The sequence below is a fragment of the Rhea pennata genome, chromosome 3, assembly GCF_028389875.1.
Source record: "Rhea pennata isolate bPtePen1 chromosome 3, bPtePen1.pri, whole genome shotgun sequence".
Classification (NCBI taxonomy): domain Eukaryota; kingdom Metazoa; phylum Chordata; class Aves; order Rheiformes; family Rheidae; genus Rhea; species Rhea pennata.
The window spans coordinates 16,465,984-16,610,162 of NC_084665.1; the positions used below are offsets into that span (position 1 = coordinate 16,465,984).

Sequence of the window (144,179 nt, forward strand, 5' to 3'; positions counted from 1 at the left end):
CTTCAGTCTTCTCTTCATCACTATAGTAGTATATCACTAAACATAGATGATACTTTCTGAAGTAGCAGTAGACTTGGGAACAGCATTAAATGCCAGCACAGGGTATAAGGTCAACAAATACTTTAAATCCTAGAAAGCTTGTTCCTTTACTTTATAACTTATCTATTCAGAATTGTTTTTAAGCAACCTGTTAACACCTTGAACCTGTGAAGTTAAGTATAAGCTAGCTCCAGAAATGCATCAAGTATCAAATCCAATTCAGATATCATTAGTTGCCTCCCAGTTCTGTTATCTGAAATCAGACTTACATGTCAGTCAAATATCCTGAGTACTGTATTTGATTATTTGCTGCAATTCATTTTGTTATACTGTATAGTTTTGCCTCTCTTTTATTTCAAGATCTTTGGTTACTTCAAAATTTTCCTGCATTACTTTGACTCAAGCAAGTAACATGTCATCTTTCAGGACAAGTATCCATTACTTTTCACTTTACTTGTACCTTTACCTTCTTCACCCATAGCTGAGATTATCACCCAGTAATCACCCAACTGACAGGCAGAAATTAAACTTTGCTTCCTTTATACCTCTTTAAACTGCCCTGGCTGTATGAAGATACAGAGAATTGTATACAACTTTATTCATTCTGATATACTTCTTTTCACTGTGTTGTCCTGTATGTTCTTCAGTCTGGACCAAGTTCAAAACATACTACTGAATTTTTCAAAAAATTCTCAGAATTTCCTCTCTAAAAACTTGCCTTCAAACAGGCACAGGGGCAGCTCTTTAATGCATCTGAAGCTGTTCACAAAGACTTGGCTTAGTATAGACAGATCAGATTGATCTATGATAGATTATTCAGGATCGCTCCGAAGAAGGTAAAGATGTCAGACATATATAGAACATTTACAGTGAGAATAGAGCTTTGGAGTACACCAAAAATCTAACTGTCCTATTACTGAATAGTACCCTGGACTGCTTCAGTATGAAAGCAGGTTTGATCTCCTTAAAATCTTCAATTCCTGTCCCAGAAATAAGTGTCTGCTTCCTCATATCTTTCTCGTGTCTGGCCAGGTAACCAGTGTTTCCAGGAAATGCCTGTAGTTTGCCGCCTTCTTCTTCTTCTTCTTCCTCTTCTTCTTTTTTTCCTTATTGGAATCATCCTTACTTCTTCTGCATCTTCTTGACTGAGTACTATTCTTTTTTATTAGCTCTCAGTCATACCAATTGCACTGCATACCTCAGAGACAGCTCCAGCATTAACTTCAGCTTGCCAACAAATTTTTTATTTAAAATTACAACTGTTATACAATTTCTTATATGTACTTTTCTAATGACTCAAAGGCACTTTGTTCTGACAATGCCTCCCCCTAAAAGATCTCAAACTTGCAAGCAATGCACATACCCTTTGACAGATAACATCATTGGTTTATTTCCAAGAATATCATTGCTGTTCTTATCTCTTTACTTTTCAAAATCCATAAATATCTTTGTATAAAACAGAACATAAATTTATGCAGTAGAAAGTCAGGTTTCTTTACTGTAAGGCAGTGTGCTCCTTATAAGTTATTCCATACATTTGTCAAGCTGAAAGACCTTTAAAGAGAGATGCTTTGGAAATCACATTTCTTCTTCTTTTTTCTTTTTCTTCCTCTTCTTTTTTATTTTTGTACTGCTTCAGAATGAATCAACTATGACACCATATGCTGCAACAATTGCTGAGAATGACAGAAATAATATATTATTCTAAAACTCAACAAAAAATATAGTTAAATTAAGGAAATTTTTTTCTCCCTAAATCTCTCTGGCTCACTGAATGTCTCATTGCTTTATTTCTATGCAGGCTCTTCCCAGCCTTCCTTTCACCATGGCAGGCTTCTTGCCACCAATTGAGAGAAACAGGAATATCCTATGGCTACTGCTGGAAAAACAGAGCTGGTGGTGGAAGACTGGAAAAAATGGAGGTGGGAGAATCCTCCACCTATCCATCCATATCAGTGATGCCATCTAATTGAAAGACCGTAAGAAGATTTACCACAAGTCCACTGAAAACAAGGCCACAGTTAGAAAATACTATTTTTTTACATAGTGCTAAATACACTAAATACCAACTCCTATCAGATGACAACTTTGCTACTTTAAAAATGCAAATTTAAAAATAACAATTAATTTAAAAATTGGTATTAAAAATACCAATTTAATTTTAAAATATCAATTTTTGTTACATCACAGCCTACAATTTATATGCTTCTCAGAGCAGAAGAGATACTTGCTCATTGCTCTGTTCAGATGGGTCAAGTTACTAGAATTGTCAAGAGAAATTTACACTCTTTATTTGAGATTAACTGGATATGGATATCATCTGGCTGAACAAAAAGGATGTCTGGTTATGCTGTAAGTGCTGAAGACATGTTGCATACCTAGGCTTTTATTCTCATTACTTAACATGTTGCTTGGCTACCACATTAAAATTGTCAGCAGTGAAGAAACCCGCTTCCTTAAAAATAAAAAAAAAATAAATAAAAAAAAAAAAAACAAGGCTAACTCTTCTCCAACTGAAGTGGGGATTTTTTTTTTTTTTTTATGAAGACTTATCTCTGAAATTTTAATTCAAAACTAAGTTGCTACGTTCACACACTGGATAACAAAAAGTATAGTTGCACAGACAGTTCTCGAAAGATTCTGGGATGCTTAATATTGGAGTGCCTTGTAGTTCTTTAGGTGTAACAAATGTCAGTCCATATTTGCAAAAGTGTCCAGAGCGTAGGCTAGGATTCTCGTGCGCAAACGGCCGATAGTCACTTCATCATCTTTCAGTAGGCCCCGGAGTACAAAGTTAGGATGCTGATCGCTAGGTAAAACAGGAGCATGCTTGGCAGCAGCAGGTACTTTCCAAGCAGTTAAAACCAAAGATCTTAGGAAGCCTGAAATTTCCTCAGCAGCTTGCAACCCTTAGAAGACAACGTGCGTCCGAACGGGTCAATCATTACAGCAGAATGCAGCGACACTTTCTAGCACGCTTCTCCTGTGGCTTCAGATGTAGAAGGTGGGATCACATCTGCGGTGCTCCTGGACAAATCCGTACCTCCGTTTTTCCGCAGACTGTGCTGTGCAGAATCCAGGAGATTCAGTTCCGAGAATAAAAAAATGTAAAAGAACAAACCAAAACAAAACAAACAAGAAAGATCTAAAGGAAAAGCCCAAAGAAGCCAGGAAAGAAGAGTTTGAGCTACTGAGAGGTGCCCGCCGGCGCTCCTAGGATGCACAGGCTCGTCCTCGCACGACTCGGATCCGCACGAACTTCCCAGCCAACAGAAGGCAGCAGCGGGCTCGCAGCCGCTCGGCCAAGCACGGGTTTAGCGCGGCGGCCCCCGGCGTCTCCCTCAGCCGCCCGCGCCTCCGCGGCCGAGCGCCGCCGCCCGCGGCTCCGCTCCGCTCCGCGCCCGGCTGCGGCGGCGGCGGCGGCACCGCGGCGCCCCCCCTGCCCGCGGCGCGGCGCGGCGCAGCAGGGCGCCGCCCCTCCCGGCGGGCGGCGCCGGGGCCTGCTGGGCCGGGGAGGGGCGGCGGCGAAGGGAGGGGGCGGCGCCCAGGGCGCTGCAGCGCGCGCGGCTCCGCCCTCCCCGCGCAGACGGGCAGCGCCGGCGTCACGTGACGCCCGCTCCCGCTCCCCCCCCCCCCAACCCCCCGCCCCAGCCTCCCCGTCCCCCCCCCGCGCCCGTCCCCGTCCCCGCCCGCCCTGCCCGTCTCCCGGCGGCAGCCGCCCCAGCCCGGCGCCGCGGCCCCGGCAGCAGCGCCCGCCCGGCTCCGCGCCACCGCGGCGCGAGCCAGCCCCGCGCCCCCGCCCCGCGCCGGGAGCCCGCGCAGGTGAGCGGCGCGGCGCGGCGCGGCGCGGATGGCGGCGCCGAGGCAGTGAGTTGCGGGTGGGGTGCGGTGATTTGTGGCCAGGCAGGGGGTGGTGGTTGGGGTGCGCGTCTGCCTGCGGCGTGGGGTGGGGGGCGGTCTGCGGGGCTCGGGGAATAAAATGAATGCGCTCCCCGGCGCGAGGCGCCTGGGCGAGCCGCGGAGCCGGGGCCGCCGTGGGGATGGATATTGCGATGTCGCTGCGCTGTGCGGGCGGTAGTCTGGGAGAGACCGAGGGGCTCGTGCAGGAAGTGCATTGATAATTTGGGACATCTTCTATTGTGAGGCAGAAGAAAGAGGGCTCCCAGCTTCCTTTATGTGTGTTTGAAACTGCTAGGGTTCCTGCTGGTGGTGTGCGATTTTGAAGGGGTAGAAATTTTATCATAAGCGTGTGAAAATAAATACATCCGCAGGGCTGTGAGGGTTGCAAAATCGATCATTGCAGCCGCTTAGGAAAGAATTTGATTCTAGAAATTACGTGGAAATGAAAGGAAAAGATTAATGATGCTGTTAAGTCTGCTTTTGAATTAGAGCGCTTCTACCTTCGGCTGCAGCAAGGTTGTTTTTCAGATCCTTTTTATTTCATCTGGTAATTTGTGAACTCTCCTGGTCTTCCCTGCACCCAGAGACAATGCTGTGTATTTTACACAATAAGGATTCTGCCAAGGATTGTGTATGCCAACCGACCTGCCATTTATTAAGGATTTATTGACCTATGGGTGTCTCTCTCTCTCTCTCTCTCTCTCTCTCTCTCTCTCTCTCTCTCTTTCTGTAATTTGAAAAGGCTCAATTGGGGCACCTGTGACTAAATCATAATTTTTAAAGAATAAAATGGTTGTAGAGGGGCCGGGGAAGCGTTTTAATTCACTGATGAGGCATGGAATGCAATAGCCACATTTATATCGGTTGCTATATATTTCTTGCTGCATGCATACAAATATGCATATACATATATACATAGCTGGGAGGGATGTCTGGTACTTAAGAGCCCATATGATATATATATGTGTGTTAATAAATTGTCCTCCTTTAAAAATGAAACTGTCCCTCGCTTTGGAAATGACTAGACAAGACTGTGCTGTTTATTGACAGCGTCTGAATTATATCGGCTGTAATAAATAGGCAAGTCGGGTTTTTTTTTTCTTTCTTTCTCCTTCTTCTGCCTGTCTTTTTTTCCTTCCTGTTTTCTCCCTTCCTTTGCTGCTTGTCTTTTTTTCTTTTTCTCCTCTCTGCCTTTCTTCCTCTCCTTTTTCCTTCTCCCTCTTTTTTTCTTCTTTTCTTTTCCTCCGCTCTTGCCATTGTCGCGCTGCGCGTTTGCGTGCGAGTGAGTGAGAGGGAGGAGGGCACCGCAGGCGCGGAGGCAGCGGCAGCAGGCAGGGATGCTCCCGAGCTGGGATCCCCCGGCGCGGCGCTCTCCGCGGACACCTGTAGGGATCGCTCTGGCACGCACGACGGGGCGCACACGCGCACCCACCCACCACGTCCCCGGCCCTCCCGCGTCCCCCACGCACGCGGCCGCCCTCGCTCGCACAAACCCTCCGTCCCCTCCTCCCGCCGCGCAAGGACGGCGCGCACGCAGCGCCCCCGCGCAGCCCCTGCCCCGCCGCCGCGCCCCCGCGGCGCCCCCCGCGTTTCCCCCGCAGCGGCCAGCCCAGCGCCGCGGGGACCCATGCACGCACACCCACGCCGTGATGCCCCCTGCGCCTCTCCATCCCCCCCCCCCACGCAGGCACACGTACTGCCGAGCCGCTTCCCGCGGCGAGCCCACGGGCACGCGCGCCGTGTCCTACACCCTCACGCGCCCCCACCTCAAATCCACTCCCCTTCTTCCCCGCCCCCGCTGCACCCGCACCATCTGCCACGCGTGCACACGGGGCCACACCGGTGCCCACGAGGCACCTCTCTCGTGCCCACACCCCTTTGGCGCACACTCGCGCCCGCAGCTCCCACCCGTGCCCGTGGCGCTGCTCGTGCCCAGGGCACGAGCGAGGCAGGGCCGGGGGCGGCCGGGAGCTCCTTGCCCGCAGCCCGGCAGCGGCGGGAGGGATCGTCTGTGTCCCCCGGGACAGGCCTTCCTCCTCCTCCTCCTCCTCCTCCTCCTCGCTCTCGTCCGCCGCCGCCGCCCCGCGGGCCGTTCTGGAGCTGTTTCGGGTGCTGAAGCCCGGCCGCTGCATGCGGGGCGGCAGCAAGGTGCGGGGCCGCAAGTGAGGATCGCCCCTAGCTGCAGATAAAAATAAATAAAAATAATAAAAAAAATCTAGAAACCAAACCAAACCAGACGGCGTTAATTAGGCGCCGTGCAGCTGTGTTGGGAAAGAGCCGCTGGGAGCCGCGGGCGGCTGTCCCGCTCCTGCGACTGGCCCTTCTGGGGCATTTTTCTGAAGGAGCTGTCGGAAATACCTCGTCTTGCACCAACATTTGCAAGAGGGGGCTTTTGCTGGGGACGAGCAGGACAAGTCTCGGGGGTCCCTGGCAGCCCAGCGATACCCAATGCTTTCTGCCAGTGGTTGGGCATTGCTGACCTCTGCTTATGAAGTCTGGGATGTCTCCTTGCCTCCTTTTTTTTTGTTGCTCTTGCCCACCTTGCCTATGAGAAATAATAAAAATAAACGTGTTGACATTTAAAGGAATGAAATTAAATATAAAGAGAGAGTAGGAGGTGACTTAGCAGCTCTGAACGTGTCAGGTGCAGGCAGCTGAGGTGTGTGCCTGTTTTAAAGCAGGCTTCACCCCAGCAGGTTTGTCCCTGTCCTCTCTTCCCACACACACCCACACCTCCCCCCTCCCCACAGTGCCCCAGCAAAGGGCTCGGCAGCAGCTTTGGACATGATATTCTGCCTAAGTGCTGCTGGCTAACAGGCAGGAGGAAGGTGAAGGGGAAGCAATGGGTGAGGGAGGTGTCAGATATTCTCCTCCGTCAGAAGAGATCCGCTAATCCACACCTTCCAGAAAAGGTATAAGGACTCTGGGGAAGAAAAGGGTCGAGGAGAGCCTTTAAGCTGTGCAGAAATGCTTTGGATGCAGAGACCTCTTCAAAGGAACATAGTGAACTGTGGCATATATATTATTTTTAAATGGGGAGTTGTCCTCTTAAATAAGGGCAACTAAGTATACATACATGCAATACTGCACCACACTCAGAGGACTAACACCTGGGATCAGCTGATCTGCATTGTGAACAATGTCAGCATCAGAGCTGACTTGAATTGGATCTTCCCAGCCATAACAGAGAATTTCAGCAGCAAAAGAAACCAGGTGGCAGAGAAGAATACAGTTTGGAATTTTCAAAAAGCTTTCTAAGAAACCACTGCAATTCTCGCTCACCCCATGAAAATAAACCAGCAGGTATGCCACGTACGGCTAAGCCTGCCGGTCCTTGCAGGGAGCTCAGTCCACCTTATATGTTTTTTAGCTGTATTAGAAAGAACTAGAACCAGGCTTAGTAGCATCATCTGCGTTAACAGGACCTTGTAGTTTCACCGGCACTGATATTGCTATAAATAAAATGAAATAAAAAGCAGAATGAACAACATCTTTTCAGGGCCCTTTTCTCTTTAACATCCGTCATATAATATTAAAATATGCTACTAAAATATTTGAAAGTTTTGGAAGGGTAAGTAGTTTATGTATAGATCATACCATAAAAATGTAATCTAGTGTAAGCATATACGTTAAGATTTAAGTTTGGCACTGCAAGATGTTATGATTTCTCAGTAATTCCAAAATTGCAGCAGCAGTTTATTTGCCTGATGTTGAACTACAGTTCAAAGGAAGAATTAATCATAAATGCGTACTATTGCTCACTTTTATGATTTAACTTGTTAGTAGATGTGGTGCCTTATTATTTTGTTTCAATTCCTTGCAGATTAAAAACAAAAACAAATACAGGAAATCCAAGCCCTGGATCTTGGTTTTGGCCTTTTGCAAGCAAGGAGAAGAGGAGCTGTCAGGCTTTGCATGTCAAGTAGCCACTCGGCTGTTTGACAGCTTCTGGGTTTCAACCCCGTTGGGATTGAGGCAGCTCAGGAAACGGTGAGCGATGAGTCCTGTTGCCTGCTGACGCTGCTCCAGCACCATGGCAGGCCGTCCCTGAGCTGGCAGGAGGACCTGTCCCAGGAAGGCAGCGCTGGGATTCGTAATTGGCTTCCTGGGAAACTACGGCCGGCGGCTGGGATGTAAAGCCGGCGGGAGCGCGGGCGCGCGCCGCACGCACTGGGGATATCGCTACAGCCTTGCCGAGCTCGTGGATCCGCTGGGAGAAGAGTTGGGTCCCGCCTTGCGCCGCGTTTTCCTCCCGCCTTGGTGATGTGGGCTTCGAGTAAAATTTCTGCCGACTCACCCGCCGCCAGACGCAGGGCCCAGCAGTGAGCCCGCCGGCCGGCGCCTTCCTCCGGCGGCCCCTCGCCCGCCCGCCCATCGGGCCGGGGCAGGCGGCCCCTCAGCCTCCCCGGCGGCAGCGGCAGCGGCGGCGGGCGAGCGGCGCCCGTCAAGATTTTACCCTGTCGGCCCCCGGGGCCCCCGCGCCGCCCCCCGCCGGCCCGGCCGCCCCGCTCGCCCGCCCCCGGCCGCGCAGGATGGGGGCGGCGCTGGTGCGGCGCGGGGGCTGCCTGCTGCTCTGGCTGGCCCTGCTGCTGGGCTGCTGGGCCGAGCTGGGCAGCGGGCTGGAGTTCCCGGGCGCCGAGGGCCAGTGGACCCGCTTCCCCAAGTGGAACGCCTGCTGCGAGAGCGAGATGAGCTTCAACATGAAGACACGCAGCGCCAGCGGCCTGGTGCTCTACTTCGACGACGAGGGCTTCTGCGACTTCCTGGAGCTCATCCTCACCCGGGGCGGGCGGCTCCAGCTCAGCTTCTCCATCTTCTGCGCCGAGCCGGCCACGCTGCTGTCCGACACGCTGGTGAACGACAACCGCTGGCACGCCGTGGTCATCCGCCGCCATTTCAAGAACACGACGCTCATCATCGACCAGGCCGAGGCCAAGTGGGTGGAGGTGAAGTCCAAGCGGCGGGACATGACCGTGTTCAGCGGCCTCTTCCTCGGCGGGCTCCCGCCGGAGCTGCGGTCGGCCACGCTCAAGCTGACGCTGTCCTCCGTGAAGGACCGGGAGCCCTTCAAGGGCTGGATAACGGACGTCAGAGTCAACTACACGCAGGCGTCGCCCGTGGAGAGCCAGGAGGTGCGGCTGGACGACGAGCAGAGCCGCCTGTGCGCCCGCGAGGACGTCTGCCGCAACGGCGGCGTCTGCTCGGTGCTCAACGACGAGGCCGTCTGCGACTGCTCCCGGACGGGCTTTCGCGGCAAGGACTGCAGCGAAGGTAAGGCGCCCCTTCCGCGTGCCCTCGCGCTGCCCGCCCCTGCCGAGGGGCTGCGCCCGCTCTCGGCCCTCGGAGCCGCTGCCTGCTCCGCCATCCCGCCCCGGCCCCGCGCCGCGAGGCTGCCGGCGAGGAGGAGGAGGATGTGGTTCGGGCCCCACGGCAGGGCGGCGAGGGCACGCTGCTAGCGAGCGGCAATTCGTTTTGGGAAGGGGGGAGCGATGGCGGGGGCAGTTTTAATGGTGGACGTGCAGGGGGGCTCTGGGCTCACGTCCGTTTAGGGCAGGGGAGGCCCAGGGCCCAGGCGGGCCTGACGTTTGCCTCGGTTACGCCAATAAAACCAGTGATTAATTTGCGAATTGCTTAGTTGCTGCTGGGGGGGAGCGGGATTAAGGAGAGGACTGCGGTTTCCCCCCGATGTGAACGATGGCGCTTCACGATGGATTCGGCGATCTACAGCGCCCGTCACGCAGGCAGAGTGGAAAAGGGAAGGGGGGAGCATACGCTCCAAGACCACCAGACTGCCGAGCAGTGATACCGAGGAAGGGAGAGTTTAGAAAAACAGCCCTTTCCCGAATCCCATCTCCAAATAAATCACCGAGTAAAATCTGGTCCGTGTTTAGTGCCCCCCACCCCCCTTGTGCTTGGCGACTGGGAGGAGTGGGAACATTACTTTGCAGATGCATGTAGGACCTTTTTTATTGTTTTGCTGGTAAATGTGCCGCTGCTTGCAGCTACTTAAGCGTAGAAGAGCACGTATGTTATGTGCCCGGAACAGATTTTTAAGGTGTATGAATGAAAGAAGGCAAAATATATCGAGGAAATAATAATCTCCACAGCAGAAATTGAGACCTAAGTGTAAACTGTAAAGGTGCAGATAGAAAAAAGGTGATACATCGGCCAAGTGACTATCCTCACTGAGTGGCTGAATGATATTTATGGCTGAATAATTTGCCTTTCTCATTTCTATCAAATTTACTCGCTATATAAAAGGAAACATCGTTTGTGACTGTGCTTTATTATGTAACACCTTCTGTCCTTAGTGTCAATACTCAAACACTACAGTCATTCTGCATTCTGTTTACTTTTTCAGCTGTTTAGCTTTCATCTGCCATTTGTTAAAAAAAAATCACATTTTTAAATAGGTTTCTGATAAAGAGAGAACAAATGGTAGTTTCAGAAAATAATAAACTTACCCTTCAATAGAAAGCAGTCCAATAAATGGTAAGATGAAATATCTTAGGTAGTTGCCTAAGATCATATTTACTTGAATGTAAAATTTTAATATGTGGTACTACATAATACATAAGAGTATGTAAAATACTGAGGTGTTTTAATATCTTTGAGTTAGGCCCTACTATAAACCAAAAAGAGAATTATGAGTTGTAACAGTTTAGATAAAGTAACAGTGGTCATTAATACATTATTTTGCCTTAATATATATGGTATATTAAATCATAATTTATTTATTTAAAGTGATTTTTGAAAGTGTACTATTTATATGAAACAGTTTATATAATTGTATATAAAATGAAGTGTAAAAGGAAATCTTATCTTTAAATAATAATAAGATTAATAGCTATTTTAAAGGAATTTTTATGATTGAATGGTAATGAAATTATATATTTTATGTATGTCTATACACACATATAAATATAGTTTCTGTTAGAATTTACAAGAAGATGACATTCAAAATAATGCTTAGAATCTCCTAAATTAGGCTAATATCTGGGCTTCATTCAAACACTAGTAGTTTTATAATTGACCTCAGCAGGATCGAGATTAGATCCTCACATGTCTTTTGTCCATGAAGAAGCCTTATAAAATAATAGCAAGACATATAATTTTATTGTACCTTTTCAACAAAGGATCGTAAAATATCCAAATTCTGATTTCATTAGAAATGGAAGGCATTTCCACTGATCAGAATATGATTGGGACTAGGCCTACAGTTTATGTTTATTGATTGAGAAAAGGTAATAACTGAAAGTCAGATCAGTCAGGTTTTGATGAAGGGATTAGTAGCTACTCATATGTGCTACAAAGATATTGAACTAGTTTGTAAATAATGATTTAATCTTCTAAGAAATAGAAAAGGCAAAGGGACAAGTAAAACTATTATGTCTGCCAAGAAATAATCCTTGGCTATTTACATTTAATTCCTTGTAGTTAACATAGAAATTATGCTGTTAAGTTTTGATCTTTTGTTCCCGGAAGGTGTAAATTTCCCACTAGCTTCAGAGGGAGTTTGCCATTCCTGGAAAAGGAAGATCGAAATCTTGGACTGCGATGAGCTGGGGAAGTCAGTTCTGAGTTTCCAGTCTTTGTCTTGCTTTGCTTTTTGACTAGAAATGGTTTAGATGTGAAAAAATCCCCAAACCTTACATTTTAATCTCAAATTATATTCTTTTTTATATATCTTTTTTCCTGGTGAAAAAATAGTCATTAAATTCTATTCTCCTTGGAGATTTTTTTTTTTTAGTTTTGATTTGGTCCTTTGACCCTTCTGCATCTCTACAATTTGACAAAACACAGAGTTGCATAGTATAATAAGGATGTTAGAAAGCAATAGTGATATAATAATAATATTTCCAAAATTTTCTATCCTGACTTGCACATTTAAGAGATTATAAATAACTAATTTAAAGAGTCACTATTTTAAGCCTTAGGATGCAATTTTTCACAGCATTTATTTTATTTTCTTGAAAAAAAATCTGTTTTTTTCAGATGTGCACCTTATAAAATGTCTATAGTTTTTCCTGAAAAAAAGTTTTCTTATAATAATAAAATTACTTCACCTAGTGTTACTTTGAAAAATCCATAAGAATATAAGTTATTCCCAGTAGGCTTAAATTTCCCTGTACTTGTCTAAATCAGGAGTGGCTTCATTTACATTATCTGAATTACACCAGTGTAAAAACAAGTTAAGCTACCAAAAAAACAGATGTATGGTGTTCAGTCATGCTATTTGTTTCAGCGGAATCTACACTCTCTTCAATGGGAGCTTTGGGATGAATTACAGAAAAAGGACAGGAGTTTTGCTTGGGTATCAAAGGATGTGCAATCCATAGCATAGAAAAATATCATCCCTAGCAGTTTTTGTCTGTTAGTCTATATGTTTATGAATAATGACACTATAAGACAGTATAAGACAGTACAAGTACAAGACAGTCTTCTAAAGGAGGAAGTAAAATCTGCGTAGTCCTGAACCATGCAAGGGAATATTATTTCAAATGATAATAGTGGCTTAGTAGAAGGAAAAAAATATACAAAATCTTAATACATTTTGTTAGAAATATGACTTGCATTGAAATATGCCCTGATTAACATATCAATTTTCTGATAATTTTTTTACAACCATCACAATCTTATATTCAATGAAAATGATATTATTCCTTGAAATGAATGAAATGGATATGATTTGATTTTACAATAGAGTGAACTGTTCATTAAAAAGACCAATCATTAAAATCTACCCTTTTAGTAAAGTAAGTCATGGTTCTAGAAAGAAAAGAAAAGAAAGGAAAATACTCAGTTAATATCAGTGAGGCTTCATATTTCTCTTCCCATTTTTCTCCTTATGTTAAAATTTCAGAATAAAAAAACTTTTTAAGTATTAAATTACACTAATAAAATAGTGACCCCCTGGCTTTAGACAGAATGTACACATATAATTTTCTTCATCTACATTTATATATATAAAAAAAATCTTGTCCAATGTTCTGTCTTAGAAATAGTCAGATACATCTGAAAGAGAAAATAAAAACCAAGTAATACATTTTGATTTGGGCGAAGTTTCTCACTGAGCCTAGCTTCTTGTCACTTCATGCCCTTATGCTTTTCTGTATCTGTAACTGTTAGAAAAAATTACATACAGCAAGTTTTATCCTTATAAAATATTGCTGGCCTTTATACCTCAATATTACCTGTTTGCAGTGACCACTAGAGGTAATTATTCTATGAATTCAAAGGCTTCCTGTTTAGAACATATTTAACTATCCTAATGAATTTCTGTTTCGTGGAAAAAATGAGGACTGGTCATGCAGCTGTTCTCTGTAAGAGATATCCCTCCTTTTCAGATATTCTGTCGTTGATTCCAGCAATGGTCTGAACTGTGAAAATGATTTTTTAAGGAAGCAAATTCCAAATGTCTTAGGCTAGCCAGCATTTAATGTGTGTGTTTGGGTTCTGAATATATTGCGTAAATCTTTGTTGTGCACATTTTCTTCTTCATGTTAACTTTTTAAAAAGTCATTCAATATTTGTGTTTTTGGATATTTTTCATGTTTTAATTCTTTCAATTCTTTCATGCCTTGGATAAAACATATGAACATATTTTGACATTAATTATCTTTTGTGAGATACATGCTTGTCTGCAGAGCAATGCCACTGAAGTCATTGCACATAGTCAGTTTTACAAGAGTAAAAATAAAAAGGGGATAAAACCCCTTGTTTTTATCATTCTTGAATAGTTAGGTAAATATAGTATGGGATAACAAATACTGTGAGCAAAACCTTCCTTTTGATTTACACTTCAGATTCTTTGTCTACAATATTCATCTCTATTGCATGATTTGTATTTGTTCTGCATGCTGAATTCTTTATCACTGCCAATGGCCACTGGGGTGATGTTGACTTAGGAGGAGGGATAAAAATCCACTAGAGATTGTGCTAAGATTCTGTTGTATTTACATGATGATTCAATTTAGTTTTAGTAAAAAAGCTTTATTATTATTTAATATTTTTTAAATAGTGGAGTTTTTTGGCAGGGTAGAACTTCTATGGCAGATAGTCAAATAATCCCAGAGTCTCGCAAAATGTTTTAAATCAGTGCCCCTTACATTCAGTTGTATGTAAACAGAAACTTCATGTCAGTTTAAAGCTGAATTGTGCTTCATTTTCCTAATGCAATTGATACATTATTTTGTTTGCCAGGATTTTGCATTATAAGATATTGATTTGAGTATCTGCCTCTCATGTGAAATCACAGCAATTTAACTACTATGTCAGTGGTAGTTAGGAAGTGACAGTCTGTTTTGTATTAACTTCTAAGAAGGCTACTTGTTGAACACTGCTAATCTTTTCAAAATACTGATACTGAAATACTTCCAAAAGACCACTTACGCGTGTAGCATTCATCTTAGTACCCCAGATCAGTAGTGTTTTACATAGTGAGGTTGCTTCGCTTTGCTAAGATGCAAGGCCACTGCCAAGTTTGATCCTACCTAGCAAATTATAGGAGGCTAATATGCTAGAATTTACTTCTAACAGCCTCCAAGCTTGTGTTAGATTGGTCATATAGTCAAAATTTCAAAATTATATAATGAAATTATTTATATTTTAATGTAATTACATTTCAAGGCTTACAGCCATTTTGGACCAAATACAGTTGATCTTTTCTCAGCTGCAGGTTGGCTACCACTTAAATGGAAGGTTTCCTAGAAATCCTTTTACTATAGATGCTTAGCCAAGGAGTTGTGGGGAAAACATTTAGATTACAGAACGTATAATTTTATCCCATCATCATTACTGACCTGATAGATGGGAATGGGGAAACAAACTAGGAAGTAAAAACAGTTCTTTACAGAAATAACTTGAAGCTGAAGGTAACTTTAACATACGCATCTCTAAGTGTTAATGCTTCTTTTTATAAACATATCAAAATTGTCTGGTGATTTAAAAACAAAAGAGTTTATCATACTTTTGTTGAAATTAATGCGATGTTTTGTCTTCCAGAAAGCTTGGTGTTATATTCATAAAACATGAAACTATGCCAGCTTCTGGAAAAATACTTTTCTGGTTTACTGCACTTTAGTTGAAAATTGTATACCTTTATAAAAGCATGGTTTTACAGAATAGTGAAGGGCATACTGAAGTGCTGTGTACCATGTTGCACCTAAGGAGTAAATTGCGAAGACTGAAGTAACATTACTTCTAGAAATTATTTGTTAGAAAGTGACAAATATATAGAATTAACTGGCAAAAAATGAGGCTACATGTTGTCTCTAATACCTTATTAAAGTTATTCTACTGGTTAATCTAGTTATTCTCTTCTGGGATCATCATTTAATCTTTTACTAAATAATTCAGTGCTCCACAAAGATGAGACTTTCTTTCTCCCGACTGACACTTTCTCCTTCTATACTCTGGTGATGGTGTCTGACTTTTCTAGCTAGACTGTAGTTACAGATGGCAAAGTCGCTCTTTCAGAGCTATGGATTCTCCTCTGCCAAACTAAAAAGCAGTTATATGTCGTGGGTTCATGCTGGCGTCCTGCCATTCTCTTGGACCTTGGAGTACTCGGTAGAACAGATGAGCGCTGCAGTGCACTAAATACCCATGGCAATGAACGAAGTAGGAAAGCACATGATTTTGAAATGACATTGATTTCTCTGTGACGCAAGTCAGTTCACACCATTTCTTGTTTGTTTTTTCCATCCGTACAGTTAAATTAGTGACACTCCATACAGGAGTTTTGGGAGGATTTTCTTCCTGGCTGTCAGCCAGAAAAGATCAGAATTTCCATTAGGCTCTCCACTGTGTAGTCAATCTCTACCATAGTACATCCTCTTCAGTCTACTGAACTGATACTTATCAGCCCACTTTGAGGTTGCCATCACTCCTACTGCCTATCTATCCATACCAGAGTACTCAGAATATTGCTTTTTTTCCCGTGCAAAACTGGCCTACAGTTTCATACATTCTATTAATCTGTCTAGATACTGGAAATGATGTAAGATGCCAGTGCCAAACAGATTTCCCTTGACAATTCAGCTCTTCTCGTGGTTATAACAGACCCTGTCCTTTGCAATGTTACGGCACCTGTACAAAAGTCACTCTCATTACTAGAAAAGGATCAAAGATCTAAAGTCTGAGGACAGTGGAGAGCTCTAGCTATACTTAATGATCAGACCATTTTCAACATGATATTTATTGAAATACTATGTTGCTTTTGGATACTCTTTGCTATTGGATGAGAAATTTGGGGGAAAGGGGAAGGCAGCCCAAGCCTTGTTTGAGCTTACAACAAAATAAGAGGCGGAGTATGCTGGCAGCTTTCTGTAAAAACAGGACTGTATAGTAGGATTTTAAATTTCTGTAATTTTATGGAGTTGTTTAGCAACCTGGAACTGTTTTGTTAAGTCTTAATAAGCAGCAAATTTGACATCTCATAGATGGCAAAACAAAACCAAATTCTGTTTTCATTTTCCTTTGGAATCAATTTGAAGTCCCATTGATTCAAGTTTAGAATTAGGGCAAACCTAATAACCTGCTGATTCCAAACTTATTATTTGAGTGGGAGTATGAAGGCAGAGAAGATCTAGGGCGAATTAAATAACCTGCTGATTCTGACTGTAGTATTCATCTGGGAACATATATAGAGAAAAGACTTATATTCAGATATTTAAGCGTCGTCGTCGTCATCTTTTTTTTTAATTTAATGCATTCTTACGAGCCATACTATGTGAGTAAAGTTATGTGACTAATTTTGTTTTACATTTATGAGACCGTATAATCTGAGGGAAAATTTTGTTTTACTAAAAAGTGGGAGGTGTATTCAATAGAATCGTTTTTGCAGTTGCTGCCACTGCAAATTGTAAAACAGCATATTTTGCCTGTGTAGGTGTTATGTATCTACAATGCTATGTGGGTGTATAAGTCACAGATTGCTTTTAATCTGTAGCACAATGCACAAGATCTTAAAATGAAAAGATCTGACTTTTTGGTGATTTCATTTAAAGAAAGGTCTTGTTGTTTAAAGGCAGATGAACCAGACTTACTCTTCTCACAGTGATATCTTCTCGTAATTAAGAGAACACGTACTGCTTTTATGGAGATCACTGACATTATGCTATGCGCTTGTAGATATGGGTCTCAGTTCCAAAGTTTCAGAATCACATCTTCATGGCTGATACAGAATGACCTTCAGTTTGATTTACTTTCCTTTCTATGCTTTTCAGTTTTAACAAAAGATGTAAAAATGATACTTGCATGAAAGGAAGTATTTCCATTAGGAAAAGATTATACATATTTTTTATAAATTATATATACCTACTTTTTTAAAGACGTGTAGAAAATCACATAATTAGCGATAAGACATGTGGTAAGGAACTGTACTCAATATTGTAAATTTCTTTGGAAGCTTATCGTGATTCTTCATCTATTCCCAAAGGTGACAGCAGAAATATCCGTACAAACACGTCAGCATTTGTACGATGGGTGTCTAGAGGACAATTATGATGAAAAGTACTTTGCTTTATGATCAGTTACAGCTTTATGATGCAAAGATAATATCCATTATTAATAAAATGTGACACTCAGACCCTAATTCTAGTAAAATAAATGCTCTACAGTCTTTTCAGGAAAGGTGCTCTCTTTCCTAACTGAATAATTTGGAATCAGTAAAAATAATACAAAAAATTTTTGAATTCTCTTACGCAGCAATTGACTTATTTGTAAGATCAGGCTCTTGACCTAGAAGGTCCGGGAGACATGAGGAGGAGAGGGTAGTGAGAGGGATTGCTGCTTCTTCTCATCCATATACACTGCTCTGTTTAAGTACACTGAATATCAGATGAGTATCTATAATGGGCTGGAAGGTTGCTTTGCATGATATCATACTGTAGAAAAGCAGTGGCATTTCTTCATGAAGTTTCCAGAAATGCTAGTACTGACATTGTTATTATTAGCTCTGTTTCTTTTTGAATCTGTTTTTTTTTCCCCATTTTAGCTCCTCAGAGGAGAGAGAGGTGAAAATGGATGATAGAAACCAATAGCTGTATGTCATTTAAGTTTTAATACTATTGTGCAGCCATACAAGAAAATACTTCTTTGCGTTGGCCACCTAAGATTTTCTAAGAACTGCATAATGCCCTCCTGCTATATTCTCACCAGACAGATGTTGCTGTACTTCCCTGGGACTGAATCTCTGTGAAGTTTGTTTTCTGTGATGCTTATTGCAGAAAAATAATTTCTGTGATACTATTACTTTGCAAAGAACATGCTTTTAGAACGTACATTTTTGCAGAGATAAACTGCGGACTGTCTTTCAGCATTAGACAAAAAGAAGATCTGTCTTGTTTGGTTCAACATTTACTGAAGAATTCTGAAGACAGATCTTATATTCATGCAAAAAACATTCCTGCTTAAGGTGTTATAAGGGAAACACCTATGTTTTCCTAGTAGTTTATCAGAAAGACAACGTGATTTGAATATAATTCCTTCTTGGCCAAAACTGCAATCTGCTTTCCATCAGCTAACTCAGTTGTGGTAATTTCTAGGACTTTCTGTTTTGCCTTTTTGTCTCTCCTCTTGCTCCAGAACATTTGGAGGAGATGCTGCGATGAATTTAGTTGCAGAGCCCTGATGTTATGCTTGTACATATATGGCTGTTAAACAGCTGGGACTGGCATTATAGGCAGCCATACACTAGAGCTGTACAATACTGGTTTTATTTTTTGTTTTCTTCATTAAAACTTTTGAAATTCCAAAATTAAAGAAATCATGCATCAGTTTCAAAATTATGAGAAAAAAATTTCACATTGTGTCTAAAAAACTAAGAAATTCCCAATGACAGAGAAAAGTGATTTAAGTTTTGACTTGTTCATGCAGATGCTCTGACAATCACGTTTTTAATATTTGAAAATTTTTAGTATTGAGGGGTTTTGTCTATGTTCTTATCAGAGGCTGAATCCTGTTTTGTTGTTTGAAATACCACTAGAGTCTTTTTTTTTTCTGTCAAATATACATTAAAAATATCTCCATCATTCAAGTTGATGAGTTAAAAATGACCAGTATTCCATTACATATTATCCCACTGCAACACATGAGTCATACTGGTGGACCTGGTAAATCTGGGAACACAAAAATATTTACAGTAATGCAAGTGAATAAAATTTCCTTCCAATTTTTCCCATACTGAAAAAACACAAACATGTCTAATGAAAGTATAAAAATAACAGTATATGTAGAGGGCATGACAGGAATTCAGAATTAAGGAATTCAGAATTAAGGCTACATTCAGGAATTCATGACAGGAATTCAGAATTAAGGCTGCATTCACTGAGTGGTGACTTCCATCTTTTTTTGTTTCATGTGTTTAAACGTGAAACTTGTCTCTGTTTTATTCACATTTATGTGACAAATAACAAAAAGCAGTCAGCGGTTCTGTATCTATTATCATAGAGATATATCTAACTATAAGAACTATATATATCTATATAGAAGAACTATATATATATAAAATAACTATATATATATTCTATATATATAAGAACTATATATATATAATCTAACTATAAGAACTATAAGTTTTTTCTAAGAACTTACTAATATGTAGTTATTTTGATATTACACTTTCATATGGGCTCATTACTCCTTGGAAATCCTAAATATTTAAAGGTGAACGGAGAGCAAATTTTGTTGTTATTCAGCTTTGCTCCTTCTTAGCTTTACTTTTGAAGTTGTGAAAAAAAGTATATAAATGTCTCTTGGAAACTTGGTTCTTGCTCAGCTTGAACTCTCAGTGACTTCAATTGAGCTTTGGATCATTCAGAGAATGTAGAAAGGTGCTGAGACTTAACAGGAATTAATTAACTAATGTTTGATGGAAAATACAGACTTCTTTAGAAATCATATATATTGTTATGGACAATATTTCTAAAATACTGCTGTAGGTTTGTCATATTCAGAATCTCTTAATCAGTTAACAGAGTAAAATCATTACTCCAGGTACTGGACTAATAGACTTCCATATTTGTGTAAATCAGGATTGATGCCTCTAAAAGTTAACACATGTAAAATAAGAGTAAGACCAAATCAGCTCCTCTAGCCATTAAAAAAAAAGTTTCAATTATGTTAATATAAAAACACAAGACCTCTTGAAACAACTGCAATGTCCAAACAGGATTAACCTTGCCCATTACTATATAGTATTACTCTGTGATCTTTTTAGAGATTTCGTTTGTCATTCAGATGCATAGAAACATTTTGCCAACTCAAAAATGACTGTTAGAAAGCTTTTCTAGCTTGATTTACACACATATGTGGTACTAGTAATTACTTATTCCATTCTTTTTAATTTGTCCATATTTGTGCAGATATCATAGAGACTGGCAATGCAATTTGCTCTTTAAAATACGAATTAGTGACTAAAAAAAATCTCATACTTTAGTCCCACTTTCCACCATTGCTGAGATGACTTATCCTGTATTAAAGTGCTTGTTGTTTCAAAATAGGCTGTTCTTTCATTTACATGTTTGAATCAATCTTCACGCTCCTTTTCATTATCTTAGGTACCCATTTGGTGCACAGATTTTTAAACTGGTGCTCAGTAGGGCCAGTTTTCTTCTTGTCTAATCAACCTAACTCATATCAGTCTAACACATAAGAATATATTACACTCAAAAATCTGTGTTTTCAGAATTTTATTAAGTTTGTGAAGTAAAGCTATGAACTGTCAGGACAAAGAATACTGTATAGCTTTAATTTAATCCCTTTGTGGGCACCCATGATGAAACAGTCTTTAATTACATGATCGTATACCACTTTTTCCACAAGCCTTCTGCCTCATTTAGTGCATAGACTGGGTAATAATAATAATTTCTTCAATTTTTTTTCTCTTTGCTGTTCAGTGTATAGCCCTGAGCCTTATTTATTGTCTGTATTCAAACTAGCTCTGAAGAGAAATTATTAATTTTTCCCTGGGTTTTTCTGTAGTTCTCATAAGTATACTGTCTGAACTACTGTACAAGTATTAAAAAATACACAGTACCCAATGAAAGATGACAGATGCTATTATTCTACTTGTAGAGAAGAAGTGAGGCAAAAGACATTGTAATTTTGAGTAAACAGCGTGACGATTTTCCAAGTACTTCACATGTGCTATACGTACACTATAACTTCAAAGCGCGGTTTCCATAGGCACTGCATCTGCTGGGATATCCAGTAAGATAGGCACCCAGAAAATGCAAATGCCCTGCAAAGCGCAGAAAATGAGCTCGCTCAGAAAATGCCTGGCTTTAAAACCCTGAACAAAATCGTGTGGGACGATTACAGCTGAGGAGAGGATGGAACGTATTTCTGCATGGCAGCGCTCAGCTGTCTGTGCGGTGAGGTACAACCCCGCGGCTGTTGGGCAAGGACTCTTCTATCGCAGCGTCAGGCGTACAGTTCACAGGCACAACAGGTTTCGTCATTGCTCAGTCATTACTTATTGCCAAGATCTGTGTACAGATCCCGTTAGGGACCCTCTGGAGACAATTGCTTTAAATGGTGTAATTAAAAGCTGTATCATAATGCATGTGAGTACAGAGAATGGATTTAAGTTACATAGAAAGCTTTATTTGTCAGATATGCTATTTTGGGGTGATTGACTTTGCAACCTGAAGAATGTTCTTTCAATGTAGTAAAATATGTGTGTGTGTGTGTGTGTATATATATATAGTATATATATTTTTTTAGGTTTTTAAAACTCTACTCTCACTCTTACATCTCAGGCCCAGCCATTTTCTTCTTTGCATTTTAATCAAAAAGCCTCCTTTCATAGTGTCTGTTCTCAGCAGGGATGTTACTGATGGATCGACAGGTTTCCTGCTCCAGAAAGGGGTGGCTGGACCCAGCACAGGCTGCAGCAATCTGGTTTCTCATAATAGGAATAGCCTGCTCAGGCTCAAGTTAAAAGTATGCACAGTCCAAGCAATCTTTCAGGAATTTACTGATAAAATCCAAGACATCTCCATGAACTCTGTACAAACTGGGATTTTTCAAGAAAGTTTGCGACTTGAACACATTCTGGCATGTTTTCAAAGGTTTGGCAGAAGGCTTAACCCTGAAAATCAAATCATTCCTCCTTAAACGGTTTCTGCTTCAAAATATGACTAAAGTCAAAAGGAATCAGAATGGAAATGAAACTTACTTAAAGTTCCCTTGGGGAGATATTGCTGCTAACATAAATGCCAATTTTTCAGTTGAGCTATTTTTTTGTGACTGAATCAAATATATGTTTTTAAGGCTGAAAGAATAGTGGACTGCCTTACTATAACTGAGTCCCTCTCAATTTTCTTTAATTAGCATAAGTGATCTTCTTCTGTAATGTGTGCCTTATAAAGAAGGAAATCAAGCAAAATATAAAGAATATACAAATTGTTTCTGTACATTTCAGAACCATTTTTGACAAGAAATGAATTGAGTTGACCTATGAGAGATCCATTTCATTCTTTAATAAAATGCAAACGTTGTATTTGCAAATCTATCTACTTTTGAAAAGCTTTACTTAGAAGTGTTTCTTAAACTCTTTATGTAAAAGTTTTAAATGGATGAATAGTATAGCCTATATACTATATACTACCTAAGAGCCAGAAACACAGGATTACTTTCTGAACTGACCAGCCTTCATTTTTAGGATGCTTCTGTCTTTATAAGAACGACATTAATAAATATCCCAGGAACTTGCAATACAGCTTTTATTAGTTATCTCCTTCTTTAGAAATTGATACTTTCTTTACTTCTCTGTTGATGTAAATATTTTACAATTAAAAATGTGAACAAAATGAAAAATAATGAAGATTTAAAATACTTATTTCCCTTTTCCTTTTCTCCTTTCTTTTATAATCACTACTATTTTGTAACCACTACCTTATCCTATATACTACTTTGACTATTAAGCATGCAAATAAAATCCTATTAATATTTTGGAAAGAAGAAGTTGAAGGAAAGATAAAGGAAAGTTGAAGGAGAAGATAAAAGAAAGTCACAGTAGAGTGCCTAATAAATTTATTTAAAATTGCTTCATTCACATATAGTCCAACTGTGTTTGACTGGATTACTTACGTGAATAAGTTCCTGTTCTTGATCCCCAGTATAAATTAATATACATACAAGTATGTTGCAGATAACCATATATATTTTAATAATAAAATACGACTGTTTACAAATATATGAATATTTTATATATTAGCCCATGACACTTAATCACCTAATGGGATTTTCAGGGATATTCATGCTTATTTTTCAAACTAATTTAAACAGAACTATGTGTATGAAAATGAACAGAGAAGTTGTAAAAAGAAAAATGTTCAATAGTCTGAAAATCATCATTCAAAAATACTCAGATAAAAGCTAAAGTACTGAATTATTGCACAATCAGTTAAAATATGTTTATTTATAAAGTTGAAGACACCACTATTTATATTTTCATGTACTTATAAAGATTGTACCCGGTGGGTAGTCTTACTAGACCCATCTTTAGAAATGCAGTTGTTTTCTAAATATTAGTAAGTTTAATTTCAGACATATAAATATAATATAAATATAAATAATTTCTGTTTAAGCTCATTTTATGACTATTTTTTCACCTCTTTGTTGCATTTTCTATAAAACAATTGCAATGTTATTCTCTTTGGGCAACCTTTAATTTTGCAGGAAAATAGTACCAGTCACAATCAAATCATAGGCCTCTGCAGTCCTATATAACGTCCCTAAAGGCTGTTTTTTGCTGAGCGGCAAAGGAGGTATAAATTAATGCGATCTGATTTTACTGTCATTTAAAATATGTCTCCAGCTCAGCATTACTCCTCTGCAGACTTTTTGTCTTTTGAAACATAGAATATGAACAACGATGCAAGAGTTTCTTAACCTGTTAGATTGGACTATGAGATTGTAGGATATCAGCAGGAATTAAATGTATTGACATTGTCACTAGCATTTAATCTACTATGCACACTGAGTACATTTCTCATAAAAACAGCTTCTGTGATCATTTATAACATTCATGTATTTAATAAACTAGTGCTGTAGCTTGGTCCTGGTAGGGTGGTTTGGGTAAACAGACATTATTTTCTGGGAAGGATTTTGTTAAATACGTATCATTTGGATCAAACAGTTATTCATGCAGTTATGCCAGTTGATCCAAAGGGGCAAATGGAGAGGAATTTTTGACACTTAACATGAACCGGCATAAGAGGATCCAACCTCTTCATCTGCTCAAAAATATCAGAATGGGACATGCAACTACACTTTCTCTTACATTGGTTTGAATTTCTATCTATATAGCTATGATCGATTCCTGAAAACACTGTTGCTTATTAATATTCTGTCCAGAAAAATTATTTAAGGAAATTGTTGGAATTATTTAAAAGATCTTTCAGTGATCTAGAACATATTTTTCCTGGTTTAAAGGAGTCTGTATTCAAAGACAGGGAAGGCTCCAAAGATGATGCCTAACATTTCTTTTAAACTATGTCTTAATAGAAAACCTCCATTTTCTGTGCATCGATGGCATCATATTTAAATCAGATTTTGGAAAACTGTTAAACTCTCAGTACTGAAATTTTTCATAATTTTCAGAAATATTTTTAAGACTTTCTTTTGCTACATTTCAAACTTTTTTTTTTCTTAGTATTTAGTATTTCACCTACGTTTCGATATGCCTTGGTTTTCTCTCTGGCTTTATACAAAAATCAGCCCAAACAACTGGTAATAAAATAAGAGACTGGCAATACTGTTAAAACAAATCATTAGTAACTAAATAAATAATATTAGGAGAAGAATGTAACAAAAATACTAGAGATATTTTTAGGTATCACAGTAATATTAAAGCAAATTACTGGTTAATGGATGTGATGTCATCTGCTTCATTATACCTGAAAGGTGCACAAAGTCATCCTACAATTCATGGTTCAGGATGTTGTTTGGTAAGAACTTTTCTCTGCTTAATCTACATCTAGCTGTTCTGCTCTGAAATGTTGGATTCCTTCAGAAAAATCATTTTAGTGATAGTAGTGACCTTTGGTTCTTGGGTTTTGGGGTTGGATTTTACTTTTTGTACAATTTCCTGTAGTTAAGGAAAACTTACTATGAAAGAGCCTTGTTTCAGCTTTGGTATTTCTTCTTCTTGAAAAAATGGATCCTTCAGAAATGATTATATCAGATGAATGGTACACATCTGGAAGCATAAAATGGAAAAAGGAGAGATGAAGGACTGAGAATTAATTAAGTACTGGAAATGGAATTTGGAATTGTTATTTTATTTTCACAATTCTAATACAAGTTCCTTATATATCTGAAGTATTTAATTTCTCCTACAGTTTTTCATCCATAAAATAAGGCTAATAATAGTATTCACTATCTTCTACCCATTTCCTGCCTGTTTTATTTCATTATGTCTTAGATATTTTACTTTTACATGTTTTGCTCTGTGTCTACCATCACCTAGAGCAGGAGAAGTGGATCTAGCTTAGGGTTCTAGATGGTATGTATTACAAACAATATTAAGCGGTACTTGAGGTACAAACATTGGGGCATAAGTAATAAATAGATATTTGTAGTTTAGGGTATTCCAGATTTCTTTAAGGTCAACAAAGTTTCTGATGTACTCATATATATTCTTTTCTTCCTCTGGCTTATTGGTGTAACCTGTTTCAGCCTAGATGGTGATTTATTTCTGACAACATAAAATGACAGCAAACTCCATTAAAAAGATTAATATATACTTGGGTAAAATGATGTTTGTTTATAAAGGGGTCTTTAAACAGATATACCATAAAGGAATCTTAATTGTCACGTTTGCAAGCAAAAGCAAAGATATATTTTTGGAAGTGAATTGAAAACCACCTAAAATGCATGTAAGATTGTTTTTTGAGGGGTTAAATGTCAGTTGATGAAAAGCATTTTCTTAGGCCTACTGCACTTTAATAGTACTTGCTGTTGCTATTGTATGAAGGATTTTAGCGCTTTCTGGCAGAAAGTGTTTACAAAATATCATAAAATGTAAAGCTTTGTGCTTGCAAAAAGGTGTAAGGGGAGAAATAGTGATTTTCATTAATACCTGGTTACATAAAGACTGTTTTGAACAGTATAGATTGATTAGCTAGTAAAAACAAGAAAAGTACTTTCCTAAGTTTCTAACTTTTTGGTAGTTCTGCTACTTGTTGAAAATAACCTATGAGCATAAGATGATTCATTCATCTATATTTGAATTAAAATGAAGATCTAATTTTCAGAGACAGTACCAGTGAAATGATTCTCCTCAGACACCCATGGAAAGCAAGGGAATATTCTTTTCAGTTTCTTTGGGTCAAGGAGTTTGGTTCTACCTCACACTGCTCAAGTGGTCAGAATGTGTATGGAAGTTAGTTACTGTTGTTCATGAAAAATGTGTAGGAATATATTGCTTTTATTAGCTATTTATAGAAAAGTTAATACAGAAATAATTCTAATAGGATTAAAATAACTTACCTTTGTACAATAAAACAATATTAAGATGGCCTAAAGTATATATAGCTAAAATGACTGTAGCTATAACACTTGATGTCACGAAGATCGTGTGAATGTAACTTTAGATATCAGTTTTATGGTAGAGTAACAGTTAATTCACCTGTATTTCATCAGCTGACCAATCTATACGATATACATACCTACATATGTATATATATATAGATATATATATACTATCTGTAGAACACTGCATAGATGGGAAGTGTCCAAATGGGCATTTTGAAATGCTTAACCTGAACTGAACACATAATCCAGCTATGCATTGCTTACCATTTGGATAAAATAAGAGAGTAAATGACATCTGTGTAACAGAAGATGATAACTTGCTGGAGAAAGTAAGACTTAGAGAATAAAGAGACTTAAAGAATAAAGAGCTAATTAAATATATGTGAATATATATTCCAGCTACTGTGTTATTAGACCTCATCACATGCTAGATGGTCATTATAGCCACTGTTATGCTAGCTACCTTTCATGTATGTCTGCAGAACATATTCAGTTGAATTGTGCAGCTGAGCAACGATAATAAATCTGATTGTAGAAAAAGAGTTTTTAGACACAAGGTCTATCCAACGACAGAGACAAAATCCTAGAAAAAGCAAGCCACAATGTTAACCTAATGTTTTGAATTTCAGTACAATTTTAAATAAAATGAAAGGTTTTTGGGGTAAAGAAAGCATTTTGGCTAAATGAAATGTCAGCAAATGCACGATTGCAGAAGGAAGCATGGAGAATCTAAAGACTTTTCCATTTGTGATCAAATATACTGAGCATGTAAACTGGAAGAAATAAATATAGGAGGAATAAATAAAGGAGGAAGAGGTTTTGTATTTGCTATTCATCATAAAAGTAAATTTTTAATGTTTAGTGGAAAATACAAAAAAGAAAAATAGTATTAAATGGACTAGTCTTTCTAAAAAGTTGAACAGACTACTGGAAGTTAAAATACTGTATTATCTAGTATAGCAATGCAAAAATCTTCTTTGTGGCAAAAATTTTAATTTGCCAAATTTTTTTATTCTGACATTTTAATTTCCGAAGGTCGTGGGGAAGAACGGAGTCTATAGCTTTGAAGATCATAATTTTACTCTGACTCTGGAACTAATAATCATTAGTGTAATTCATACATGCATTCAAACATACTTTTTAATTTTATTGAAAAACCCATAACACAAAATTTTAAGATGCTTTCCTAAGTGATAAGTAAAGCACAAAGGGTACACACACACAAACACATCACACACTGAATGTCGATAGGAATTTGATGACAAACCATCTTTTGTGCCTTTGGCATTATCCCTCCTTAGCTATTAAGTGTTCAGTATAGTTACTCTAATTATTATATCAACATCGAGAAGCAATTTGACACACTATGTTGGTATTTGCTAATACTAATAAGTTACATTAGAATATTTTCAAAAATAAGATATCATCTCTCCCTGCCTTCCCTTTTTTTGGCTGTGTATGTTTGCTGTATAGGTTCTGTGGAGACAGCATATATCTTTAATTTAGTGGTTTATATTGTATCTTGACACACTATTCCTGGACAATAAATAAATAAATTACTAATATTTTCAAACATTTAGTAATCTCTCTTGAGATGTTACTTTCTAAAAATCTGAATATTGTAGTCTTTTAATCACTAATAAGATTTGCACATGTGCCAGAAATCTATTGCTACCTGCTTAAGTGCTTTAAAGTTCAACAAAATTAGCTATTTTTAATAATGATCTTGGACAAGAGTACAGAATTATTTTCCTTAGAATAGCATAAAATGCATGTTTCCTTTGGAGGGAAACATATGAAAATAATTTTTCATCTCTATTTAATCTATTCTGCAAGGATTACACTTTTGTGTAATCCTATTTTAGCAAATGTTAAAACAGCATTTTTTTCTCTTTTGGAAAAAAAGACATTTTTATTCTACTGAAATCGTCAGATTATTAAGAAAATGTCTGGAATTTAGGAGAATGTGTCAAGTTATTCCTGTGCCCTAGTAATATAATACTTTTTTGGCAGATGCTAATCCTTGACAGAAAAAAAAGATGTATTTAAACAAAAGAGCATTGAGAAAGAAAAGATGATATGTTTGTTTTGAATTTTCTTACACTTTCTTAAAAAAACCTTCACAATATATGTAGATTTCAAGCTATGAAAAGATATATGTTTATTAGATTTGGCACTGTGAAATTTGTTCAAGAGAGTTTGAATTTTTTTAAGATTAATACCAAATTGGTGACTGATTTTTAAGTTGCACATATCAGCAACGAAATATATAGATCTCTGATTAGTTTATCTTGGCACAAACTTTTTCCATTCCAGAGTGATAAATTGCACAGTGATTACTTTGTTCAAGGACCAAGCTGAGACAGAAAAAAAAAACCCTAAATGTTTGATATTTACCCATTAATTAAAAATAATGTGCCAAACTTCAGACAGCTCCATCCTGTAATTATTATGTTTGAGAATTATAGCCTGTTTCTTTGTGGGATTAGTGGTATGGTTTCACCTCTTGGAACTTGATACACTAGAGTTTTCTTGGATCAAATAAAGCCAGCTATTTGTCCTCATTTTTGTACCTCATGATCTAATGTGCTTGAAAAACATCTTAAACGTTCTTTTCATTTGTACTACTCCTTCTGGTACATGCGTGTGGACGAAAGAGAACAATTAGAAGTTATTAGTTTGTTGGGGGAATGTAGACACATATTTTTAATTCTTCAGTATACAAGTTAGATCTAGTTATAAGTTTTTTACAATTTGTTTCCACAAGAGCCTTCTAGATTTTGCTCTTCCATGAAGAAAAAATATTTCCTAGCACTTTTTCTGTAAGTGTTCCAGAATGAATAAATCTTTTCAGTAAGCCAAAATACTTTCTTTGAATGAAGCTAAGTGCTGATTTTTTTGAGAATTGCTTGTTAATGAAATAGCAGCAAAGTAAAAATTTTTGTAAGACTACTTTAAATTTTTAACAATTTTTTTAATACTTTAACAGACAAATAACTTACAATGGCAATTCGATTACAATTTTCCATAAAAAAAAAAATGGTTCATGAGTGAGTGTATTTGAAAGTAAGGTTTTATTTGAAAAAAATTACAAATTATACATGATAAAGAACAGTCAAAGGAGACTTCTTATGCAATGCCTGTGAAATTGAAACAAGGCCTTTTCTTTGAGGAACATTTCTAAATAAATACAGTATGGTGTTATGAAAAAGTAAAACTAGTACAAGAAATTGTGATGAACTATATGAAGAAAAAAGATCTACCCCTTTTTATAGAGGTACACCAAACTTTCAAGTGACAAAGTGAAGTAGGTCTTTTCATCTCAGTCATTAAAGATCAGAACAGAAGCCAAAGAAAATGAGAGAATGTCGGATTCAGGTGTGCTCTTCAAAGCAGAAATGGGATTCATGCTTCTGTAAGAGATGAGATTGCTAGAATTGTAGCTGACTGGAACGCACTTCAGGGCTCCTCAAGGACTGAGACCTTCAAACTGGCCGTTCGAATAGGCTGCCGTTCCTTAGAAAATTATCAAACAAACAGACCATATGGCCGGTCTGAAGGATGCGAAAAGACAGTAGTAAAGCAGCAGGTCTCAGTTGGGCTATATATTGTTTTACTCAGAAAAGGTGCTTTCGCATGATATTTATGTCGTGAGCAAGAACTAAAAATTAACTGCAATGTTAACATTAGAGTTTGATAGCACTAAATTTGTCTGATCTTGGAAAGGCTTGGCTATAGGGTAAAAGATTCTTAAACGATATCCTGAAACTTAATCTCTGAATCAGCTGAGAATATTCTGCTTTATGCTTCTGTCAAATTAATAGGCTTTTTCCTTCCTCATTTAATTTACCTTCGTCTCTTCTTCTGATGATACATTTCATTTTTTTCCCTTCCCCTTGTTTGCTCTCCTCTTACTTAATCTTGAGTTGTCTCCTTTTGGCTTTAGGATTTAAATGAAGAAGCCAAGAAGGAAAAAGTCTTTCTGTTGATAACTTTTCTTTTTCTCAGGCCACATTTTCCCCAAAACACTCATTTAGACTTGTGAATTTGTGAATTAGAGCAACCAAACAGATCCTTGCATCGGGATGCAAGTCATCATAACAGAAGGCATTTACACTCTTTTCAATCTAAACTGCCAAAAAAGAATTATAGTTGTTAGATTTAGTTTTAATTATTTTTACTTTTAGTTTAGACTGTGCTCCATGGGAGGGCTGGATTTGTGTGATTATTTGATCTGAATTGAACAACTATAGTTTATGAACATAGTCCATAAAACTAGTATTTTCTATTCACACTACAAGACCAATATCTCTTAAGTCTCTAAGAGGCTCCAGTTTTTAGGAAGGTACACCTTAGTGTCTATTTTTTGGGGGGTGGGGTTTGGATGAATATAATACTCATCTTTGTCTGTTGATCATGTTTTCCAGAAATGACAGGATATCTGAGATTCTCATGCTGTTTCCATTTAGTGTTCCTCAGTTATCACATCTTCTGATTTGCATTGCTGATTCTTTTTTGATGTTGAACCTCGTTCCACTAAAATTTCCTCCCTCAGATACTTCATATTCCTCGACAAATGATATTTAACATTTGTGATATTTAGTGATAAAGATAAGGAAATGTATGCAGTACTAATCATTGGTTTCAGATGACATATATTACATCAGATGGCCTCTGTAGTTTTGAAAGGTTTATAGGAAATATTTTATTCCTCTTCGTCTCCTTGAGTGCCATATCTCTCCCCTGACTGTTGTTTCTGTTCCTTAAAAACAATTCTGTTTACACCTCTGTTCCTGTGTGGAGTTTTTTCCTGATTTTCAGTGACGTGGGTTGCACTTTTTCAACTTGCTCGGTTTTGTCTCTTACCTATGTTTCCTATAGATGTCTATCAAAGGTCTTTACTATTCAAGGGCTTTTTCTGTTCAGTTTGTTTCATTCTTGGCCTATTCTTAAGATTTTTTTCTCATTCTGAACACTGTCGCCTTTGGCTACTCCCTATAATGATTTATTATTCACCCTTAGTGAAACTTGTGTGTGAAGAACTTTCTACTTTGAAGAGTAATTTTATTTAACTTCCATTTATTGCTCTCTCCTAAGGTGGGATTTAGGTAGTTTTAATGTGGTAGTATATTGTAATGCTACATAACATAATACAAAATACATTAAATATATATCATACAGTTTCTTATAAATATACCTAGAAAGTGACAGAAATGGAACAGCACAACACCTGGACCTCAACATTGTTAATTCAGTTCATAAAAGAAATCCATATGCAATGATACAGGGTTTCCATGTCCTCTAAGTCAGATTGAAAACAAAATTGAATACAAGTTATATTGGCAAGGTTTAAATTAAATTGTCTACAGAAGCTGTTTTTGGTGGGCAAGTTTGGATTCCATATAAAGGAAGTGAGCATGAGTTTTTTTCTAATGTATGATCTGTAATGCAACTGCTATTGTTTCTTGTTCTTTGAACTGAAGTTCAAATAGACAAGCAGAGAATATTCACCAACTTTTCAAAGAGGACAGAATACGCGCCAACACAGACAGCTGCCTGGGACTGCCGTGAAATGCTAGCAGCTCCAAATCTGCAATTTCATACGAAGAACAGCACATAAAGTGGATGCGATTTCACTAACTGATTCTAAAGGCCACTGACATTTCAACCTGTAGGCAAAAAGCTAACTTTGCTTCCATCTTATCATTCTAACTTAACCATTCTAACTATGGCTAGGTCCAGCTGGGCTATTTAAAAAGTTAAAGCTCAGTCTGAGTCTTTTTCCTCTTTAGAACCAAAATAGTTGAGGAAGTAAAACAAAATTAGTGTACAAATCAAGGGCAAGAAATAAGGAATTAATAAATTTTTCTCCTTAGGAATAGGTTATACATTTCTGAGAAGAAAATAAAAACAATGAGAAAAGGTCTAATGATGTAGCTTATAAATTACAGATTGTCTATTTGCAGGACATAAAAATCAATTTTAGTCTATAAAGAAAAAAATTACATCACTGAAAATTTGGAAACACAGTCTGTCATTAGAACTCCTGAGGGTTTATATTAGCCTTTCTCTTTGTAAAGAGTTTACTCTGACAATGTGATGACCTGGTAGCCTAGTTCAGCTGCTAAGCCTGAAGTCATATCAAAATATGATTCTGAAGCTGGAGGATACTGAGAAGTTCCTTAAGATAGATAACTTCCATGAGTTATAACAGTGTTTTATCTAACATTTCCTATGAAGATAGAGGCACTTTTTTTCATTTTAATTTTTCCCTTTGTCAAAGAAGAAAACGAGCAATATATCCCCTAGCAGAGATCTTAATAATAAAAAAGAAAGAAAGAAAAAAAAGGCTAAACTCGGTTTCTAAGCTGAGGAGTGATAGGCCTTCTCTGCCCATGCATAGCTCTTCAGTAGAAGTGGCTGGGGTGAAACAAAGCTGAAGTTGTTTACAGGTCTTGGGATCTCACTTCCGCTTAAAAATGGTGATCCTGTGGTAACTGTCTGTAGACTAGTTAAATTGCTGTTTGACCTGTATGATGATCTGAAGCTATCAAATGTGTACATAGACTCTGATCATCTAATGTTATTTCCTGTATAATACAGGCCCAACTAATCAATCTAGTTTCTTCATCACGAGGACTCTAAAGCAAAGTAGCTATCATATAAGTCCGAGGGCTTAAAAATGAGGTGGAAAAAATGAATTTTTATCTGAATTTTTTGATGACTAAAGTTCTCTCTTAAAAGTTTAAGCAGGAAAAGCATTCAGGAAAATGTGATGTGTAGAACATAGAAAACAACTTATCTCCTTCCTATCCACTGTTGAACCACCTTATATTTTAATGATTTCCTTTAGCATTTGTGATTTGCATTAAAAGGAAAGATTTCAACAAAAGATACATAAATGTGTCGCATTACATGTGTCACATGTAATTACCAAAGTTGAGTTTTAAATGCAGGAAATAATATATGCAGGTGCCATAAATAGCTGAACACCTAGGCTGTTATTAGGCTATAATATAGCTGCCTCGTTTCTGCTGACTTACTTAAATGAGGCATATGGTACCCCTGGCCTTGACAATGTCTTAGAGTCGGTAGGTATTAAAGAAACAACAATCCTATTGACCATTTCACAGATAAGCTCGGAGCACTGAATAACTGACAATGACATAACCATTAGTGTGTCTTTGCATTCATTAGCCTTTCCGCCACTTTGGGACTGTCTCTTACTTAGCAGCAGAAAGGAATCCATTATTTCCTTCTTTTAAAAGCATTTCATAAACTCAAAATGAAAAACAGTGAAATTGTTTACATTTAAGTGCATGTAATTTAGTTAAATAGAGACGCTCAGAGCTATTTACAATATCTGAATGAGTTCCTAGTTAGAAAAAGTTGACAACTTGTTATGTTAGTAGGAATATGATATATTTACGCCATCTTTCATGATTATCTTTTATAGCCACTTTGCTTCAACTCTAACAATTTGTCTTTTGTAACATTTTCTAACTGAAGGACTTAAGACAGAAATGTCCTTAAAAGGATACATCCTACATGCAATCTTTTTTTCTTGAAATTAGTTTGAAATTTCTTCTGCCACAGCAGAACATTTAGTGAGCTAAACCTTGTTTAGACAAAGAGCTGAAAGATGCCAAACTAGTAAAAGCAGGAGCCTAGTGAATGAGCACTGCTTTTGTTATGCTACAGAAATATTAATTCATGGCCTCAATACCAACATGTCTTCAATGAACATGTCACTTAAAAAATAACAATGTATTAGGGCTCTACTGAAACATTTGATATTTAATTGTATTGATTGATCAAAAAGTGTAAATAACAATGATAAGCATGTGAAATCTCTGTATTCTAAGGATAATGGTTAGCTTAAGCTTTCTGTCTGTTGCTAAATGCTGCTAAATGAATTAGTGAATGCAATGATGAGAAGTGATTTAAGCATTCTGTTCTAGACATTAATTTTCTTGTTGCTGGCAGAAGTTGTGTAACTGAGAAAGGAAAAAGTACAGAAGCATATGCTTTCACCTATTAATAGTAAATTATAAATTTGGCAGCACTGAAGTAGAGGAGTAGAGGGGCAAGTGGCTACAATGGCTTAACAAAGAGGGTGGGAGACAAAATGATATATTCTCTTTAATGTAGCTGCTAATTTCAGTACCTCCTTTTTATTATATTATGCTGATGATATCCTTTTAAAACTGAACAAAATAATGAATTAGTTATGTAGGAGATTAGGGATGTCATTCTCATGGAGAACTCCTTTATGGAACAGTAAAGGCAATGAAAAACATCTAGAAAGCAAAAATGTTCATTTATTAGTTATTTTTGTCAGTAACGTTAGATGGCAACAACAGAAAAGAATTGCTCAACTATACAATGAAAATTCTATATCCTTTTCTTTTTGAACATAAGCATATTTTTGTTTATCTTATTTCATTGTATTTTCATGCTGTATATGAAAGAAGAGCATAATGATGCAAATGTAGCTGAGAATCAAAAGGGGAGACAGAATGAATTTAGGGACACAGCAGAAGTAGGCAGAAAAGTAATACAGAGAAGGGGAAAAAAGGGATGCATATATCTAAAGAGCAAGAGGATGAAAGAATTGTACAATGATGAAAGAAAAGGTTATATGCAACAGAAGAATATAGTAAAAGAATACTAAAACAAAAGCATGTGTAAAAATAGAGAAAAGAGTAAATAACATTAAAAATAATGGAACAGATTCTCATCTGGATAAATAAATGTAGCTCTATTAGTTTCCATTGCAACTGTACTTACTGACGGGCAGGTCTACACTAGCAATTTCTTCATGGTAATTAAAACAGATAATTGACCTGAAGCCTGTCCCACTGTGCTCTTTGCATCTCTGCTATATCTAGGATGTGGGGTTACTTCAGATTTAAGATTTGCCTGTCTTAGAGTCATGTGTTTTCCCAAAAGGCACATCAATGCTACCCTTAAACTGAAGTAGTTCCATAAGCCTGTGCTTCCACAAGTACAGATTTTTCCTAGGAAGCTCAGGCAGGAGGCTCTGCAACACTGTTAACCATGGAGGTCTCTGCCAACTAAATGGCTAAATGCAGAAGTTTTTCCCTTTCATAGTTTTCTACAGCAGTACAGTCATGCTGCCTACTACCACCTCTGGCCCTGATTCACAAGCTGGATTTGGACCACATATAGACACACAGGAGACTTGGTCCAACAGCTACATGTCCCCAGTGCAAAGAATCCATTGCCATGTTCCTGGCTCAGGCTGGCTATGGGAAAGCAAACAGCTTGGTGGCAGCCACAGAGGCCACTTCCCCTTGGCCCACAGTTGACTGGAGTTCCCAGGCATTGGAAATAGGCACCAACTGGCAAGATCACGTTATCCTCAGGACTTGGGATGATCTGGATGCATTGCTTCCAAAGGCAAAGGATGACATTCAAAGCCTTTTGCCAGGAGACTGTGCACCGTCTTTACTGTGAACAACAGAAGAGTTTTAATGTGCATTTGATCATCTGTCTGCTAGACTGCAACTAACTAAAGCCTGCTGTGCATTACCAAACATCTCCAAATTCTCTTTTCACCCAAGCAGCAATCGTGAGGAGTGGATGCAGCAGACACTGTTTGCCCAGAGGCATCCAGGAGAACTCCAGCATCTGCAACCAGTGCTTCCTATGTGAGGGTGCTAACAGTACATATTCCTCATGTGTGGGCTGTTTGGGTAGTACTTAAGTAGAAGATAGAAAAATGTAAATGTTTTATAAAAAGATAAAGCATTTTACTCTTAAAACAGGAATATTCTCAATCCTTCTTCCCAAACCCCTCTGTCTTCCATCAGGGGTGGTCACTGTCTTCTCTCCCCTTGGCTATGGCTTTGGATTTTCCTTGTCCTTGTCCTCTTCCTCTCTGTCTATCCCCCAGCAGCTGTGTCTCCTCTCCCTCAAAGTCTCCATGTTTGGATCTCAGTTCTTTTCCCACTTATCCAACAGCTTCAGCTATTTCCTTGTGTTCCTCTGCTTCAGCTCCTGGCCCCTCTCCCTCCACAGCAGCTGCCTAGCTCTACCCTGCTGAGCCCCTGTGTTTAGCTGTGCTTCCTGGTCCCCTGCGTAACCAGGATAATCCCTCCCTCCCCTTCCCATGCCTCTGCCCTCAGCTTTGGCTTCTGGCCACTGCACTTTCTCCTTTGCCACAAAAGTTTCTGCCTTTGGCTTTTGGCTGCTTCCCTGCCCTCACCTAATTTTCAACAGCTGACTTCTCTCTCTCTTCCCTCCTCCGATCTGCCTTTGGTTTCTCATCCTCTCCTCTTCTTACGCAGCCTCTAAGGCCACCCTTATTCAAGTTTGCAGATCCCCAGCCTCTGCTGTTGGCTTCAGATCCCTTTCCCCACCCCTCAGCAGCTGCCTCTCCCTGTTCTCATGCGGCATCTGCCTTCCACACTGCCTCCTGGCCCTTTCCTCACCTCACCCAGACCTCAGCAGCTGTTACCCCACGCACACAAACCAGGCCCTGGGGAAGTGATCCCTCCAACTTGACTCCCTCCCACCTAGCCCCTGCATAGTCTTCTCAGCCTCTCTCCTAGCTCTCAGCAGCTGTCTCCCCTCATCCCAGGCTTCTGCCTTCAGCTTCTGGCCCCTTTCCCTGCCCAGCTCTCAGCAGCTGTCTCTCCCTTCTCCCTCAGCTCACCCCTCAATGGTTTCCATCCCACTCTGAGACACTCTCTCTCTGGTGTCCTGTCCCTTTCTCTGTCCTCAGCAGCTTCTCCTGAGTGTGGCTGGGGGGAGGTCTTTACCTTAAAGTCTGGCTTATGACCTTATCTCATAATCAGGCCAAACAGCTTGTCTGGCTCCTTATGCTGATGCAACTCAACAGCTGTTTTCCTTAGTGCCTGTCTGCCTTCTGCATCTGACTTCTGGCTTTCCACACCTCATTTGAAACAATTACTTAGTAGCTACAACCTTCCTCCTCCTTTCAGGCCTCTTCCTGTGGCTTCCTTTCCCCTTGCCCAGTGCTCAGCATCCAACTTTTCGTTCTGCCCAGGCTTGGATTTCTGCACGTCACCTCTGCCACTGCTTGAGCCTCGGTCACCATCTTTCCCCTTCCTCTGCTCTCAGTAGTTTGCCCGCTAAGACACTATCTGCAAGCCTTTGGTAGAGGCCCCACTGACGGCTGTTTGTGCAGAGTGATCACAGTCTTCTCCCTGTCTGCAGAGCCACAGCACATCCCCCCAGCTTAAGACAGCTTTGAGAACTGCTTCTCCTTTGCCTTCCTGTGCCTCTGTCCTCCCTCCCAAACTCAGCAGGTGGACCATGGCCTGAGCTACTTCCTTACTTTCTTATGATCATCTGTGAGATGAAGTCCCCAGTTCAAAACCTATATCCCTCCCTGCCTTGCAAACATGTGCCTGGTGTAGATGCTGATAGCTGGAAGCAGGGGCTGGGAAACTGTGTGGCAATGGGTCAAGAGAATTTTTCATAACAAGCTTTATTATTGTGACAGCACATCACAGCACTGACAACTGAGCTGTCAGAGTGGCCTCCAGAAACAATTTTAAGTTGGGGGACAGCATGGTCCACAGCAGAAACGCTGTTAAAAGGGAGACCAACATGACCCTCTGGAAAATCTATAATATACAGTGGCCAGCATGGCCCTCAGGAACAAGAAAAGCAGAGGCAATATGCCCATACAGTGAAAAGAACAGCCAGGATAGCTGTGGGGTATCCCATGGTTTGCTGCAATTGCTCCTCAGTATGCAGAAGCCTATTAGGCTATGTACATGGAAAACTAGCATAAATTGTTATTCTGATTTTGGGGAAGAAGTAGGTCTGCAGTAGTAGTGTGTGGCGTTTTGATGCCGGTGCTCACATAGGCTGCAGCATTCAGAGGGGGAAGTGGGTTGCGTGTGTACAGGTGTAAATGCTACATGGGCTTTGATTTTCTGTCAGCTTATCAAGATGCTCAGAGTAAGCAAGCTGCTTAATACTAGCCAGGGGATTGGACTGTGAGATAGTTGCAATGCAGAGGAGATTTCCAGCAGCTCCTACCAACAAGAAAGTGACATTTTGAGATACAGCAGTCTCCTGTTCTGACCTCTTATTTCCTAATGAGCCATTAGGAAATGTTATTGCACGACCGTACACCATGGCCAACAGTGTCATGCCATTGATACTGGCTGGGGTAGAGGATGGTTGCCTCAGTGTTCAGGGGTGCCCTCCTGCCAAATCATCAGAGAGGAACACAGATAGAGGCAGCAAGTTTACACACTTGCTCTCTCTCCTTCTCCCTCTGCTGCCACAGGCACACACCAGCATGTAGGAACCAGGATTTAGTTCCGGCTGCCAGTTCAGTTCCTCACATCCAAAAGTGACATCAAAATCCTTGTAAGGGAGTCTGGACTGGTCTGGTAGTTAATGTCCTACTCCTTCAGAATCCACCTTCATTTTTTTTTTTTTTTTTTTTTTTTAATGGAAGAAGCACTACTCCATGTTCATTTCTTGTTTCTTGCTTTCTGGCAAGTGTGCCAGCCTGCCACCTCCTGGTACTGCCTTAGGATACTCCATCGGCTAGTAAAGCCCTCAACCTCCTCCCTCCACAGGCAGATAAGCACGGATGGCTTTTTGGAGCCACTGGTTACACTGCCTTGGAAAAGGTCTGGGGAAGAGGGATACCCATTTTGAGTTTAAAGAAAAAAAATAAAAACATTTCAAGATAAAAAAGGAAAACAAAATTAATAGAAAAAGAAGTGGAGAAGCAGGTCTGCAAGTCACAGGGAGAGAAATAAGGTGCAGATTGCAAAGGGGAGACAGGTGGGAAAAGGAGAGGACCTAAAGGAGAGGAAAAGCTCAAAGGTTTAATGAGGGTCAGTTTGGAAGTATAAGCAGTAGTAGTAAGGTAGGTTCAATAACTGGGTATTTGAAAAACATTAACTGAGGGAGTTTTGTGATGTTGTTCTGCTATCTTGTGGGATGTAAGCACTATCAAGTAAGTAAGTAAGTAAGTAAGTAAGTACTATCCTGTATACCTATACCTTCTCCACTGATGAAGGACATGAATTAGAGAGGGGCTTGTGCTTTAGCTTCCTCTGGAAATAAGCCATTTTCTCATACCAAAATCACTTCAAGACCTAAAACAACACATAGTAAATGGTTATGAGTGGGTGAGTCCCAGTAAATACTCAAGCTAGTTCTGATTTAACAAGCTAGTATAGGTGGTTGTTGCCTATTTTTTAATTCTAGTGAAGAATCTGATGCTGTCCATAAAAGAAATTTAAAGCAGTCAAAATCTGTGTTAGAACAGTCAACTATTTTTTCTATACTTAGCCCCCCCTCCAAAATCCCCTCAAACAATACAGCTTTGAGGGTTTGTTGTTTTTCTTTTTTTGCTTTTTTTGTATCTACATGCCTCTAATTACCTCATAGCTTTATTGTCTGCTACTAGATATATCTCATAGGTGAGCAAAAAGGCCCTGTACTCATATTCAGACCTGGGTTTGTCACTTTGAAAAGCAATATCCTTCAGAGAATGCATCTGACTCTGCTGCAATGCAGTGACTGAGTGGCTGGGGTTAAAAGCCTTGCGTGCAGTTCCTGCTAGCTGGTCATTAATCTCCAGAAAAAGCTCCATGTCTTAATTGTAACTGCATAATTAGTAACTTCTTCCATCTATCCAGTATGAAGCTGAAACAGTAATGTGCCAAGTCACTATCATTCTCTCTAAATGAGGAACTGGAAATACTGTTATATTCAGTGCGTGACAGAGAAATACGTTTTTAAATACTCTTTTGAAAAATACTGAGACCAACCATCAGTGTCATATGCCCAACTCTGAAAACCTACAAAGCTGCCATGGATTGCTGCCGTGTAAGTGATGAAACAAATTAGTCCCCCAAACTGAAAATGTAGAGATGGGTGAAGTCTGACAGGCTTCTTAATATAACATACTTGGTAATGGAGCCAAAATTCCCAGTCAGTAACTGTCTCTTGATTGTCTCTTACTTTATTACAATATGGCTCTGAAACACACGCAGTTATGTAGCTAAGCTTGAAGAAGTTGGTTTTCAAGTTTTTCTTAATATCTGTGGGCAAGGTATTTAAATGTTTGATATCAGATTAACTAATAGCTCGGTATCAGTGGGAAATTGCTTTAAGTTTCGTTGTGATATTCAGGAGCTCTGCTTGGAAGAAAGTTCTGTCCTGAGAAAGATACAGATATTTTCTGTATCTTTCAGTAAAGACAAAATCCAAAATATTCAGATGTATAAACATTGAAATATTTGATTTTGATCGTAACAGATCGTATTTCTAGAATATTCAAGACCTGTATTCCAGTAAATCTAAAATATTATACAAAACAGAATATAAATTCAAAATAAAGGAAAAACGTTCAGATGAAAGCAATCAGTTCAATATTATTGAAATAAGCTTGAAGCTTGAATACTTTTTAGTAATGTTTCAATATTTTTAAAGTACATTTATTTTCATGAAATATTTTGCTTTGGATGAAATTGTATTTTCTAAGAAAAAGTATGTCTCAGCAATGTATTTCCCAGCTTCACTTAGCGTTCACTTAGATTCTTGTCTTCAATGTGACGGTGAAAAGATTCTAGAAAACGGATAGAGCTAGCTGCCAGGCTGAATAATTAACCATAAAAAGCAGTGAAATTGTACACAGAAAATTCAATGAATCTGTTTTCTTCTCTCTGACACAACTATAATTGACAAAACAAAATTAATGCAGTAGGAAGTTAACATCTGTTTTGCTTTAAGATAGTCTTTTTTTTTTTTTTTTTTTTTTTCTTTCCTGGTGTGGTTTTCCAGGATTAATACTGGTACAGAAAAGTACAGGATAAGGCCCAAAGGATTTCTTGGCATTTGTGATTTCGTGTAGTGCTGAATATGCAGTAGAAGACTGCTGTTCAAGAACTGATTCATCTAAAGTTCTTCTTTTCCTGCTCTTTGCTGTAAGGCTAATGTGATAAAGGATTTCATAAAATAAAATAAAATGAATCTTCTCAACTGCTTCTCTTTTTGAGACAAGCTTGAAGTATTCAGATGAATCAGCAAGGGATATCTAAACAGTTCCTGCAATTTTATTTAGCTGAAATATCATATGGGATGCCTTATGTTAGTGGATTTTCATAAATGTTCATGTCCCAAATAGAGAGGTCAGAAGCCCTTCCCTCTCAATGCAATGTCAACACTCTTCTTTCTCCTAATGATTTTATTTTCTACTTATTAAAACCTGTAGACAGGTTTAAGATTCGGTATCTAACTCTTAAGCGCTCCCTAATACTTCAGACATTCTTTGCCATTTACGTTCACTTCTTGCAGAAGCTTCTTGGACTTTAGTAACATTTTCTTTTCTCCTTTCTTAATGATTTCAAAATTTCCGTAATATCCTTTTTTTACATCTGTGGTAAATATGTTATTTCATATCACATGCAGTACTGAATAGTTTATCCCTGCTAAAAAATAAATAAATATGTGAATAATAATAATAGCTGGGAGTTTCTGGGCACCAAAGAAAGATATATGACTGAATCCCATTTATAATTGAGGCACTCATCTGCCTTAGGCTCTCTGGGAGTTCCCAGTTCAGTAGAAGAGATAGAATATGGGGAAGGACAAATAAATCCCAGACCGAGAGCACTGTGGGTGATTAGGGTTCAGGAAGGGAAAACCTTGGTATGGTATATGGTATCAGACAGTTTATTTTCTGTTTACTCTTTCAACCTGTACCTAATATTAATTTGTCTACAGGAAAAACAATTGTTAAATATGTAATACTATAAATTTTTGATGATACATGTCGCTTGCCAGAACATGCTGATTTATCAAAAACAAAATTAGGTTTGAAGAATTTACCATTTCCTATTTTTTAACATTTATAAATTCTCATAGTGATCTTTTAAATGAAGAAGTCCCTTTCTTAGTTCAGATAACTTTTCGAACTGAAATGTAATTATAAGTAGAAAATATATGGAAAATATAAAACAATCAAAATGTTTCCACATTATTGAAAGTCATTAATTGATAAACTGTTATTTATCTTTAACATTTTTCAGACTTTTGCTTGCTCGCTATGATTTAGTGAAAAAAATCAAGATATTGAACATTGTCTAAGTATAGAAAGGCTTTTTTTCTAACTACTTTTGCCTGATCTCTATAAAAACTTTAGCTACTATTGTAAAGTAATTATAAGGATGAGAGAGGACCATATAATTCCTTTAGTTATTTTCCACATTATGATCATTTAGAAAAAAGCATTTTATGAGGTATGCTGATATGATTCCCAGAGCAGCAAACAAATAAAACACTTAGCAGAGAGAAAAGAAGACCCATCTCTAAGCCCAAGAAGTATTTGATTAATGTTGTTCCCATCGTTTTAAATGACTCAAAAGTAGCAATTGAAAAACAACGGGGAAAGAAGGAACATTACAGAGGTAAAACTGAGGAAGGGAGACAAGGAAGGCTCCAGATGCTGATTCTTTCCAATGGACTTCCTTGGAATTCTTTAATGCTTATACTGGTTTGCTTTTGTGCTCTTAATAATTTCAGATAACACCTATTCAGTAATAAATTAGACAGTGCAAATATAATACAGGTATGTATACAAAAAGAAATTCAGGCTTCTGTGTTACTGCACCTCATAAGGTAGCTGTGTTATGTTATGTTGTCCTGGGAATATTTAATTTCTACAACCAAATTCAGATGCTTTAGAATACCTTTTAGAAATACCTGTACATATTATAAAAGGTAGTGACAGAAAATTAGGAAAACTAGAAATCTGAAAAAAACAAAACAAAAAAATGTGAATAAGTAATAAATTAAATAATAAATGATTTTGAATTTTTTAATCCCTTGTATCCATAATGATTTCCTTTTCTTGTCGCACTTTCATTACATAGAAAGCCAGTTCTACAGTTAAAATTTGGTACTAGGTCTAATTCTTTAAAATAACTGAGCTTTTCTAATTACCTGGGGTAATAATTCTCAGACTGTGTCTGCTAAACTCTTCAAAGTGGTAGGGAAATACTTTATTCTGCTGCTAGGATAAAATACTTGAACAGATTCCAAACACTATAATTGTAATACAAAATGAATTTCCCAATATTTTTCCAATAAACCAATATCTATCTTCATCTAATGCAGCCTTTTCATATCTTCTGATTTTTCTGGGTTTTTTATATGAGAATTTTCACTATGAGTGAAAGTTAGGTGGTAATTAGACTATGGAACTATTTGGAGATATTGAATAAAGACAGGAGTCTTAAAGGCTCATATAATTTTCAGAATTTTCAGAAAGGGATTCTATAGTGACAATCTTTTTCCTCAGAGAAGTGTAGAAGCATTCAAAACTAGTCTTGAGTAGGGCTGTTTATTTTACCTCAGAGGCATGGAAAAACTTCAATGAGTCCTTCCTAGCTAACCTACTTATTTGAATCAATGTGTCTAAAGAGGTGAGAATCACTAGCAGGGGAAGTAAGAAGAACTGAGGGGGGAAAAAATGTCTGAGGACAGGAACCTTAAGCAGTAAGTTACTTGCAGAAGGGAAAAAGAACTTGATCATTTTGCACTTATCTGCTGAGGTTTCCTCTTCACCTCCTGCATTTCTTCCTCTGCTCCTACGTTTCATATGCTCCCTCCTTTGTTCTTCTGAATACTATTTGTGGATTATGTGTGGTTAAAATTTGAATTAAGGAGATGTAAATGGTCACAGTAGAGCAGTCAAATGTCTGTATGGAGGAAAGCAAAGAGTCTCTTGCAGTGATAATAAAGAGTAATAATAAGGGTAAATGAATATAATTTGAGAGAGCAACAATTGTTGAACAGGCTAGTGTTTAATAGCATTGTTTTCAGGTAGATCCCTTCAGCAGTGTCTTAGTAGAAAGGCTGAAGTCCTGGCTGGTGTAGGGCTTCACCCTTCTCTCTGGAAAGAAAATTCAGCAAAGCACAAGGGAGAGAGTTTCACAGATTACTGGCATCAAGTAACTGAGGAGTACAACTAGAGAGCAACTTACTTTCTTGTGTTCTTCTAAGCGTAGAACTTTTACCAGAAACATTAGCGGGCACTAATTCTGAGTGATCATTATTTATGATGATAACTAAAGTTACAAATGGTCACCAAAGGAGCAAACATGCAAGAAGACAGGTCTGAACCTGTGGTAGTTTGGCGAAGCTAGAGCAGTTAATGACATCTAGAATTCTTTGATACACCGTTTTCTTGCTATCTGATTTCCTCTGTTATCCAGAAAATGGAAAAGGTCTGAAATTTACTACACAAATGATCATAATGCACTTAATTTGATTAATTCCTTTATATTAAGTCCAGAATCAGCCTTGTTATTTTGGAACATTAATATTCTTCAGAGAATTCTGCCCCATCACAGTGAGTGACTGGTTGGGGTTAATGGCCCTTGGCACAGCTCCTCCTAGCTGGTCATTAATCTCCAGGAAATGCCCTGTGCCTTAATTGTTATTGCTTAATTAGCAACCTCTTCCATCTAAACAAGTGACATATGACCTGAAATCACAATGTACACAGCAACAGCCATTTCCTCTGAGCGTTTGAGCTGTACCATAGACAGATTCTGTGCAACTAAAAGAAGGTATGAGAAGTATGTATCAATTTGAGTAACATGGGGCATGACAGAACAGTAACCTTCTGCAGATAAGAACATTAAGAAAATTGTATGATCAGTCTTTTCTCAAATATATGTCATGTCACTGATTTAAATTAGTGATTAATCTGATCCCTGAAATTTAAAATAAGAAAGACTGTCTGCCTTATGCCTCTTAAAATTCAGTGTTCCATATTTCTAATTGATCCTCCCATTAAATTTTCAATTTGTCTAAGGGTTAGCCCTAGTTTTAATCACTGTATGCTCTGAAATACACACATGCATACACACACACAGAGGACATTCTTATATGGACTTGATATTGTTGCATAGAATCTGTTCTCTGTGCTGCTGCTGATTTTTAGCCATTAACTTTTCTTCCCTATGCTTTGTTTCCTTTTCCTATCCTTTGTCTACTTACAGTTACTTCTTTTGATGGTAATTCTTCAGTAATTGTGAAATAATTCTTACTAAATGCATGCACAGCATTTAGCTCATATAGGACTTCTGCACACTCCTGGAATATATGCATGCAGAGACAAGGCAGTACAGTATCAAGGAAACTTTTAGAATTTGAAAATAGACTTTTGTCTTTGTTTGTTGAACATAGTAAATAAATATGAACAGTTTGTTAATGTAGCAATTTGCATCTTCTAAATGTTGATATTGCTGGCATAGTAAAATCTGGATTCATCTGGTGCTTTTCTATATGGCATGATAGTGAACACTATGCAAGTAGGCTCTTGACTGTTTTCTTTTTTCAGGTTTGATTTTGGTTAAGAATGTTTATGTTAAGTATTCTCTGCCAGTATAATTCAAACTTTGTTGAAGTCAATGGAAGTAGGTCCAATGACTTACATGACTTCAAGTTCCTGGAGATGATTTTGTAAATATAGCTGTTAAGGACTCTATTATCAAAAAGAAAATGAGATTACTTCGGTAACAAGCAGAATAAACTCCATAAACATGGATGGCTTAGCATATATAGAATCTGAGTACAGTTTCAGCAGGATTTTTCATACATGTCTTTGGATCACCAAATGGCAGCTTAGCTGTTCTACTTTGTTCTGTCTGACTATCCCTATCTATATACACTATTACCAATGTCGGCTTGCTTGTGCTGCTGAAGAATAACTGAACAAATTTAAGGAAGAATGAATAGAAAACTACAATGTGCTTATTTTAGCTGTGCTACTGGATTTTGTGAACTTCCATGAATTTTAAATGAAAATACATATTATACATTTGTCCAGTTTTAGTACAACAGGGTAGTAACAGAGACATTATAGAACTTAAAGCATTATCTAGTGTTGTCCTAAGCATACACTGAACCATTTAGTAGCTGTATATAATTTTATTTTAACTGAAATTGTGGACAAGGTTTTCAGCCACTAGCTTTTACTACTGGTCTGACCTTCAACATCTATTGACAGTTACTAAAAGAGATCTGAGTCTGTTCTTTTGAAGTCTGTATGAAACTTCTGTTAACTTAAAAAAGAGACACCAAGACCAAATTTATCTTATAGCTGAGGACATACATAACCAGTTTTGGTCCAGAACAACATTAGAGAAAGTTATAAATGAGTAAAATCATGTTCATTTTCAAAGAGTATGTATACAACAAAAATGCATTCATAACTTACCATACTCTCTGAGTGTAATGGTTTTCTTCAAGCATTTGGCAAAGACTACTTGTATCCTTCAGAAAAGCAATTTTCCACTAAGTGAACTTTTTTTGTAAGCACACATGGAAAGAACTGCCAGCAATACAATGCCCTCTCTGCCGTTCTCCTTAGCAGGGTTCACACAATCAAAGCAGAAGCTTTAAATGCAATAAAATGAACAACTGGCAGCTGATGTGGAAAGACTTCTTCTCAAGAGAGTAGAATTCCAAGGCTATAATGCTGTAGTTGTTATTTTTTTATATTTTTAAGTAAGGCCCCTTTGGAGCTTAATGCAAAGTTCTAAAATCATCGTTATAATTAAAAGAAAATAAATTTATGACCTTGAAAGAGATTTGCATGATAGACAAAATCACCTATATTCTTTAATATATGTGTGAACTGCAGTACATTTTACATGAGTAAATAAAATGCACTCTATAGACTGGGCAAACCTTGTTAGTTAAGTAGGTCAGCTGGCTTCAGAGCTAAAACCTGCAAGATTTTGAGTGTTTTAAAGGAAATAAGTAAATAATGCACAGGATAGTTAAGTGGTATACATGTGCATATATATGCGCCTAATTAGTAAGTAATGATTGATTTTATTTTGCTGCAGAAAAGGATATAGATACAGTTGAACACACATATTATTTTAGGCAGCGTTGTCTGTAGCTGTGGCGTATTTCTTTCCTATTCATTTAGTTGTGTCCTGCTGCATACAAGATGCGAGATGTACAATGTATTGACAAGACTCTTTTCAAGTTCTAGATGGTGCTGGATTTTCAGTACAGTACTGTTAGATTCTCTTTAATGATAATAACAATTGAAATCCATTTCACAGAAAATGTAATTAAAATATTTATTCTTAATTCTCAGTATTGATATTGCAGTAGAATCTAGATGTCACTTTGACACTTTATTGTTCTTAAGTTTTGTAGAACAGATAGTTCTGACACAGAAAAGCATTTCTCTTAAATATGAATGTGGTATTTACCTTACATCCACATATTTACCATATAGTTGAAGTTCAGTGAAACAGGGATTAAAAAGTTCTATATGATTCTGCAGAGTAGTTGAGACTTTTTCCTCAGAGCAGAGAGATTTTTCTCTCCAAAGCAGCACAAAATGCATTTTTTTTTGCTATTTTCAATATGCTGGCCAAGTTAATTGCAGCAAACTATAACGGGCTTATCAGAAAAAACGAAACTGTCCACATATAGTTATACAGCTGGTCTTTTTGGTAGTCAGAAGTGTGCTTTTATGAGTACTACCAGATATGCTAAGGCACAGGGGAGAAAATCAGCTAATGCACAACCTGTGTTTAATTAGTAGTATCAACTCATTATAAAGAAGTAAATACTTGTAAAAGCCTAGGGTGCAGCTGCTTGGTCTTCATCGATACTTTTGCCTGTACTTTTGCCTCACTACTTGGGTTTTGCAGAAAGACATATCTGAATTCTTTTTTAGTTGGTGTTGCTATTATTTTTTGCCAAACAAAATGGGACAGTGAAATTGTGCATTACTGAGCAGATAACCATTCTTTATATATCCAGCCTTCAGGAAGAATATTCAGGATGAATGTTATATTTTCTATGCCATGTTTGTTACTGCTCTAAGATCAACTTTGCCTCCCAATACTGAACTGGCATCTACTATCAGATTAGCTTCATACAAAGCATCTGTCAGTTATACTCTCTTCCTTTTTAGTGTTTTGACATTGGTTGAAGTTTTAAGAAGTTCAGTCATCTAGTCTACTTTTTAGGATTATTTTGAATGGTACCTGAAAGTGGAGGCATTTTTTCTTTTTAGTCTATAAGTGCTATTTGATTCAACGTAAAACTATTAATTAGGGCAACACAATGTAGTTGTTGTGTATATATATAAGGATAAAGATGTGTTTCCATTCTAAAAATGTTTTCTATAATCTAATAAAGTAGCCTTAATAATATTAAAGTTCTTGTCCAAAAAATGTTACAGAACATTTGAGGGAGGGATGGAGAGAGAAATATTTTTCTTTATTTTGCTATAATCTAAATAGGAGTTAATTAGCTAAGAAGCAAAGAGAAAAAGAAAGGCATATGATAACATTGTCTTAGGCCTCTCATAGAAATGCAAAAGGTAGAAGTGGCAAACCATTCATTGGTTAATTTTTGATAAGTAGATCAGAAGAGTGTGGACATGCATTCTGATGCCTTATGCAGATGAATTGTCAAAATGCTATGTACCATTCATTTATTCAATCTAACTCTTTCTAGGCACACACACATGACATTCTTTAAAATGCTTTTTAGAAAAATGCATAAAATTGATGTTATATTTAAAAGTAAAATAATTATTTACCATTTCAATAAATCTAGAATTTTTAAATATTTTCATCAGACTTTATTTTTAAAGATGACAGCTGGACCACGCTAATTCTTTATATACCAGATAGAATAGGAACCAATCCTGTAACTTTGTAGATATTAAATACTGTGTGTAATTAGATCATAAGGTTGTGGATAACTCATTTGGGAAAATTAGCAGAGCCATAATTACTCACAAAAACTGTGAACTTATGTAACTACTCATCAAGGATATGTATGAAAAGGACTACTGTGCTGCATAATTGATATGATTTAGTGGATATTTAGTAATATTTTATAAAATGAATTGTGAAGCAGAACTTTGCAACATTGCAAAATTATTGTACTTACACCTGAATCTTCTTAGTCTCCATTTAAACAGTTTCGATTACATTAAAACTATTTCCATCCAAATACTTCATATAGTGTAAATATGTTCAGTATTACACATTGTGAAATTGTATGTTTAATTGCATACTGAAGAGCACTGCAGTTTAACAGTTTTACTGTATGAGCTCAAAGTATTTCTTACTGCAGATCATATGCACTATTTAAGTTCTATTTAATCACTCTTCAATCTGTTATCCCTTGTCACAGCCTCACAATAGACACGTAACACAGCTAAGTGTTACAACTGCAAGTCTGACTGTTACTCAGTTTGCACCAATAACTTTAGAGGCTTATTCTTCTTCTATCTGCACTGGTGTTATATATATATGTATTAAAAAAAAAAAAAAAAAGAGTAATGGCATTGAAGTCAGTTGGGTTAATACAATGTCCGAAGAGTTTTAAGAGTTTACTCAAAGTCAAGGAATTTCAGTAGGCTTTTGGTAAAGACCAGAAGTTGAGAGAAGAACTGCTATCTTTCTTCTGTGTTGTTCAAATGTTATGTATAGTTTTCTTTATTTTTCTTTTTTCTGCCTTGACTGAACACTACTCTCACCTAGCCTGAGGAATGACGCATAGTTACTTTAATTGGTTTACAATTTGTAACAGCTGGTGAATGCTGAGTATCATTTTAATAACTGCCAAAACCAGACAGAGTATTAACATTTTGACCAAAAAACACAGAGGAAGAAAAGAGAAATGGCACATAAAAGAGTAAGCCAGGATGTAACAAACTGTTACTAGGTATCTTGGTGCATAATTATTCAGTGAATGTTTAACTTCTAATAAATAAACTTTAAAACAGATGTATTACAAAAAAAAAAAAAAAAAAAAAAAAAAAAAGAGGAAAACTGTGCTTATTACCAAGCAACTCTTCTGTTATGAGTAAGTAAAACTCACAGATGGCAAACAGCAATAATTAACAATCAATTAAATGGAAGTACTTTGACTATTTCCTGTTAGTATGTTCGAGGAAAAGAAGAAAAGCTTGCCAACCAATAAAATTTTCTTCAATTGTCAGATACTTTTAAAATAATTTTAGTTTTGTATACCTTCAATCAGTATAACATCAGAGCATCTCAAATGAGCTAAAGGAAGCAGTTTGGGGATTACAGATTTTTGGGTAGAGTGAACAATTTATGGGCATTTTTATTTCTTCTGGGAATAAATACAATAGACTTTAGATAGCTCAAATACTCGCCAGAAGCCTCTAATACACTTTCTCATAGTTAGAACTTCAGATGGAAAAGTTATAAACAACTTAGCAAAGAGAATTCCAAGCCTGTGAACTGTAATTATAAGCTACAGGCATCACACTTTGATGGATGGAATTGTTAGGGAAAAACTAGCTCGATCTCCATTTTTTCAAGATACAGTTTCAGCCACTTGATAGCTATCCAGATGCTGATCTCAGAAAAAGAGCAGTGTGAATGGTGTAGCTGTCAACTGACATAAGGAGAGGTGAAGTGGATGTCATTTCTGTACTTTATCTCAGGGCATCTTATTAGGTTCCCAGGGGTTTACTACAGACATTAAAAATGTTAGAAATAAGATGACATTGTCTACAGGAACCTAGAAAAAGATTTTTGCTTCTACTGTAGAATAGTGACATGTTGAAATAATTTATGAATTTCATACTAACTAATGTTACTACATCATGCTTATTACTTACTACATACTGCATTTTGGGAAGATGTAAACTATCAAAAAAATATTAAAATCTTCCACGCAAAGAAAGCCATGTACAAATAAATGTAAGATCTTGACTACTGAGAATGAGACTCTTAACTGTTGAGGTTGTCTACAACTTTCTGTCTAAAGTCACTGAGGATTGTACATGCTCTGTGAGTCTTGGCTTACAAGGCTTTCTGTTTGTCAAGTATGGATCTACTCACAACAGTTTGAATCTCTGAAATGATTCTATAGTTGTGAATGGAATATTCTTGAACAAGAGATAATATCTTCTTTCCCGGCTAATGTTAGGGCCAAAAACGTACTCTTGGAAAGCTTATATGTAGATATCACCATCATATAACTGTAAGGGGAATTTATTTGTTGTTCAATTTCAGTTGCTATGTAGATAACTTAAAAATTCCCTGAGACAACAAATACAAGTTTTGTTTGTTGTTTTCTCTCACTAGTGTATTCCAGAGAGTTTAAATTTTAGTATCAAAAATTTATTATTTAAGAAAGTACCATGTTTAAAACAGAAATATGTCCAATATTTGCTTAATGGTAATCTGATTTAAATGGTCATATTTTATTCATTATAAATCAAGTTATCAAATTTTTAACCAAATACATGGTGACAGCATTTGCCATAACTTTGCAAACAAATAAACTTATTCACCACAGAATGATCCAAAAATATAAAAGGAGTTAGATGCTGAATTCAAAATAGATTGGAAAAAACATGTATACTTGAAAAGCAATGATTTTTTTTTCTTTTTTTTCAAAAATACCACGTGAATGAAGATGGATGCAGCCTTAGCTCATATGAATTGGCATGGCTGTATTTATTTCAGTGAAGTGATGCTATTTTAAATCAGATATGGCCTTTAAAATACAGGGAAAAAACCCTCATATATAGTACTTTAACTAGTGGTTTAAAATAAGCGATGAAATATTAGAATTTACAAATGGTAATAAAGGTTTTATAAAAGGAGTCCTGATAAATTACATGTATACAGGGAGATGGGATTTTTCTCAAATGCATCATTTTACTTGTCATATATATCTCTTAAAAGTACCACAGAGTTTCTCTGGCTTAAACCTCTGGTGAGATTATTTTGATAATTGCGGAGCTGCCTTTCAGTGAGCACAAATATTATCTGATACCAATATATTCAAGCTGGCACAAACCTTGTGTGTGAAGGAGCCAGAAATATGGAAAGGTCCAAGACTCTAAAATTTTAGAATCATTCATAAAAGTTCTTTTTGATAACAGAATATTATAATATACACAGCAGATAGATCATCCCCATCTGCACCTCCTTTTTATTCTGTACTCGTCTCACCAGAGTAAATAAAATAGCTTGTTACTTATGCACTATCAATCTAGTAACAAAACCAAGGCCCAAGTAAACAGCCAGAGCAGTTTGCAACGTGCTCGAAAATACCGATCAAATAGGTTATGAAATGTGATAGAATAGTTTTATGTGTATATGTAAAAGTGTATTTAAGATATCTGTAATTTATTTTGTATGTAAAAATGTTTTTAAAGATAGAAGCTGTACTTTAAGAAGCTCACTCTATAAAGTAAAAAAGTCTTGTTATGTTTTCAGCAGGTCCTGGAAACAGATCTTAAAACGTGCATCAAAGGTACAATGTTATGGGAAGTATAGTTTTGAGGAAGAAACAGAACTGTAAGTCTAGCTGAATATTCAGAGTAAAAGATTTCTTCTTTGTGGAAGTTCTAGGAAAAATCTTAGTTCTTCCATAAGACCAACTGGCTAAATTTGAGGCTGAAAAACAAACTAGTAACTAGTAAGGTAAAGGATTCTGTGGAGTATGTGGACTCCAGACAAGTATGGGATAAAAACTGTGTTTAAGGACATTTGAAGCTTTTCGCTGATGCTCAGACCTGGGGGGAGGGGGAAGAAAAAGGTTGTTTAGTGTCAAATTAGACCATTACCAGACTGTTTCTTTGATGTTTTAATTGACTAATTGCAAGCTATCTGGTTTTTTTTCTTTTTTTTTTTTTTTTTTTTTTTTTTGTTTGTTTATCTTGGTGGCCAGGTCTGGATGTACTGAGATAAAGTTGGGGGTGGGTGAAGGGGGAGCTTTAAAACATGCTTAATTACCCAGCGTACATGTATAAAACATTGGGTAAGAAGAATTGTAGATGAGCTATATCAAATTTTAGCCATTATAGACAGCTGAGTGTTCCAAGCTCCACGGAAAAATATTTCTGATGCAGAAATCGATGAGAGAAGATTTATGTTAAGGTTGTGATACACCAGAACAGAAAATGAGGGACCAAGGTCTTACTGAGCTTGAAATTACTCAAGGGTGGCAAGTGTGCCAATTCCAGTACCCCTTCCAGGAGTGTTTCCAACACTAATGCATTCCTATAAGGAATAAATAATAAATAAATAAAGCTGCCGAGTCACATTTTGCCTTTACCAAAAGTGGAGCAATCGCTTGCCAATACAGACACATTACACAGCATAATGTGACGTTACAAATCAGCTGGATACATCCACATGTGTCCAGGCAGAAAATCTGTCTGTTAATCAATATGTCTAACAGCTGTTAAGAAAAGAATGCTATATATCAGAGGAAAAAGGTCAAGCTGGAAATTGTTTTTACAGGCAAATTTTTTTTAAAAAAGTGAATGTGGGAAGAGTTGCATTAGAATCTGTTAATATGCTTTTATAGAAAATCGTGAAATGGAATAAAAATAAACACTTAAGCCCTTTGCTGCATACTAGCGTTGTTCCAAAATGCCACTGTGGTCAAACGAGATCTATATAAAGTAGGAAAGCTTCAGGCATGACAACTTAGAGCTGTACAACAGGATCATTATTTCTTGGCCAAAACAGCAAAACCATTTGTTATTTTGGCCAACAGAACTGGGAGAGTTCTGTTAATTCTTTGAGAAAATAAAATAAATCAATTATTTAATCTTTTTAAGGTGAGATATCTGTGAAAGACACTGAAACTGGAATGAAAAATGTTTCATCTCGCATTGACGATGTACTAGCAGTGGGTCAGGGAACTGAAAAGGCTGTTAGAAATACTCTGTCTGAAGAATATATTCTAAAATATTCCATCCATTCATAGGTTAGTATCAGATAAAAAGACCTTATGATCTCTTCAGACACATAACATAAAATTGGCTTTTTTGAGAATAAATAGTTGAAAATAATCTCTTATAGAGTATAATTGCATATATTATGCTCTAGCTAGACTTAACACATTCTTACTCTACAGAGTGCTTGAAAAAGTTACATGGAATGAAGAAAAAGAGAAGAGAGAGTATGGTCACCTGTCAATGCAGTGTTTAGCAAATTTTCTGGTGCTCATCTAAAGTTCCCAAATATGCTCCCATTCAGTAACATGAAACAAATAATCTAAATAATACAGCTAAGGCTTCTTATATTGATATTTCTTTTTTTCTTTTTTTTTAATTTGTGTACTCTGAAGGGATGAGGTGGGGGCATGGTTGTGTTGGGATATCTTTGGTATATGCTGTATATAAATCCAGAAGAAAACCAATTTAATTTCTTAGAGGAGTTTCTACATTTTAATTCCCTTTTCAGGTAAATGTCTAAGTTCCTTTCATCAAGAACAAAGAACACTAATTTTTAATTCTCATTTTCTTGTGAGATTGCTGAAGTGTGAATGATTAGGATTCCTAAACTGTAGAAACTTGAACAGATAACAGAAAAATCCTATATTTAATTTACCAATTTTGTATGTTTTCATCGTAAATATCTAACTAATATATCTTGTTACTCTTATGTTCAATTTTCTTCCATTGCTTTGCAAGTCAAAAGACTATCAATATTCTGTCATTCATGAAAAAAGTATTTAGCTCAGTTTTTGAAAGTATTTTTATGGTCAAAAAATCAAACAGCATTTTATCTTCAGATAACAATAGATCATACAGGTTTTTTATTTCATTCAGAGCAGCAGCGTTATTGTTTCACACAGTGTAGGCTGTGTTTTTCATTGTAAAAGAGTACCTACATTAAATATGAATGGTAACATAAGAGGTACAAACACTCTACACGGTAAGTAGCTTGCAAAATCAAAACCAGAGTTCAAGAGGATAAGCAAAGTGTAGGTGGCCTTGTGAACTTATCTCTTTACTTTCTTTGATGTTCATAGTTCTTCTCTACCCAGAACTTTGAATAATATTAACTCATGGAAGTCAGGAAAAAAAGCAAAGGTTACTCATAAGTAAATGGAAAAGGTTGGAGGCAGTGTAGTTCTGGCATATCTATACTGAAAGTCGATGAGTAAGAAGGAAGTTTCGAAAAAACTGTCTAGCGGATATTTTCAACTGGTCTTTAGGGAAGAAGATGCCATTTGTTTAGAAAATAAATAATCCAAATAATTGAATTGCTGATCAGGCATTTCAATCAGTAAACTCCTGTACATTTTAATATAGCAATTGCAGAAGACTTATTCTGGGTGCAATTTCTTGAGTTGAAAGGGGCAGAGCTTGTTAAGTATTTTCTAACAAGTTAGTTTTTTGTTAGTAAGGGCAGTAGATTAAATGGAACTGAATGATAAAGATGAATTGTAAAATTCAAGAAATCTTCATGCTTGCATGAAACTAGGCTGGGGAATAGGTTTAGTTGACTTTGCTTATAACAGTGGAATATTTTAACTTTCCTTCTAATTGCCGGCACTTCTGCTACCTTATTTATTTCTGCTTCTATTATTTCTTAGAAAGGAATAATTCTAAAAAGCCTGTTGAAGTTCACAGTATGCATTACTACTGTCTTTCCATAGCCATTCTTGAGCAGTGCTCAGATAACCCTTTGCCGTGTACTAACAAGTGGGTATTTTCTCCTGATTCTAAAAACTTTCCCTTACATTTACTATTCCTGTTTTTTTTTTTTTAATCCTATGCTGAGTTTTTCAAAATAAGCATCACAGAATCCTTCTTGGTTCATGAACTAACATAATGGCCTGCCCATGGTTCTTTTCCATGTGTTGCATGAAGCTGTAAACTATCTATGCACTGTATGAAGCTATTTGTCTGTCATGTTCTTTTTCCACTATCAGATTTAACCTTACCTTGTCACATACAATGACATACTATAATAAGCCATTTCCATTGCTGTCAGTGGTTCTTGTTTTATATTTAGAGCCAGATAAAAACCTGGTAAGGTCAATAAAAACTGCCCTTTGACTTCAGCAGTCTTTAAAGGAAATTATTTATGCTTTAAAACATATTTTTGTGAAATAATAATACAGTTTTTTTTGTTTATAAGTACTGTCATTAGTCTCTATTTGCCTTAGTAATTACAATAAACTGTAAGTATTTGAGGGCTCATTTAGCACTACGAACCCAACACTGCTGTGGGGGAGTGATCTGGATTCTATACTTCTTATGCATAACCTAAACTAAGAAATAACCATTATGTTGGAATTAATTAGGTTTCTACAGAGACATTGAGACTGCAAAATTCATTCATGAATTTGCACAAATGAAACCAGAGGCACAGTTCAGCATTATAAATATGTGCTGTTGCTAATGATGAATAGAAACAGAAGAATCCTGCTTGTTTTTGAGACCCTAGGCTGTGTGCTGGGCAGGCAATTAGGAAAAAAACCTTCTTTCTTATGAACAAACCACATTTTTTTATATGTCATAAACGAATGAACTCTTGTAGATGGCAGAAATAATCTTGTATTTTGTGCAATCTACAGAATTGCAAATATTTTAATTTAAAGCTTTAACTGTGCAAAAATGATAGTTTTAGAAAAGTTTGCCAATTCTATCACATGTACTGTGAACCTGGATAAATAATTGGTTTCCTTGTCTCTTGAACTCATTTTTTGCATGTAAAGGACAACAGTAATTATAGGACAAAAGAAAGAACTAAAATATGGATACAAAAGCTAAAAATGTGCTTTAGCCACATCTATAATTTTTTCAAAACACTTGTATTTTAGAGTATTTATAGAAATCTTTAGACAAAATGGAATTTAGAGTGTACAATCTATTTGTTATTTTAATAGCTCTGAGTGAAGCAAAAATATTCAAATGCTCCTAGAATAAGTAGCAAAATAACCCATCCCTTAATAGGAGCTTTGTGCTTCGCTTCCTTGCCTTGAGGTCTGTAAGTGTGCTACGGATTGAGGGTAATAGAGAGGTGTATTCTTTACATTTCACTTTATTCAAGACCTTGTTATCCATGAAGTACATGAACAGGCAGCAGATGATGAACTTCAGCTTGATACTTAACAGCATACTGGCCAGAAGCAAGCTTATGTCTGTCGGAGGCGGGCTTGCGGAATCATAAGACGACCCAATATGAGCTAGCAATATGATCCGTTTATTTCAGCAACTTAACCTGCTTATATACCATCGTATGCTGTTCACACGCTCAAGCATCCAGCTGGCTATATCTAATTGGCTTACTACTATAGTTCACGCCGCAAAGCTCTGTGCTATTGGCTATCTACATATTCACTGTCCCGTCTCGCCAACCCCTTCATCCTGTTTTTACACAGCATTCATTCTTACTCCCTCCTTACTTGTCCTTCAAGGTGTCTCCAAGGTTACTCCATATCAGCAAGTCAGGGTTGCTCATTTGCACGGCCTGATATCCATGCTCAGGCAGCCAATTCTCTACATATGTCCATTAAAGATTCTCCTTGAGAAAGTATGTAAGGGTGGATGATGTTTCAGAAGACTGGAACAGAGGAAAATATAATGCCAAAGTTTAAAAATGGAACAAAGAGGAGCCAAGAAAACCTAGCGTGTCAGCTTGATTTTAGTTCTTGGAAGAATATGGAACAAATATTTAAGAAATGATTTGTTAGGAGTTGCAAAATAAGGAGGAGACAACTAATTTCATTAGTCCTGTTCTTCAACAATTCTTATGGGTTGGCAAGAGGCAGTAGATATCATGTATTTTGACTTGAGCAAATCTTTGGCATTCTTTAACGTGACATTCCTGTAAGCAAGCTAGAAAATAAATCTTGGACTAGATTAAATTATTGAATTGCTACTAAACTGGATGCAAAGCTGGCTGGACAACAGTGTTAGTTGTCAGTAATTCTTTGTCAAAGTAGAAGGATGAACTGACCACTGTGGTCTCTCCTGGAACCAATTCTTTGGTATTTATTGTGATCAGCCTGAATGGTAGAATATAGACTAAGTTTATTAAATCTATGGTAACACAGAACTGGGAAAGATAATCAAGAACAAGCTCAAGAACAAGCTTAGAATTCAAAATCAGATTGGCTAATTAGAGAAAAGATATGCTGAAATTCTGTGGAAAGAAGTGGAAGGTACTAAGTGTAGGAAGGAATTACTTACTGCAAAAATATGTTTCAGAGAAAAGCTGGTCAGTCAGCATTTCTTTAGAAAAGAATCTGGGAGTTTTTGTGTATCACATATTGGGTAGGGGTCAGCAAAGCCATGAAGCTGTAAAAAACCTATCAATATTTTATCTTGTTTAAATGAAAGGAAAGCTTGTGAGGAAAAGGTGAAGTAATCTTTCAATTCTACCCAGCGCTGTACTCCAGACTGCCACTGGAGTTGTGTGTCCAGTTTTGAGCTTTGTGCTTCAAGAATAAGATAGACGACTGGAAAAACATTCAGAGGACTGCTCAGAAACCTAAAAATGTGACCTGTGAACAAAGACTGAAAGATTTGGGGTTGTGTGCCTCACAGGAGAAATGACTAAGGGATGATGTGATTGCACAGATCAAGTTCATAAAAGGATCATGTAAAATGGAAGGAAACAATCCAGATTTTTATCTGTTCACTGTTGTTGCTGCTGTTGGCAGTTTTTGTCTGTGAAGGCTAGGCTAAGAAATAATGGGGTTAAATTGTAGTGATAAGGATAGTTTAGACATTAGGAAGAACTTTCTAATGATATGAAAAAGGAAACATTGAAATAGGAGTGGGAGATGAAAAGGACACAGGACAAATATTTATCAGGATTATCATAGGCATAGTTGATCATACACAGAGGCAGAAAAATGTGCTGGATGGATCTTTTTTTGTGATGTTGGATTTTGTTCTCTTCATAAAGTTAAAAATAATTACACTTATCCATCCCTGGAACAGAGTGAAAAATTCTGCCTAACAGCCGGTGACCATGAGATGTTCCAATATAGTAAATTCCAAAGGCAAAATGTGCTAGTTGCTGTAATAATTTAGTACCAGATTTTTTTGTTTTTGAATATAAAATATGTTTGCCTTCAGGTCAGATTTTTTTTTTTCTCTTCTTCTCTCCCAGTAGTTAGAATGTTGGAAAGTTCGACTTGTTTTTACTTTGATGAACAGCAGGGGCGGGGAAGGGTTTTTACATGAGTTTGGTTATTACTGGAAGGAAGGAACATTTCAAAGGAGGATGCTTTTAGGAAAGTGGAGCCATGGTGCTGTTTTTCTGTAATGAGTAAAAATTAATGGACAGGAAGAAACCCACAAAACTTAGTTCACTTTGAGTGGTTTGGACCTTACAAGGTCATGGATAGCCCTAGAAATGACAGAATAAAATCTAAAATAGCATAAACCTTTGGTGAAACCTTGTTGCTTCTTCAGTCTCTGCTTTTTATAATCTGTAGTGAGATAAAGAAGTAGATGAACAAGTCCAAGTGAATTGTTTGTGTTTATCACTTTCATGAAGTGGCTTGATGTTTTTGCACATGATGTTATTTTGATGAATAATGTGTGGTGCTTTTGTTGTTCTGGTTGCTTTTTGAAGACCCTGTAGTTTGGGGTCTGAACTGAACTGAGTATTTTTCTTCCTTTAAAATATCATTCATCTCCTGAGAAATTTTTCTGTGCATATATAACAACATTTCTTCTCTATTATGCTTGATAAGAAGAGGTTTTTAATCTTTCCTCTTGGTGAAAAAGTAAGTCTTCTTTATTTTCTTCTGTTTGCCATTTTGTACTTCATATTAAATTTACAATTCTTTCTACAGGAGATGTAAAGCAAAAGGTAAAAGGAAAGTCTGCAAATAAATTAAATTGTCACATGGAGACATTTCCTGAAAATAAGTATATATATTTGTCCAAGTTATTGACAGTAACAGAGTTGTTTTTTGATATGATAAAAAAAATTAAAATAGTAGTCTAAATACACTGAGGAACAGCCAGAATTCTTAGGAGAAGCAGGCAGTAAGATCCTTCCATGGACACATTCCCTCCTCAGTTACCTAACTAAAATAAGGAGTTTACAAATTCTCAGTACATTCAGTGATGCATAATTTTTTCCTACTTAATAAAACAGAGATTTAGAATTAAATCATTGATCTGAAAGATCACAACAATTTTCTCAGACGTTATGGTCTGGAGAGATGACATCATAAACAGTTTTAATAATTCTCTGTTACAATGACTATATATATATGTGTGTGTGTGTGTGTGTATATATATATATATATATAAAAAAATAGTTATATGTATGATGACTTGTTACTGTATGGCCCGTATGATTCTTGCAAGGTCTTTCATAAAAGTTAAAATCTGGGCATCATCTTCCTGTAGAGAAAGTATTGTATGTTTAAGAATAGACATATCTTCAATGTTTGGCTTTTATTCTTCTTTATCCCAAACTAAAGTAAAATCCCCCTACATCAGCTCAGCTGATGAGCGGAAGTCCCTAAACCACACGGTCTCTTAAATTTGAATGTCCTTCACATCAGTCTCAAGTACCACTTGTGTTTGTATGGAAATATCTACTACTAAATTTTTGTGTCTGCTTCATGTAGACGTTTGTATATCTCAGGCCTCTGAGCTCCTTCCATGAAATACTATAGAATCATAGAGAGTTTTTATTTGCTTAACAAGGTATGAATACTTCATCATTAAACAAGAACGACTTCTGCCTGCAAAGGTATGAATTCAGTGCTCAGAACATTCATATACTGAGTCAGGTGAAAAGGAGAGAATCATTTATAGTGATCAAGTTTCAAAAAAAAAAAAAAAAAAAAAAAAGTATAAGACAAATGAGCAAAAATTAACCCTAGGAAGAACTTGCTTTAAGTGTTCTTCCCCAGAACAAAGCACACATTTAATTCACCTCTAAAAGTATAGATTCACAAGATTAAATGCTTTGTTTTAACTAAAAACTTAGCGTTTTTTACCAGAACTCACCTCTATAATTATTCTGTGAATTTCACATTCAAGTCACAGTGTAGCTGCAGCCGATTTCTTCCGTTCATTGGTATTTATTTGCCAAAGGTTTTTTGAACTACAATTTCCATTTTTTCATATCATAGCTATAAAATTATTTTTCTTAAGGAGAGTCTCTCATGACTTTAAGGGATGAAAATACTTTCTTGGGATCTGATTTTTTAAAGTACTGTGTAACTCCTGCATGATTTTTCAGAGCTGTGTAGGTTTTTTGTACACGAGAAGTGAAGAGGGTAAGTGCAGTGGAGTACCTTAGTCTAACGAAGCATATTTTGCCTCCCTGTAAGGCATTATAGCAGCTGGCAAAATCTCTCCAATCATCTATAGTTTATCCATTATCAGCTCACGCTCATGTTATCTCTTCTAGAGAGTTTCCTGATCATCAAGGTACATTTTACCATATAGTTTATCCATTTCCATTGGTCAGTTCTTCAACTTCAAATCTCTATTGAATTGGATGTTTAATGGATGTTCGCAAACCAACATATATAACAGGACATGTTAGATTTACTCAATCTTAGTAAAAAGAAGTGAACTTGCCCAAGGTATTGATCTTATACTGATCTTCGTTCACATGAACAACATCTGTTAAAGTCAGTGGGAGATGCTGATAAAGAGTGAAATCAATATTATACATAGCCTGTAACATGTATTCTTAGTATTATACTTTCTATGACAGGGCAACCTGCCAGAAAGTATATTGTCTTGGAATTATTTTGTCCAAGGGATTAGTGTTGGTAAGACTCTCTGTAAGTTAATGCTGTGTTTTCTATACCAGCCAAGTGCTTTCTGAACAACTGCACATGAGATACTACTTTACACTGATGAATTGAACTAGACATAATTTTTAGCCTTGGATGTCAAGCTCAAGTAGCCTAACCCTGGCAGGTAAACTGACTTTCCCTTGTAGTTATCAATCATTCTCTGTATATTGTGAAGACTTCAACTGGTACAGATCATCACAGCTGTATTCATAGTTTGCGCTAAATAAGCTGATACTAATCTTTGAAGCGGAAAAAGGCAATTATACAGTTTTTCTATCTGACTCTTGAATTACAACTGATTTCATAAGAAGTAAAATTTTAAAAAAATCACTTGATATAGTTTCCTTCATATGACCATGACTTTTAGATACACTCAGCGGTATACAGCAACATATCTGAAACAGCATTATTCTTTTCTTTCAATGGCCCCTATAGATGTATTTGCTAAAGAAAAAATAGATGCAAAAAGAAGAATGAATGGGTGTTTTTAGGAAAACAATTTGCATTCCAGGTGCTTTATACATAGTTTGTAAACTACTCATAGAAGGATTGTCTCCTGGAAAAGTATCCAAAGTCAGTGAGACCCATGATGATGTGCTGAGTAAGTTACTAATACTTTTACACCCAGTTTTCCACAAAGAAATTTCTCTGCTCTGCTCCTCCTCTCTCTCTGCTCTGCTCCTCTCTGCTCTGCTCTTCTCCATTTGCACTTAGTCCTTAGATTTGCTAAGAAAATTACCAAATTCCAAGAGGGAATACCCAATTTAAATAAGTGAGTGAGATCACTTTTATATGTAAATGATAGAAAAATGTGTGTCACTTACACAAAAATGACTAGGCTCTTCTGTGCAAACTTTAGCCCTCGGGGCCCAATCCTGTAATTCCTTAACTGAGTCATATAAATCCTATTTACTTGAAATTCCCAACAGGACTTTTATCTCATTTCAGAGAAGTGCAACGGATGTCGTTGCTATATAGTGAACTCCTGCTTTCCTTTGTAGCCACCACTGTTTTCTTCCAGCATGAATGCACTTCTTGTTACAAAGCGTCCATAATCCTTCTTGTATGAAAATTTATTTTTATCCAATTCCTCTTAGTTTCTGGAGAAGCTGGGACTTAGAAGGCATGTGCTGTTTCTCTCCAAACTAAATCTGTACTCCAGTCCTTACTGGATTTGATTTGTGTACTTTAAACTTTATGAATATAGCTTTTTTTTCTTTTTTTTTCACATTCTGATAAATGAGAAAAAGATAGCATACATCTACATAGCATACATTTTTTCTGAGTGCATTTCTCCTATTTATGCTCCAAAGTGTATGTATTTGAACTAAACAATTTTAAGGAAACAATCCTAAATTAAAATGTGTTTATGAAGGTTTAAACCAGAGATTTGAACTTGTGTTTTAATGGATTTACAGCAGTATGTATATATTTGAAGTAACTGTCTTGTCTCTGTGGAGATTTACATAACTATAACTTTCATCCGAATCTGCACTTTCCCATTGCATGTTCTCTTCAATCAATTTGCATGAAAAATGTAATTGACCTATTTTAATAACTCTACTATCCCAGATCATGCCTAAATACATGGATATGTAAACATTCACAAATAAAACATATGGGGTTGATTTCCATGTGATGATATCAATATTTTCTTTGTTGATATTATTTCAGCTTATAAAATACTAGTTTGGGTAAGCAGCCTTGACCTAATCTATAATACTTTCAGTTTGATGACACAGTGATACACTAGAGATGTCACTAAGCTCATTTCAACTGCAACATAAACCCAGACCTTGAAAGCTTTGTGGTAACTTCCATTACACTAAAAGCTACTGATTAGAAATGCTTCCCTGAAAGAAAGTGAGGACTCATAAACTCATACTGTGCTCATGATTCACAGTGAGAGCTCAGTGCTCCCATTTACAGATGCCAAAGAGTAGCACAGTGCAGAAGCCATGAAAATCAAAAAGGAATCCAAGTCTTATCCAACCTGTACGACTTAAAGCTTCCTATCCATCTGAATGGATTTTAGAGAAAATCCCACTGCATGTCGTAAGAACCATTCCTGTCCAATTTTTCCATACAGCTTATTCTTTACTAGAACTTTACTTGTTTCAATTAATTAATTTATATGCTGCTGCTCAGACTTTGTATTAGTGAAGACAGGAGAAGCATGCTTTCTGGTTTTGTGAAAATGTCCTCTGCTGCTTACACAGTTTGACTGCAAAGGTTGTCTTTGACACACCATGTAAATACTTGTAAATGTCATTGATACAAAATACAAGAGAGATGTAAGAGAGTGGTAACAGCAAATTTTTTATAAGGTTATGCCAGTGCTCTAACTAGAAGGCTGTCCATATTAAAAAAATGGCCCACTGCAGAATACCGTGATAATTCACTAATAATGCGGACTAGATGAAAAATAATAGCTGTCAATATTGAATGTTAAGAGGTACATACAAAGGGATGAAAGAAAAAGACTTGATCATCTTGCTATTCTAAACTGCTTTTGGAGATAACTACTCTTCTGGAGGGAGGATTAGTTTGTTCTAACAGAAGTGAAATGTGGTGTCTGCTCTACAAACATTACAAGCATGTTCTGCGAAATGCTCTTTGAAATGCCTTTTTTTCCTGAAAAGTAAATGATTTACCAGCATTAGACGTTCTTCTTATCAAACCAGTTTGGAATAATATACATTTCTTGAAATGAAAAAGCATTTGTTATGAACTATAAAAATCAGACTGAATTAATGTACCAAGCATATTTTAGCTTGCTGTATGGAGTCTTTACAAATGAAATGATCTGAGTTATGTTGTTAGTGGCTTTTGCACAGTTCTTTTATAAATGTATTTTGAAACAAATGTAATTACAGAACAGTGGTTCCTTGAAATATTTTTTTAACAAAAGAACACACAACACTTTCAAAATACTATTAATTAATTTTTTTTCAATTTTCATAAGCGCCTTCATATGCATTAGTATTTGTTTTGTGGAGTTGTAAGGACACTATTCTTGATGTTCAGTGTTGTCTGTTTCTGTCCTTTAACATTATGGATCAGTTTTGCATTTGTAAAGTAAAGTTATTTCCATGCTCAGTGTGAAGATAGCTGCTGTTTTGGTTTGGATCACAGTACGTCATTTATTGTTCGCTATGCTGGTTCTATTCATTACATTTATATGCACTGCACATTGAATAAGGTATTATTATTCCTGTCTGTTGTGTGTTTTTTTTTTTTTTTTGGTTGATTTTTTTTTTAATTTTCCTGGATGGCTCATTTGATATCTTTACTATTAAATATGAGACCTATAGATATGAATGAATGTGCAGATGCATTTGTTGTCTGTGTATTCAACATATATATACAGATGCACTCTGTAGGCAAAAAAATCATTTTCTCCCTTAGGAGATGGTTAGTTGCTTAGGCTGCTTCTTTATGCTGAATTGCTCAGTGAAAAAATATGCAAGAAATATTTGTGGGTTGCTCAGAAGGTTATTATTTATCATAATAACCTACCATCATAAGGTAACTATACAAAAGATAATTTCAGCACAGTCTATAGTGAATACAACATAGGTTTAGCAGGAAAAGAATATAAGAAGAGTAAAGATTAGCATCAGAATATATATACAAGGCGTTTCTACAAAGGTAATAAGGAACATTTCAAAACCTGTGGATATCGATTAACATATTAGGAAGAGAAGATCTTGGTTTGGATTCAGTTTTTAGACATGCCCAAAATGTGACTTTATTGAGACATCTTCTGCCACTAGAAATTTTAACCATGCAGTGCTGAGATAGAAACAATCACAGACAAAAAAATTAATGTAGCATAGCCTAGTTGTAAAAATTACTGTTTTAAGAAAGCATGCCAAGTACAGTAGCTCCTTGTCAGGAGCTGCCTTTCTAGATTAATACCTGTAGTTTTTGACATCACTTAACAGCCTTAGAAAAGTTACAAAATACATATATTTTTATGCAAAGGAAGTAACCGGCTAGCCAATTCTTATCAAAGGGTTTAATAAAAATCAAGAATTGTTCTAAAGCAGATTCCTGACTGTAATATGTGCAAGTATTCTGGCACACGGCATTCAATCTAGTCATTCAGGTGCCTACAGGGAGGGCATATTGTTGCTCCATTTATGTGAAACCAGTGGAGGAAAACAAAAATATATTGACTCCAATTCCAGCTAAGGAGGGCCACATTTTAAATGGAGAAATGTTGATTTTTCTTTTATTCTAAAACTTTTTTGTCATTAATATCGTTATCTTTAGTTATTAACTAATCAGAATAACATTCAGTGTTACCATTGAGATGAGTGTACACTAGTAGAGGAGAAAACTAAGTCCAGGGTGTTAGTTAATATAGGAACATACGTATTTTTTTCACGGTCCTAGATAGCTGAGATTAAATCCTAATTCAAGTCAATTAAAACCCCAGTTTCAACATTTTGACCTTCTGGAATACTGCTCCACTTACCTCAGTGGAGTTTCCCATTCAAACTAGCAGAAAGTTTGTCCTGTGCCATTTAAAAGGTTTCCAAAGAGCAATTCAGCTCAGTCCACCGCTAGAAAATGAACCTTAGTAGCAGCCAAGAAAGTGTTTGGTGACTAAAGAACAATACAACAAAGCGATTTTGAATATTGTAATATTATTTTTAATTGTGTGCAGTGCTTTTTCTACATTTTCAGCTACTAATTCTGACGAGCATTTCAGCCTGACATATCTTCAGCCACCTACATTAAAAGTCACAGTATCACTAATAGCACAGTAACACTCCTCATTTACTGAATGAAGTAAAAAGCAGAGAGTAAACACGATCATATGGCTATCTTTGCATGGATCCCTGTTAATGCTGGTGTTACACGAGCATATACAGGTACACATATCCAGTTACAGAATCAAGGCCTGAATGAGTATCTCACGTGGGCAGAATGTTCTCGTATTTCAGTGAATACGTTAAAGGAAAAAGCACAGGCAGTTTACCATATAATACAAAAGCAGAGAGAATTTTTTAAGAAATACTGGCTAAAAACAGTATCCTTCCCAAGGATCAAAATCCATGACCTCTCCTACTTAAGTCTGCCACTAATGTCATCCACTGGATCATCATCTCTGTAACACCACCAACCAGTCAGAAAATGATTTCTGCCTTTCTACCGCTTCACAGATTTCCTGCTCACTGCCAGCTAAGCTAATCCTACTGCATTAATGGGTCTAACAGATCAGTTTTTTTGAAAGGTTGATTGCATAGGAATTTGATTTCTTCTGATAGTTTTCAGGACCTGATTTGGTAGCCTTTTATGTAGACATAACTGACTATACGAGGCACAACACAACGGGGAATCAAATTTACTGGGCTAGCAAATTTGCTCTCATTTACACCAAAAAAAAATCTAAAATCCTTATTCCTCTTTTTCACAATTGTTTCTTAAGGTAGTTGTTAAAGTGATTAATTCTATGAATATTTCAAATTATTTTAGAAACAGATATTCTTAAAATAGAAATACTGGTGTCACCCTGCATCAACCCTATAGAACAAAATTGGCACCTGCCATAACTCTCTGCCAGCCAGAATAACTCTCTCTCTATGTAAGACTTTGATAGGAATATCTTGAAAATGTTTCTTTTAGCCATGTACCCAGCAGGACTAATTTGGAGAAAATCCAAAACAGTAGTAGTAGTGTTAGGAAGAAAAGTAGGATTATGGTAAGACATACGAACCACACAAAGCTGACCATACATAATCTGTCCTTATTTATAGTTATTCTATCCATTCTCCTTGATAGGTAATAAGACCTCTAGAGATTACAAGGAAGGTGTCTAAAAGCAAAGCAGGTAAAGCAAAAACACATCAAAGTAAAGTGCCCAAATCCCAGAGATTTTCAGTGTAAACAATGTTTCCAGTACGGAGGAATAATCTCAGAGGCTAAATGGACAAACGAACAAACGAACAAAAAACAAGCAGAAACCCCCCAGTTCTTAGAGAATAGCTCATTTCTGAGTGAAAGATCTAGATTTACACTGTTTCATTTTTCTGCTTGTATCTGAATAGTAAAGCATTATAAGAAATACTCTGAAAACATGGGAGGAGGGGCTGCATTTAGGCAGATGACATGTTTGTCTTTTCATTGGCTCAATAACTAAAACTCAATTGTTAAAAAAAAGTTATCCTTACCACCTTTGATTCCTGATTGTGGTTACTACAGCCATGACACTGATGCAGGTGTACCTGCCTCAGCGATTGATGCTACTTCCTTTACTGTGCTGCTGTATTGCAAGCAAGCCTGAAGTTTAGTATATCTGAGAGCAGCCAGACCTATTGTAAAAAGAAAAAAAATAGAATTTAATGAGGCCAAAGTTAAATTTCTTGGGCTTATAATACAATTAAAAAACAATCATTTTCACATCTACATCATGATCTCTCCCCTGAGTCATTACAAGTTTATTTAGAAATATGCTACAATTACTAAAAGAAGAGGACAAGTAACTTGTCAAACGTTTGAGTGCTAGGAAGCAGTTCAGAAAATGAGATATAATATCAAAGGTTGGTCAACTGTGGTGATTCCAAAAATTAGTTTATTCAGTTTATTCCAGTTTATTCAGATGTGCAATATCTGAAAAGATGTAACGATAAAATAACCATAGATTAATAGCATTAAACTAAACTAAAACAGCATTGGAAAAATTCGCTTTTGATACACTTATGTTGGTAAAAGGTAGAAAAAAGATAAAACTTAATGGGAATCAGAAAACACGAGAAGATACTGCCTCAGAAAGAGTTTTATTTAATTATATCCTGTTGATTTTGATTCTGTTTGTGTCTTTTATAGACAACTGGAGAGTGGATTAGAAAATGTTACAATGTGTAGGATTGTGTGTGGAGGCGGGTAGAAATACCTTCACCTTTCCATAGGGGAACAATAGTAACAGTTTGTCTGAATGTTTTTTTTTTTGCCCGTTGAATTTGAATTCTTCATGAGAAGCTTATTTCTGAGTGAGCTTTTTGGCTGTGCAAAGGATGCAGAGATTGGTTCTGAGAAATGATTTATCGGGATTTATCAACACTGTTTAACGGGGTGTCAAAGTATTCGCTACTGTTTATGATCTGTTTCTGCTTTCACTTCACTAAAGAAAATTCATGAATTCATCTTACGGCCCAAATGGACTGTTATAACATTAATATAATATAATATTAACTTGATCTCCTGAATGGCAAAATCAGAACTTGTTCCAGTGATTCCTTCGTGTAGCCCAGAAGCATCTGATGGATATAATTTCTTTTAGATGAAGGCTCAGTCGTGACATTAAGACTTCAGGAAAGCATTTCCCAGTATTCCCAATGCTTAATTTCCTTTTCCTGACAATCTACCTCTTATTTTCAATTTGAACTTTTCTAACTCTCAGTGCCACTATTTGTCTGATTAAAAGAACTTCCAAGTATCGGGAATCTTCCTCTCCACATTACTAATTATAGACTGGGATCAAGATATCTCTTAATCTTCTCTTTGATATATTCAATAGATTGAGAACCTTAAGACTCTCATTGTAAGACATGGTTGCTGAGTTTCTTAGGTTCTTCCTGCCACAAATGACTGTGGGAACAATTTTTTTCTGAAATATCTTTCATTTTTCACATCCTTTTAGAAGTATGAGTACTGGAACTAAACACAGTAATGGTTTTAGTTACACCACAAAAAGTAATGCCATCTTCTATTTCTGTTCATCATTTCTTTGCTTATGCATCCGAGACTTGTACTAACTCCCTTAGTTGCTGCATCACACTAGGAGCTCAGTTACAGATGCTTAACTAAAATTATCTTGTAGTTGTTTCATTGTTAGTGCATCTGGGATACAGAGCACTGGCTGGAAATGAGGGCCTCATCTAGAGTAACTTCACTGAAGCTAGTAAAATTTACAGAGGTGTACTGAGTTTGAGCTAATTACTTTTTCTTCTACAAAACTGGCTGAAGTCCGGTTGTATCCTGATGATCCTCATTTGGCAGAGAGATTCTTCTCCGTTCTTCTTGTGAGGACTTTACCTCTTGTGAGATCGTCTGCATTTCTGATGTTGACACACTCTTCTGAGCTTGTTGAAGGACTCTTCACAGAGATGGAGATAGAAAATGCAGCTAGAATAGACAAATAACAAATTCCTGTTACTCTGAAATGTCCCCTTTAAACAAACAAACAAAAAAAATCAATACAGACTCTTACTATTTCTAGTCAGTGAACTGGATGGGTCTAGCATTAAAATCCTGTGAGATCAAAGCTGCTTGGAGTCTGTGTGAGGCTCTTCAGTGACTTAAGACCTAATGGAGCTGTGCTATCAAACATATGGAAATAAAAGAACTCCTCAAGCCTTTTCTTTCATTTCTGGGGGATTTGTATATTCTGAGGATGGATTCCCAAGTTCCATTCTACAAGGCCTATCTGTAGGAAATGTTGCTTCCCCATTTATTCAGTGCCAAAGCAGAAATTAATCATAATTACAGGCAATAATTACAATCAATATTCACAGTGTTTTTCAAAAGTTTTGCAACATATGCAAATAAGCCTAATGAATTTGTCAGATAAAGAGCACTTGAGAAGACCTGTGCTATTAGCCACAGCTTTTCAGCATGTTGCTTTAGTTCTTCCTTATTGAGACTGTGACTATTCTTACTTTATTAAACTTCATAGTAGTTTTAGTATGCTTTCCAAATATTGACTTTTGAATCAGATGTTAAGTAAAACAATTTTTCTAACAATTTAAGAAACTGATGAGGCAGACTAATTTACACTGTTGGAGAGAATCTGAATACAGTTTCACAGCAGAAGCTGCCTCTTGAAATGGTATTTTCCAGTACAATATTTTTCAATAGATAAATTTATAGAGAATTGTCCTGTTATGCATTGTTCCTTGGGGAAAAAAATAAGTCTTAAATTTCTAGCCATCACTTTTATTGCAAAACAACTGCAGAAAAGCAAGCTTTATTTTAGGCTACTTTCCCACTGCCCTTGCTACTGACTATCATATGAAATTTAATAAACTACATTTGTGGTATATTACACTCTTTATTCCTACCAAATGTGGTTCTGAAGTATAATTCTGATGAGGAAAAAATACCTATGAAAAAAAATGCTATTTCTAATATGCCACTTCAAAAATGCTATTTCGTCACTTTAATAATACTGATGCACTGTTTCATCTGTTTATCGTGACTGTACTGTTCTTATATAATTATCAGGACAAATATTGTGCTCTGTGCATGGTGAAAGTGTAAATATTCTAGCAGAATTAAAAATGTAGTAGTAGGAAACACAAGACATATAAACAGTTATTTTTTAAATTAAGCTTTCCATGATGGTTTCCATCACTAAATCTTAAAATTATTCTTGAATTAATCAACATGCCCTATAAAAATATGATTCCCATTTTTATATCACTGAAACAGTGTAATAGGCTAAAATAATTAGAGTTGGTTGGTCTTTCACTGCAAATAATATGGAGCAGATTCTGCTTTTAGCTCAGCAGGAATAGCCTTGGATAATTCATCCAAAGATAATAAGCCAGATTCACAGCCTGTGCAAGTTGAATGGTTCTACTGATTTCAACAGTGTCATGCGAGATTTATATCATAACTGAGTAATTGGCTCAATGTTTGAAGTCAACAGATTACACCAGTAGAACTGGAAGCAGAATTTGGCTAAAGGAATTAGGTCATAAATACAGAAATTGGAAGTGTAATTTTGCATCATTGATGGGAGGGAAGGTGTAGGAAACAAACATTTGCAATGGATGAAGGCCTGTGTAGTTCTTGAAGTGAGCAGCTGTGCATAACGGGAAAATACAGGACTCTTCACATTCGGTGAGTGTCAGAGCTCGTTAAGTAACTTCCCAGTTGGCCAGTCACTGGTGGAGGCTGTAGGCCACCATGCTCCCCTTCTGTTGCCTTAACAGTCCCTTACAGCCCTCTTCTCATACGCAGTTCGTGCATTGGCGAAGATGACTAAAGAGCAGCGCTGTGCGAATGCATCTAACATCTGGGAAACGATACCTTGGGATGCCTAAGCCTCCCTTTCCGCGGACTCTAATGGAGCTACACTGTAGACAGTGAGGTCCTCCAGCGGGTATCAGTTCTGACTGTGGGTGGCTAAATCATCATGCCTGACAGGAATATGAAATTACAGCTTTACTCTCCTCTACTTATATAAATTTTACACCAGTGTAACTCTAATGACATAAATATAGTTACTCCTGATTTAAACTCCTGATTTAAACTGAAGAAACATGTGTTCCCCATAAACTGCAAACTTGTAATATTGATAGTATATGTGGCTTTCAAAGCCTTTTTTTTTTTTGCGTGACTTGAGTAAGATCAAAATAAAAAAAGAACAGACTTAGAATTTGGATCTTTCAGCTTCCTGGTCTACACCTGGAACAATAGACCATGCTAAGACAAGGGGAATCAGGAAACTCAAAGTGTTGGTCATATGGAAATATAACAAACATCACAGAAACATTCTTTAATTGAATTATACCATTGAAAGCAAATCTAACATAAAAATCTGGAAAAGCACGATAGTATTTTAAAGAAACTTAATTAAACTATTTTTTATTCTAAAACTGTTTAGCTATTAATATGAACAACTTTTAAGTAGATATAAGACTGCCAAAATTAGACGATACGTGTACGCGAGCCATAAATTTTCATTGCAATGTAGAGGGGTTTGGCTGTATACGCTGTTTTATTCACAGAGCAGTAATTCAACACTTTCAACCCAATTTTATTTAATTAAAAATGGGTTGACAGTTTAATTTATTATCACTGAGAAAGTTTAATCAATCAAGCATTTTGGGGAAGCTCCTCAGCTGATGTAAGTCTTCGTGATGACAGAGCCATGACAGAAAACAAAGTATGCTGTAAGCAGGGGGGCTTGACCATGTAGTGCTGCCCTTGCCTTCAGTCTCTGAGCTCTGACTGTCTCGCATCCTGAGCACCAGAAGTGGCCTTTTAGCAAGTTTGTTCATTGCTTTTAAGTAATCGTAAGTTAAGCTAAATAACAAAAATAATGTTGTTGCAATATTGGTATTGCAAAGTACCAATATTACAATAATAAATACTATGTAAAGGACCCTGAAGTTACAATACAATGGAAATAGCTAATGTATTTTTCATTAAGTTTTGGGTTTACTTTTAAAGAAAGGAGATTGCACTTAAAGGAAGAAGGTCTTCCAAAAGAGTTTAGATATAACCAGCTATTTCTAATTACACAAATATCACTGTAATTTACCATGAATATAGAACATAGTATCTTTATCCGGTGAAACTGCCTGTTTTTCATTTTATCAGTGATTCTTATTTGATCTGTTGATCTTCAGGATTTTTTTTACAAGAAGTGTACTCCTTTCCATATTACCTTCTTTTCTTTTCAGCTTTGTATTTTTCTAAATGCATGAAATAGAGTATGTACCCACTGCACTTTTATAACAGGCTAAAATTACTGGCAGTGAATTCTTAGATATTTAAATTGAAAGTGTGTATGTGGAAAACGTGATTTACAGTATCTTAAGCTGAATAACTAGTCAGGTCTGTCCTGTGAGTATTACAACTAAGAACTGAGAAAACTTAAAGCCCTAAATTCATTGTTCACTGTAATTATTATTTTTGAGTGGTAAACTCTTAAAATTATTTATCTGAGAACTATTTAATTACGATGAAATATTTCAGTGGTTTGTGACATTAATTTACAAGGCTTAGCATTATGAAAGCTGAAACATTCTGGCTTAAGAGATATTATTGAGCCCAATTCTGTGCAACTAATTTTGTTTGTCCCTGGTTTGCAACAGATGAAAATCAGTTTAAAATCACATTGCTTAACAGTCACATAAAAATTTATTTGCATATAAGAAAACTTCATGGCTAATGAACTGTAATGACAGAATCGGGCTGCAATTTACAATTCCTTCTCAGTCCTCACTCTCCAGCAAGAGTTTGCGGATGCTGCACAAACTGCAGGAAGAGAGATCCTAAGCAGTCAGCCTGTTGTGTTTTTGTCCTTCTAATTCCTCCCCCATTTTTTTATTATTTTTGCACAGTCCATTTCCTTGACTTCCATGTTGTTGTTCTTTTATTATTTTACCTTTCCTCTTTTATCTCTCCTGAGATATCTTTGTACTCTCTCCTATGCTCTCCTCAGTCGAAATCGTGATGGGCAACAGAGACCTGCTCCCTCAGAATCACCTCCTCAGTGGAGGAGCTGAGGAGTATAGACTCACGGGATTTTCAGGACACTGGTCCTGTTTATTAAATTTAAATTCTCCCACCTACTTATTAGCTGAGGCGTAATCCTGAAACCCCTCTCACTGTGTGCAATTTGGGGAAACCTTCTTTCCAGTGCCTCCTAGGCGGGGATAAAGGGCCAGATTATTGCTTGTTGAAAACAGCCTTTAGTTAGGCAAAATTCCCATTGATTTCGTTCAGGGGCAGAATGTATGCCTGAGATTGCGGTGTTTTGTTGACTGTACTAGGCAGAGTACTAATTTTTATTAACTAATAACTATTATCAACTAATTATTATGCTACACAGGTTTCTGATGTTGACAAATGCTGTGGGACTTGATCCCGGTCCCGCCCAATATAAGTGACAGTTTTTCCGCATTTGATTATGAAATTTGACCCACTGACGAGGATGAGATGCTTGCCTCAGTAATGAGTGCAGGATCAGTCCTGTTTTAACATTTTCACAGCATGTTCTAAAGCTTAAGTTATCTGGTTCAAACTGCTTAAAATTGGTTACTTCATAGAGATCATTAAGGAAAATTCATAATGCGGAAGAAAATGAACTTAAAATTTCTATCATAAATGACCATAGTTTTTAAATATTTAGTTATAAAAGTCTTAGGAGAAGACCTTCTGCTTAATGAGTGCTAATAATTGAGCTTACAAAGAGCTGCAGCAAACCCTGTACAATTTTTGCACTTTGGAAACAGTATTGTTTTGTTTCCTATCATGTAAATTTTGTTAACTAGAGGAAACACTGCTTCCCTGGTGCTTTTGTTTCCCCCTCTGGATTGTAGCAATGGAGCACTTGCATGTTGTGTTTGATGCCTTGCATGATGAAGACATGCAATGGCAAGTTCCAGTCTGCATGCTGCTTAATGAATGTTTTCCTTTTCTCTCCTTCCCTGTTATGTGCTTACAGAAGACAACTATGTGGAAGGTGGGTGCTTTCTTCCTTATTTTCCTAAGCTCTTGTTTTTCCCTTCTATTTAGTGTGTTTTTCCCTTCTACTTAGTGTTATAAAGGTACGCATATCATTCAGTACGGTAAGTTGCATTTTCTTTACCCTAAAAGTTTACAAGTTTATTAAATCAGCGTGATTTTTTTTTCATACGGAACAGAAGCAAAGGCTGATTTTGATCTTGGCCATATTGGTGTAAGCTGAGAATATCTCCACTGACGCGATGTGATCTGTACTCATATAACTAACATCACTGCTTAAAATCATTCTGGAGATTTGCAGAAGGACCAATCTCATCTCATGTTCTGTATGAAAAACACTCTAAGGAAATGTTTGTTTCATCAGTGTGGAGCATAATTTCTCCTCATAAGAATGTAGTGCATGTTAAATACCTATATTTTAATGGCTTAGGGAAATCTCTCTTTAATACTACAAATCTTGCTTACTGTATTATCCTTTTCAGCATAAAAGTTTAGGAAAAAAAGTTTATTTGTCAGACTTCTCAACATCATTCATTCTGCCTTTTCAACATTAGAAAAGAAGAGGCATGTGATTTTAATAATAATATTGGAATGTAATTAAGTCCATTTAAAGAAAGTAAGGCACAGGGCAGTGGAAACTAAAGCACAATGCTGTCTAGCCTGAATATTGGTAAGTATGTCTATGAGCTGGTAAAATGTGTTTGTGTGCATATATACAACAGTGGTATAAGTATAAAATATTGTTCACAGATCTCTTGTTGTGGGGAATTAATACTGTCTTTTTGTTTATAAGCCAAAAGGTGCAGGTGCTTTTTTATGTATGCGTGCCTTTAAAATTCTCTCTGGGCTGAATCTGGACGAACCACTGACTCTTTCAAAAATGGCTCTATTTAAACTGCAGATATTATGTTCATTTCATTTTTTGAAATTTTTTTAAAGCTACTCTTAAATCAAGGGGTTTGCGAGTTGCCTCATGCGCGAGGTGGGGTACCCCTGGTGGGACGCAGTCCCCGTGGGGCCCGACTTCCTTCGGGATGCAGGTCGCTGCGGGCCACTGCTTGCTCAGCTGCAAGTTTCTTAGAAATCCTGGGAGTATCAGTACTACCTCTCCATGCTGCCACATTCAAGGGCAAAGAGAGGTGCTCAGATTTATCACGTACACAAGGCAGGGAATTTTATAAAAGCATATGATACCAGTAAAAGAGACAAAATGTAAACAAATTTCATGCTTTAATTGTGTGCACTCTTACTGACATACATATCAATATAATTTCTCTTTTATTGTGAAGTAAAAATGTATTCAGCAACAGTGACACAGGAATTCTAACTGAAAAACATGAAAGCCTGGAAATAAGTATCTGCTATTATGTTTGATCTGTGCATAAAGCTCTTACTGGTGTCAGTGTGAGATTCAAGTGTGAATTAGGATCCCTATAACTATAAAAGGAGATAAAATTTCATTTCATGTATTTATTTAAGCACAGTAGTACAAGGCATGAATAACAGTTAATTCAGATTTTACCTTAATCTAATCCTTAAAGCTGCAACCTTAAATTTATTCCAGAATAGGTTTGGATGTTTGTATACAAATTAAAGTTGCTGTACATGAAAGCCAAAAATGTGTATTCAAAGCAGAATTGGGAAACTGAGCTATGATTTTTCATCTTTGATTTCTGTGGTATCTGAGCACCTCCCTAAATCAGGTTACGTAAGAAAACAGAAGGATTTAATATTCATAGAGTTTAAATGACATATATTGCTGGTATGAAAAAGCTACATTTTATTCATTTGATTAGAACTGTGGTAGGGTTGAACATGTTCATCACAGGTTTACCATGTTTTAAATTTCTTTTAGCCTGTGCTCTGCATGAAACTTACACCACAAATTATGAAAATATTCTGTCTAACATATCCACTTGCCCTATCCCTTTCTGTGCCCCTTAACTTTGTCCTTTTAATGCTAAGTTTATATAGAGATGGAATGATCCCACATGCATACAAGAGGTATTCCTACTAAATCTTTAATTCCTAATTCACAAAGAAAAGGCCTCTATCATTTTGCCTATAAATTAATGGTGCACAAATGACTATTTTTAATGTATGGCATACCTATACATGGCTACCTATTTAAAGCTGGAATTTTCTATGAGTATTTACTGTGGTATTCTCTATTATGAGCAGACTATCATCTTGAAAGTCTAACAGTGATCACTATCATGTTAGATTTACGTGCGTAATTTTAACCTCTTTGCAGATTGTACAGGTTCAGTAGGAGTAATACTTGGCTCTTCCATAGCCTTCATGCATAGACTACAAAAAGATAAAATAAGTATCACTATGCTCATTTAGAAATAAGTATACATAGCCTTACTACTTCACAAATAAAGTAATATAGAGAATCAAAAAAAAAAAATAGGGTGACTTGAGGACAAGAGTAGTACAAAATTTTTAAATTGATAGATGTATGGTTTGAGCAATGTATTCTGTTTATATTTACTTCCTTTTTTAGTTGAACAGTACTGTAAGTGACTTAAAATTCAAGCGTTTTCTATTATGTTTTCAAGGTTTTCATGTGCCATTTGTGTTTGTCCAAATTATATAAGAATTATGTATTTATGACAGGCCTGTCTCACATAACATTTTAGCAAAAATAGCTATCAGGGTAGTGGTAATGTCATAAAGCTAGTTTCCTGTTTAGGTCCTTAGCTATAGAGGTTGTATTTAAGTGCAAATTAGTAAGAGATTATCTTTATTCTCCCCTAGGAGACATGACAGAGCTTTTCTTTGCATTTTGTAAGAGCAGTCAGAGCTCACATAAATAGTGTTAGTTGCTAAAAAGCCAAAATGATATTAAAGAAGGCAATGTTACAGCCTTTGACCCATTTTGTTTTCTCCTCTATTGAATACAGTTAAGACCATTTCAAAAGTCTGAGATTTCTTATTCTAGTTGCCAGTACAGTGCAAAAGAAAAATTTAAAGAATCAGGTAAAGAGACTAATATTTTCAGGCCATGCAGCAAAAGATCTAAGCAGTGAAGTTCAGCATAAAAAGATTAAAGTTTGACTACAGGACTTTATGCTTCATATTTTCAATGAGTTTCAGTTGCAGCATCACTGGTGCAGCAAGAACACCCATTTCTGCTCTCTTTCGCCAGCTATTAACTGCAGCACAACTGTGTGATATTTCCCCAGTAATGTTTATGTAGGCAGCTCCTCAGGATCGTCCTCTGCTTTCCTTTACAGTGGTGTAACTGCACCTGCTGAAGTGCAGTTTATCTGAAAACGGAAGCTACTGTACAAGCGATGGGGCACGTCAGGTCTTTGAGTTCAACAACAGACCTAAAAAGGGTGACATTAAGAGCACTAATTTGGGAAACCCATTGTTAGTCTACTTGAAATATCACTTGAGATTTTGAACTGATATGACACGAATCCTTTAAGACTGATTACAGTCGGGAATATCTTCTTTGAACTCTCCCAAGTACTATGCGTCATTTGTGCACCTGATTTTCTTTGTGAATTAGAAATTGCAGGAACTCTCTAGGAAGTCTGCTTTCCAATAAAGGACAGGATATTTTATTGCACAGCTTCTTTGTGTGAATTAACTTTAACAAATTGCAAATAAGATGTTAAAGCATCATTTTCTGTGGTTGGTGGAGAAGAGGAGCACATGTTTGCAACATGAATAATTGATAACTTCTAAAATGGATCCTACAAACAGCTAAATTCAGCAGGAATAAGTCTGTTTTTTAAACAAGATGTAAAATGTTTAAAAGCTTCACAGTTCTAGAAAAATGTTCCCCCTGCATAAAATTATCCTCGGGGAGAACATAAATGTCATTTTGTTATCCTGCATTAAAAAAGCTAAAAAATTTGGTTGAAGATTAATGAAATTTGGCCCTGACTGAGTAATTATTGTTATGGACATCTGTTGTGAAGTATCACTATAGGTATAGATCTATACTGGTATGATTTGATTTGATCTTGAAATGCATATATAAAGCAAAATCTTTTCCTCATAGATCTATCAAGTAGCCTCAGAAGCTGTCACTTAGATTTTCTTTATTGCTATTTATTTTATACTGCATATGCAATAATTTGCCTTCTCTGGAAGAAATTCATTCTGTTCTCATGTGTTTCACACAAATAAGGAGACATCCCTTGCATTATCATTTCAATGTGACAAATAAATTTTATTTAATTACCTGAAATGCTCATTTTTTATGAGGGGAAAAAGATCAGACCCAGCCCATTTTTCAGGTTTACACTTCTCCGGGTTTTTAATGTCGTTTAACAACTAGAGGACAGGAAGTCCTCCCAGCAAAGTGTTCAAAGCAATATAATCAAAATACAATAAAGACAGATGGAATATTAAAGGAATTGGTTGGATTTGAAAGTATTTTATTATTTTCTGTCATTCCAACTATTACACAGAATAAATACACAAGAAAACAGCACCCAGTGTTTGAATTGCAGTTCTATTACTCGTAGCCCAAAGCATTCCAACCAGTGGTTGAAAAATGCTCTTTGATTTCCCTCTTTGATGCAGACATCTCATAGGAAACAGATGCCTGTCACAAAACATTTTTGTCACTGTGACAACACCACCTTCCCGTGCTCCCTTGTTCATTGCTGACTGTGCTCTTGTTTCCCTTCAAGGTCTGGCGCACCTGATGATGGGCGACCAAGGTATGGGCTCTGTTCCTTTTCCACTCTGCTTTCATTGTTTCTTGTTCTGTAGCTGCTTTGAATCCATCACAGCAAATGATGGGCAAATGCTTGAAAGCTGTCTTTGGCTGCAAATAAACACATGGTTTTTATTCACATCTTTCTTATTTCATTATATATTTTTTTGTTTGCTCCTTAAGCTTGTATCCTTCCTGCCTCCTCAACTTCCCCTCTCGCTATATAATAACTGAAAAGAGGTGAGAAAAATGAAAAGGTGATTAAGAAATTTTACATATTTATCAGAAAATACGATTTGGGTGAATGTGTGAAAGAAACGAAGTACAAGAGCACTCTTCAGATAGTTCCTGAAAGAAGATATTCAGCTTGTCCCATTGTACACAGTGAAGAGTCCATTTACATTAATGCATGGCTGATTGGAAACTTGCAGAAAGCACCTGCTCCTGGCTTCTGGAATGCTGAAAATACAATTCTGCAACCTAATGATCAGTGATTTTTCTTCTCTTAACCCATTGTTCATGTTATTTTTTGTGTCACTCCTTATTTAAGCATGGATTACTTCTATGTTTCTCTGCATGTACATGGAAAAAAATAAGCTAAATCCTAATAGGACACTGATTGCATCTCCGTTTGTCTCCAGATACTTATTTATACTTTGTCTCTTTTCATGTTCAGATATTATTGCATTTACATATACTCATGACTCTTACTGTTGTTTCTCTCCTCTTCTTTATTCTCTTTTTGTCTGGAAATGCTTTCTTCATGGAACCATTTCACCAAATCCATAGGTAAAAGTAAAGGTATTACATGATTTTCTTTATTTTGAAATGCCATCAATATACTTTAATGTATGTCTAAGTGATGCAAATAAATGTAAAGCGTTTTTGCACTGATAATGTGAGGTAGGTATATTTTCAAAGTAAATATTTCATGGATATCAAGGTAAGGAAAAGTATCCTAAAATACAGGTTGACCTCTTTTGAAGTCTGTCTCCTGTTTTTGTGAGAGATGTAAAGATTGGTATATAGCAGTGCTAAAGGCGGCTACAGTTGTAGAAAGCATTGAGGATGAAATAACAGCCACATTTTGAGGTATGCGCTTTTCTGCTCTCAAAGAATTGTAGTCTAAACCACCAGGCACAGAAATAAGCATGATGTTTCTCAGCAGCAACTCTGTGGAGATAATCTGTCCAGGGCCAGTCCAGAGGTTGGTGTAAATTTTAAATCTGGATAGCACTGACTTCAGGAAGTCACTGCTTTCAGGTGATCACATTTGTCCTAAGATTTTTCTGGTAAATTCATCATATCTGAGACAAGAATTGGACACGGGAACAAGGAAGAATGAACATCAAAAAGAAGTGTGGGTTTTATTTCAGAATTTTCTACTCTTTTTTTGTTTGTGAAAAATACCAACTATGTTTACCTTTTTACTCCATTTGGTAAGTCTGGAGAAAACACATGCATTAGTGATAAGACTTTTCCTGTTTAAATAAACAATAGATTTTGCTATGAGCATACTTATTCACAGATTTCAAGTATGCCCATTTTTATTATATGAAGTTGGTCATGAAATCTGTGTTATACAAATCAATCATACAGTTGTGTTCATCCTAAGCATTTGTCAGGGTGTGTCTGCTCTTGGCATTGATCAGAAAGCCAAGCTGTATGGTGGTACTCTACCAACCAGGTAAACTAGAAACAAACTTCACACATCCCTTAGCATCTTGGCTGCTTTAGTGCTTCAGAACCTCAAAAGTGCGTGTGGTTCAAGTCTATAATTACAGTCCCATAGTGTCTCCTTCATCCTGTCGTGTCAGACCTTCTGGAGAGACTGAGTACCTGATTATGCCTGGGATAATATTTAAAGGGGTTTAAGAATTCTGGAGCTCTAAATTTTCTTGTTTAGGAAAAGTTTTAAGCTTTTTCGTAATCTGTTCATGGGACTGTTTTATCTGTTGGTTGGTCTTTGTTGTTTTTTTCATAGCAATACCTTGTAACTCTGACTTTCCCTACTCAGATGGTAAATGTCTTGGGTGGAGTCACCTTAAAACATTTTATAGTAATTGAACATACATAACATTTTTTACTATTCTTAAGGGAAAACTTTTCTAGGCTATTCTATACACAGAATGAGTTACATATATACAGCCCTGAAGATTTTTTGTATAAAAGGATACACATACGAAAACATGGGAATATTATGAATATATATTAAAACTTGCAGTTGATATGCAAAGCAGATCTTAGGAAAACAAAAAACTTGCAATTCTTGTGCTGTGGTTAGACATTTATATTTTAAAAGATTTTGCAATTATTCACAAAAAATACCTTGTATATACTAGCCACATTTAATGTTTAATGATGTGCAATATGACATATCTAAAAGACAAGATAACCAGTAACCTAACTCTATAATTACTCATTTGACTACATTCTTGTTTTCACATTTTATTCTTTTATTATATTGTTCATATGAGAATACTGAGTATATTGCTATGTTTTGATAATCACAACAGTATTTTCTCTGGTAATATAAAATTGTATGTTTGTTCAAATGGATGGAAAGGATTTAGATGTGTAGAAACATCTGTTGCCTATAAAAAAAGCTATCCCTCCATATTGGATCATATCCTCAACCAGGGCAAAAATGGCATCATTTTGTTGGCTGTGTAGAAGCTACAGTACTTCCCATTATTGAAACATGTGACTTTGAAACAGCTGTGATAACATGCATTCATAATATATGATGGAAATGAAAGAAGGGACGAAAGAAAACTCAGTGTTGAATTCATTTGCAACTATTTCTATCTTTCAATATAATTTCAATTACTTTAGTGGTAGTTAAAGACAGTGACAAAAATGGCTGCAGGATTGTGTGTGATTACATCATGAATTATCTAATCTTCAATCGGAAACATAAGCAATAACTTTAAGAAGCTATACTAAGTAGTTTGCTCTGGAGTATATAAATGACTGAAATACTGCCCACTTCTTTCATTGTGTGTAGGTATTCTTTGGGATACAGGAAAAGAAAAAAAAAAAATCAAAGTATCTTCAGAATTAAATGCCTCAAAGACAGGATGGAGACAGGGCAGGGACTTGGTGATGACAGAGGAAGAAAAGGTTAAGTAGCCTTTCCAAGCTGGCTGCGATAAACAATCTGGTACAATCTCACAGGATGTGCCTGCCATTTTATAATTTAGTTGCAAATGTGAATGGATACTGTAGATGAATTCCCAAGAGAGATTTTTAATATTGAAGTATTATCAATATTAGTAAAGTAATTATGTAATCATAATAATTTCCACGTATAGGCCTTACCTCATCAAAAGTTTAAGACCTTTCATATCACAGAATCACAAAATAGTTGGAGTTGGAAGGGATCTCTGGAGACTATCTAGTCCAACTTCCCTGTTCAAGCAGGGTCATCTGGGTCACCATGGTCCAGCAGATTGCGCAGGACCGTGTCCAGTTGAGATTTGAATATCTCCAAGAATAGAGACTCCGCAACCTTTCTAGGCAAGCTGTTCCAGCGTTCAGTTGTTTTGTGATGAATAGTAATATAATTAAGATGACATGGCAGTTAATACTCCATTTCTTCATTTTTTCCGTAAATACTCCTCTCTTCCTTTTCATTTTCTGAGTAATGGAAAGGGCTTATGATTCAGTTATTACAGTAAAAAAGTAACACCAACGACTTCCTTTCTATATTGCAGTTCTCTTAAGCTTATGCATATTTTTGCCTGTAGTTTGCTTCTATATAAATATCCTACTATTGGCTATGTATCTTATTCATTCTACACCTAACCAGTATGTTCATAGTCCTGTTCTATTGCTTTAGAGATTAAATATAGGTTTAAATTGTGTGTTAATCATTCAAGTCCATGAGAAACTATTAAATGATATCTGACTGAGCAATAAACATTTCTGCCAAAAGACTGATAGTACAGCTGCAATTTATTATAGTAGATTACAGTGTTTTGATGTGTTGGTATTTGGTATTCTCCATATCAGTGCTAAAGAAAGACTTCAGAATGTCAATATTTGTGTCAACTTCTGGGCCAATGGAGGGCATATTTTGCTTTCCAGAAACTATTGTACAGTATCTGTAAAACCAAAGCAATTCCACTGGCTCTTTATAAGAGAAGAATTTGGTTGATTATCAATCACATAATTCATTTGAAAGCTTGAACAGCAAGGCAGTGGAAAATTAAAATAATTTTAATAAATCCTTAAACAATCGTCAGTATTAAAGTGGTATGGCATAGCTAAGTGATTATTATGGCTCATGGTGTAGAGCTTTTTTTCAATATTGTGTACCAATCTTTGCACCAATAACATCCTCTCGCATCAAATTATGTGGAATTTTCTTATAAATTTATTGTGATGCCTTTAATTTTTATTCTATTTTCAAAAAACTAAAATACTTTCAGCCTCTTATTCTCACTAAACTTCTTGGGATTTTTTTAGAAGCTTATCCCAATCTCTTTTGGGTGTGATGCTCCACAGTGGGCCTCAAAGCCATGCATCTCTCTGATCTCCAGCCGTTCTTGGCCTGAGCTATCCATAGTCCAGAAGTCATGTAAATGCATTGGCACAACAGTGAGCTCTGGCAGTGCTCATTATTTTTGGCTCAGTGCCACGCTAACATGAACTCAGTTACATGACTTCTCAACTGCAGCTGGCTTTTGCCTGGCTAGCACAAAACACAGACCGAGTGCTTTCTTAACTCTCCATACTTGTTCATATAGCTATATATTCCAGGTGATCGCAATTTATTTGAAAGACTTGCTTCTAGAACTGAGTGAATAGAGTTAATTTAGGAGTTCCGTACAAAATAAGGTTGTCAAGCTTGGGTAACTGAAATTATTTATAGGTGAGGTTACAGCAGAACTATGAATAACCTGCTTTCCCCAGCTCTATCTCATAGTTGCTTGTACTGATGAAAAAGAACAAATCAATAAGGTTTAAAAATTTATCCTTGAATCTACTCAAACATTTATTGTGACCCAAACAGTCTGACAGAATTGTATAATTTACAAGATGTTCAGCACAAGACTTTTAAGAATATTCTATGTTAAAGTTACCTGAAAAAAAATCTTAATGAGAATTAGCTTTTAAATACCCTGAGGAACTTTTAAATGTAAAGTTCTTTAAAATGTTCCAAAACTAGTAAATACATGCAATATCTATTCTATAGTGACAAAACTCTTCTTAGAAATATTCATAATTATAGTTAAATAGTAATAGTTAAAGTAATATAGTTAAAGATAATTATGTATTTAACTCATGGGCTTATGCATGCATATACATATATGTTCTAATACATATTTATCCTGCTATCTTTAGATTTTATGGCTAATCTCTTAAAATTGTCTTTCAGTATCAGAATGAAATATACTTTAAATATTTTAATTGTAAGAGTAAAATATCTACATATTTAAAAATTGTGTTACATTAAAACAAATTTACTTGCACTTTAGTGGGTGATATCTAGCAAACCTACAATATGGCATTTGGAGCTGTAGATTCATTTTGGTGTTGAAATATGATCAATTAATGTTCCTTAAGGGGAAAAATGCAGCAGAAAGTGACCATTGAAGAAGTTTCTATCTAGAGTACATGGCTCAGAAGAAATCAATCAACATCAGGACCAGAAACTCAAATTCTGTGTTAGGCCGCAAATTCTCAAACTTAGATCTGAGATAACTGAGTAATGATCAGCAGTATGAAGAGAAGTTTTAAGGACCTGCTATAAATATTAAAAAAAATAATGAAAAAGCTATATGAAAAGGGAGGAACACGTTTATTTTTAAAATGTTATTTTTCCTGGAATAAGTCAGCATATTATAAAATCCAAGTCATGCCATAAGTTCTAGCACCTTTTCTTCACCAAAATAAAATGTTTATTATATTCTAAATGATTCTAATGTCACACAAAAGGTCCTTTTCATATGTGTGGTCATATATATGTAAGAGCACATGTGCACATACACACATATATGTATATTCTAGGGCTCATTCTTGAAAAGGAGGGAAAATAAATGTGAGACTAAAAGGGATTTTATGTCAAGAATTGTTTTATTTGCAACAGTGTGGATATTTGATGGGTTTTGAAAGCATTCTAGAGTAAGATACAAATGGCTCCAGTTATGAACAAACATTTTACCAGGAAAGGAGTACACTAGCGAACAAGCTTTTTTAAAAAATATAAAAGCTCTTTCAAGAAGAAGGCTATATACTGCAGGCCAAAAGGTAGGAGGGAATTTACTCAAGATGGGAAAGAGAAATTTGTCACTATGAAGAGGTGAAAACTCTGAGCAGGTAAGCAATGAAGAAATAAGAAAACTAGGCATTTCTTGTTTAAGCAGCAAAGTCATATGGTTTTTAAATTATTAAACTTTTTTTGTATTGGGTTAGCAAATAAGAATTAAAAGCTGCAGCAACCTATGTCTTTTTCATAAAGATAAATTCTGTATGAATTTCATAAAAATTTCATATGCATTTCCAATGGAATAGAAATTTCACACAGGCATATTCCTTGAATATTCTGTAGAATATTATGGAACACTCTGTACCAGGCCCCCTTATTCTTTCTTTAATATCTGATGATATTACTGAGCCAAACACTAATTCGTGACACTAATGGTTACAGCTTCAGTCTTGTGTTGCACTACAGCTAAGATTTTCCTCAGAATAAATTCAGTCATCAAAGTCTATATGAGCAGCTAAACAAATTAAGCCAAACAGACTCTGATCGCTATTATTTCAGTGAAAACCAAAAATAATCGGAGATTATTTTGCATCTCACTTACAGTAGAAATCTCAATTAATCAATGAAATCAGAATCACACTCAGTAAAGTTTTAGTGGTTAGGTGTAAAGAGGACAAAGACCTCAGGATTCAAATATAGGCATAAATTTTTTAAAAATCACTAAGATTTGGCCAAACTTACTAAATCTAATGAAAATAGTTATCATAGTTTCTTTTGAAATTAAGTTTAATGAAGGTGAAGAACTCTCTAAGAAAACTACCCTACAGTTATACCAATACAATTGAGAATGTGAGCTATGGTCTCAAAACACACATCATAATTACCTGCTGAAGGTTTTAGGTTCAAGCCCCAGTGGAACCAGCACCAGGAAATCTTTGGGAGGCTGGACTAGATGATCTCCAGAGGTCCCTTCCAACCTTACTGATTCTGTGACTGATGATAATAATACCTTCCCCCTGCAAAAGACTTGGAAAAGACAGTTAAATAGTCTGGACAAAGTCGACTCTTCTTGTAGAAGTTAGAACTTTGCATACCAGATTTTTAACCTACTCTGTAACTCTACAATAATTTTGTATGACTGTAATAATAGGTCAGGCTACCTTGAAACAAAAATTTGAGTTATTCAGCCTGCTTTAAAATCTTTTAATTAACCAATATGATTTGTACTGATAGTAATAATAGGGGTCTGTCCTGCTTTTCAAACCCTCTTTTTTGCAAAAGCTGGAGAAGTCAGGAGCTCAAAGAACAAAACTTTTGTAGTAACTGAGGCTGGGCTATGGACCATGGACTGCTATGAATTTACAGCTTCACCATCTCTTCAATGTTTTTCATACATACTGACCTGTTACCCAAATATCTTTCTTTGAGGCTTGTTAGGGAAGGAAAGAAATTGAATCTTTCTATTGAATCCATTTACTCTAATGAAACAAGTAATTTTGCTTCCACTTATGTCAGCTATGTTTGGTTTCTTTGCTGTTGACACCCACTTATGTTCATTTTTAATCAACACACACCTGCCATTTAATGTAAAGCACTGCTTTTGTAACTCAAGGAAATGATTGCAAGATTCTGGTCAGTCTGGTCTCCTGCTTAAAGAAGACATTTGTTCCGTGCGAGAAACACCTAGACTGATGTTTTTGCATCTTCTCTAAAATATGCTCTTACTGTTCAGAGGGTATCTTGAGTAATTTGAGGCTGCCAGGGCAACTTCCATCTCCCACACCTAGTGGTGTTGGCATCAGAGTAGCTGTTATACTGCGGGATGGAGTCTCTTCCACCTGCCTTTGAGTGTTCTTCAGACAGAGAAGAGACTGCCTAGAAGGCAAAATCTGGCAGTAAGTGAGTGCAAATTTGTGTGGGGGGGGGGGGTTTGTTTTTTGTTTTTTTAACTGGAGTTACACTTTGTTAATAGGTCTGGCCCAGATTTCGTATCAAGAGCTACCATTATCTTTTCAGAAGGAATATCTACCTAAAAGGAAAAAGCTAACTATTGTCCTGTGATTATTAATAATCTGCTTCTAAAGCACGACTAGTAGCTGGAAACCCTAAAAGATTGACTCCTGATGCCAAGCTACACTAGTAACTATGTGACCTCTGCCCGATAATAGTAGTACCTTTCTAGAATTAAAAATTAGAAATAGCTTACCTCATGTCCCATGTCATGAACCTGAATATCTTCAGTTGGCAGTACTTGAGTTAAATCACAAAATGTCCTTTCAAAGGGGACATCAGAGATATTTTGCTGATAATATGAGAAACCAATTCTCTGATGTTTTCAGATAACAGTTCTGTTTAAGAACTTTATCTTATGAGGCCCTATAGGGGTCATTTAGGAATCTGAAAAATCACAACGCTTTGTTATGGGCAAATCACTTTTGGAAACTAGTTTTGAAAGTGTATAGGATACAACTGGCAATCCTTGTTAAGATTTTCAGTGAACTTTATTGTTGAACTTAAGCAAAACAAAACATAAATTGCATGGAGAGCCAAATGCCTCTTTGACAATTCTTGGCTTTCACTGTTAACAGGTGTGTCATTTAAACTGATATTCACTATTCTTTGTATTAAACGCGACTGCTGTCTAGTCACATTGCATAGCTTTCAATTTTAGTGGAGGTATGTAGGAGTAATCATACTGACGGGATACTGATGTATATTTACATCATCAAGATAGTGTGAGAATTCACAAAATTCCAATTGTATTCTGATTTAATCTGCATAAACCTGAACACTCCCAGGATACCGTGGCAGATGTACTGAACAAGTTACTGAACAACATACCAACTTCTCAATTCACCTGAATACTTGTGCAATTTATACATTTTGTAGGTATCTCAAGGTGCTTCTGTGAATCTCCAAACACATGCAATCCGATGCAGTTGTGTCTACTTCAGTCATGAACTGATTTTGGTGTCCATATCAAATTTCAACACTGTGGTCCTCTGTAATAAACCATTTTCAAATAAGGGTCCTGTCCATGACTGTAACTGTGTCAAGCTTGTAAGAAAACAGACTTCAGAAAGAATCATATAAAAGTATCTGAGTGCAAGATAGGAGTGGCAAAGATAAACTTGGAAATTGGTCTTTTTTTTTTGATTTTTGCCAGGACATATCTCTCTATATAGGGAGGGTATGTACATGGATAGCCATACATGATATAGTAGACAGAGGAAAAGGTCCATGGCATGTCTGTTTCCTGAATGCTGACATAAAGCCATCTTGGTCCCACAGTTTTTAGCTTACTACTAAGTATCCCTCAGAGCAAAGAAAGGAGCTATTTAGACTACTGAGAATAGGAAATAGTCTTATGTCCTTTTGAGTTTATTGAAAATACCAAGAAGCACTGAGTACATAGAGTAAAATGTAGGAAGTCATTCACAATTCTAAAGAACAAGTTTGTCCACATTTTTTTTTTATAGTATATACATATTTAACATTCTGGATGCAGACACATGCATGCATATTTGCATACACGGATAAACAAAGATGCTCTGAAACCATTTAATTCAGCTATGCTTCATGAGCCTACATCTCAGAAATGCTACTATCTCAAGTTTTCTATAATGACAAATATGTAATAAAAATGACAGCCATGTTTGAGTCTATAAATCACTTTCATGTGTCATATATCATCTCTTCCAGGAAAAGGAAAATGCATGTATTTGATTTTTATTTATTGTTCTAAAACAGATGAGTGAGTTATCTCTTTTATTGTCCTGGAAAATGAAAACCTGTTTCTTCAATAGTTCTGTCTAAATTCCTGAGGTTTTTTTGAGCTATTACAAAAGTAATACAAAAGTGTGATTAATATTTTCCTTTTCAGGACACCTGCAAGATCTACCCTATTGTTTTTTAGTAAATACATATAACTCTCAGAAATGTACACATATCTAGGTCATACTAATTACCTACCTTGGGAAGCAAGAATGTGGGTATACTTCTTTACCTAACTGGCATACCCCTGAGACCAAAGTCGGAAGAGCAGGCATCAGAAGTCTAAAAATAAATTTCTTAGGTTCTTAGTCACTAAACTACTTAAAGAGGAGGTTTCTTATGTACTAGTTGACAGCCTGCAATCTGTATTATGCAGGAAATAATACTAGATGATCAAAAACAACTCTCTTGGCCTTGAAGCCTATGAATCACACATAACAGAGAAATTATTGTGATAACATATAAGAAAATTGTCAGCCTTTAAAACCAGCCACCTAGCTTCATTTTATTAAGAATAATTTTATCATATTTCTTTTGCAGATGGAGTTATGTATCAATGAGTCCCCCAAAAAACACCAAATCAAATTGTAACACTCATTATGGAACGTTATGGACTAGCTGGAACAAGCAGTCATAGCATTCCCTTAAGGCAGAACCTAAAATTAAAAATGAAATGTCATTCTTTGTAATCTAATAGAAAAGATCCCAACATGTATGAAAGTGTGAATCAAGGAGATCAGTCTTTATCTGGGCTCTGCCTAGATGTCCCACAAAGAAAGAAATCCAAAATTTTACTGTGACTGTTTGTTTTAAATACCTTATTTTTTGAGTATAATAATCTTATGTTCAGAAATGTTATGCCATTCATTATTTTAATTTTGTACAGACTCTTATAACACATTTATAACAGGGGTCTTCCAGTTACACATTAAGAAACGAGATTACCATGTTACACAGCAATTGTTATGTCAGCTAAAAGTAGGCAAAACATTTCAGTCAATTATTTGTGCCTCAACATCAGTGCTGCAATTGTAAAACTGGAGCTGCTCATTTTTGCTCTCTGATAAAGGGAAAAAAATTCTTCTACAAACCAGACAAAGTCAGTGTGGAATGAATACTGTGATCCAAGGCACAAACCTTTACAAAACAGATGTTCAAGCACTCTCATAAAAAAAATATTAGGCAGAGAAAGTTTTAATTGAAGGACAGAACCCAATATTTCCATATTTAGTTTCTATTTGAAACTCCTCAATCAAACATATGTTCATTACCAGTTAAACAATATTCTGTAGTTGCAGTATGCTCACACGAAAGGAGAGGATGGAATCGCTAACTGTTTCAGTGAAGGATTTACTGTTCTACTTCAGAATAATCTTTGTTCATGGAAACTTCAAATACAACATTAATTTTCAGTTTTACTGTAGGTAGGAAAAGATCCTGCTATATCCTTCAATTCAAGAACACAAAAGGGAGTTTGTAGTTTCTTCATGAATGTATGAACATTTTGAACTTTTATGTAATTCAATAAAATTAGAATACTTGTATAGTTTTGTCATGGATTAAGAAAAACATATGCATATATATATAGTAAAGAACACTCTAACAGCTGCTTTTTGCTATTATTCAGTTTCGTGCCTTTTAGAGACAGACATAAGGTTATTAATTTCCTGTTATTGATTGATAATTTATTAATGTAACATGTGAAATACACGTATAAACAGCTGCATACATGCCACTATGAAGAAAATGCATATACATTGGGACAGAAAGAAAGAGTCTCTGTTACAAGACATTTTTTATTTTATCCTGTTACTGTTCAAAATATAATACAGAAATAGTTATGTGCATAGCAAACAGGAGATCTCCCCTTGACTACCTCTGTTTATCCTAATCTTTTAATCTGCCCCTGTATCCTGATGAAACTGGAACTTCCACACACCCATCTGTAAATTTCCTATGTGGAGAAAAATTGTAAGAAACTGGGAAATATGGCAGTTAGTCTCCTCACTGAAGGAGAAGCTGAACATGATTTTGTCGTATCTTTAAGCTGTGTTCAAACTAGGCTTGTGCCACGCAGAAGAGCAGGCTTCAAATACGTGCGTGTAGGTCCTCCTTTGCCGCTGTGCAGTGAGCATGCTGGCGTAAGACGCTCCACGACCAGCTTCCTGCATGGTTGCATTCCCTTTCTGCAGAGCTTGCAGCATCTGTTATGTTTGGATAATTAATTTAGTAGAAGAGTTTGAGAATAAGGCATACTGAAATGTCACTACAGGGATACTATCATATTTTTAAAGGCTGATAGAAAGTAATTGACAGTAAAAAAAAAAAAAAACACCCTCCAACAGTTATAATTGGATCATTCTGTATAATTTAGATTGCCTGATTGCCTGTATTCACCTTCATGTAAGTTAAGTACATCAGAAGAAAAAATTTCCTTTATATTTGCAATATGTTAAATATTTATATTTATTTGATCATTATTTTTGTTTAATGTGGGAGCTGATTCATCATTTTCCTAATCCCTGAAGTGTTCCAGGTTGCAGAATACATGTCGTTATGCTGAGGGACAGAGGGAAACATAAAATATATTTTTAGAAAAGCAGATAAAGCAAATAAAACATGGACTTCCTATAACCTGAAGTATGGTTTTCAGTGACTATTTCACCCGTAGTCCATCTAGCAGTTTCAGCAGATGTTTGAGTATCAGTGAAGTGTGGTCATGATTGTTGAAATGCACAGTCATGTTATTCAGACTGAAAAACAGTACAGTATTCCAGAATAACTGTGGTTTTGGTTCAAAAGTAAGATTCCTGTATTTTTAGCAATTCTGCATGGAGCCCCTCTGCCTTCTTCAACATTCGAGCTTATTGTAGGGTTTTTGTCTGTAAGTAGGCATTAAGAAAAACTCAATCACATAGTAATGCCTATTAGAATGCTTTGGAAAGAGAATTTTATCAGAAGAAACAGAGCAAGAAAGGAGAATGGAAAGCTGTTTCTGGATAGATTTCTGCATGCATTTTTACCTAGATTAACATTTTTTTGTATTTTCTGTATTCAGTTTTCTTTAGAAGCTGCACAAGTTGTGTTTGGGTTCTTTTTTCTTCTGTTTTTTTTTTTTTTTTTGTTTGTTTGTTTTGTTTTATTTTTAATGAAAATGAGTCAGAACTAGGGTTTCAGTGGTCTAGAACAAAGCCACTGCATGTGTGGATGCAGATGAAATATCAATTGGATTACAGGTGTACTTAATTATGGTGCACTGAAACGGTGCTTAGTTTTTCATATGATCAAGGGAATAGTGTGAATACGGGCTGAGAAAAGGTTTTTCTCTTTTTTTTTTTTTTTTCCTGTACTAAGTTAAAAATGTTGAGAATATGAAAAGGGTGAGTAAAGCAGACTTAAAACGTCACCAAAATTCGTTTCCTAGAGGACAGACAGAGTTTTTTCTAGTATTATGGCATTTATCTTTCTTTTGTGAAGCACTTTGCTAATTAAATACCTGTAGTAGCTTTGTTTTGCTGTGAAAGCCTGGGGAATTGTGGCACAAGGTAGCAAGACAGACCCTTTCTGGGATGCAGCGTTCCAAAGTTTCCCCTGAAAAGCTAATGCGCTAAGTAGAAACCTGCATGGAGAAAACTTCAGTAGCTTGACATTTAAATCCATTTCTAGACAGATTTAAAACTATCTGTCTCAGTGAAGTCAAAAAGGCTCTGAAGAGCTACAGAATATTGAAAGATTTTATTATTCCAGTCTTTTCTCTTACTGTTTCTGTCTTCCTGCTGCTAGGAGAAAAGTAAGGTAACTATTATAATTGTTTTAAAATATCATAGCTGTTGTCTGCAAAGCATCTTCTGTTAGGATGATCTGTTCTCGTATTCATAGGCCCAGACAAGTCTTTAATAAAACCAAGCATGCCTCCATTTTGCTGTTTATAGAAGCACAGAAGTAACAAAATGGGAAGTGAGAAGAGCTCTCAGTGTGGGAACGGACCGCAATTTAAAAGTGCAAAACCTAGACCTGGCGGTCTTTCAGTGTCACAGGATACTTCCTTGACTTGCAAGTGTAGTGAAAACTGCCTGTGAGATGTGGAAGCTCTCTGTTCCACATCTGGCTGTTCATTTAATCTTTAGAAAGAAGAAAAGCTCTGCTTATGCATTTCTGTCACTTTTGATGTATGAGCAGAGTTCAACAATGCTGTATTTTTGTCAAAGGCATTTCAACTCCAACGCTTTCATGTCTTCAACTTTCATAATTGATTTGATAACAAAATTACTTAATTTAAGTTCATGACAACATTTTGGGGAAAGAAAAGGCTTCCTTCAACCATTCTCCTCCACTCATTATTGTGTTTTAATTCATATCGCTAAAAGTAATGATAAGTATTTAGGCTATAGGCTTGATTTTATCATCAACAGAACATCAGCGAAGGATCTTATTAAATATAGTGAATTAGATAGAGATGTGTATACTATAGCAACTTTTGGACCAATTGAGAAGATGGATTTTGTGAAGTAGATCCAACAGAAGACTAATGAGGACAAAAAAACCTGAGAGATAATTTTTGAGAAAGCAATAATATGCTGAGATTGACCAAAATCTCTAGATCACAAGCAGTAGTCCACATTATATGATTAACTAGATTAGATTAATGGGCAAGACTTAGTAGCAGAGCGCTCTCCTGTAATCCATGAGTAGACAGCAGTGGCAAAAGAAATAAGAAGTAAGCATGAGAAGACATAAGAGAGGAGGAAGAAGTTATTGTGTTTGCCTCTAAAGCGAGCAAACTGAAATGGGTCAAAAACAGTTTTACCTCATTGCTTTATACTGCTGGCTTGTAACGAGACCTTCAGTCTATTTCTAGCAAAAAATTTTATGAGTATAAATATCTTAGTATATCTTATTTCATAAAATAATGATATACTGTCCAAATATTTATGTTCCTCTTAAAGAAAGATGTTACATATTTAGATCTAAACATGGGAAATAAAAAAAATGCTCACTATTTTTTAAATCTAAAATCTTTTTGAGAAACTTGCATACAGGCATTACATACTTATGAATATTATTTACATACATTAAAATGTCTAATAATCTGAAATACAAATAGCATACTTTCAGGAGCAATGGCTATATAAAGTGGCTGTAGAGCATGGTGCAGCATGCTGAACATGTTCAAAATTTATCAACAAACTCCCTTTACTTATCAAGCTGTAGGACATTTATCCTATTCATTATTGTGACCTCCCAGAACTGTGTTTTTGTGCAAATAGCTTGTCAGCTTTTTGGCAAATAGCAGTGATTTTCAGTAACATTTTTCAGATTCTTCAAATTGAATTATACTTCCAGAGACAATCATTTTTACCATTAATTTAACAAGAGAAAAAAAAAATCTTTAGTAGTGAAGACTACAAATGGGACATAAGCATTGCAATGCTAATAGATATAACCACACTATTAGAGATCTGCCTGTCAACCAGAATTCAATACTCTTGTCTTAGCACCTGAGATTGTTATACAATACACAGGAAAATGTTAAGGGCCTTTGGGTATTGGGAGAATATTAATACTAGAAGCTTCTATATCTGTGAAGTGGTAGATGAGCAGAAAGTCTATATTTTGGCCTTGAACATGAAAAGGCTAAGACATAGCCCTGGGTGTAGTTTTTGTTTGTTCATGGTCTTAAGGTTCTATTGGAATGCAAATCTGTAAATACATTTTATTTTAAAGTAGCACAAAAAAGTGTCTATAATTTAACACCTAGGTGTAGACCTGATCTGTTAACCTGATCTATTTTAGTAACTCATTAATATGTGAACTATATTATCATTTGGTTAGTATGTAAATACTAATTTTTAATCAGAGCTCTGACCTCTTTCTACTCATCTCTTGAGAGTCTGTAAAGAAGGCCTAAACAGATGAAGATTATCGCAATATGGGAAACCTTACAACATAGCTAACACCAAACATGAGAAAGATTAATCTTCCAGGTCATTCTGTTGTCATTTTTCCCTACATCCCAAACATATTGAGCAAGTGAAAGGTAGAAGGCTGTTTCAATGACTTCCAGGTCATGTAGGAATTCTTGGGGGTAGTGGAGAAGAGTATGAGTAGCTAATGTAAAACTGGATCTAGGTCTGCTCTAATTTATTCCATGTGTGTATTTTTTGAGGGGGAGCAAGGGAGATGTGGAAATAAAACTGGCCTATCGTATGAAAAGCGTACTCAAGTGAGGACATCACAGTCACTGCTGCACAAGAAGTTGATCCAGCACAGCCAGCACAATCACCAGCGACTCTCTCTCTTGTATACACAAATCTCTTATTGCTACTGACAGACACACGTTCAGAAAAAATTAAAGGTTTTGATCAGCCTAGAATATGTGGAGCATAAAATTACTTCCCTTGCAGTACTAAAAACTTCATCACTCATCTGCTGTTAAAAGTCAATAAAAGTGTGAAAACTGGAGTGTGCTGGATGAGGTGATATGCAATGCGTTTAGTTTGGCATACCATATCAGAGAGAAAAGTCTGAGGCTCTGCCAGAGCTAACAAATACAGCTTTCTGCAAATGCAGAAAGGTGTGTTTCTAGAATTACCAATCAATTTATGTTTGCTGATACTTTAATGATACTCTCCATCAGAAAACTCCTATTAGTACAGAAGTTGTGTGTGGAGATGACTAAATGCCTTGTAAATCCATTGAGGGTTTGCGTATAGGAGTTACATTGTCAAATGACTTTTTGTATGTGGTAACCCTACCTCTTATTATGGAGTTGTTTGTACCATCTACTTTTTAGTTGTCTTTAAGTAAGAAAGCACACACAACTGTGAGCTGATAGTCAACAAGTGATTATTTTTCTGTTGGTTGTTATATATTGAAATATTGATGACAAAGATAGGATTATTTTCATTATTTCTACTTCTTTTGAATCTTCTATTGAAGTTCTATTATTCTGTCTTCTGTGTGAAAGAATAAAACAGCCGATACCTTATGTCTCAGTCTTGCTGTTCAGATGCAGGAAATAATCTGACTTTGTTGAGAAGGATATGCACCTGTGAGTGTAATATGGAAAGGATTTGACAGGTTTTCTGTTAGCGCTTTCTTAGAGCTGGAGTAAAAATTTCATGTAGCTACTGTCTCTTCCTTCAGTTGTGTGAAATAGCCAGTCCAAGATCTGAAGGGCTGGGGTAAATGCTGACAGTCACTGTTAGAAGTGTAGGCAAAGATATGTCAGGCAATAAATCCATAGTGGTGAACTGATGAAAGATTGTGAAAGTCAAGGATATGCCACTAATTTCGAGAAGTGACTTTCTATTAAGCAGAAGCTATAATGTCAGCTACTACCCTGTAGAATTTTTTTTAATGAAATGAAAAGGAAAAAAAAGAAGGTAATAACTTGCTAGTAAACTGAGAGTGCTGCTCTTATTGAATTGCTCATAAGAAGTTTATAAAAAGCCGTATCCACTCTCCTTTATCCAGTTCACATATATTGTTAGCAAGCTGATATGGTAGAAATTTGTTTTGTGGTTAGTAATGATAGTAATGAAAAGAGTCATCAATATAGCTGATATTAGTATTGATTTATATTGTCTTTTTTTTTCTCTCTTGCAGCACTACTTTGCCATGACCTTTCTCTCTTCAGATAATACAGTGTGTTCTTTCCTCCCCACTGCTGTGGGAGAAAAATATACATCCTTTAATCTATGCCATGAAATAGTCAATAGCTACTGAAAGAATGTTGTTAACTAAACATTTTGGGCTACGGCAGGTTATATTATTAAAATATACTTGAAGCTATGGGATGTTTATAATAAATTGATGTATTGTTACCTAAGTGATAAAGCTGTAATTTGAGTAGTATAAAACTCAGCCACTAATTTCATGTTTCTATATGTTCTTTTTTTGAGGCTTTGTATTGAATTATTCAGTTTAAAATCGGATTACTTTCCTGTACAAATGATGTTTCTGTAGCATCCTTTATCTGCAGAACCAAAAGTCCAAGTCTATGACATCAGTATATTTGCATCCTGAACAACTCAAAATGTCCGCAACAGATACTTTAAAACTTTAAAAATATTGAAATTTTATTTCTGAGTTTTATGGATTAACCCTAACCCTACTTTTAATCGATGATCTCACAGTGATCTTATTGAATTCTCTGACAGCAATATCTCAGCTTCACTGAAATCAATGGCAAAACTCCTTTTTATTACAATGAGGGTAGGAGTTCAACTTTATTATTTTTCAAGATATAAAGACATAACATTTCATAAGCCTTATAAAGATTAATTATCAATTTTCCATTTATTTTTATATGTGAAATATATGGCAATAAAATTGCCATTTATCTGTGACAGTGCTTGTAAAAGCATGCACAAACATGGTGCTCCTAGTTATAAATATAGAGTAGGTCACAAATAAATAGTAGAGAATAAATTAGATGATAGTGAGAGTTATTAAGTTCAGTAAGTTTTGTAAATTATTCCTTAATCAAAGATACTAATTATTGCGTTCAAATTAGAATGCAGGTGAAGATACAATAGCTATATTATTTTAAATAGCTTAATATGGGCCGTACTGAGATGAAATTATTTTCATAGCTGGGAATATATTGTTGTTAAGCGAAAGTTTTTCAGAATTAGCTGACAAATGAGTCTGGCTATTCATCATGATTTTCTTGAAAGCAGATGTAGCAGTCAATCAAGCATAGCTCCAGTTTATGATGGAAGGAAAAGCATAGATGTGCTAAGTAGGTTTTTAACATCATTCCAGTTTTTGTTTTTGTAAACTATGAAGCTTAAATTGTTACACTTCATCTGAATAGCTTATATCTTTGTTTCTAAGGAAAGATGGTTCCCTAAAGAAAAAATATGTAAATTATAAGATGTTGTCTGAGTAGTTCAGTTTGAAGATACATATGAACAGAGTGAGTGAATTTTAGATCTTCCAATCTAGATCCAAGTTAGGTGAAAGTCACCGTGCTGTATTTGACATTTAAACCCTCCCCATTAGGATTTGCTCTATTGCAGCAACAGCAACTCTTCCACTAATGAAGATGGGTCTTGGCTATCAAATTTACTGTTGTTTCAATATGAAATCCTAGTAGTGGTGTTATGCATGACAGGTCTGTACTGATGATGTTCTCAGGATATTATCTTTGAAAGGCCAAAAGGCTATAGAGTTTACAGACTTTTTATTTTGCTCTTCTCTCACTTTGTGTAGATGTGTTGAAGAACTTTTTGTTGTACTCCACTTAAATATCCAGTTGAAAAGAATTAAAAAGCTATTAACTGAGAATGGTCAGAAGCTAATTCTGGCAGTTTTGTGAATGTCTTTAAAATTACATACTCTTGGATTAAAGGAAGAGAAAGGGATAGAAATTTTCCAGTGGGTCTCAAACTCCAAACTCCAAACTCCAAAACAAACGCAATTCTTGAAGCTCTGTTGGCTTTCTGGACGATGAGTTACACTCCTAGAAACCAGTGGTGTAGCAACTCCCCACATACCAATGGGGACACTCATCCATGAGAAAATTGCACCAAGCAGAAAAGCTCACAGAGTGTTTTATCTGGGGAAAAAAAATGTAACAAAATATTCTTAGAGTAATTTTTTTTTCTATTACTGTGTTAAGAAGTAGAGTGCTATTCAATTATATGAGGGACATGAACTATTTGATGGTCACTCTATGTTATTATTAGTTCACATTTTAGAGCAGATTTTAAAAATTCTCTAATGTTTCTGGCAAGTTGGTGACAAAGACATCCCCAGAATCCCTACTGAAATGGATTAGGTATTTCCCAACTTACTATATTGGGAAAAGTATACCTTAAAGGGACACAATTTATAAGATCAGCTCAGTGTGCCAGTCCATGACCCTTTATTCCCCTGCTAAGATGCTACGGATGCAAAAGGAAGAACACCTTGTAAATAAACCTGCAGAATCCTTCGTGTGTGCTCTCTCATCAGAAACAAGAGCCTTCCCCCCCTCCATATGATCGTGAACAGTCCTAATTCCTTCCTAGGAACAGTTTTGCTGTGAGTTTATCCAATGTAGCCTCCTCCAGGACGCTGTATGCAATGAATGAAAGATTCACTAACGACACTTATGGGAAGGAGAAGGACAGACCTTCTTTCCGCCAAGAAGTTTATCCATAAATTCCACTACAGTTTTCTAGTGGAATATAGTATAGTTCACAGCACTAGGGAAGTAATTTTGGCAAAAGCCACTGGTTTTCGTGTAGAACTAGTGTTCTCACGTTGTTTTGGATATCTCTTTGATAACCATGTATGCTTCGTGAAGTTTGCATAAGTGCTGGACCCTGAAAAATGTATTTCTGTAAGATACATTTTGGACTCATAGCTAACAATTTTTCATAACTTCAAATGTTCAAAATGCTTACAAGGCAATTTTCCCTTTTTAAGAGCTATGCAGTTTAGTAATCTAGGAAAGTAAGTACAAGATGTTACTGAAAGTATTATAGAGAAATGAAATGCGTTCAAAGATTAATGCTATATTCAGTAGCAGTGAGCTTACTGGAGCAATTCCAGATCTTGATCATCTCCCTAGAGTGGAAGTGTAAAAGACATTAGAATGAGATTAAAAAATGCTTAGGTTGCCAATTTTGGGTGCATTAAAGATATTGTTTAACACTGTTAATGCTGTGGTAACTTTAATATTATGAATACTATGTCAAGTGGTTGCCATGAGGCAGTGTAAGGGTATATTGATGAAAGATATTGTGCACGTATTTTCTGTAGAAAGATGTTGTTATACATGCCTGACTTCATCCAGTTACTTCTGAATTATAGGCTTGTAAGAAGTAGCCTATGCTGATCTTTAATACACAACTACTACTGTAAGTTTTTTTGGATTCTGTCTCTTTTATCTCAAGCATCTGTGCAAGGTGTAGGCACTGTATTGTCTAGACTGAGGCGTCTCCATTTGCAGGGATGTAGTTGTAAAATAGTTGTTTGCTTATATATGCATGATTGTGAACTGCTTATAGAGCTTTTTCTTTGGGTGCTCTACCTTACTGCTCTGGGCATTTTTACACTTCAGAGTATACTATGTTTTTCTTTTCCAGTGGAAGAAAATCTTTCTCATCAGATTTGCATGGCCCATTCTCCAAAAACATTTATAAAGAATTGTGACACAAGTTGCTTGAAGTGAATGTTTTCATAATCACTTTAAAGACAGAGATCCTAGCTACACATTTATAAAAGTCTGTTTTCATGGCACCAGTTGGAGGGCAAAAAAAAAAAAGGCTGAAATTAAGAGCAAAAGAACCAACAGGTATATTTTATGAAACTACACTGTCTCATAAATTCTACCACTAGCTAGGATTCAGTTCAGTCCCTGTGGAATTTAGGGCCTTCTCAGGCAGATGAAAGAGCGTATGACTCTGAGTGACCCACTACTGCAGCTAGGGGAAAATGGAAATAAATAATGCTTCTTGAGGGAGGCCCCTTTTTTGAGGCAGTGTCATGTGAAGGGGTGCCAGAGAGCCTGTTTGCCAACCTTGTGCAAGATAAGGCTTTCTTTCAAGCTCGGATAAGTCCCAGAAAGCTGACTAAGCTGTTTTAATCGTCCTTTTTTGTCATCAGAGTACTGTGAAAGGGTATAGCAAACCTGGGGAACTGCTATCTTGTGCTTACGACACGTAATAGCATTTCTCTCAGTCTTTTTCTCGTAATGAAGTCACTTGGAACTCAAAAAGTACTTAGATGAGAAGATGGTTCTATAGATAATTCTGATTTTCCTTTCTAGGAAAGACTATATTCTAAATTTACTATAAAGGTATGTCTCTGCCTTTCTTGGTCTAGTCTCAAAACCCTAGTTCTGTTTGAACAGGTTATTTCTCAAGAATGAAAATACTATTGCTGGCACTACAAAGACATTTGCTTAAGATACCTGCCTGTTAGTCATAATAACCTAGAAGCAAAGTCTTTTGACACCAAGTGCATTAGGATGTGTATTTCTATTACTGAGACCGTGCCTGAGTCCATATACTTATAAACTAATATGAGAGGAAAAGAAAACGTTCTGCTTATGATGCAATTTTATGAGAAGAGGGCTATTTGGGGGTTTTGCTTACATAACTAAGCCAGCAATGTGCATGTTTCGTCATCATAAAGGTCATAAAATACAATTTAAAACCTTTTTCTAGATTTATAAAAGTCATATATGAAAGCAAAAGCATTAGGAAAATAAGACCTCAACGCAATTTTTGAAAGTTTATGATCCATTAGAGCTCATATACGTTGTCTTTTTTATTCCAAAACCCTTGGAGATTTTATTTTGTATGCTTTTTTTCAAAATAATAAATGACATTTTGGAAAAAAGAGAGCGTGTGTGTGAGAGAGAGAAAGAGATCAGTCTCTGTACAAGAAATCTATTATAAATCTTTTTTTTTTCCTCTTCTCCCTATGTGGTTCATAGAAATGGAAAAATAGTTATTGATCCAAGCAAGAGATAATAGGCAGAGTCATTCACAATTAAGCATTCTGTAGAAGAGAGCTTGAATCAAATTAACCTGGATGACTTGATGTAGTTTGCCTGGTAACCTTGCCATCAAATATGTTTTAAATGTAATAAATTATATTTATTCGGTAAAAAGAATCTCTTGAGAATTGTTAAAGATACAATCTCTAGGTTACATTGTAATCCTCTTTATAATCACTTATAGCTTTTATGCTTTGAGATTATAGGGTTTTATTTCAAAAGGCCATGGTCCTACTGCTTTTGTTAGTTTTACTTTTAAAGGTCATGTCATAGCTGTCAAAAATAAGCATGTGTCTTAGTATTAATATTTAAAAATTATATTTAAAACACCATGTGGGCAAAGCTGATATTGTTACTTTCCTTATGATAATTTAGGGTTGGTGAGCTTTACTGATTAAACCTTTCATTTTAATTTTAAACATTTGCATTTAAAAGGTAACTTCTTTGACTGGTAATAAATGAGGCAACGGTTATATTTAATAACTCCTATGCATTGTGGTGTCACAGCAGACCCAAAAGATAGTACATGCTGTCACAGTCAGGATGATGGATTTTATAAAACCATGTTGCATAAAGATGAACTCTTTTGTGCTACCTTGCAAGGTTGCCATGGTGACAGAGCATTGCATCATGGGAATTTCACTTTTCTGGTGATGTTAGATACTGAACCCAAAACTAATTCTTTAGATTGTTCTTAAATCTCACTTTTAATGTGATACAATTTTACAGAAACTTATGATTCATCTTTTGTATTTTTATTTTCTCAGAAATATCTCCTATGATGCTGTCAGGGCTAAAGTACTAAACATGTTAGCTTACAAGATGCTGAATACATTAGACAATCTTAGGATATTGTTGTTTTATGTTCTGTGCCATTGCTCAATTTTATAAATATTTAGGCTATGTTCTGCAAATCTAGAATTTATTAATAACCTATAAAAAGAAAGATTTCAGGTGTTTGTAGGCTATGGAAATGTTTTTAGGATGCAAAATCATTAAAGACTGAATATGCTCTAAAGGGATAAATGCTGTTAAAATTTCATAATGATTCTGTTAGCTAGATTGATTTATATTTTTGTATTAATTTATATCCATATTTATATATGGAAAATAGTTACATAATTATTTTTTTAGGTTTATGAATAAAACCAAAATTGTGTGGGCGGTTAGCATGTGTTGGTTTATCATATGTGATGTATGTTTATTATCCTGTTTAAAAGAGAAATCGTAGGGGAATGTCAGTCAATTCTGACATTTGTAAACGAATGGCTTTCTTTATCTTTACAAATAAAAATGACTGACTTGGAAATCCTTATTCCCTACCTTAAGTACATATTTCTGAATGCTTAGCTGTGGATTGCTCACTGTGCTGAATCAGCCAGAACTGTGGTATTCTGAAGTTACAGCCAACTCCTTGACATATGGCAGAAAATATATACATGAATGTAAGTAACACCATTTGGTACCCAGTTGGAGCTACCCAGCTATGCTAATGACATTCATACAACAGGGATATTTTTCTGGAGGAAGGATCTCTTGCTGTTTTCAAATGAAAACAGCTAAAATAAAATGCATCCTAGTACTAAAATCCTTTCCAGAGGAAAGCACTGGAAGTTATCCCATGTGTTCTTTCGCCTTACTTCTACTGCATGTTCCCCCAGAGCAATATTTGCAATATTTGTTCAGAGCAGCTAGCAGAGAGACTGGCAAACGTTTCACAAGCGGCTGAGCCAACGTGAGCAGTGCTGAAAGACGTGAGAGCCTCTTCCTGAGGGCCACTGTGGTGAGAGATGGCACGGTGCTCAGCGTGCTCATTAAACCGGCTTCCCTCTTGCTCCTGCTGCCGTCTGAAGCCATCCTGGAACAAAGGCAGATTGACGGGGCCAGAGAAAGCCTGTCTTGGGAGGAATGGAAGGAAGTGAGGCGAGACTTCTTCTTCTCTCTTACTTGCAAAAATTTAGGCAAATTTCTGCAGGGCAGAAGCATTTATACCTTTCAAAGTTCATTTCCATCTAAACCTGTCCTGCTGCCGGTGAAATCCTTTGCCTTATGCAAAATTGCATCCTATTCCCATATTGGTAGAATTTGCACAGATAAGATTTACATGGACTCCGTGTGCTTGCTGTGTTCCTCCTTGGAGTTAGTGTTTGCATCATGCTGCTTACACAGAGGGTTAAAATCTGTTTAGCAGCCAACATACTTCAGTATCTTGGGGTTTTTTTCCTCTTTTCTTCTTTTCTTTTCCTTTTCTTCACCCCCTCTCCCCCCCCCCCCCCAATCTGGCTACTGGGTTGAGTTTGTAAACAAATGGTAAGAATTTTTTAAAATATTTCCTCACATAGGCATGGAAGGTTTTGTTACTTTCATGAAGTGATATTAGATGTCAGGGTGTGCTGTTCTCCATATACAAAGAGTTGTTCTTAATCACTTTCAAAGAGGCAAATTTACCCTAAAATTTCAAAAGTGAATGTCTATTTTTATGGAATATGTTAAACCAGAACTACCTTTGTTTTCATATGTGGTAAATAACTTAGGTTTCAACATTTTGCTCCAGAATATTATCATCTTTGAATGTGTAATCTGGTTTCAGTAAATGCTTCTCTAAATGGACAAAAATGGTTCAGTAGATGTGTCCAGTAAAATTCATTATTAATAATATTTAGCAACTATAGTTATAATCACTACTTCATTATCAACCCTACTAGACAATATGGGAAGGGCTATTTAGAAAAGCTTGGAAAAAGTCTATCACTGACATTACTGTGCTTATTCTAAACGATGGTGATAATTCCCACTCTAAGTAAAGTGTCTTTGCAGTTCATCTGCATAGAGAAGTCTAATTTTCTGAAATACCTGTTCGTTATGAAAGGACTTTGCCTTTGCGATAGTGCACTAAAATATTGATACCGTGTCTTTCTGCTTCAGAGAAGGAATGTTCCCCTGATCAGTATTCAACAGAGGATTTTTTTTTTAATCTTCTATCAAGGTCATTTTTGCAATGTTGCCCCCAGCTCTACATTTTTGGTAACTACAAGGGGCTTTTTTTCTAGTTGTCTCCTGCTATCCTTTGCTGATCCTATTGCAGTCATTTCTTGAGCCTTCACCTTCATCACAGTATAAATTCAAACAGAACTTCTCTGAGAATCAGGCAACCCATCAGCCGCAGAAAATCTTCTGTTGCTACTTGGCACTTCAGTTCTGCCTGATAAAGGGCGAGTACAGAGGGAAATGTGCAAAATTACCAAAGAGTGAAACCAGAGTGTGAAAGGAGATAAAATGATTTTTAAAAATCAGTAATTTCCTATTGTCATAAATTATTCCAGATTTTCTTTCCTTTCTTTTTTTTTTCTTTTTTTTCTTTCTTTTTTTTTTTTTTTTTTTTTTTTTTTTTTCAGAAGCACTGCTTGCACATAATTGAAAACTAGCAAAGTCACTTTTACTTCAGGTACAAGCTATGGCCAGGAAGCCTACAGTATTATCACAAAATACAATGACCCTTGATATGTGAAAGGTTAAGTTTTCTGATAGCACCTAAATTTTTGTGTATTTACTGTGCTGACTTGCTAATGGGGCAATATAAGTTCTCTCCCTCTCTCTCTCTCCTCCCTGTAAAAAGGATGCCATCCTCTTCAAAAAAGCTGACTGCTTCACTCTCTGTCTCACAAGGTGCGTGCCAATTTCATGGAGAAATTTTACAGTAAGCTGATCTTTCACTTCAAACATGCTGACAGGAATTTTGTGGCAGGAGCAGAGCGAGATACTGTTAGATGCTTCTCAAAAGTAAGGCTAAATTATAGGGTTGAGGGTTAAATTACAATTGCTTTCTTTCCATAGAAATTGGAATTTCAGAACTTCCTGTGAAGTGATACACTTTGCAACTGTTTGGATATTACAGGAATAATGTTGGTTTGAAATTAATTGATTCATTAATTGAAAAAGGATATATGGCTGTAAATCAGGATGCAATCTGTAGTCTTCCTGAGCCAGTATCTTCATGATCTCTGTGAGCTTAATTTGAACATCACATGTGCCATAGGGATTTACCTCATTGCATTTCTTTGAAGAATTGGCTTCCACATTGGTCATATCCTGACCAGACAAATTTGTTAGTATATGAGAATATTTTTGCTGTAAGGCCCTGATTTCCTAATTGGATTATAAAGATAAGTCAAGCATGCTCTAAGAATTAAGTTACTCAAATATCCATTATTGCTGGGTAAGAGAGCGACTGATGAAAAGTCATTTAAAGTGTATACAAAATTTGCTGATGAGGCTTCATTTAGGGAGTTTTGAGATGGTGAACCAAAATATGCAGTGGGAAATGGAGGGTTAGATTCTGACCCAGTTTAACACTGACCTACATTCAAGGGCAATTAAAGAGAGGCTAAAATAAAATGTTTCATCAAGATCATCTTTAAGAGAAGGACTACAACTTTCTAATTTAGCATTCTTTCCTCCACTGCAAAAAATGTTCATTTCCTTTTCTTATAAGCTGACATTTTTGTTATATTTATTACTTATTTTTATCATTTTAGTTATAGTTAATTCTATTTCTATATATATTGAATTATGTTTAATTGTTATTCATAATAACTGAGAGAGCTTAAACATTATGAATCCCTAATCTTCCTTTTCATGAAAATGGGAATAAGTATAGCTTCCTTTCTAAAGTGGAAACATTGTGACCATCATGACCCTGTCTGCAAATGTGAGAGATGTTGTAAGACAGCAATCATATTTGGGCAGTAATAAATACTCTTTCTAAGCACTAAATATATGTGTGCTGTGATATATTTAGGATACTATTAGACTGAGTTTATATTGGTATAACACAACAGCAGAAGCAGTAAATAAATGTGACCCTGCGTCTCATTTTATGGGCAAACAAGAACTTCCACCTAACAACAACCAATGTTCAGTCTCCTCTGATTACTTGAACCTGCTGATGCAGTTAACACTGAGGTTGTTTTCCCAAGCTGTTTACTTCCAATCTTGGTCACACTGAAAATCAGAGACCTTCTCTTCCTCCCTTCCCCACATTAAACCGAAGCATACAAGGACAGACAGAAAAGAGCAGATTTCCACGATCTTTATGGCCTGAAGTAATTAATCTATGTGTGTTCCAATTATGTCTAGCTTCAAAAATAGAAAGTAATGTAGTACTATTTTTCCTAGTGCCAAAAATGTATTGAGGTCATTACACTTTGTTTCAAGAAAAGCTTTGTGTTAGATATTTACTAAACGCAACAAAATTCTGTTGATTTCTTAGCAGGTCTCCTCAGTTTTTTCATTGAAGATTTCTTTTAAAATTTTGATAGCATGATCCTATGCTTGGATAAACTTGTTAGTGTTATATATTTTCTATTTTATGTGCTAAAATGATGAAGGAAACTTGTGGAATTTTCTTGTTAGCTTAACCAACATATAATATAGCCACCTGCAGAGCTACCTCTAATAAAAAGGATTTGAACTGACTGTGACATCCAGCAACATTATTCAACTATGACTAAAAGACTGTTTTCATTAACATCTACCTTGGTTAAAAAACAAAACATAGCTTTTACTTTCTTTCTTAGTATACATTTGGATTTAAAAAGATCATCTCTTGTTCGTAGTCTATGGACTAAATAACTATTTTGATGAAATAATTCAAAAATACTTCTCTATGACAGCTGGGTTTTTTGGCATGTTCCTAACTGACAATTCTTATGAAATGTGTAATGCTACCCAAGATTTTACATTTTTCGGTCTTCTTAGTATCAGTCAGTTGCAGACAGACTAGGTGTTGGTATGAACTTCCATCCAATACATCCAATCTTTTCTCTTTCCCTGTGGTAAAACAATATTCTCTTTTTTTAATAAATATTTACCTATATTAATTTGGATTTTTGCTGAGAAATATAGTTATGTGTAGCACTGTATAATATTTTTTCAAGTCATGCCTACTTTATTTATATCTTTCCTAACTTGAAGATCCACAGCCATATGTTCAGCCATGTATCAGCAGGGATGAGCATCTGTTCTCTAAAAAGATATGGAAGCTGTAAGTGATAAAACTGTGTTCAAACCCAAATTCTGTACATTTTGAATGGCCAGCACACTTACTGAGTGCCACTGACAGCAGAATTTGGTTGTCTGACTTCCTTGCCTAAAGTGTCCATCCTGGGGGCAGGTTTAGCTTGGTTGGTTAGAGTATGGTGCTGCTAATGCCAAGGTTGTGGGTTCAATCCCCCTATGGGCTCTACTGAGGGCTGGACTAGATGACCTCCATAGGTCCCTTCCAACCTTACCATTGCATGCATGCATGAAGTAAGATCGGAATGAGTCTGAATCAGATATGGTCCTACTTTTTAAGGAAGCATGTTAGAGATATCTTGGTGGTCCAGGTGTTTCTGACCAAGCTGTAGCTAGAATTTTTAGTCTCTCCAGCAACCATTTAATCATTGTCACTTGGAATCTGAATAACTGTAGGGCTATGTGACCAAATAATAAAGTCGCTGAAGTACTGTTTCTTAAAACTATGCCAAACTGTACCCAAAATAGCACTGTTAGCTATCATCGCAATCGTTATTATTATTATGTTGGTACTGTACCACTGAAAATGGTGGAAGTGTAACTTAGTGCAACCACATAAGGAAGCCTTATATGCTCCATTAGTCCTTCATCTGGGATCCTTACAGCCTAGGACATAGCTTGAGAAAAAAAGGAGAGGAGAGGAGTCTTTCCTATCTTGCTGTTGTCCCATAGCGCACACACAACTGAAGGGTCAGAAAGGAAGCTGAAATCCCCACACCATCAGTAAGTAAAAAAGTAATTGTAGAGCAAAATAAGATTTTCTAAGACATCATGATTTAATAGCACGGTATAGTCAAGAACTCTCCCTCTGGATTTTGTAATTCTACAGTAAAGATGGTTTTTGCAGACATGAGCTAGTTTCTATAAAAATTTGTCGCATCTTAATATGACTAATTTAATAAACCTTTCCTCTTGAAATACAGTATTTGAGAATAAGAAAAGAAAGATCTGCATTTCAGATAGAAAAAGCGCTTGCATTTTTAATAGAGTTGATTTCTTTTAATAGAGTTGCACATTTCACTTACAGTATAGTTGTGACTTAGATATGTAGGTACAGAGACCCAAATTCAAAAAGGATTGAATGATGCCAAGTGTTGGCTAAAGTTTGGGTGTCCAGATCCCAAGAAGTAATTTCACCTGTGAGTTATATGATGACATGTATGGAGTGTATGCCCTTAGGAATGGGAGTCAGGGCAGATATGTTCAGTGGCTGACAAGAGACTGCTACATTTAAACCAGACAGAAATAAATGCATAAAAGAGGGATAGATGTTGAAATTCCACACTCTACAAAATTTATGATACCTGATATATTACAAGACTAGGATGCAAGAGACTGAAAAGCTTTATTTTTTAGGCCATGGAGGTTATCAGTTTGTATTACTGTTTTTCTAGTGTATTCTACTAGCGTTTTCTTAAGAAGTGGGAAATAGCTTCAATACACTTCTGACTAGCAGGATGCAGTACATCTGTTCCTCAGCTGTAGGGGTACCTAATTTATGGACCTCAGAGTGGTCCATATGGTTCTTCAGCCTAATTAACTGTTCATGATTTGCTGTGGAATTTTGCTGATATAGTTCCAAGACCTGATCCTGCACTGAGTATTTAAAAGTCAGTTTGACTCTCGAGCAAACTGAAACTTGTGAGATTTCAAACTGATTTCTGGATTCTTTTTATTAGGCCTTTGTCTTCTGAACTCCTAGGGCTGGGTTTTTCAGCTTTTTCTTTGCTTGTTAGATTTTGATATTTGTTGTTCTTAATGAAAATTGAGCTCATTACATGGTATAATTGGGGGAATCAAAGCTGATCAATGGCAAATGTGGTCAATTTGTGGTTTTTGAGCTTTGCTCTGGTGGAGAATTGGTCTGAGCATGGCTCCTATGCCAGGCTTCGCAATGGTGGAGAGACCAGCTGTGTAATGTGAGTCTCTGCCTGTCAGAGGAGGGAGGGCAGCAGGGAACTCAGGAGGCTGATAGCGCTGGGTTGCCCTAGGACTCTCCTGCAGGCCTAGCTTCATCCAAAACAGATCAGAGGGACTGACAGAAAAATGTTGTCATCTCCCAGCTGTGAACTATTTTCTTTGGTTATTATGAATTCAGTAAAAGAGATTATTAAATGTAATAGTTGTTACTTTAGCAGATAATTTGAACAGTCTCATTTGGGCACCTGTGGTGTTTTTTTTTTTTGTTTGTTTGTTTTTGTTTTTTTTTAAAGTAATGATGGGAAGTGTGTTTTCCTTAAGTCCAGCGTGTTGATGTCAATTATATCCTTATACATTCAATAGGAAGAGAACTATTAAAAGCACTATAAAATCTTGAAAGAATGATTTAATACTGTGGAATAGCTGCCAACATGAATTTGTTCCTTCTTCTGTCCCCTTTTTTCCTAAATTTTTCATGAAGTTTCCAAAATATTTCCACCGAAAATTGTACTGGACTTCATTCATAATGAATTCTCAGAATTGCAGTATCTTATGCTTTGCTGAAAATATTATGGACAGAAGCAAACAGTGGGCTTTTGGAGAAAAGTGATGGACAAAAAAATATTACTATTTATTGAAGAGTTTTGCTTGTTTGTTTTAAACCATTTTCCTCTATGATGTAAGATCTTCTTAGGGAGGATTTATCTCATTTTACATTTCATCTGATGAGTGACTTGAAAACACAGTCCTCTGTCTTAAATAATTAATGCTCCATAATGTAGATATTCATACAGGAATCTGGTACAAATAGTAAGTTTAAGAACCATGATATAAAACTATTAAAGTTCCTGCTCTTCGATATTTCAAACTGAGATTCATGCCTAAATACCTTCTGAGGATTCAAGCAAAAGACCATTTGATTCTGCTCATGAAATTGTCTAGGTATATCTACACTGTGAAAGAGATCAAAATCCACTAAACTGTTTTATGAGGATGATAAGCAAAATATCATATAGAGATACTGGCATAGCCCCCAGAAACAACAGGTCCAAAGCAATAAAACTTTGCTTTTCCGAAAAAAGCTTAGCCAGTTTGGACGCGAGAAAGCACTGATGCAGATAGATCCTTTCTATTTTGGACTAGGTAACTTGCTTTCATCTTGAGCAGCAGATGGGGTATACATACAGCCTACATGTATCACAGTTCTTTACAGGATGCAAAAGAATAAAACTGTGTTGTTGTTCACGGCTACATTTGCCAAGACTAGAATTTCTATATTCTAATTCATGGGTGTATTTCACCTCTAATTACGACAATTTTATGTATGCACAGAAAGTCAGCACCTTTAACTGTTCTCATGCAGCCATATCTGATAGCTTAAAATCTGGTATTCATAGTTTTTGATGCCAACTCAGAGTTTGTATCATGCATATGCCAAGAAATTCAGGAAGTCATCTTTAAAAAAACCCACAACTCCTATCAACAACTGCACTTTGATGATGAAGGTGAAATTTTATACTACAGCAGCAATTCTGAAGCACAGAATTGGTTTTAATCAGACACTAGTCAAGATTTACTGTACATAACTCCTGGATGTAAGAGTGATGAAGAAATATTAAAAATCAGGAATATATAAAACTAGTACAGGCACATATACTATTAATCGTAGTAGTAAAAGAAAGAGAGAAACTGGCTACATCCTGTTTCCCTATAAATATGCATATATCAGTCTGAATTCTACACATAGTCTTCAGGTTACTAGTAAAATCTGTATCAAATTTGAAATTATTTATTATCAAATTTATTTTTGATGATGGATGTTTGTGTTTGATTTCAGATTTTTTTTTAAGTTCTGACTAGGGTGTAGGATAACACTATTGCTGAAGTCAGTGAACCTTGTGTCTCTGCTGAGACCAGGGACCAGGTATAGGTTCCAGTTCGCAAAATTGGTGCATAGCAAAGGAAGAACAGAAACTACTTGTTTTTCGTCTCTTCAGTGAAGTTAATTATTCAATACAGATGCACTGGTTCTCTAGAAATTGGCTCCTTCTTGAACATTAACAGGACTTCCTCCTTCCCTGAAGATAAAGGCTTTTTACTACCTTGAAAGTCCTTCAATTGTAAAGGCTGTCTGTATGCAGTAGCCATGAATCCCCAGTGCTTCTTCATAAACTTATGAAATCAGCTTTCCTGAACTGCATAACTGTTGGTCGCTCATTAACCTCTCCAATCATTTGCCTATCTATTAAGATTTTAATAGGAACTGTTTCTTACTGTGTGTTTTTACAGTGCCCAGCAGAATAGCTTAGAGAAGATGCTAAATGCTAGCATTACAAAAACAACTACTTTATCAATGGCTTATATTTTAAATACAGACTGTGTGCTTTCTCATGTTTATTTCCTATGTATATACTTTTAACATGCTACATCATTTTTTAAGGCAACTCAATATAAAAGAAGATAAAATATCTCATCTTGAAAATATTATCAATGAGGAACAATCATAATGGATTTTCATTTTTTGTCCTTTAGACAGCAATTTCAGCCTTTTAACCTCAGAAGATAAATGTAAATTAATTTGTGTTCTGCAAACAGGAAGATGTGACAGGACCTTTGGTGTGACTGGCTTTGGATGTTAATATAATGGCCTCTTTGCTGAACTCTGGGGGTTCAATTAATTCTGGAAGGCCAAATGTTAGTAAAAGAGCAGGACTGCATGTTATTTGAAAAAAAAAATAAATGTAATTCTTTTTTTTTTCCTGCAAGATGAACAATAACTAAGAAACAGCAGTAGAAAAAGACTGAACAGATTTTCTTGTTTTGTAAGAAAATCTGTTGGGATTCTTCTGTCTGAGGGAGAAGTTGCTTTGTTTTTTGAAATGATTATAATGTTCAGATTGAGATAAGACTGTAAGTGTCATCAGGAAATGCAAACACTTTGAAAGTACAGAATTGTGCCTTTTAAAATAATAATAACTTCAGCTGAAGTAGACCTCCCCCAATTTCTTCTAGCCAAGAACCAAGTCATAAATATATTGCAGTTTTGTTGGCTTCTATTACAACTTCGTTGACCTTTATCTCAGCAAAAAACTTCTTTTTAACTAAAGCTTTTTCTGCTTTCCAATTAGGCATGTTTCACAGTTTTCCCTTGATACGTGTCTGTCAGACTGCAAGTTGGTTTTTAATTTTTTTTAGATATAAAAGCAGTGTAAAACTCTGCCAGCTGCAGCACTGGAAGATGATGATTCCATTTACAGAAATGTTAACTTGAGGTAACCGCTAACATGAGGCAGCAACCTTCCTAAGATATGGTATTCCTCTCTTCCCTAAGGGAAAGTGAACTCACTATACTGGTCAATTATCTCTTCATAATGACCAATTTATTGGGTGTTAACATTTAATTAGATGTACAAAAGAAAAGCTGTAATAAAAAGTATGCAAACAGCAATAATTAGGTTAACTTCATTCTAAAAACATGAATTAATTAAATTTTAGCCTTGTTTTTTCTTCCTTTAATTTATGAACTTCATGTTGCATATTAGCAAGCTTCACTATATTGTAGCTACACTGTCCTTTTCATTAATCACCATTCAATAGCAGAAACAGCCAGTGATCTTTTTATCCATCTTTCATATATTAAAGAAATGTAATTTTAGATTAAAAAGAAATAAAAGAGGAGAAATATAATAAAAGTGATGTCTAGTTTTAAATTAAATAAAATAATGTAACCTTACATTTCTCACAAAGCATAGGTACTGCAAATCTTTATACAATATATTAAGTAGCTATTAAGCTGCTTTTGTAAACAAATTAAACCCAGCAGTTTTAAATTGAAAATGTTAAGTGTATGTATCTGCTAATCTTGAGTCCTATTTTTATCAAGTTGCTGACCTTCTACATTTTGTTGACTTCAGCTGATGATGGATTTGTTTAGAACCTTCTGAAAATCAGGTCACAGTTATCGTATTATTATTATACCAGAATAATGACCAGAGGTCAAGGTCCTACTGAGATGAAAGATATACCAATCAATAGTAAGATGGTCCTAACCTAAAGAATTTTTAGTTTAAAGCTGTGTGTATAATGATTTTTTTTTCTGAATAATTTGGTATGAGGTAGTGCCTAAAGCTGTTTATTTAGCAAAGTGGTAAAGATATTAGAAACAATTTTACTCCTATTTTTGTGTTGTGCCAAGATAACCTAAATTCATGTAAACTTTCTGCATAAATGATATAATCCTGTGGGTATCCCTCTGAGCTACCCATGCTCTTCACAGACCCTCAGAGATGCTCCATTAAAGAAACTACTCACATGGTACAGGCTTACCTTTACAAAGCTCAATACTGATTTTCTCTTAAGAGGGCTGGTGTTTCGAAATGGAAAGACACTGGTGTCTAGTTCATCCAAAAAGGGTTTGCCATTTGCACCCTCTGCAGTATGTCAGTGACAAAGTTTTGTATAGGTGTGCCTTACTGCATACATTCTCCCAAATTAAATAGATTAAGTGCCAAAAATACTTTTTAATTATTACCATTACTCCAGTGCTTCTTTTTTGCTAGATTAAAAAATATTGCACCACTACCTAGCAAAAGTGGCCTGAGAAAGTCATCCAAATTGAGTAGATAATAGTAAGTCCAAGCAGATTCCTTAGTAAAGTCAGGAAAATTGCATTGTCTTTTGATGCCAGTAGTATAACATAAGAAGTCTATCTTGCAGGTCCAAACAAATGTATTTATTATACTTCTATATACTGAATGTTAATTTATTTTCTTTATATTTTCTAAGCACCTGAGCCAATCTGCTGTATAGTCCACTGGAAAACTGCACAGCTTAACAGAGGACAAAAGCAACTTGTTCATTTTCCCACTAACATGGTTTTGCAGCATCGTTTTTTTAAAGCTTTTTAAAAGAGTAGGCTCTAGATGTCTACAGTCTTTTCTTTCTTAACTGGAGTCGTTTCAACCTAGAGTGTATCCAGAGGACATCTGAAAAGTGGGTTAGAATTGCCCTTGAAGTTTTGAACTTTGAAAACCAAGAAATGAACTCTAATCACTATAAACACGTTCTCATGGGGAGGATGCAATGGTCCTCAAAGCATGTGCATTATATCACTAAATCCTATTCTTTTATCGAGGATTCAGATAATGATGTCATACAAATTAAAAATAGAACTAAGTGAAATCATATCTCAGAACAGGAGTAAAAATGCATGATAAACTGAAGTTTGCAAAAGAAAGAAACTCAGGGGAAGAACTGACACAGTACAGGAGATACACTTGTCATTCAGTAAGGCTATGCATGCAAGAAATCTCAGTTGTATTGTAAACAGTAGAAAATGACAGAGGATGTGGTTAATTATTTTAAGGTAGAAAGAATGGCTTAGTGCCTTGTATACTCTTGGGAAGTGATTTCCTATTAAACGCACTCCTTCACTGTCACTTTGAAATGTCATTGGTTTTAATCCAAGTATTAATTATTGAAGCATAATACTTTGATCAACAAGGACTGCAAGATGATGCCTAAAACGAGAAAGGCTCTTCCTTTTGCCACTATCCCTCCTGTCGCCCAAGGAATCTTTGGAAAATGCTGTTAATGTGTACTACACCTGAGTCATATAGCTGTGAAGGTTAACTACAGCAACCATAAATCTTCAGGTAGCCTTTCAAGAAAATATTTTTTCTAAATTCAGAATTTATAGGACTCTTGACAGTCTGTTGTAAAATTGAAGACAAAAATCCAGAAAGACATTTAAAAATATGTATAATGCAATAACGTTTGAAACAGATCTGACATTACTATGTTAATTCATAAAATACTTAAAGTAAAATTGATTAGATTACACTGAAATGTTTTAGGGAAAAGCAAAAAAATCCTCCATAAATACTATTCTAGTATTTATTTACTTCAAAATTATAGTTTAAAATTAGAAAAAAATTACATTTTCACATTAATATTTACATAAATATTGTGTATAGTCTGAAATTGTCTTTAGAATTTGAAATTAAATAGGAACTTTCTTTTTTGCTGGGTATTTCTCATTCTTTAGATGAGTTTTTCTTTTTCTGGATAGTTTATCAGTTCAAAGCTCTATCTTAGAAAAAATACTATCAAGTTTCAGAAATACAAGTTTGAGAATTCTAAATTGAATACTAAGTAGCAGGTTGAAAACAACTTTTTCAAGATAAATCTTGTTAGGTGAGAAATGCAAAAAAAATATTTTTAGACAGAGCAAAATATTTTGCAAAACATTGTTTTTAACTAACTGCTGTTCATGGCAGAGAAAATAAATTTCAATTAATAATTGACATGCATCCTTCATTTTCATACTCACTGGACCAGTCTGCAAAATGAAACCTGCTTTTTTTCTGCTCTAAAAGACCACTGGTTATTCAGCAGAATAAACGTGCCCTTTAAAGGTGAAATAAAAAGGTATCAATGTAGATAGCATCTGTTTCTCCTGAAGTTATGTTACAAAACAATATTCGAAAAGGTACTGAATTAAAAAGTTGTTGAAATTTGCCTTCTTTTTTGTACTCTTCATCATCAGCTCTTAATCAGAACACAAGGTTTTAAAACAACAGAAGTGTCAAAAATTGATCTGCTTTCATTAGGTACACTCTTTGTACAGAAAAGTAAATCAATATAAGACTACCAGAGAAGTTATTTCTTGCTCTGAAAAAAATGTTTTATGTAGGTTTAAACTGAGTTCTGAATACAAAGCAAGTAATGAATTAGGTTCTATTATTTATGGAACCATGAAGATGATTTAGTTATACTAACTCACTAACAGTGAGCTACCATCCACAGCTAGAAAGAGAAATCCTATGATACTTGCAGCAGATTACATCATTTTACAAGAGATGAGCTTAGAGATTACCTGGAAAAAAGCGTAGCTATTGACACAAGTGTTGTGACTTAATTTGATGATTATCCTGTGATTGTACTGTTCTTCATCTTTCATATTGTTGTTTCTATAACAAAACAGCTATTTAAATAGCTGCAGGATTAAAAAGTGATAATATTACAAGTAGCTGTTGTCATCCACAGTTGACTTTGTTTCCTCCAAATTTCCATCTTCTGCATAATGTAGTTAGTAAAATGCATACGTACTGGAACAGCGTACAACAGTGTCAGAGCTTAGCAAAAACATCTTATCCATACTGCCTTCTGCTGTTCTCTTTACTGCTGTATTCTGATGCCCTGTATTTTTATCTAGAGACAAAATATTAGATACTTAGCAGTCAGTCACTTCTTTTCTAGATATCATATTGAATAACTCAGTCAGTCAAGAACCTAGTCAAAGAAAGGCTGAGCAGCAAGTCCAGACAGATTATTCATTTAAACACAAAACAAAGTACCTAGGTTGCACATGGCACTCCAGAGTTTTAGAACAAATGCTGGCATAACCACAAACTGATACATGTAATACCGTAACAATATTAACTCAGCTCCTTAGCCTGTTTTGTTCTGTATTTTTTCTGTGATATAAGGTATTGTTCAGTGTGTCTCAGGAATCTGGACACTGTCCCTTGATTTCTTTTCTTTTCTTTTTTTTTTTTTTTTTTTTTTTGAGAAAATCCACACTGGCAAGAAGGGCTGCATGCATACACCTTTCTGCGAGAAGTGCCTGGAATTCTTCTTCACTGTTCTATATACCTATATTTTCCTGAAGAAACACTAGTTCTTCATTTTGTTTTGTATTTTAAAAACTAGTTCACAGATAATATAACTTAGAGAAAGGCATGCCACTGATATGAAGAATCACAGAACAGACAGAATTTTCATATGATAACAGCACATCAGTTAGAACCAAATTTAGCTCTGATATAATTGCTGGTTCCATTTATTCCTCTGAAATAGACTCTGTTCAAGCTCTATTTTGCTTAGCTGGTGTTGACCAGCTAAGTGTGTAATGTGTAATTACTGTAATTGATTAAGATGTTAAAAATGTTTTAAATGCCCTTTCTATGTATCTGTTTGGAATATGGTTTTTTTCACATTGTATAATTACTGTTGGTAAGTCCAAGCAGAATCCTCATAATACATACATTCTCTTAGAAAAATTTACAAACAGATGGAACTAATATCCTAGTTACAAATAGGTGCAGACAACTAGCAAAACCTGCACTCTGATTAACCATACTTTTTGCTGACCAAAGTCAATTCTAAGAAGCTCTAGTTATTGAACAGAAACCAGTAGATGTAACTAAGTCAAAAGGAGAAAGGGATCCGACCTAACCCTGCCTCTGCCTCTCCTCAGAAAGGAGATTGAGTACTGAAACAGAGAGAGGTGAATACCTGCACCTGTACATTGCAGGTGTCCTATATACTTTGTTTAAAGTTATTTCAGGTGTGTTTATGTTACTCTCTAGTCACTACTGCGGCTGTTGTATAGCTGCGGAAAAGGGTAAGGAGAAGAAAAATGGGGGGGGGGGAGAGAGAGGAAAAAAAAGGAAAAGAGCAGAGGAGGATTCTTTTTGGCTATATTTTTGATATCTTGATATCATTGTTACTGGTCTTCTTCAGGATACTGATAAACAGATAGAACAAGATCATAAAAGACAGCTGACATAATATTATTGTTTGGAAAATCTATCCCTATTTCTCTGATTCAGCATCTCCCTGATGTCTTGTTCTGAGAAGGCAGCCCCTGAAATTCAGCTTGCCTATAGTTCCACACTCATTGTGCCATGCACATGCATTTCCAAAGTTTTTTTTTCCCCTTTTTGAAGAAACTATGACCAACATAACTTAAAATCTGAAACTGAGATTTAACCTCTGAATATTCGTTTATATTTTGTCCATAAATGACTATATTGATTTAGTCAATTTATGGTTAACCATTGTCATAGGTAATAATCAGGGGATGCCAATTTGACTACACGAATGAATTTTGAAATTCTTCAGATTAGATGTGATGTTTTAGGCCTGAGAGGCACTTTTTAGTGCTATGTAGATCAAAACTTACAGATTCTGTAAATGATCTCAGATGTTTCTTTAAAGATGTACTCCTGAGAAGGACCATCCACCTACGGGAAACGGTGAATAAGAGAAACAATCTAGCAAAAAGTTTCTGCAGCAGCATTGAACAAGTAAGAGGGGGCCAACTTGTACTTGTCAGGGTTGGAAAAAAATTATTCCTTTTAAGGATGGCAGAAAGCATCATTCACGTTATGGTATTTTACTTCCATTAAAATGACATGCTTTTCTTTGTCTCTCAAAACTGCAACATTCAGTTCAGTGGAGCACAGAAAAGTGTGACTTTCTTAATGTTACATTTTTAGAATAGTTAAGAAGCAGAACAGCTTGTGTGATATAGCAAACTCAAGCAAATGTTGTAAACATGTTTTCTATAATTGAGTCTTATTAGCTTTAATTCATATTCTCCATAATTAAATAATTCTTTTTTAGAATGTTGTCATATCCTTCAAAATCATCTATTTTTAATGAGTGTCAAATCAAAATGAATCTAAAACTAAGTACATTTATATAACCTGGCAAATAACTTAATTTTGTTTTGTTTCTGAGTCTTTTCTTTTCTTTTCGAAGATTTATCTTGGCCAGAAAATACTAGTTTTAAATAAACACTTTTCCTTTGGCATAAGTTTGAGTGGCTTCTCTGACTAGAAGCAAATAGTAGCAATTGTGTCATACTCTGAAACCTTATACAGGTGCTAGAAGTAATTGTTATCTAAACTGTAGTAATTAGGCTTGAATTCTTCCATAAACAAATCCAGATTAGGTTTCTTTTTTACAAAGTCAACATTTTTCTCTTTCTCTCTCCATTTTCTGTCTCAGCTTTCATTTAAAATCAAAATCATTCTAGCCATCAAATCCATTGAAGCAATCTGTATCACTTTTTTCAAGAGTTCATGACTCTAAAGCTAATGCCAGTTGAGTCAGTTAAATGCTTCAAATTTACATTAAAAGCAGGAAAAGCCTCTTGTCAATAACCAAAACCTTTGGATTGAGTGTGACAATTTCTGCCTGGGATCCAATGAAAAAGAATTTTTCACAAGTAAGTAAATCAGTAATAATCTGATTAGAGCATTTGCTAGGTATTTGTTTGTGATTTCTGAACTTGGGACTCAGCTGAGCCTTGAGTTAAATTTCCAGTTCTGGATCAATAAAGCCAGGGACTTGAATGTCAACCCTCTTTATATAGGATGTTGAGTCAATCTTGCATGTATCAGAGCTGTTCTACTTTCCAGTGGAAAAGAGAAGTCCAGAGAAGTCCAGTGGCTGATTTTAACTGAAACATTGAATGTATCAATTTCAGTATTTCTGAAACAAAATGCTGTAAAATTTCACTTACAATTCGGTTTAAGATTTTAGGTTTTCACTATTTATGTGGATCACATATATTTTTAATCATAAACTCTATTTTAATATTCTATTTTTAGTTGGAAAAATGAAATTTACTTAGCCAATTCTAATCTCCATGTTTTTTCCTAAACCAATTAAGAAGGATTGAAAAACTGTCCTAGAATCTTTTGAGCACTGTATGTTACCAAATGGAAATGCTAGAATTTAACATGTTGTGAGATGGCAGGCAATTCTTCATTAATGCCAAGACAGGAGCAGTGCATACTAAACATTCTGGCTTGCTGACAAAGCTGTATTAATATAAAATAGTAGTCTTGAGATAATTACAGTTTTGTGTCTGGAACAGAATACAATTTTGTGTGTGAAATAGATCTTTACTTAGATAGCCAAAGAAGAAACAATTTCTTCCTTTTAATGTATATTAAATCTTAATAAACAGCCATTGAAATTGAGATGGCCTGCTATACTTTTAACTACATACAGTATTTAGAATGTGTAATTGAGCTTTTGTCAATGCAGAAACGCTCCGTGTTAGATGACTTGAGATTTTGGAAGGAAAATGTAAATTCTTAAATTAGCAATGGAAAGAGTTGCAAGAGTTTCTATCTAGAAAACTTTATTTCAAGAAATCTTCTTTTCTTTCAGTAAGGAGGGAAAAAAAAAAGATTGCTTACTTTTTTTCCTCCTTCTGTATTTAAAGTAGGCAAGCCTGCTGTAAAATTAACCAAGTTAATGTTGGCAGGAAGTTCTTCATTCTTTTCCCTTTTAATTATGGGAAACATTTTCTCATTAGGCTTCCCTATTTAAAGCTAGCTATTATTGGCTTACATATTAAAAATAACAGTGACAAACACAGATTAGGATGCATGTTTGTATGGATGAGTAATTGAGAGCTGAAGCTCTTGCAAAAAGTAGCTCAAAGCAGGGAATAATTGAGCATCCTTTGTTACAGGTGAGGATGAAAAACACTTCATTTCCTCTTCACATAGAGAGTCTGAACCAAAATCCTCTCTATAGCTAGGCATATGTTGGTATTGTTAGGGTCATGGCTATGCTGATGAAGACAGAAGGGAACTGTGGTAGAATAAAGCTGTTTGGTTGAGTTGTTTTACTGCTGAAAATGGCCATCAATTTTTCTTTAAAAAATAAATATTTATGAATAGATGGGAATATACAGGCACTGCCTATATATATATATATTTATATATAATCACCCAAATTTCACAAACTTTATTTCAGAAACAATGAAAGATTTCAAGAAGCAGATACTGTTTGCCAGTCACATTACTCAAAGTCCAGACACTGAGCCGCAATAAAATTTAACCAAGATGTCCTAATTCTCACAGTCTGCAGACTGAATATATGATTTGTATGTATAAATAAACATACTTAATCATAGCTATCCAAATCAGCAATGAGTCATAGTTAAAAGTATAATTGCAGTTTTGATTTTAATATCAAAATAGTCATAGTCTTCACTAAGTGAGAAGCATCTGATTCTAGCTATTTAGACTGGAAGACTGTTCAGAATAAAGGTATAAACATATCTTAGTTGTTTTAACTATGGAAAGCTTGAAAATATTGAGTGCTTGCTCTATTATGTGTATTAGATTAACTTAAATGAATAAATTAATGTGTATATATATTTTGCTTTGGTTTTTAGAACTATCTTTTCTTCTAGAATAACAAAATCATGTCAGATTTCATACGCCTGTCAGATGAACTATCATTTCTTTGCAGAACAAGTGGAGGGATGATCCAGATACAGGAAGTATCAAAATTAGCGTAACAGGACAAGTGGCTGCAACCTTATATTCTGTGTTGATAATAAAAACACACCTAATAAAGATTGCTGTAGAGATATAATGTGTTCAACATCATAAATATCAGCGTAAACTCTTGACCCCAGGGAGATTTTATTTATGAACTGTAGGAATATACTTACATATTTTAAGCCACACATGACCTATCATTGTCCACATTCTTTTTTAAGAATTGCACTGATCCACATTTCAGAAACATTTCCTTATTATTTATGGATGCCCAGTCTGATATACCTTAATCCCAGTTTTCAGGAAAGTGAAGTCATTGCAGATCCCTTTAAAACCAAGGGGGGATGCAGCAACAAATAAGGGCCTCTACACTGTGCTGTTAATGTTCATAATAATATTTCAGATAGTGCCCTAAATACTACTGAATTTCTAACTTTTACAAAAATTGAGTTGGATCCCAAATTCCTTGCTACACTATAAACTTAGATTCTTCAAACATGGCCAGCAGCAGAATTTTCTAAAAGGTTTAAATATGTGGAAAGCTATTCCACATATTAACTTCCACTATTAATCTTCTTTTACAGTAGGTGATAACAGGAAACATTACATTTTCAGACCACTCCAATGTGTAAAATTTCATACACAGTGTTGAAGCAGACAAAGGACAGAATGAAGGAATGAAAGATTAATGATTTTGATGGTCAGGTCTCTAAAATGGAAAGGTTTACCCCTGAAATACATTAAATAAAGGAAAAAGAGGAGGGAAATAGAACCAGAAGTGCAAATGAACTGTAACTTTCTGGCAGACTTCTGTTTTTTGTGATTTTTTTTTTTCTTTGATTAACTGCATAGTTTTGAATTTGACCATCAAGCTTCTAACTTCTATAATTGGTCTTTTTCTGAGGAGATCTAATGAACCGAGGCCAAGACTTTATGTTATGCTTTTGTATTTTGCAATATACAATGTAGTAAATATGTAATCATTTTAGTTATACAAATTAAGGGTGTTTCTTTACTAGTAGCTTGCAAGTTAAAATACTTTATGGAAACTTGTCACTTATTTATCTACAGATACATAGCTGTAGGTAACTGACAAAAATGTGGATGCAAAAAAAGTCATATTTTGGCAGAGAAGTGTTACAACAAGCACAGTTAAAAATCTCAAAGCTAAGAGGCTCATTTCAATTTCTTACACAAAATTTCTCATTTTGTGTAAGGGTTACTGCCAGGTTTGTTCCATTCTTTTTGAATTCCTTTAAAGTATCAGTCCCTTCAAATTCAGTAATTTTCTTTCTTTTTCTTTTTTTCTTTTTTTTTTTTTTTTTTTTTTTTTAACCATCCACAAGATCTTTAAGTGTAGTTCCACTGAAATTTGAGTAGTTTTTCATAGTGTTTCCATGCATTTTTCCAGAGAGGCTGCCATCAGAATTCCATATTCAGTGAAATTAATAGGTTTTTAGAACACTGGAAAACAAGCATCTGTAAAGAAGGTGCGAGTGGGGTTTTTTGTTGTTTTGTTTTAAATAGAATATACGAGTTATGACATGTTAAGCATGACGTAAGTAGTGTCAGCCTAACTATGCTGAATTTTTGAAAAGCGTGACCTTTGGATTCAACCTTGCAAAAGTGCATCCTCCAAGACCAACAGCTAGTTTGCCAGTTCTTAGCAGGGCAATGAATTGATTCTCATGGTTACCTATCCCAGAGAAAAACAGATTATTCTGAAGAGGATGTGTGTAGAACTCAGCTTGCTTAGCTTCGAAGACTAATCACTGAGTAGTGGCAGGGATGCAAGAATCAAGAATGCTACAATTCATTATCCACAACACGCATCCTCTTACTTAATAAACCTTGAATACAAACATTATGAGCAAACCGCGCTCCCATTCAGCTGGCTGGCTTCCAGGGCCATTCTGTTGTATCTCAGAATGCACGTTTGTCAAGAGCCTAATTTAAAGATTTTCTGAGTAGTTTTACAGTAGTGGATACACTCTATTACTGGGCAGCAATTTTCTGATGATTCATATAGCAAATTATAAAATAGTCTCTTAAGGCTTTTAAAACTTCAGAGGCCTCTTGACCCAATAGATGAATGGAGGAATTGGAAGGGTTATACTGAGTCTAGGAAGTCCTCGGTAAACTGTGTGTTTAAATGCCTGAATTTCCTAATGTAGTCTAAATTAGAGAATAAAGCAAAGTTTCGATTTAATATTGTTTTGAAATCCTCATTGCTAACCAGCCACTGCTCTATGAAAAAAAAAAAAAAAAAAAAGTGGATGTTTCTTTCTTTTCATAAGAGAGCAAAGAACTGAAAGGTCTTAAAAATCTGAGAAGTGGAGCTGTGATGAAAACTGCCATTATCACTTTCACACCTGATTGCAAGCCACTGAAGTCAGCACTGTTCTATTGACAAAGCAGTGTCAGCCTGTCAGTTTGGGATTTAACTCCAGCCTTTCAGGGCTGCTGCTGTGGAAGTGTGGAGAAGTTAAATGAGAACCACTGATTCTGCTCCAAGTTTCCTGGGTTTTCACTGAAAGATTTCTAATGTTGTTTTAGCTGGTGAGGACAATCTTGTATGCTTCATGTTGGGCCATGATTTCACCACATATTTCTGCAATCTTGAACGATTCCTGTAGTCGTGAAGGTGGGTTGCTCTATGTATGTATCACGTGATACACATTCCTGACAAGAAGGGTGTCAGCTTGGGACTGCAAAGTTTTATTGTTCTGCCTGCCTCTCTTAAAAAACACCCTCTGGATTAAGACTATAAACTAATTTGTAGCTTCTCTGGCAGATGGTAATGACTTTCTGGACATTGTTGATGGGAAGTAGAATGAAGGAAGTAGCATGTTAAGTGAGATTAAAAGCTTCACACTCACTGATCTCTTGAGTGGTGGTAGGCTGCTGTTCTTTGAGTTAGACTTGTTCTCTCAAATATATTCGTCTTTGTTTTCCATAAAGGTAAAATTTTCTATATAAGATATACTTCCTTTTCTGCATTTCCCTACGTTCTGTCTCACGGCCTTATTCCTTTATTCTATACAAGAAAATGGTTTCTTGTATTCTCATCTACATTTAGTTCCATATTCTCCATTCAAAAATCAGTCTTAAACCTACTTATGTATCAGTATTTCTCTCTAGTTACTCATGGAGTTTCTTTAGATGTTTTGATGCAAGGGGGAAGTCCTGTATTTTTAGGAATCAGTTGCTTCTCAGCAGCAGCATTGCCCTCTGGTGGATGAATGATTTTCCATTTGGGGAACCTTTGTATTGGGGTTCATTTACGTTATTTGGATTGTTTGTCTGATTTGGATGTAACATGACTTCTCTCAGTACTTCATACTCATACTCTCACATATATTGAGAATATGAATGCATGACAGAAGCCGAAGTTGGTCTCTGTATTTTCTTCCCCTCCCACCCCCCCATATTCTGTTAGTACTTTCCACTCCAACCTGATTTATCTTCTAAAACTTGGGGTAAAAGATAGAAAATGTATGTTGACCTTTTCTTTAAAAAAGAAAAATCTACCAAATCTTTGTGAATGAGGAGACTACACTGTCAACTCTATTACAAGAATCTTACAAAATCCAAACTTGCATGATCCTCCCTGCAATTAGTGTTCATTTAAGATCTATGCCATTAGTAGCCACTGCATTAGGTAGAGTTTTATGGTAGATGGTAACACTTTAAAAATGTCAGAGAGATTCTCTATATAAGCCGAGTGAGTACCACAAGCGAGTATCTTAAATAATACATGGATAAATTGAGCATGAGGGGAAAACACTTTCCAAAAGATGGAAAAACTCCTTGCTGGCACCATTAACATTACCTCTAAAATATGCTTAATTCACGCTTCCTATTTCTAGCTAGACCTGCTACAGTCTAAGCCCAAATAACACTCACGGGATGCAATTAAGTTGGTCACCAAAAGAGATTTAAAATAACTTTCTAAATCATGAAAGAAAGGAGTGTGAGACTGAAGGCTTTAGAAATGGAATGTAACTCTCTATACAACTGAATAATTATGCTACAGTTGATAATGATGATAAGTCTCTAATGGCTTCTTAAGTTTCCTGTATATGTATCCCATTTAAATGAGAGCATAGACCTTTGGCTGAGGTAATGAAGGAAGCAGCGAGAGGCCTTCAGAGTCCAGCTCCCATTTATGTACTATTCTGTTGATTCAAAGTTTACAATTTGTCATAGTACTTAGTGCTTCCCTTTCCCTTGGGTATTAATTTCAGTTAAATTCTGTGTGTATTTCTTCTCACTGGCTGACACTAGAAAAATATAATTGAATTCTCATTTTCCATCAACTCATGGGATGCATGATACAGTATTCTATACCCAATATTTTGTCCTGAGAATAACAAGAACATGAATACAAAGCAATCAAAACAGTCTATTTAAAGATTTTTCATTTCTGAGTCTTCCGGGAGCTATATTGTCTGCACATATAAGATATCTTTTACAGTTCTTTTTTCCAGACCACTTCTTTGGGTTCTTTTAATGTCAGTGTCAACCTGCCAAGATAAATGCCACAGGATTCTGAGTTTGGAAGAAGGTGCATCCGTAATGTTGTTGTTGTTTTACAATCCCACAGAAGGATGTATTGAAAACTGACTCTTCATTACTTAGTGTAAAAAGCTAGGAAAACATTAGCATTTATGAAGGAGTTTATCATTTAAAAAAAATGTTTAATAGTTCTATTATATGGCTGTCCAGAGAAAACATGTGATTTCATTTCAGACTGAAAAGGATTATGGAGTTATCTCAAAATATTTAGAAAAATGGTAGTGCACAGACACCATAAATGAGATCTCAGTCTTAACAATATTAAAATTTGATTTTTTTTTTTTTTAATATTTGGGGTTTAATTATAAAGGCTTTAAATACAAATGAATCAAAAAGTGCAAAAATGAAGATACAAATGGGAGAGTCTTGGACAAAATGTTTTCAAATGGTCTTGTTTTGATTCCCTTACAAACTGATGCTGTAACATCTTTTAAATTAATTATCTGAAAAAAGATTATCTTTTTTTTCCTTTGCTGCTGACATTCTTTGTTTTAAAAAATGTCAATACTGAGAAGAGAGTTTGAATCAATATGAATATTATTGGGAATATACTTCTGTATTGGTTAAAAGTATCTAGAAACACACTATCAATGCCCATGAAGAAAATTTTCATTACTGTATTTCCAGCTAAATTCAAAAAATATCTTTATGGCAATCATGACTTCTGTGACTTAGATGTTTTTAGATGAATTAGATATTAAAAAATAAATTGCTATTTGAATAAAGGGAGAGATAGACATCAGAAATAGATCCACTTTAATTCGGAAGCAAATGATCTTTTTAAGGAATAGAACTAAGTCTATTCTCTCAAAGTGATGTTTGATGAAGCAATGTTGAAACATTTGGATCCACAAAATATACAAGCTGAAATGTCTTGTGTTGCCTGATCTATTCTTTTCAGAGGTAATTCTAAGCATTTATAATAATAGACTTACAACAATAATGACAGTATTAACTATTTTCCATTATACATTTTGCTCCCATCTGACTCTTTTTTCGTTTTTTTAATGACACTTTTTTTAACCTGAGATACTTTTTATTTAGAGTGATTGATTCTAAGCCTCTTTTTATATCTCTTTTATTAGCCATATTTGAAATAAAGACAATGAAAGCACTTATCTCCCTGTTTCTCATAGAAGATTAATTGGAGTTGGGAACATTTGCTTGAAAGTAAATTTGTAGTGAAATTTGTTTTTCAAAATCGCTCATTTTTATAAACCATCTGCCAGTTCCTCTTTAATTTACCAAAGCTTCTAGGGCAATCTTTGCCTTTTATGGCAACACGAGGCAAAACAATGCTGAGATATTTTGATTTGGCAAGAATATTGAAACAGAGACCTCCAAGTTGAATAATTTTCTCAACAGTATCAAGAAATCTATGAAATTAATACAGCATTTATGTGAAGTTTTTTTAAACTCTATTTGTTTCATTTCTGTTAGACATGGAAGGTTATTTTCATGTTTCCAGTGAAAGAAAAATTCAACTGTGAATATATGGAATTTTAGCTATGTTTTATTTCTGTGTGATTTTTGTTTTCCCTATCTGTTACTAGTCTAACTCTTTGGTACTTCAAATTAGCCCATATTATCATTCTTCTATGGTAGCAAGAGGAGGAAAGTCATGTAGCAGAAGATAGCAAATTTTGGAAGAACCTGCTCAAGCACTTTGCAAGAGAAGTGACATACATTGAACTCTACTCTGCCAAGATAAATGCAACAGGATTGTGTGTGTGGCAAAAGGTGGATCCATAAGTACTGTTAACTAATTTAAACAGTTTTTAATGACCCCACTTGCTTTTTTCACTTTTTAAAATTTCATATAAATTAACGTGACTATTTCAGTTAAAATATCTTTTTTGATCTATTCTACCCACCCTCAACTTACATGCCCCTTCAATCACTTCTAACCAGTGCAGTTCTTAATGAACTGTTGTTCTCAGTCTTGTAAAATATATCCCATGAGAGCACTTCTATTAATGCATTATCCTTCCTGGATTATCGCTCCTTTCACTATTAATTCATGAGATTGATTCACCTTGTTCCTTGTACAGAAATATTAACATATAATTAAGATACAAATCCAAATGTGAGGACATAGTAACAGGAAAGCTATCTGAAGGAAACAAAATCACAGCAGTGACATGTTCTAGAAGAGGGCTGCAGCTGAAGATTAATTGGTGAGCACTCGCACTGACAACAGATAACTCATGTGTTACATTCACAGAGGGAATGAAAGAGCTGGAATCTGCAGACTCTTTGCCATAAAAAAGGAGACTGCTTTCTACTGAACAATTCCTGTATCTGCTTACATTTAAAATGATTCCTCATGCTGAAGATCATTTGATGAATGCTGTGTGAAATCTGTGTAGCTCCACTACACTTGGGCCAATTTATGCTGTCTTGGGATCTGGCTCTTCTATGTCAGCTATAGTGTCAATCAGCAGTTGTGAATTCAAACACGAGCAAACTTTTATTAAGGTCAAGCTACTGGAGCAGCATGAGAGCTAATGGCATTCTTAATTTGTACTTGGCATTTACCGCTCAAATCTTATGAGGTGCATAAGCAAACAGACAACATTTTGTAGATCTGTAGTCATATTTTGTGTGTGCCTCTGTGTGTGTGTATGCATGGAGGAGGCAATAAAATTTTTAAACTTGTTAGGGCAGTAACCACATTTCCTCAAAGCAAGGCAGATGGATTTAAAAAGAAAAAGTTTTACACTTGCAAAACCAGTGAAGATTTCTAAGTGGGAATATCATGGCAGATAATTTGTGAGAAGAGGTAGAAAATTCAGTAGATTCAGAAAATTTAGTAGATTCAGGAGTTAAAAAGAAATAGCTTTAAGTCTGCAAATGGTTTCGTCTTTGTTAAAGTTTGTATTATACTGCAAAGAGGATTAATGTGAAGTTAATTGTGCTGAGGATGCCATGGAATGCAGAGCACAATTCTAGTAACTCCTTCAGAAAATGTTATCAATAAATTATATATTTAGATATCATATAGTTAAGTTTTAAAATATTCATTGTGACAATGGAACTGTTACAGTACAATGGCAGATTATGTAACTCTAATTGCTTAGCTTTATATAAGGTATGACTGGATTAGATGAACACAAGCTGTAAATTGTATCTGGAGTATTGATTGCAAGTGATAGAAAGATTATTTAAAATTTGAAATTATCATAGAAAATACAAATTGCAACTAAACTTTTTTCAAACTTTAATTTGAAAGGTCCTGAAAGTTTTAAAGGTTTGAGGAATTCAGGATGGAGTGAGGAGAGTTTCCATAACACAGAACTAACATTACAACTTACCAGTAGCTTGCATGTCTCATGTCCCAAACGATATTCCATTGGTGTCAGGACAAATGAGTCTAAAAAGGCATGTTTTATCACACGAGAATCCAGGAAAAGACATCAGAAGTTGCTTATAAATCAGGCTCATGAGCTGCCTATTTTTTGAATCTTGGACCTTTTTCCTTCCTTGCAAAAATTAGAAGGTATTTTAGGAAAGGAGTCTGTCTTCTCTGAACCTTCATTGAATAATCAGGGTTGATTTTTACCACAGTAAGACTTGAAGTATTTTTGCTTAATGGAGTTTCTGGAACTGTATATTTCATTCAGTCTTCCTGAAAGTTGTATCCAAACTCAGCTTTACTATATTTTGCAAATAGCAGGCACAAAATAGCAGCAGCCATTTTATGACTATGCAGTAGGCTGCTAAATGGTGTAGTCATTCAAACAACAACAAAATAGTGTCTGAATGAATTACATAAGCAGTGAAAAGAGGTAGTAGCTGTGATCTTGGGCATTAAGTTCAGACAACCATTTGTAACCTAATATGATTATATTTGATACTGCAGAGTTTACCACCTGAAAAATTAGACTCATCAATATGACATCATCCTGCAAAAACTGTTTTGCTCATTTCTTTTAGATTGTACAGATCTAGAAAGCTACTCTTCTTGAATTAAGTATCAAGACACTAGTATATAAACCCTACCCTGTCTTTTCTTTAGGAATATTCTGTTAATGGTTTCAGATCTGATGTCCTATCTTTACAAGCAGATTATGTGAAGGATACGTTATATGTCCTGAGTAGTGAAATAATAGTGAAGTTGGCATACGACTATATCCTGTTCTTTCCTTGCCAGCATCACATTTTGAGTATGTCCACAATCAGGCAATACAAAGTTAGACATAATGCCAGTTTGGACTGGAGATTGTATCTATCTTTTGATGGATTGTGTAATTATACCAAAAATAATTAAGATTGGCTTTAAAAAGTGTCTACTCTGTTGGCCCTTTTCAGCCATCCTCTTCACAATCATCCTGTCCAAACTAATAGAAAGTAAATAATGGTTAAAAGGTAATGAGAAGTAATGGACCTTAAACAGATTTACTTTTGATCAGGTACCACCAATTTGCAGCATTTGTGTTTCTTTCAGGGCCCTTGAGCTGCATAGCTACCTAGCAACCATGAAATCTGCTATGAGATAATCTAATACAGAAAACGCTGCACTTGCCAGCACTGTACAGTGATAATCAAGCTGGCAATATAGCTGAAATTGCTGTACAACAAATACCCTTAAATTCTACAAGATGTTAGGCTTTGTACTATGTATCACAGCTAAGATTATAAACCTTTGCCTTTCAAGAAAATATTTGTGCTTTAAATGCAATTTGGTTTTGCATACAAAATTTGTTGTTATGATAGGGGTGCCAAACCACAGTCTGCTCATGGAAGAGACTTACCTCATGAATTCACTGTCAGGACACTTTAAGCATTAATATTCCTGCTTTTTAATCTAGAATGCTATATAGCCTAGACTTGGAAAATTCATATCTGGACCTTGGTTTATCCAAAATATTTGTGTTGTATTTCTGCCACTTACCTGGACTTTGAGTACTTTTACCCTGGTGCCCTATTCTCTTATTTGTAAGAATCATTTAGCAGAACTGGTAGAAAGGAAGGAGGCTATTTCAATTATGGAAATTTTAATCATTTCATTGATATTTTATAGAGCAACTAGGTCCAGATGGCATACCACTTCTCCAATAGTAGAAAAATGGCTGAATCTTGTCTTTTTGGTCTCTGGGCTCTACTTTAGCATTATGGCTCTTTCTAATCACATAGGGAAATGGCATCAAAAACATAGCATTCAAGCTATTTAGTGAATTCAACTCTCTTGAAAACATAACTAATAATCAAAGCTACCTTGGTAAACAATTTTGTGAACATAGAAAATGAAAACTTTATTGTAGCTCAGATTTAAAAGTTATTTTTCTCCACAATGAATCCTTAATTATCATATATAATTTAAATATCAAAATTCTTTACAAACACAGCTTCTTTTTGAAAATTTTTAAAATTTGCCATAGTCTAATTTAATATTATTTTATCAAATATGATAAAGGAGTGTTTTAATACCCTGATGCAGTAGATAGCATAGCATATTAACATAGGGCTGCCATGTTATTCTGATTTTTGTCAAAACAGCTTTATCTCGTTAAAATAGAATTTAGGTCTTTAACCATTTTCAAGGCTGTACTGTCATCACCTTGTTATATTGGATTAAGATGTGTTAACATATAGATATTTTAGATTATTGTTTTAATGCACCATGAGGCAGTAACATCAAGTTTAGGAGGTTGAAGAGAGTAAAACACTTGGGAACTGGGTCATTATTGTACAGAGTAATTCAGGAAAATTTATTTGATTAAAAAAAGAACACTTGGTTAGTATTTGCAATGTTTTTACCATCTGTATGTTTTTCCTCAACAAATGATTGCAAAGCCCTCACAGAAGTGCGTGCATGTTTTGGTTTCTCCTCTGGTTCACAAGTCTAGGATGCAGGAGGAAGATAACCTCCACAGGATTCAGCTGACAAACCAGGCACACAAATTGCCAAACAGACAGCTCATTGAACTGTCTAAACACTGAAGTGTTAGTATAAATGTAATATCCAGATAAATTATTAACAACCTGCTTGTCCAAAAGCAACCTTGCCAAACCTGAACGTTGAGCTCATTTGTTGTGCCAGTCCTAGTTTCAAGCAAGACATCTTCAGGATTACCAAATACGATGTACACGGACAGCAGAATACTCACCTTGTTGTGATTGGTATCTGCTGCCTTACCCTAGAGATACTTCTCTTAGGGCTGTAACTTTTTTCTGAGGTATTTTCACCAGCAATGGGGGAGTAGAAACGCACGGCGAAGGTGGCAGAGCACCGCTGTGTTGCGCACGAGACTCATTTGGCTCTGTGAGAGGCCATCGCACGGGACGAAGGTGTAATTTCTTGACCTTGGAGGTACTCCTGCTGGAGTCCTGCATTGAGGTCTGGGGGCCAGCTGTGCAAGAAAGACAAAGTGCAGGGAGATGATCAAGGAGCAGGGGGATTAATCACGGTGTTTAACAGCGCGGTGTAAGTGGCATTCGCCCCACCTGGTGCCGGGAGCAGGTGTGTGAGGCGGCCTGCCTGGCCGGCTGGATGGCGTTAAAGGAAGCGTTATTCGGCCTGGGGGCTGCTCGCTGTTGGGAATCCTTACCTTGGCGTTAGGCAGTGCCGAGGCCCCGGGACCAGCCAGGGAAGGGCTTTCCCGGAGCTCCAGCAGGGTCTGGAGGAGCCAGAGCACTGGGCAGCAGCAGCGGGGCAGAGGAAAGGCCGGTGGCAGCGGAAAGGGGCCATGTCGTTCCCCTCCTACCCCCACGGCCTCAGGGCTCTTCCTAAGATGGCGGCGGTGGGCACAGCCAGTGCGCGGGGCATGGCGCTGCTGCGCTGAGGTAAAACTGCTTTGTGTGGGAGCCCTGTCCGGTCCGAGCGTGGGACTGGCTTGTTTGGATGCTTGGAAGTCTCTGATTGTTATGGAAACATCAAGAAAAACAAGAGTTTGCTACCTTGGCCACTGGAAAAGCTTATCTTTGTCATGAAAACTAACCTTAATGTCTGTGCCAAAGAGCTTAAAGTGATTTTGGGGATGGTGTTCCCTTTAAAGCAGAAATTAGTAACGAGTAAGGGGTTCCAGCTGCTGGTTTTGCACTGCCTGTGCTGGCTCCTTCACAGCACTGAGGTAAGGCACTTCACCCCACACCCTTCAGAAAAAGGAGGAAAGAAAAAAGAAAAGAAAAAAAGGTTGGATGTGTTAGTTCGGCTGCATTCCTCATCTGCTGTTCCATGGCCCACGAGCGGGCGGCGGGCTGGTGGGCTGTCTCTCAGCGGAGTATTACTCTGGATGCTGTGAATTTACACTTCCAGTTGCAAACTTAGACCTCACTTAATGCTGAAACTAAACTTAGGGAAATAAATTCAGGCTCCTGCTCTTCCTTGACTTTGCTGCTTCGTGTATGCAGGCCTCTCAGCCCACAAAAGGCAGGTAATGGCACCGGTGAGACAGTGACGCAGAGACCATCGTGTTTGTCCTACCTGTTAATGTAAGTGAAAACCCTAAAAGGGCTTTATAACAGCAGAAATGATTAGAAATTATTTAACTAGAAAATATCTTATGCAGTTGATAATGGTTTTGATTGAGGATCAACTTTGCTTGCTACACCCAAAGTTGATGGCGCTTTAATGTGTACTCAAGATGGACACATTTTGGTGTTTGTGCACCAGTGCAAGGCACTGGGGCTAGCATTCATTATAATACCACTAAGAAAGGTACTCAGGCTCTGAGACACTGCTTAAAATACCGTTTATTGGAGCTAACGTTGGAAGGTAAAAAGAAGCTGGATTAGACCATCTTACATTCCTTCAGCTGCTGGGAAGCTCTAGCTGTGTGGTGTTGGACAGACCTCTGATCAGGGCACAGCGTACAGTGCAAATCTTCTCCAGGGAGACTCTGTGGCATTTTGGTCTTTAGAGCTCTTCTTACAGGAGTCATCTTAGAAGGAAATGATCTTATTCATTCTACTTCTGTTGTTGAACAGAAGGGTGTTCGTGTGAGAAGGTGCTGCTTCGCTATAAAACAAAGACGAGGACAAGCAGGTGGTATAGTTGCTCGTGCCAGGTGAGAGCAGCCTCCAGGCTCCTTTGTTAGGATTAGCTGGCTAGGTTTGTCCTGTGGCCAAGGAAGATGGGCAGCACCACTCAGGCTGTATGTGCAGCGCAGGAGAGCACAGGCCTGTGCCTTCTCAGGTTGATTTTGTTACCAGCTCCTCAATGTAACCTGGTCTTCTGGTTAAAATTGCTACACTAGGTAGACAAAAATGGCTGTAAAGCAAGGTAAGGTGGGAATTTCTAAGGGGATATGTATGTATGTGTATTCCACCTAAGTGTGTGTGCATGTGTGTGTGTATATATAAAATAAAGTATGTATTTACTTGTGTGGAATGTTAATGGGACAGTACTCTGGCATTTATTTTCCATCAAATGTATTTGAAGTTAGTGCTGCTGAGATTAATTTATCTGCTGCAATTGTACTTCTCTTCATTTAAATTAACCTTGTGTGAAAAGCACTAGATGCTTTTATGAACTGTTGGTTTTCCAGATCTTTCAGGATTCTGTCTTAATATTAAAGCTTTTGGCAGAAATGGAAGGTTAAAGCTTTTGTTTTCTGTGCTGATTGGTGGTGATCTTGGTTTTGTAGAATTGGCAAAGCTTTGATTTGCAACATTCCAGTTCTCATTAGTCTGCAATAGGATAAAACTTATCTCAGTAGCTGAATTTTTTCTGCCTTGAATTTGATTTTTTTATTGCAGAGAGCACTGCAAAACTTCTTCCTAATTAAAAGGTTTAGTGGGTAACTTTGCACTGGTTTGGATTTATAAAGACCTCATTGAACATGCAGACAAATGCAATTCAGTTAAAAGTATCAGAATGTGTCTTTATTCAGGAACACTAAATATTGCTTTGACAGAGCCAAATATCTGCATGATCGTGAGTAATTATGTCTTTCATGTGGCAGAGTAGTTATAAACTTTGAAGTTGTTATGTTGATGCTTTTTTACATTTTATCTAAAACTTAATTTACAAGAGGTTAAATTACTTTAAAATTTAAGATTTGAATGCTAATACATTACTCTCCCCTCTTCCCCTCAGAGGATGTAATATTCTGTAAATGAGTGTTGTCTCATAGCATGTCAATTACATAATTATATGAAACATCTGTGGTTTCTTTTCCTTTTTTTTCAGTCTAATAATGGTCTATTGGAAGGTCTGAATTTGTAGTAATGAAAATTCCTTTGGAGACATATGATATTTTGAAGAAAAGCAATACTTTAAGTTACCTAAAGATACCTTAAGATCTCAGGTGTTAAATACAATTCTGAGGAAAAAGTGGTAGACAATTCTTATGCAGTGATTCTCATATCGTGATTGATATAGCAATGTGTTACTTTCAGTAATTTCCCTGACTGGCTTGTCTTGTTCCCCTAAGAGTCATAGAAAAGTTAACACTATCGTAGAACTATCAAAAGACTTCAAACAGATGTACTGAGTAGAAGAATGGAAAGTGCAGTGTGTAGGAAACTTACAGTATTACCTGATGATGAAACATAAGACAATAAGAAGCAATAAGAGACAACTAACAAATATAACTAGGTAAATCATTCTATATTCTGTTATTTTTCCTGTGATTCATTCCTTCTCTATGCCTGAGAGTAAGCTTCATACTGATTGTAATTCAGGAGTATATTTCATTCAGCTGAAAAGGAAACAAAGAATTTTAGCAAGTATGTTTTTACAGGGATTTAACTAAAAGCTTTGTTATCTTTATCAGGTGTGTGGTCAGCAATAGTTCTCAAGAGGAAAATCATTTGACCAAGCAAATCAGGTGTTTTATAGTAATACAGTCAGCCCTGGGTTGGGGGTTTCTTTGTTTTCTTTAAGTCATGTGAATTGACTAACACAAGAATAATTGACAGTTCAATGTTAGGTAAATTGGATCAAAGTCCATCTGGCCCGCTATTCCCTTCCCTCTGGCACCTGCTTTTGGACCTTGTCAGAAGGAGTACCAGTACAGAGAAGCATATAATAATACTCTAGAGCACACTGTTTCATGACCCGTGACTTCCTGAGTCACAAGTGGTATCTGTTTTTGATAGCTATCGGTAGAGTTGTATTCTGTATATCTGCATCATCCTGCTTTGAAATAGGATCATCCATGGCAGGGAAGAGCTGTGTAACATGCAGGACCAACAGGTGATACCAGCTCCAGCTGTAATCTTATGAATATGTTTTTTGGGCTATTTTTTGCAGCTCTCTGCTGTCTAGTATATCAATACCATATTAGTAGTAGATGCTAATTCATAAGACTTGCTTCAGCAGAAAATGAGTGTCTGCTATAGTGCTCTTATGTGTGTTATATAAAGAAAGGAGTAAAAGGATGCTAAAACTGGGCATGGGGAAAAACCAAGAACCTAAAGACATTCTTCCGTGAAAACTGAATGATAGTAATTTTGGAGCATTCTATGAGCTGCTGGACTTGAAGTGTATCTATCTTTAATTTTAATAACATATGCATGAATATGCTGTAATTGCTGGCCTGTATTTTGTATGAAGATTTCAGTTAGTATATAGAAGGAAGTAAGATGCTGAATGCTCCTCTAAAGCAGGAAGAGGGAGAGGAAGGAGATGGAGTAGATTTGTTCTGATTAGAAACCAAGACTGGGGAGGGAAGTGTTTATATTCACTTCAGTAGTATAGTTCTGTGATTTTTTTTTTTTTTGATTATCACATGAAATAAAAGTGGTTGGAGGCTTTGCGAATGACTCAACTTAGTAAAAAAGAATCTGAAAGGAGGAAACCCTCTATACCTAAGGCCTCATGAATGCCAAAGATGCTGCTATTGAGCTCTCAAATGTTTATGGAAATATGATGGAGGCTGTGATACTTTCTCAGGCTTCAGTCTTCATGCTCTGCCTTTGATTTACTAGGAGGCTAGGTCATCTCTTTTGTAATGGAGAGCCCATAATGGAGCTGATGTATTTGAGTTTTACAGAATTGCTTCTGTGGGAAATCAAAGCAATGAAATGTCAAGAAGAAAAATATGTGAAAAATAAAAACTGTTCAGATGAAAATAATGATTTCTCTAATAATTACGTGATATTTTCACTGAGTTAGAACTGTATTACCACCAAAGATCCCCTCCAATCTGAATCTACGATTCAGAGTAGTGAAAGATATTGTCTTAATTTATATATAATAAATGGCAATTGAGTTAGCTCTTGTAAAATTCCTGTCCTGTGTTTAAGGAGGAAAATTAGTATTTTGGTAGTTATTTGTGAGTAGCTGTTTGCCACAAAAACATCCCTCTTAGTCCCTCAGTATAAGCACAGGAATTAACTAAATGTTAAAAGTAGGGAGTTAGTATTTTGTGTTGAGAGAACACAGAACACTGGCTCTCAAATTATGCTCCAGTAAATGGAGTATATTTGTTAATTCTGGAAAAAAAAAATGGACACAAATTTAGGCATGACTGTCTCCTGTTCTAAATTACGTACCTGTATGTGACCTGCCAGGCTGATTAAGTCGTTGAAGCCTTGCATACTGGTGATATTTGGAAGCAAGTACAGGTTTAGTACCAGCTCTTTATTACCATTGAGTGGATTCTTAGAGAAAAGCACAGTCTCACTTCTATATGGATCTCTACCTTTTGTAATACCTGAGAAGTTAGCTAATCAAATGTTGCTAATATGTTGTAAGCAAACATTTTTTTATCTTCTGTTATTCTTAGACTTTTTGTTCACAGATGTCATATTGAATAGCTGATCTAATATTTGCCAGTGGCTGTGGGAATTGCTGCATCAGCTGTGTTGGAAGCTTCAATCCAGACAGAGCCTCTTGCAGCAGATGCTGCCCTACCAGTCTCAGGCTGCAGGAAGTGCTTAGAGCCTCTCCAGAAGGCCTGGACTGATGGTATGCCCTCCTGCAAGAGGTGTGCTGTTGTTGACAATTTGTGTTGTCAAGTCAAAGAGTTGCAGGATGAAGTCAGTAGACTGTGAAGCACACAAGAAAGTGAGCAGGAGATAGATAGGGCGTTCTCAGAGACCATGGTGCTCCTGGAGCCCCTATCCCCTGCAGCAGAAGAGTTGCTGGAGGACTCTGTGAAGAGTGAGATAGTACAGCACGGCGCTGTCGAAGAAGGCTGGAAGCTGGTTGCTTCTCAAAGAAGAAAAAAGGCCCCTAATCTTCCTGTAGACCTGGAGTTACAGTTGAAGAACAGGTTTAGTGCACTCCAGGATGAGGAGAACCCAGACCTGGCCTCAAGGAAAGCAACTGGGCTGTCTGACCCTGTGTCTTGCGTGACCATTCGGAAGAGGTGACAAATGGTTGTAGTGAGCGATTCCATGCTGAGGAGGACAGAGGCGCCTATCTGCCAACCTGACCCCTCCTCTAGAGAGGTTTGCTGCCTGCCAGGGGCAAGGATACGAGATGTGCCTGAAAGGCTGCCCAGGCTTGTGCGCTCATCTGTCCTCTGCTGCTCTTTCACGTGGGTGCTAACGATACAGAGAACAAACTAGAGACAATCAAAGAAGACTTCAAGGCCTTGGGCATGGTGGTCAAGGGTCTGGGAGCCCAAGTGGTCTTCTCATCGGTCCTGCCAATTAGGGGGAGGCATGGGAGGAGGAGTAGGAAGATTTTCCAAATCAACAACTGGCTACACCGCTGGTGTTGGCAACAGGGTTTTGGATTCTATGACCATGGAACATGGTTTGAAGACCAACAACTGGTGGGGAGAGATGGGATTCACCTCACCAAGCGGGGCACATTTGCCTTTGCAAACAGGTTAGCCAACCTAGTAAAGAGGGCTTTAAACTAGGTAGGAGGGGGTGGGGAGGTATCATAGAGGCAGGGTAGACAACAAACACAAGTTGGGTTGGACGGGCCTCCAATGGGTCCATGCAGCTGAGGATGTGCATTTGGGACATGGCTATGGGGGACCCTCGTACACCGTTCCTGGGAAACCTACAGGCATGACCACCTCTTTGAAATGCCTGTACACCAATGCACACAGCGCGGGGAACAAACAGGAGAAGCTGGAGATCTGTGTGCGATCACAGGGCCATGATCCCATTGCAGTCATGGGGACATGGTGGAATAGCTCACATGACTGGAATGCTGCCATGGATGGCTATGTGCTTTTTAGGAAAGACAGGCCAGGAAGGCGAGGTGGTGGAGTTGCTCTTTCTGTGAGAGAGCAACTGGAGTGCATCGAGCTCTGCTTAGGGGTGGAGGAGGAGGAGGCGGCAGTCGAGAGCTTATGGGTAAAGATGAAAGGGCAGGCTAGCAAGGGGGACACTGTTGCGGGTGTACTACAGGCCACCTGACCAGGAAGAGAAAGCTGATGAGGCCTTCTACAGACAGCTGGAGGTAGCCTCAAGATCACAGGCCCTGGTTCTTATGGGGGACTTCAACCACCCTGACATCTCCTGGAAGGACAACACAGCAAGGCTCAAACAGTCCAGGAGGCTCCTGCAACACATTGATGATAACTTCTTGTCACGAATGGTGGAGGAGCCTACAAGGAAGGGTGTCCTCCTGGATCTTGTCCTTACCAACAGAGAGGGACTGGTTAGAGACGTGAAGGTTGGGGGCAGCCTTGGCTGCAGTGGCCGTGAGATGGTGGAGTTCAGGATCCTGCAGGAAAGAAGTAAAGCAACAAGCAGGATTGCAACCCTGGCCTTCAGGAGAGCGGACTTTGGGCTCTTCAGAGACCTACTTGGAGGACTCTCATGGGTTAAGGCCCTAGAAGGAAGGAGGGTCCAGGAGAGCTGGCTACTATTCCAGCACTTCCTCCAAGCTCAAGAGGTGTGCATCCCTATGAGTAAGAAGTGTGGCAAAAGGGGCAGGAGACCTGCATGGGTGAGCAAGGAGCTCTTGGCCAAATTCAGAAAGAAGAAGAAAATACACAGAATGTGGAAGAGGGGACAGGCTACTTGGGAGAATTATAGGAATGCAGTCAGAGTATGTAGAGATGCAGCGAGAAGGCAAAGGCCCAGCTGGAATCGAGTCTGGCAAGGGATGTCAAGGACAACAGGAAGGGCTTCTTCAAATATATCAGCAGCAAGAGGAGGACTAGGGAAAATGTGGGCTCGCTGAATGGGGCGGGGGCCCTGGTGACAAGGGATGCAGAGAAGGCAGAATTACTGAATGCCACCTTTGCTTCAGTCTTCACTGCTAAGGGCAGCCTTCAGGAATCCTGCAGCCTGGACATGAGGGAGAAAGTCTGGAGAAGGGAAGACTTTCCTTTGGTTGAAGAGGATAGCATTAGAGACCTTCTGGGCAGGCTACACATCCACAAATCCATGGGCCCCAATGGAATGCACCCACAACTACTGAGGGAGCTGGCAGATGTTGTTGCCAGGCCGCTCTCCATCATCTTTGAAAGGTCCTGGAGAACTGGAGAGGTGCCTGAGGACTGGAAGAAAGCCACTGTCACCCCAGTCTTCAAGAAGGGCAAGAAGGAGGACCAGGCAACTATAGGCCCGTCAGCCTCACCTCCATCCCTGGAAAGGGGATGGAACAGCTCCTTCTGGATGTCATCTCCAGACATACAGAGGAAAAGAAGGTGATCAGGAGTAGCCAGCATGGATTCAGCAAATGGCTGGGAAGATGAGGGGAGAGCAGTGGACGTTGTGTACCTTGACTTCAGCAAGGCTTTTGACACTGTCTCCCATAACATCCTCCTAGATAAGCTCAGCAAGTGTGGGTTAGGCAAAGGGACAGTGAGGTGGATTGAGAACTGGCTGAAAGGCAGAGCTCAGAGGGTCGTCATCAGTGGTGCCAAGCCCAGTCGGAGGCCTGTGGCTCGTGGTGTCCTCCAGGGCTCAGGACTGGGTCCCATCCTGTTCAACTTATCCATCAGTGACCTGGATGAGGGGACAGAGTGCCTCCTCAGCAAGTTTCCTGATGATACCAAGCTGGGAGGAGTGGCTGACACACCTGAGGGCTGTGCTGCCATTCAGAGAGACCTGGACAGTAGGGCAGAGAGGAACCTCATGAGATTCAACAAGGACAAGTGCAGATTCCTGCACCTAGGGAGAAATAACCCTAGGCACCAGTACAAGCTGGAGAGCAGCTCTGCAGAGAAAGACCTGGGAGTGCTGGTGGATGACAAGTTGACCACGAGCCAGCAATGTGCCCTTGTGGCCAGGAAGGCCGATGGAATTCTGCGCTGCATTGGGAAGAGTGTTGCCAGCAGGTTGAGGGAGGTGATGCTGCCCCTCTACTCTGCCCTGGCGAGGCCTCGTCTGGAGTACTGTGCCCAGTTCTGGGCTCCCCAGTACAAGAGAGACACGGAGCTACTGGAGGGAGTCCAGCAGAGGGTTACGAGGATGATCAGAGGGCTGGAGCATCTGCCCTATGAGGAGCAGCTGCGAGAGCTGGGCCTGTTTAGCCTGGGGAAGAGAAGACTGAGGGGGGATCTGATCAATGTGTATAAGTACCTGAAGGGAGGGTGACAAGGGGACAGGGACAAAGTCTTTTCAGCTGTCCCATGTGACAGGACAAGAGGCAATGGGCAGAAATTGAAGCACAGGCAGTTCTGTCTGACCGTGAGGGGGAATTTCTTCCCTGTGAGAGTGACGGAGCACTGGCCCAGGTTGCCCAGAGAGGTTGTGGAGTCTCCTTCTCTGGAGATCTTCAAGGCCTGCCTGGATGCAACCCTGTCTAACATGCTCTAGGTGACCCTGCTGAGCAGGGGGGGTGGACTAGATGATCTCCAGAGCTCCCTTCCAACCTTACTGATTCTATGAGTCAAAATTTATTTTTCAAATAACTTTTTTTTTTTTTTTTTTTTTTTTTTTTTTAAAGATCTCTTACCCTCTAATGTTTACGTAGTTTTGTAGCTGGAGGATTATAATTGCTGTTTTCAACAGTATTCAATTTGATGCATTTTTCTGTTGCGTATTCTGAACATACAGATTACCTGAAAAATTTCTGATAATGTATTTTTATACTGTTAATCCTGATAACATCACATCATACAATTATATTGTAATCCAATAAACAAATAATACTGGTAAGCATTTGTGTACTTAATAAAACAGAATTAACACACATCTTACTGGTAGTTGTAAAACACATATTTGTGACTACTTCTCTAATGTGGATTTTATCATGTTATATACAGGTATAAAAGGGATCCTTTAATGTTGCAGAAATTGGTTGAGTCCAGAGGCATAGTTAATTTTGGCTGTGTCTCCATTAGTAAACAATGTGGACAAAACAAATGCAGAGCTACAGAGCAAAGCAGTTGGGACTGCCCACAGTATATGCACCTCAGGATATATAAATTAAAAAAAAAAAAAAAAAAACAAAACTTTGGTTTGTGTGTGGTTTGAATGCCCGTTTGTGCCTGCAACACATTAAGTGCAGGCTTGGAGCGTGGTTTGGGTTTACTCTTATTCAGAAGGAACCTATTACATGGTTTCTTGAAACCTATGTAGGGGGTTTACTGGGAGATATACTTGAAAAGTGTGGTCCTGATCTGAAATACAAACCTTAATATAACTGCACTTGCTACTGTATTATAGACAGTACCCAGTAAGCCTTCCAATATGATGCAAACTTTTGTTTAATCGGGGACAGGTAAAAAGGGATCAGGGTTAAGGGGATAGTTACTGGTTTCAGAGATTCTTCTGCCATTGTAATTTTGCTTCTAAAGTTAAGCACTTCCTTATACATTAGAAGTCCATGAATGCTTTCTCTTAACTAAATTAACTGCAACTATTACGTAATGCAATTACTGTCCAGTGCAATTGTGTTGAATGTCAACTATTACACAAGCATCTGTTGTCCTAGTTCCTTGGAATAGCCTGGTATACTTTTATGTGAGATTAAGAAAATATTCAGGATATTGTATGCTGTGAGTAAACTTTTTTCCTGCATCAGCTTTGATTTGTATGTTTCTCCATTTAAATTTCATCGTATTAATGTTTTAAGGCAACTTGCTTGCCCAGCTGTGCTATTGTATGTACTTTTATCAGTAATTCTCTCATTTTTTAAATTATGGCCTGTTGGCAGTAGCATATTTTAGTTTGAGAGGAACAACTTCAGAAGTTTTTTGTCTTTTCTAAGAAGTCAGT

The 144,179-nt window shown here is 36.5% G+C and overlaps 1 protein-coding gene across 1 annotated transcript; it reads left to right on the forward strand.

Moving 5' to 3' along the window:
• The first annotated feature begins 8,471 nt into the window (after nt 1-8,471).
• On the forward strand, nt 8,472-80,487 carry LOC134138080 (neurexin-1-like). The gene is made up of 3 exons (XM_062571292.1): nt 8,472-9,210; nt 79,968-80,079; nt 80,280-80,487. The coding sequence occupies exons 1-3, from the start codon at nt 8,472-8,474 to the stop codon at nt 80,485-80,487; spliced, it is 1,059 nt and encodes a 352-aa protein (XP_062427276.1).
• Nucleotides 80,488-144,179: the final 63,692 nt, after the last annotated feature.

Coding starts and splice junctions, on each gene's coding strand:
- LOC134138080 (XM_062571292.1), top strand. CDS start 8,472: ATGGGGGCGGCGCTGGTGCGGCGCGGGGGCTGCCTGCTGCTCTGGCTG. Junction 9,211..79,967: donor CGGCAAGGACTGCAGCGAAG/GTAAGGCGCCCC, acceptor TTTCCCTTCAAG/GTCTGGCGCACCTGATGATG. Junction 80,080..80,279: donor TCCATCACAGCAAATGATGG/GCAAATGCTTGA, acceptor CATATTTATCAG/AAAATACGATTTGGGTGAAT.